Source organism: Phaethon aethereus (assembly GCF_964289735.1).
Source record: "Phaethon aethereus genome assembly, chromosome: 11".
Lineage (NCBI taxonomy): Eukaryota > Metazoa > Chordata > Aves > Phaethontiformes > Phaethontidae > Phaethon > Phaethon aethereus.
In genome coordinates this window covers 8,457,878-8,600,336 of record NC_138587.1, presented here as the reverse complement: position 1 = coordinate 8,600,336, position 142,459 = coordinate 8,457,878, and the positions used below count along the sequence as shown (strand labels likewise).

The following is a 142,459-nucleotide window of genomic DNA, read 5'->3' as shown; positions in this document are numbered from 1 at the left end:
CATGTAGACCTTTTTGCAGCAGTGTTTATGTTATTTGCCTGTTGGCCTTTGCATTTGCTCAGAGACCTATTAATTAGGTTTTTTTATGACAGACACGTTTAGGCCCCTTGCATATTTCTCTTTTGAATCTTATCCCCAGCTATATTTCTTGGGCAATGTGCTCCGGTGCTGCGGTATGCTGTTTATTCTTAGTCTGCCCTGTTTAGGAAGAAAAGAATGGTTGGGTTTTTTCTGCTAAAAGTAAGGCTGCTGTTTCATCCACTCAGGCATTGCACACACGGGTGAGCGTTACTCCTGTGAGCGGCCGAGCTGGGATTAGCTCACAAAAATTGAAGATGAAAAAAAAATTGAAGCAGCTCCAACGTCCGGTTATTGCAGCCGGTCTCTCCAGTGCTGGGTGGAAGGTGGAAAGTGTGCGCAGCTCCCTTATAAGCAGATAGCCTGGCTGTCACTTCAGCTCTTTTTCTAATCCCTAATAAAGATTGGTTTGCAACCACAGCTGGAGATTTGCCTCTCATCCAAAATTCACATCATTCGTAACTATTATAGCTCTGGCCATTCCTACTGACCGTAGACATACCCACGCCCAGCCAGCGCCGCCGCGTTCTTGGCATCCACAATGCACCGTGGCAGTAAAAGCCGCAGTTTTATTATGTGCCGTGGGAGAAAAAGTTCTTTGTTCTCCCTTTTCTGGATTTGCCACTTTTTAGTTGGCCCCAAAATTAGTTGCTAGGTGTGACGAGAGTAAGGGAGCTGACTTTTAATTTTCCTGGGTTTAGTTATTGCTAAAATGTTGTGTTTTCTTTTGTAACCATATGAAACAGTAGTTAATTAACCCCCCCAGCATTTATTGCCTGTAAATATTTGCCCACATTTACATATTTATGTATATTTAAACAATAACTGGGTGCAAGGGAGCTGACTACATGTACATGATGTTCACTGCTAAACATGAAAAAAAATTCTGAAAGAATATTTATATCTCAAATATTTATATGAAGAAATAAGACCTTGTGGTGACCATAATTCTCATGTGGCCTGACAGCATTCAAAAGGTTACAAATGAATAAATACTTTTTTTCCCCCCCCCCCCCAGATGGACCTCAAATGATCGCTTCTTTCCCTGCAAGATGCAGCAGGGCTGCGAGGAGCTGCGTGATGGCTCCTGGTAACTCTAATGATGCTCCTGCTTGAAGAGTGACAGTATGGATGTGCTGCAGGTTGTTTTAATGGCATAAAACACCCTGGTGATCCAGCTGAAAGCAGGAGCCAGTCCCTTCAGTAGCTGGCAGGAGCTCCTCAGCACCTCCCTATGGCTCTGTACCCACAAAGCACTGATCCTGTCTGCCTTCCTGCTCGCAGCAACCCCCGGAGTGGCTCTGGTGGTGTTCCACATTCCATGGGTATTCAGGGCATCCCAGCAGGTCTCCTCTGCCCGATGGTGATTTTGGAGGGGGACGGGTTTGTCAGCCCCTTTAGCCACACGGTCAAGATTAAAAATAGCAAAATTTAGTGTTACTTGCTGTTGACAGGCCAGCGCTGCCTGTCGTGCAGCTGATGGCTGCGCTCCACTCGCAGGGAGCGGAGGTCGCTGGTTAAATCAAGGGGGATGGCAGCTCTCCGGGGCTCGAGAGGAACAAACGTGTTGACTTTCCCTCCCCTCCCAGGGCGCTGGGGGGACGGGGCAGCCCCTGCGCTGCCCGCAGTGATGCTCATGCCCGCGGGGCGGTTCGGTTGCTCCTTGCAGCTCCTGGGTGGACACGTCTTGCATGGTCAGTACCTCTGGCAGTCACAGGTGATCGTGGGCACCCCAAGTAATGCCACCCGCCCTGTTAGCATTTTTGCAGCCGTGGGAGGCCACAGGCGGAGCTGGAAGTGCAAATACAGATTTCCGGACCTCCTCCTTGCCCAATAAGAGCTGTCACTAAATGCTACCCAGAGCAAGGTGGCTCTCCATGCCCCTATGTGAGGTCGATCCTTGTGTCCTGGCCAACCCTTCGCCCTCAGAGCCGTGTCCAGACCACCCCGACGTCCAGCGAGGCACATCGGCCGCAGCGTGTCCGGCTGCGGCTGAGCAGCCACAAGGTGACAGTGTTCCAGAGCAATAACTGCGCTGCATCTCTAACTGCTGGGTCTTCGCTTTGCTGGACGTTTTTTTTTTTCCCTCAGCACGCGAAGTGAAGCCCCGCTCTTTCTAAATGCTAACTGAAAGCTTTGGGGACCGCCAGCCTTCTGCAGCCACCCGTTGTGGCAGTGTCAGGATGCAAGCGTTTTGCTTGCAAGTGCCATCGATGGAGCCGGGGACCCCAGTTGTCACCGCTCCCCCCGCTCCTCCAGCCCCACTGGGCGCGGGATCTCCTCCCTCCCAGCCCACGAAGGCTGCTCCCCCACAGCCCCCTTCGTTTCGCCGCCGGGAATGGGGGTTTGGCTGGTGATTGGCATCAGTTTGAGTTGGGCCAAGGGCTATTGGGCTTTTCGTTTGCGACTGGCAGCTCTCCAAGGGATGCATAGGAAAGGAATGGGTCAGCGGTCCTGGAGCGTGTTCACGTCACCTCAGGGTACATGGCACGTGCCAGCACAAGGTCACAGAAGGGCTCTGCTTTCCTCTCCAAGGAGGTCCTGTGGCACTACTTGGCTCTCCTGGGCTTCAGAGGCAGGAACCGCTCGGCACCGTCAGCATCCTCTGCCAGCAGGTCAGGATCCGCGGCAGGGCCCCGGGGTGGACCCCAGTGTTGCTGAATGGCCTTAATTCCCATCGCAAAAGGCGTGAAGGGTCCTGGGAGCTGGTTGACGTGTCTGTGCTGTAATGAAGAACGCTCTGTGCACAGCCGTCGCACCGCGAGCTGCGGTATTACTCATGAGGGTCACCTCAGTAACACCAATTACACTTTCTTACCTTGCTGTGATCCTCAGACATCTTCAAGGCTGATGTATTTGTTTCATTTGCAGGGCTGTTTTAACTTACTTACCTTTGGAAAAGATGGCACTTGAGTCACGTCTGGCTTCATTCTTCATTCTTCAGTAGTGGAAGTGTTGACAGCAACACTCATGGCCCGCTATATAAACCTACAGGTGTTAGGCATTGATTTCTTCTGAATAAGCTCCTAGAAGTTATCTGTTCTCATAAGTTATTATTGTTGGCGTGGATAGGGCTCTTGTCTCTGCAAGTCTGGCTCTCAGAAATTACGGTCTGTATTAGCAAGGAGTAAAAGGCACAGGGTCAAGCCCTCCGCCAGCGCAGCTCCGCTGGCCAGCTGGCATTCAACGAGCGCTGGCACTAGTGTAAGGACAATTAGAAAATGCCCTTGGAGTGGGATTTCTGCATCTCTTGACCTCCCTGAGGTTGCTTTGTCACCCTATCTGTATTGTTAATTGCATCTGATCAGCCAGGTATCTGCTCCACTGCAGTTAGTAGTGTCTTTTATTTATTTTTCTGGATATTTTCAAATCAGTAAATCCTCCCTGTTAGTGCATCAGGATGCTTCAATGGACAACGTTTCACATTAGTCCCCAAATTAAGTCTTTTGCAGCATTAAAATCTGTTAATTGGGGTATTCCAACAAGCATCCATGTTAGGGGGAGGTTTTTACCCTGGGCAGGCAGGATGAAACCGCATTCTTAATTAGAGATCTGAAAAGCTATTAATATCTAACGGCCATGAGAAATCAAAGTGTCAGGTAGGGATGGGACAGCGCGGGACCCTCTTCCTTCGCCCCATACCTGCGGCAGCCCTGGGTGCAGGGGAGGGTGCCAGGTGTACCTGGTGCCATGAAAACATTACAGGGAGAGACAGCTCCTGGGTGAAATGATTTGTGGCGCGGAGTGGGAGAGATCACCACCAGCACGCGGGAGCGACGTGCGCACCGTGTGTCCCGTCATCAAACCCAGAGACACCGAAATTACCGAAATCTGTAGACGTGCATGGATACATACACACACAAATGATTTATGCTTGAGTCTTTGATTTTAGGTACTGTATTCTAGCCTCCCTGCTTTTAACGCCATCGAGTGGACGTGGACAGTGAGTGGTCTGTACGAAATGGTAGCCTGCGAGCCTGGATTTCACAGTGAGGTCTATTTACCGCGTCTTTTCTCCTAAGTACAGATTTACTTTCAGAAAATGGGTACTCTAGACTAACGCGCTGGTACATTTGTTTCATACACAGCAGCAGCACCCAGGACATAACTGGTGTTTCCTGCGAGAAACAGGGTGAGTATTCTCACAGACTGGTGCTGGATCTGGCCCTTGCTTCCCCACATGAAGCACAAATATTGATACCTCCTCCAGACTGATGTGACAATTTTTGGAGGGTACCATCCACAGGGTAAGGTCTGCTGCTTTTTAAAGTATCCTATTGCATGTAGAAATCCACAAATCTTCATTAAGATTTGTCAGCTCCAGCTGTGTGTCTGTATCTGCCTTTGTTTTTTAGGTAATTTGTGCCTGTACGCTTTCACCACATGATTGCTTTTATTTTATCCGGTTCCTTCTGTTGGGCACTTCTCTGTTGACTATGATTACTATCACATCAACTGAAAATGGTCCTGTACTGTATAATTAACTTTATCTGCTTTGCTACAATGCCTCTCACTGGTAATTACGCACACTTCAGCTCTTTCACTATGTTTCTAAGACTTTAGGAAGTGCTGATTACTCCTGCCCAGTCTCTGTCCAAGCTGGAGGGATTTACATGTCTACGATTCTATCTTTGTCCTTGCAGCACCCCTGCTGTAATCTGGATATTGATTGTAGTACGTATAATGTATTCTTTAAATAAACCATCTGTTTGGAATTCACTGGGGTTTACATGTGCTGGTAGCAAAAAGCTTATTTAAATCCTCAGGTTGTTGGCCGGTTGATGTGATTGTTATCGGTTTACTGAGATAATTTGAAATGGAGACCAAAGACTTTGAAATCTTTCAGTTCTCTAGGGAGTTACTCCATTTTCCTTCTCCTTAGCTCAGCCTTGTCAGCCTTCCCCATGGTGCCTTAGTGACTTTAGTCCCTTGATGATTTTTTATTAAGCCTCTTTTTCTAAGGCAATAGTCTCATGTGAATGTGCCCTCTGCCCATCCGTCTGTGTTTCTCTCTTTAATGCGTTTGAACCCCTTGGTCAACTTGAACCAAATTTGGTTGATGTCATGAGCTCTCACTTTATGTCCAATTCCTTCAAGTTATGTGCAGGTCAGGTAGAGCAGATCCAAACCGGCAAGGATCAGCCGTTCTGGCTAACCCACACCGCCCGGCCCTGCAGTGCCTGTATCTCGGTGCCTCATGCCAGCAGCGCTTTTTGCTTAGCTGGTACTGAGGGAACGTGGCCAGCAGCGAGGACTGCTGTGTGGCCATTGCAGGCTACATGGAGGGATGGGAAACACACAGGCGTGAGGCTCGTAGGAAGGAAGAGCTGGGACTATCGCCATGGTGGGGATGGGGGCAAAGTGGGGAGAGAGAGGTATGAGATCTGTGGGAAAGCAGCCTTCATCCATGACTGCTCACAGAACAGCAGCTGCCACTGTGATTACAAATATTGATGCATTTTCCACAGCTTCTTTTCAAACACACAGCCTCATTTCTTTTTTTTTTTCACTCTTTATAACATAAGTCGTTTTTACATCATGCGAAGAAAAACACTTGGCTGAGGAGTGTTGTGTAGCTTCTGTTGAGATCTTGTAGCAAACCAGGCACACATTTATTAACCAAGGGAAGTGGTGTTTGATGCAAACACCAGTGCGATGTTTTAACATCGTGATGGCTTTTAAAATAAACCCAACAGTGAAGCAGATGCAGTCTGAACGTCCTGCTATGTCTACAGGGCAAGGTACTTCTCTAAAACATATGGGAATGCAGCTCTGGCCATTGCTGTGGACTGTTGGTGTACCTGGAGAGCATCTACCAAATGCCCATTGACTTGAACATCAATTTGACTGAAGAAGCTGCTCTTGGTTCCTTCTGAGTGCCCTGCAAGCCCCAGAGTGAGTGGGATCTGAGGGTAGATGCTCACAGCTCTGTGCTATATTGCTCCGGTACTGATCACCCTGAGTGTTGTACTTTTACTAATGGGCAAGTTGCTAGCCTGAGAAACTTCAGCTTGGGTGAAAATAGCTGGATTATTACTTCAGGGGGGTTTATGTCAGTTTTAATAAGTGTGCAGAAAATTCAAACCATCTGGAACTGAGAATCTGTCTCAGTGTGCAGTGGTGCTCCTCAGCTGATGGAAACTGCTTTTACCATTGCACAGAGGTGTCCGACTTTGGGAAACAGAGAATTCAGATGCCCAAGTACCTCCAATATCTATCTTTCTTTTATTTGGAAGACTAACCGTGCTTTGTCAGAATAGGAACATCCTTCATCCGGTAGAGATGAAGAAAACTCTCCAGATGATTTACATCATGTCTCGAGATCAAACCTTCAAAGGTCAGAGAGAAGGGCCTTAAGCAAGGAAAGCGTGATTTAGCCCTCTATAAATGCTAGTGTTATTAGTGGTATTATGGCAATGTAGGTAACTTTTGGTTGCATATTTAATCTTCTTCAGCTGCCATTTGACGTCACTGAGTAAAAAACACCTGTGTAATTAGTTCCTTTTGGTGTCTTTCTACGTTGCAGCGGCTCAAAGGTAAAGAAGCCCGTGCCTCGGTGGTATTTCATAAATACCTGGTTCATGAACAGCCTGTAAAGCCCCGCTGGCTGCCACGTCCAGCCTTCGCTGCCGCGGCAGGAGCCGGCCGCCTGCGCGGCACGCCGCTCCGCAGCGGGGCTGCGTTCGGCGCTCCTTTCCCAGCTGAGCGTCGGCTACAGAAGCTGGCAGTCAGGATCGTCTGTCAGGTGGGGTTATTTTTCTCTCAATTTCCATTTTCTTTTCACCTCCCCCCTGACTTTTCCCTCCCTCCTCATTTCTTGCTGTCTGGACCTTCCTTTTTCCCCTGTACCTTACACTTGGCAGTAGCAGTCACCTCCTCTGGTAAATGAGATGGTTCTCCCACTGTCACCTCCTTTCGGGGTGTAGTTTGAGTCTCTGTTACATTTTTTGTGATGTGGATGTGACCAGCTTCTAAAATCGCCCCCCCCTCCGTCACATGAGCGTGGTGCGATGCTGGAGCGCTTCTCAGGTGCTTGAACCAACCTCTTTTCGTCCTGCCTACTGAGAGGGACCGCTTGGCAGTTACTAGTGCACAGGCAGGTTCTCCTCCCGCTCTGCTCTGCGCTCATCTGCAGCATTGTGTCCCGTTCTGGGCTCCCCAGTTCAAGAGGAGAGAGACCGATGGAGGGCTACGAGGATGATTAAGGGACTGGAACATCTCTCGTATGAGGAAAGGCTGAGAGACCTGGGGCTGTTCAGTCTGGAGAAGAGGAGGCTGAGAGGGGACCTTACCAGTGTCTATAAATACCTGAAGGGCGGCTGTCAGGAGGATGGAGCCAGTCTCTTTTCAGCAGTGCCCAGTGGTAGGACAAGGGGCGATGGGCACAAACTGCAGCCCAGGAAGTTCCGCCTCAACATGAGGAAAAACTTCTTCACTGTGAGAGTGTCGGAGCACTGGCACAGGCTGCCCAGAGAGGCTGTGGAGTCTCCTTCTCTGGAGACCTTCCAAACCCGACTGGACGCGTTCCTGTGCAACCTGCCCTGGGTGACCCTGCCTTGGCAGCGGGGTTGGACCAGACGATCTTCAGAGGTCCCTTCCAACCCCCACCGTTCTGTGATTCTGTGATTCTTCCCGTTTATTCAAGAACTATTCCAACGGGGCATGAGGAAAGGAGTGGGATTATCCTGGCCGCAGCCAGTAGCGTGTGCTGGTGAGTGATACAACATATATTCTGCTGCTTTTTTTGCATCTTCTTCCAGTTAACATTTTTTCCTGTTACAACTCAATTCTTTCCTCACTAAGTGCATAAATTGCCCTTTAATGTTTTCTTAGCGTGACCTGCATGACCGTACCTCCACGTCTCATCTGCTTTCCTCCGTGTTCACGCCGAATCCTGTCCTGCCGTTCCCAGCGCCGTCCCACGGAGGTGGTACCTGCCGCTCCGCTCTCTGGGCTGCCACCCCGTTCTCCTTCCCCTGCGCCAGCAGCTCAGGTGCATCAGCCCGCTGGCTATTTTGGCTGGAAGAATAACCCTGGATGTGCCACTGTCCGTCTGGCACGGGGAGGCGTTCCTCACGGCAAAGAAAAGGCACTTTGTGAAACACAGTTTGCTGCTGTCTTGAGCAGGGACAAAGGTGTCCTGGCTTGTGGCCATCAGACGCTCGCTGTTAATGGCAGAATACCTCCCAGTCAGCTGCGGCTGTACCCCCGCCTTCTGCCCATCGGGGCTCTCTGCAGACACGCTGAGCTCCCCATTTCATGAGTTTTCTCATTATTCCAGCTCTTTGGCACCCATCCATTCTGCTGTTGGGTGGCTGGATCTCACCCTCACTGTGTATTTTGTGGTCATAGCCATCCTTGGTCAGATGCCATTTAGCCACCGGTCCAACTCATCAGACAACTTGCTTTCCTGCTCAAGGCCTTGGACTTCAGTCAAGTTAACCTCTGAGAAACCCTCTTATCTTCAACTTGGTGCAGGAAGTATTTGTTTTGTGCTGGCTTCATTTTTTCAATATTATTTTTCAGTAGCATGTATATAGTGTTTACATATATATGTATGCACACTATACTCTATATAGTTATATATATATAACTGTAAATGCACACTATACTGTATATATGTAGTCACACACACGTGCATGAGTTTATCTGTCTATGCATACAAAGGTAACTAGTCTCACTTGCATTCATTTGCCTTGCAGAGCTTTTTTTCTCCCGTGGTTTTTGCTGAGCCATGATTTTCTGTTTTGCCCCATTTTGCCCTTTAAAATCCATTTTCCAAGAACATCTGAAATTACTAAACGGTTCATTCAATTGACTTTTAATGTCTAGAACCTCTGCAGAGAAACATTCCTGCAGCAGCTATTTTCAGCTACTTTTTTCATACCTACTTGTGTTTTGTGCTACTTTACTTGTGGTTTCCATGACAATTATCCCCAGAGTTAGAGGCAGCCTTGCCCTCGGTTGCTGTTTTGCAAAGCTGCCCTTGCTCTTGCCCATCTGAGAATGACTGCAGAAGTTCATGGTCATTTTTTATATTCTTATCTCCTGTCCATGTCACTAGCACTATACAGGTGCTGCAGGCCACCATGATATATATTGCATTCCGTGTATTGCCATGGAAATAATTTGGAGGGCAGAGCCACCTCATCCTCGAAAGGAGCAGCATATTCTGGCTAGCGGAGGAGGACACATCACCCAGGAAGGACTGGTACAAAGCTTTGCCCGGTGCAAGGTAGCCCGCTGCCCAACACGAGTTGCCCGCAGCGCAGCGTAGCCAGGTTTGGAACGCGCCAGAACGAGAGAGGAGGGTGGAAAGAGCAGGTTTGTGCTGTGTGCGGGTGCCGGGTTGTGCAGAGCCTGAGCCCCGGCTGGGTCCTGCCCCGCCGCAGCCCAGCGCCAGCTCCCCGCTGGGCACAGCCTCTGCCCGGCCCCATCCTCCCGCCCGGGCACATTGCTCCGCTGCCGCTCTCGTACCGCTCTCTTACCACACATGAAAACTAGTATTTTGGATATTTTGAACCGTGTATTGAATATTTTGGACCGTATATTGAATATTTTGGACCGTTTATTGAATATTTGGAACTGTATATTGACCTTTTCAACATCTTTTAACATTTTTAGCATCTTCCTGGTATTTTCTTCTTGATCATTCTCTTTTCCTGTTTTCTCCATCCCACCTCTAGTGACTTACAGCCATTCCTGAAGTGCGGAGCAGCAATCCTTTGATGCATTATCCTTATATCTTTCCTTATTATCCTTATCTATTCCGGCTGGTACATATAACTGACCTTTCTGTATGATCTACTCTCAATCCTGCCAGCACATCCTCAGCCTTTCTGTGCATCATTTTTTTCTTTAGTTGACTGTTTCCTTCCAGTTTTCCGTGTGTTTGCCTCCTTTCATTCTTACCTACTCGTGTCCTTCCCTCCCTCCACCCACAGCTTCCTCTCCTGAATCCACTTAAGTGTAATCTAAAACATACTGCATGAAAGTGGAAGCCCAGAGAAATATTTGCTCTGGCTCTCGCTAGCACCTCGCGATGCCGGTGAGCTCTGAGACAGTGGATTCTCAACCCTGCAGTAAAATGAGCCTTTCCCGTAAGCTGAAAATTTGAGTCTTTCTCACAAACTACAGTCAAAATGATTGTCAGCTCAAGAAGTGCCTTTTAACTAAATTCAAAGAAACTTACTCAGAGAAGATTTTTGAATTTCCACCATGATAAAACTAATTACAATTACCAGCCCATTACTGAAACAGAAAACATCCAGAATGCCACAATATTTGAAGTTATGTTTTAAGGAACAAGCATACCAGATCAGAGAAAAAAGCTTCAAAGTCGAAAGTGATTGTCATCTTAAACAGTCTTAATTGCTTGTAAGATAAATGGGAATGAAGAACTAGGGGAAAGAGAGAGCCTTGTGGATAATCCGCATGGAGAATGTGATCTGCTATAGCAAATGAGCTGTGTGTGATCCACTACTGAATTGTCCCAAATTACCAACCCGCCTGCCCAAACCCATCACCTACCAACCAGCTGAGTCAGCTCATGGTGTGCAAGGGAGACCGAGAGGTCCCGTGTGAGGTAGTTATGGGGTCACGAATGCTTCTGCTGGCTACCTAGAGCAGCTCTCCAGGCTCCCTAGGTGTTTATTCATCCTTGTAGTTGCTTTTACTCATCTCATCCTCAGTCAGATGAAACGCAGAGTTTTGCAGCTGTGCTGGGTGAATCGCTCTTCTCCCTGGGAACAAATTATCCCAGTCCTGGGACAACCTTTGGGCGCTTGCCAGCAGTTGTGTGGCCCTCCTTGGGTTGGGAGGCAGAGCTCGGTGATATGTCAGATTGAGCTGCTCTGTGCAGTTTTTTCCAGCTAGCTCAGAAAGTCCACTTCTCCTTCTGGAAGGCTCTTTTTTTTTTTCTGGAAATAAGTTATTTTTAAATAACTGACCAATTACAGTCTTGGCTTGTTCCACCGTCTGCTGGAGGTGACTTCAGGGGTGCGCTCCGCTAGTCTGGTCCTTGCCATATGTATTGTTCACCGTCAGGTCCAGCCCAGCCACAGTAGGGCTTGGGGTGACATTCCTTACCCAGCGTGTGTCACCAGGACCCGGAGACTCCCTGTTGTGGGGAGCTCCACCAGCGAGAGGTTAACCTCACTTTCCTGAGGGTGGCTGGTGTTTGATGCTCTCTTGTCCTTGTGCTCCGCTGCGTATCCCACCCCAACACCTTGGGACGAAGTTCAGTGAGAGCTGCTTTTCCAAAATGCCAGCTGCTCAGGGCTGTACCCAGCAGCACGGCAGCTGGTTGTGCCGAGATGCCCAGTTGGGCTCCTCCATGTGCAGTGGCCGGTTGCCTGATTTGCACAGTGCCTATCTGCACCTCTTCCCGGGCCAGCCCGGGTGGTGGGATGGGCTATGGAGAAGTCCAAGGGGTGGCAGAAGGAATTAGAGGAAGGGAGGAAGTGGAGGACCAATCCTTACGTTCGTCACCCCACCATGCACTGCAGCTTCCTCTCAAAGCATGAGCCAGGACCAGGGCTGGGGATGGGTCCCCTAAAAACAGGGATGGGGTAAGTGATGGGGAGCAAGAAAGAGAAGGGGAAAGCAGCTGGGCTGGTGAGATGGGCCTGGGAATCACGGCCAGAGGCTGGAGCTCCCAAACCGTGTCTTTCCACGTGTGGCTGGATTGCCGTGGTGCCCCGGGGATGTGGATTTTGGGAGCGGTCACAGCTCGCTGCTTCTCGAGCCGTGGTGTTTATGGCCGGCTGTGGTTTTGGCACACGGTTCTTGCTTCAGCTTCTCCCCAGATGCGTAGTTTGGGTATGACGGTTCCCTGCGGCACAGGGGTCTGCTCCCATGGTCCGAGGGCTGGGAGGGCGTTGTGGCCGGTGGCTTCTCCAGGACCCCTTTCCAATGGCGACGGAGCCGAGGTGAGGCTGCTCTGCGGTCCCCTTCTGTCGTTACAAGGCAGCTGATATTTTATTCCAAGTTAGACTAACCATGAAAATGTGCTGGACACTGGAAAGAGATGTCTTGAGCACACAAAGCAGCTTACAAGCCTGAGAAGAGAGGGGGGAATTTTTCATTTGGCAGAACGACATGCATAGCGAGCGCTCTTGTTTTTAATAAGCTCACAAAGCTTTCTTGAAAGCCAGGGATTTTTTTTTTTCCATCCTGAACACATGAGGTATTTTCATTTCATAATGAATGCATGTTAGGTCCAACTTCCAGAAAGCCTTTCATGTGAAAAAAATAGCAAAGAATTTTTCAGATGCTGAAGTGAACAGGGTGGAAGTAATCATGAAACAAAATGCTGGCATATTTGCTCTGTGCTCGGAGATTGTGTGGCATCTTGTATTGTCTGAAACAGCACCAGATAATAATCATACGTGCAAATCTCTCAGGCTGGGGCAACGGGGAGAAAAGCCAATCTCTGTGTCTCCACAGAGCTGGAAGAAATCTCAGATATTTCTGTTTGTCTGCAGAACAGCTGGGGACTTTGCAGACATGAATCTAATTAAGCATATTCCTCGCCACAAACACTTCAAGTCCTATTTCTGAGATCCGAATGTCTCTCCAAAATGAAGCCTTAGGAATATTGCTTCCATGCAGCGTGCTTTTTTCTTTTTTTTTTCGGTCGGGGCAAAATTAAATTACACTTATAGGCTCAGCGCAAAACTTACTGAAGTCAATAATATTGATTGATATTTGGCTATCAGCAGAATGTCATGCATTAATAATAACTGAATTTAATCCACAGGCCCAAGAGGGCTCCCGGCGGCGATGTGGGTATTGGAATCGGCCGGGCTGGGACGGCATTTGGTATGGCTGGTCCTCCCCACCGAGGGCACCAGAGCCCTGTCCCTGCCTCCTGCCCTGCCCCAGGTTTGCAGGTGGTCAGGTTAGGACCAAAATTCAAATATTGAGCTTTTTTTCTCCGCTCACCACATGCCAAGCTTTAAAAGAGAGAAGAGAGCATTTATTTTCTTGGTAGAGAAACAGGCTTAATACAACAAAGGGCTTAATACAGCAAAGGGCTTAACCGGAGCCTTTTGTCTGCCCGGCACCGGGCGCGCTGAGCTCCTTCAGCGCTTTGCGTGGCACAAATCGTGAGCTGCTGAGCGGGCAACCGTGCCCCGATCAGCCCCGCTGCCCCCGCGCCGAGACCCCGTGGGAGCCCCAGCCCCATCACAGCTCTGCAAACCACTAATTTCCAGGCTTGCAGACACTTTGTTTTAAATCCTGGGTTTCAAATCAACCCAAGCCAGAAAGAACATTGCTGCTTGCTTCACTCCGCTTGTTTTGTTCTGTGGCATGAGATTACCTCTCTGCTGCACGTGAAAGCCCTCTCTGGATTTCCTGCAGATTTGGAGCAATATTTTCCTGCTGATATTCCAGGGCATAAATTAATCTGAGGAAAATCCCGGTTTTCATCCATCTGCCTTTTTTTCCTGCTCTCTTTAATTCCACTCTTAATCCAATTGATGCCAAGCGTAAGGCTTGCAGGAGGCTGGTCCTGGGCTCCAGGTCCTGCTCTCTGATGCAGTTAAAGTACGGCTGTAACAAGGCTCGTCGGCGAAACTACATAACCTAAGTCCATCTATACAACTGGAAAACATAGATAAGCTTTCGTTCATGTAAGCTCTTCCTTGGGTCTCTCGTATGCAAAATTATTTGTCTGTGCTCCTCAGATAGTTTGATTTATGTTCATTTGCACATACCAAGTATAGTGAAACCCAGTGAATTCTCCTGATACGTTTTCGCTCTGGTAAGAAACGTGATGGGAAGTGGAAGATATGATCATCTCTCTCCCTAGTGGCATCAGTAAATATCACACATATCGGATTAAACCCTTGACATTTTTCCAACAGGGTGAAATTTGCTTGAAGATGTTGGGAAATGAGTTATAGATGTGAAAGCAAGGCTTGAAATACGAATGCAAACACGTTAACCCTAAAACTGGTGTAATTTGCTTTTCCCGATATCCTGGCGCATGGAGCTGGAGGGGCTGCGGGGGAGAGCTCCCCCCACGGCGGCAGAGACTGGTGGTGAGTAGGATGTGAGCCATGAGACAGAAATGCCTTTTGGCTCTTGGGTAGCGCTGGATGGCTAAATCCTGCCCAGTGACCCTGCGGGGTGCACCCCGGCAGGGAGGGGCGGACATCACCCGCTCTGGCGGGTGGCTGGGTGGTCTCAGGTGTGTTCCTGCCCCAAGGTCGGGGTGCAAAGCTCGCCCGCAGCAGCACGGCCCCCAGGGAGAGCTGCCCAGCAGCTTGGGCATGAAAAATACACTTTTCACTTAGCTGGAAAGACGAAATCTCTCAGGGGTTACTACAGCAAGGTCACCCACCTGCAAAAAACTTTGGGGGAGGTGAAGGTTGGGGATTTGAGGTGGTGTTGTGGGCAGGACTGAGTCTGTGACCTAGAAGTTAATGTCAGGAATCTCGTATGTCTTATAATGAAGCTGGTTTTAGTTTTTTGCTGCAGAAACTCTCCAGCAGGCTTTGGTACACTGCAGTTGAAAGGTGCACTAGGGTAACAGTGCTGGATTTTCCATGCTCGTGTTTGGGGTCTTTCACATCCTGCTGGTGAAACCCAGTCCTGGTGCAGTGAGCCCGTCTGAGCTCGGCACATCCCGCGCTGTCCCCTTCAGCCTTCTCCATGGACGTGAGCAGCAGTCGCAGAGGTAGCAGAGCAAAAACCGAGAGACAGAAGAAATATTGTACATTTTAAGGAACAGGCCAATTTTAATCCAGAGCAATTGTTGTGGTAATTACACTATTCAAAGCAATTTCGATGCCTCTTATTAATTTCTCTGCATTATCCTCTTGCCCCCTTGGAGATGACCAAGCCAGAACTTGATTGCAACTGCTGCTTGTGAGTGCGGTGGTTCCTTACGAGCCGTTAGGAGTGAGGCATCCGCTGGGGTTGCCATGGAGATGCCAAGGCTGATTGGAAGCCAGGTGGATGGCTCCTGCGGCCGCGCTGCCGGCCGAGCACGGCTCCTCCCTCCCTGAGGACGCGGGCTGCCTGGAGAGGTAGTTGTTGAAATCAGAGAGTGGACCAGGTGCTGGGTGGCTTGAGAGGGACCCACGCACCAGAGCAGCGAAGCTGTTGGGAGCAATAGGGATGAGCCCGAGACCTGTATCTGCAGGTGCAGGTGGGCTAACAGGAGCAGTTCACCATCTCTGTGAACCAAATATCCCAAATCTCTGTCCCAAATATCCTGGGTCCAGTCTTTTACCAATGCTCTCAGTAAAAGAGAGGTTGGCAAGGCCAACCTGGCCAAGAGCTGCTCATCGCTGGGTATTTCTGCCCCCGTCGGACGAGGGGTGGCTCTTTCTGGGGTTGTGCTGTAGCACTGAGAAATCCGGTCTTTCAAAATTTGGCAAGCACGGTGTAGCTTGAAGTACAGTATTAGCATAAATTAGCTGAGAACACATTTATCTGTGGCAGAGTGAAGGTTGCTGTTTGGCAGCAGGCAGTTTGCTTTTACTGTCTTCACTTAGTAAACATCTATCGGATAAAAAGGTGATGTGGTTGGCATGCGGCTCATCTATTCCTAGATTTGGCATTTGGGAACATGGTTTCACCGCTCAGATCTGACTGGAAGCGTGTACCATTTCACAGGCAGGAAGGTTCTGCACTGTTAATACACTTCGACTCTGATTTAAATGCAAGATGAGCACACGTCCTCTCTGCACACCACGGCCTGCACAGCTTCCTCAGCTGAAGGCTGCAGTGTGTGCTCAGCCACCACCTGCATTTTGTATGCTTAGCGTTGCCCAAAAAATCAGACTTTTTGCACCCACTGCTGCTCTGGGGTGTGGAGAGCCCTCTTCTCTCAGGGTCCAATTTTGGGAGAGCCCATCGGACTGCCAGGGCACCAACTGGGGCTTATCTGCTCTATGGATACCATTACTTTATATATATATATATATATATATAAAAAATACATATCTATGTCTCCTACTTTATAGATACCCTGCTCTGATACTGCAATCATCTCCCTCGAAATATGAAGCTGGAACAGTTCTTACAGATTTCAGTCATCTGAGTGAAGGTCAAGAATCCTTTTTTTTCCTTCTTTTGAGAATGGTAATGGAAAAATATTACCAGTTATGGAAACAGGGTCAGAAAGCTGCGGATAAATGGGGCACAGCATCAAACGAGGTGACAGGAGACCTAATTGTGGGATTGAAGCTGTGGGATGAAATAGGTAAAAATCTCACAGGAACTTCTATCTCCTCGTATTTTTGCAAGAACTTGAAATGCTCTTTCCTCTTCTCACCTGAGCCTTTTAGAAATCGGTACATTTTTAGCTGAAGGTTGGAGACAAGGACCAAATGGCCTTGGCGTTAAACAGCATGTTTCAGTTGTCCAAGAACAGCGGGAGACATGTTCACGTTTCCCTTCTCGTATTCAAGATTGGGCGTCTGACCTTGGAAACGTGGGTGAAGTCAAGGGAAAAAATTGGACTTTTTTCCCTACTTTTTCAAACTGGAGTTTATAATTACCGCCAGCACATGTCCCGTTGTGCTTTCTACCATCTACCCACTTCATGTGCTTAATTTAGAAGGACAAGCTTACGTAGTACCAAGATATTATATCATGACTGTAGCAGTCAGTTCATCCTAGCTGCTAGCCCTGCCTGGGTGGGGTGGGCCACATTTGCAAAGTCGTATTTGCATGGGTAGGAGCCAGCATTCAGGTTTCTGCTCACGTGCTTGCCCATCCCAAAGTTCAAACTTCCTTGTGCAAATAGCGTTTGACAGGATGGATGGGTCAGCCAGCCATAAAACTCAGAAATTCAGGTTTCCGAAAGCCTGAAATACAGGGACCCACAATCAGAGGGAGGAAATTGGGAATTGGGTTAAGGTTGTGTTGAGCAAATGTCCTCCTACCTCGTGCTGTGCTCTGGGAGAAGGATACGGAGCGTGTGCTCTGCAGGTGGGCAGAGGGCTTGGGATGCTGCTGGGCAGCGTGCTGCTGCTGGCTGGGTGGCAATTTGTTTGCTCGGTCCTTTGCCGGGAAAGTAACGGTAACGCATCAGTGAGAGGAGAACGTTAGTTTGTGGGTATGGAGTCCGCTCCCACTGTTCATGAGACTCTTCCTTTCCCAAGGCGCTGTGAATAAATAAATGTATGAAAATGAAGGCGATGTGGTTATCAGTCAGGGCTATTAGACAAAAGCACGTCGGGAGCTGATTTAGATCTGGATATTCTGCCTGTAGTTTAATGTAGTGGCTATTGGAGAAGTCACTTCTCTGGGAGACCAAGTGTGCCGGTGGGGAGAGGGTATCATCTCACCCATCCTGGGACTTTGCTTATCTTTGGGAAAGAGCGTTGTGGAATCTCATTCCATGCTGGTGAAACTTGATTACTGCCTTATCGTTCAGAGCTCCAGGGATATATTCATGCTGTTATTATAATATGTTACTTCCTCACAGTTCCTTATATAAATGATGGAGGCTGTGATGCAGAAACGTGTGTGCGTCTGAGTGCGTGCATGCGGGAGAGCAAGAGCCTTGTGCCTCTGTAGATGAAAATCCATCTGCTTTCCGTGCTGGAGGCGGGTGCTCAGAGCAGAACAAGGGCTGCTTGCTTTGGCTTTCACAGTGAGCACTGGTCAACGTCAGTGTACAGTCTGCATGCACCGGGAATGGGAAACTTGCAGCAACTCTTTGGGGACAGGGATGTCACACAGGATCACAGAATCACAGAATCACTAGGTTGGAAAGGACCTTCCAGATCATGAAGTCCAACCATTAATCCAGCGCCACCATGTCCCCTAAACCATGTCCTGAAGTGCCACATCCACAGGTTTTTTAAACACTTCCAGAGATGGCGACTCCACCACCTCCCTGGGCAGCCTGTTCCAATGCCTGACCACCCTCTCAGTGAAGAAATTTTTCCTCATATCCAATCTAAACCTCCCCTGGCGCAACTTGAGGCCATTTCCTCTCATCCTATCACTAGTAACTTGGGAGAAGAGACCAACACCCACCTCACCACAACCCCCTTTCAGGTAGTTGTAGAGAGCGATAAGGTCTCCCCTCAGCCTCCTCTTCTCCAAACTGAACACCCCCAGTTCCCTCAGCCGCTCCTCATAAGACTTGTGCTCCAGCCCCCTCACCAGCTTCGTTGCCCTTCTCTGGACACGCTCCAGCACCTCAGCATCCTTCTTGTAGTGAGGGGCCCAAAACTGAACACAGGATTCGAGGTGCGGCCTCACCAGTGCCGAGTACAGGGGCATGATCCCTGCCCTGCTCCTGCTGGCCACACCATTGCTGATACAGGCCAGGACGCTGTTGGCCTTCTTGGCCACCTGGGCATACTGCCGGCTCATGTTCAGCCGGCTGTCAACCAGCACCCCCAGGTCCCTTTCCACCGGGCAGCTCTCCAGCCACTCCTCCCCAAGCCTGTAGCGTTGCATGGGGTTGTTGTGGCCAAAGTGCAGGACCCGGCACTTGGCCTTATTAAACCTCATACAGTTGACCTCGGCCCATCGATCCAGCCTGTCCAGATCCCTCTGCAGAGCCCTCCTACCCTCCAGCAGATCAACACTCCCACCCAGCTTGGTGTCATCTGCAAACTTACTGAGGGAGCACTCGATTCCCTCATCCATGGGGGATGGATGCTCCTCTGGCAGCCCCCCAGATCCTAAAGTTGTCCAAAGCAGCAGCCCAGGGTACCCAGGAGATTCCCCCTGCTCCTGCAGCAGTGCTCGCTGCTGGGTCTGTGGGGAGGGGACAGAGGTGGGACCAAACCAGAGCCACGCTGGGGTGCTCGCACCACCCGGCTATTGCTGGGCCACAAGCCGGGACCCCCAGCAGCTCACACCCCCGGCTTGTGGAGGGACGCTGGTCCCAGACCAGACCCTTAAACCAGCGTCTTTATTCCCAGCAAAGCCAGGGACTTGAACCCCGCCTTGATGCAAACGGGCAGGGAACCTGCTGGTGGTGCTGGGGCAGATCCCAAGCAGTGCCGGTGCATCCCAGTCCCCCCAGTCCTTGGCCGAGTGCGGAGCGGGGGGCAGAGCTGGAGGTGCGTCCTTGGTCGGTGCTTGTGCTAAAGCTCTTCAGGCTTTAGCTGCTTCATCGGCGAGAAATGGGTGAGCGGGGCTTTATTGGGAGAAGTTTTTGCCTTCTCTGCCAAGAGCAGAGTGACAACCCGCCTCGCAGGGCCTGGGGAAACACTGTGAGCTCTCCAGCAAGTTTTTAAAAAATTGTTTTCATTAGGAAGCAGAAATCCTGCTGCTGAGAAAGGTTGCTTCAGGCAAGCAGATTTGGGCTTGCTAATCGTTGTTTCCTGCTTCCGGCCGACCCAAGTCGCGCGGAGGATGCCCTGGTTGTCTCGCCAAAAGATGCGCCCAGGCCACACCAAGGGAAAAGTGTTCCCGTGGGCAACAGCTCTTTTAATTTCTACCGTGAACAAACCCTCAGACCTCCGGAGTTCATGTGCGCAGGGGCAGCGGCATGGTTTTCTGTCTGGAGAGAGGATTTACCTCCTGGGCAGGATCTGTGACCGAGCACTTGGTGCTTACAGCATCCCTGCAAGTGTTGGATCTCGGAGCCTCGCTCGCTGCCTCCAAGCCTTGGCACAAGCTCCTGTTCAGTTTTCTATTATTTTTGCCTGTTCCTTAGCTTGTTTCATTCCTCATCCCAGTTTTCTCCTGTATGTGTGACTGAATCCGATACTGCTCACTGGCCAGCTTTGGAGAACTGGAATTGAATTATTTGATTTTAAAACCTTGTCATCTGTGAAAAACATTTGCGTTACATATGGAAGGAAAATAAAAATTAAAGCTTCACTGAAAGGCAAAATGGTTTTGAATGATTTTCACTCTACTCTTCATGTCTTGAAACTGCCTCAATATTCTAGTAATAATTTTGGGTTGTTTTGACCTGACAGAATCAAAGTATTTCTTTTCTGACAAGGCTGACAGATGCTTTGACTGATGCTAGCTAAAAACAGGTCTTTCAGTCTAAGAAATGTTACAACATCATTTGCATACAAACTGGGACCTAGACAAGCGCTTGAGAATTTCTCGCACTTGCAAATCCTGACACTTGAGACGAATAAAAGGAAGCTTACTCCCTGAGCCCAGCGGATGCTCAGCAATAATGACGTTCTCGTCAATATTAGTTCGAAACTCCAAATTATGAAAGTGATACTTGGAGATTTTTGCCTTTCTTCCCCTCCAGACAGGCTCTCCCGACACTTTCTTGGCTGTTAACAAGCAAGGAGCATTAAAGGCAGCAATCTCTGGGGCTGCAATAAAGCCTCCACGGGGAGCGATGCTTGTTTGCTCCAGTTCTCTGTGCATGCAAAATCAACTTCTTCTCTTTGTATCTTTTGCCATAAACGATTAGATTCATAAATATGCAAAGATTTGCTTCCTCTGAGCAAAACCCTTTGCCGTCACAACTGGGCTGGGTGGTGGTCAGGCACGCTCACTTCCATCACTGCAAATTCCAAAATAAACGCTGGAAGCCCTTGTGTCGGGAGGGGAGGCTGGGGAACGGGGCAAGCACCTCCCGCAGGGGATGCTCTGCTGCCCCGGGGGCTGCCCACCACGCTGCTGGGTACCTTGTGTGGGGAGAGCTTCTCCCACTTCCCCTTCTCTTTTCCCCCTTCTCCCCCTTCCCTTCCCTTCCCTTCCCTTCCCTTCCCTTCCCTTCCCTTCCCTTCCCTTCCCTTCCCTTCCCTTCCCTTCCCTTCCCTTCCCTTCCCTTCCCTTCCCTTCCCTTCCCTTCCCTTCCCTTCCCTTCCCTTCCCTTCCCTTCCCTTCCCTTCCCTTCCCTTCCCTTCCCTTCCCTTCCCTTCCCTTCCCTTCCCTTCCCTTCCCTTCCCTTCCCTTCCCTTCCCTTCCCTTCCCTTCCCTTCCCTTCCCTTCCCTTCCCTTCCCTTCCCTTCCCTTCCCTTCCCTTCCCTTCCCTTCCCTTCCCTTCCCTTCCCTTCCCTTCCCTTCCCTTCCCCTCCCCTCCCCTCCCCTCCCCTCCCCTCCCCTCCCCTCCCCTCCCCTTTCCTCCCCCTTCCCCCTTTCCCCTTCTTCCCTTCCCCTTCCCGGCTGGCAGCACCCACCAGGGCTGCCAGCGGGACCCCCTGGGCTGGGGCCATGCCAGCACCTCTGGAGGGGCTCACCGAGGGCCCCCCACGCTCGCAGACACTGCCACGCCAGGACCCGACCTCCCGTGGCACATAAAAAATCACCGCCTCACCCATGTCTTACCCAAGGACGAGGTTTTAATTTAACTCCTCCGTGGCAGGGGAGCGGAGGGCGCGGAGCTACGAGGGAGGCACAGGGCAGGATCGCATCTGATGGCCCGAAATCTTGCAGGTTCTGGGCCAACCCATGCAGATTTTGCAGCAGGTCTCCCCAGCTCCCCTTTCCTTTAGCCACGGGAACCGTGCGCAGCGTAAGACGCAAATATTTCACTCAGCATTTTAAAACTTTTTTTTACAAGTCCATGAATTCAGTAAAACTTCCTAAATATGCATGAACTGCTCACCAGCCACACGAGCTGATGAAGGATGAAGCGGGCTGGGGGGGGGTTACTATTTTGAAGAGTCATCACATAAATTATTCAATAGCCCTAATCCGACCAGCTGTATTTGCTGTCGTGGGCCAAGAGCTCCAGAGGCTGCTGCGTCCCAACACCGACCGGCAATTTCGCTGTTTCGGCTTTTGGCGATGAGTCAAGGTGAGACGGGACCCAGGCGGACGGGGTGGGAGGAGGGCGCGGGGGCTCCTCTGGAGACATCCAGCCCGACGGCAAAAGTCTCCGTCAGGCCGATATATTAATGGCCTTTCCAACAGGCGCTCCGCGGAGCTCTTGCGCATTGCGAATGAGCAGCACTAATTACAGAATTGCAGCATCTCCAGATGTTTTGTATATGTTTCAGTCTTCGTTTATTTGTTTTCTGTGCCGAGTTACTTGGGATACTGAAAAATGTAAATAATGAATATGTGATGAGCAGCGAGAATGGATCTCTGCTCTGCCTCGCTCTTCCAAAAAAGCTAATTAAACCAAGTACCAAAATAAAAACTGCTTGAGTCTGCTCCAGCATCAGCTGTAAAAGAGTACTCATGAGCAAATAATTGACAATTAAAGCTCAACTTACAGAAAAGAAGAAAAAAAGTCTTGTATACAGCTGAAGCGAGCCCTTCCGAGCAGCGAGGTTCTAAGCAAGGGTTGTGTCGATAGGAAACAAGCTACGGCTGGGGCGAGGGTCCCTGCGTGCTCACACCCAGGTGCCAACAAAACTGGCACAAAACCCTGAGCCAGAGCCACTGGTTTAAACGAGAACTGTTTTGGCAGCCTCCCTCCGCCGAGGCTTTTAAGCTCCTTGTTGGTTAAAGCATCATTGCGGTGGAGGTTTGGAGATGGGGAAACTGAGGCACAGAGCACAAGCAGGGCCGGCAGCCGCAGGGATCCCTGCGGCTGGGGTGGGAGCAGATTGCCGGGCTGGGTTTGTTAAAAATCAGGGCATGTGCTAATATATACATTGCCTAATATATAGCCTAATACAAGATATACATAGCCTGACCTAAGGCTAGCTTTCTCCTGGGGGTGATGTTGATAGGGGATCCCAGTCCGGAGGACTGCATATTTGATTGCATGATTTATATATATATATGCGTGTATGCGTGTATATACACATCGATATGTGTATGTATGTATCTACTGTAATCTGATGTATGCTCTTCAGAGTTTAATGCTTTATTTAGACTGAATTAACTTGTTTCACAGGGCTTTGTTTATCCATTTTAATAAATCAACTCTTCCAGCTAAATCTTGCCTTAGGAGTTGATCATATCCAGAGCCTCTAAGAGAGCAGCAGATATAAATATTTGCTTTTACAACGGGAAAACTCTCCTGAGAATACTTTAGCAAATGACTGGGTTTGCCTAAAACAGGGAAGCTGGTAATTTGCTGAGTTTTTAATAAGAATTGAAGCCGTAGATAAGGGGTCTTCGGTCACCGAGCCAAGGGACAGTGTGCCACAGGTGGGTTAAGCCTGCGAGCTGGCTTCCTCCGCTCCTCCTGGGTGAGGATGAAGCCTGGAGGCAGATGAAGCTGATGCCGTTACATGGAGGGAGGCACATAGCCCCCCACATTGGAGTCCAGTGTCGATGGACAGAGGCAGAAGACTCAAATAATTTAAACTTTCTCTTTTTTTTTCCCCCTACTCCTGTCCAGACAGGTATTCTTGGCACTAGAAGTGACTGTAATAGTGTCTTGCTGTCTAACATCAGCAATAAATGTCAGCATCTAGCAGTACCTGCCTGGTAATCAGAGCTTTTTATTTACTTATTTTCTTGCTTTCCATATTGCAAAATATTGAAAGAGCTGTGGAAAAAGGGAAGGTCTTTCCTAAGGGAGACTCAGGCAGGTGCCAGCGAGACTCTCCAAAGCAAAAAAATCCGCATGGAGCGCTTGCTGGCTGCAGAGCTGACACCCTTCAACCGGTCAGTGTTTGTCTGCAGCCCATTTAAAAAGGAATGGAAAGGTGGAATCTCACACTCAGAAAAGCAAAGGCTGATGTAACTCAGAAAATGGATACTGAGAGTGTCTGGGTTGGTGAACTCACGTGCCGTGATGGCAGGGTGGATAGGATGGGGGGCTTGGCAGCACCTCATGGGAGATGGAGAGGTGAAACCTGGCTAACAAGACTCCCACTTCGGAGGCTGAATTAAGATCCAGTCCTTACAAGTGAAAAATATTATTGGGTACAGTTTATAAATGCACTGACATATCATGACTTGTGGGTGCTTTTGGAAATGGGACCCAGCTCTCTACCGACCTGTTCATGGCTCGTAGCATCCTTGGCCACCAACTCAAACAGGAGCTGAAGTCCTGAATAGTTTTAAGGATCTAGGTTGAAAATGTGTTGCATAAAAAACCCCCACCTTCAAAATAGAGTCTTCTGAAATTGTTCTTAGCTAATGAGCTTCCCCCGGCCGTGGAGGATGGTCATCTAATAGATGCCAGATAATCTTCAGGAGAATGAGAACAGCTTAGATTTCAAGAATAGCATAATTGTATGTAACAAGGGAAAAAAAGAACAGGGATTTATTTTTTTTTAGCCTGAAACAGCAAAGTTCATCAAATAACATGGCAGCTCGCAGCCCAGGAGCCCAGATTCACTGGAAGCTGTGGAGGGGGCTGGGGAGCGGGGCAGCCACGGCAGAGCAGCACCAGGCTTGGTGCTGCCAGCCCCATGCTGCACAGGCAGGTCTTTTTTGGGGTATTAAATTGTGATCCTAAATGCACGCCCGTTTCTCAGCAGCCCTCAGCCTTCATCTAGCTGCTCTCATTAATTAAACCGCCACCCAGTGCCGCTGTCTTTAAGCTGCATATAGGCACCTCTTCGTGAGCAGCCGGGTTTTCAAAGCCAGCGAGCACTGCGGGCTCGTGCGCGCCCCGGCAGTGCAGCCTGCTCGCACCCTCGCTCGCTCCCGCGAGCTTGGCGGCGGTTGTGTAGCCAGAGCCACTCGGGCTGTTTGCACATACGGGATTATCTGCGTATAACGATTTCCAGATCAGGGTGCTTCTGATTATTTCTAACCTCATACTTCCTATCTCTGCGTCTTTCCGCAGAGGCTCCGCTCATCTGATTGTAATTTATCTGCACGGGTTCAAGGCTGTGCGGCTTTTGGCTTCCCAAAAAACAAGCCTCAATGTGCCGGAAGCTTCCCTTCACAGCTCCGGTGGCTTTTGGGACAAGAGGCTGCCCACGCCGGGGTGTTTTGGGTGTTGCAGGGGCCTTACCGAGTCCCCCAGCCTGCCGGGGAGAGTGGACGTGAAGGATGCTGCGCTGCCGCTGCCGCGCGGGCTGCGGCCGAGGTGCGACGCAGACGACCGCTTTGCGGCGGAGGTAGCAGCTGCCGAAGCGCTGCACGTCCGCGTGCTCGGGCCCGGCTCGCGGCAGGCGATGCACGCTCCGAGCCCGATTGCCGAAGGCAGCCTAACGCCCTGCGCCTCGCAGAGCCACGGCCAGCGTCGCCCGGCTGCGCTGGCATGGCCAGCCCATCCCCTGGGGTCACACCGCGTGCGCTTTGCCAAGGACTTTTTGGGGAAAAAAGGGGGAAAAAAAAAGGATTTTTTTCCCGGAAGAAAATTGTGGCAGCAATAGACCTGATCAAATTTTATTATTTTTTTGTTTTCAACAACACTGACAGTGTGCCAGGCTGACTCCGGCAACACGGCTGCCCGGGGCACCGGCGAAAAGCTTCCCCCTCCCTCGGCCACACAGCGACGCCAGCAGCGCGCCCGGGAAGCCGGACCCGCTGACACTCAGTGGTGTCACCTGTACTCAGCTCTCGGAGACGCGAAAGAAAATGGCTGCAGGTGCCCCCGCTCCCACCCGCAGGCAGAGAGGTGAACCAGCGGGGCCAGATGGCGGCGGAGCAAAATTTTACAGGCTTGTAGCTCCATCCCTCAAGCTCAGTGAGTTTGTCAGAAATGGTTAATCATCTCCCAAACGGGGTAAGGGGGAAAAAAAAAAAGCATTCTTTTTTTTTTTTAACCATGTGCCTCAAAGTGTATGGGACTTCTGGAGCCTGTATGAAAAATAAGAAAAAGGTTTGGAAGCTGCATTTGCACTTTTATTGCTGAAATTTGTATTGACTCATTATTTTGCCAGCACCGCCTTTCTTACAAAAAGTGACCCGAGGCCACTCTGTAGTGCTGGTGCAGGGCCCAGCGGAGGGGAGCCTCCCCCAAGATGCTCTTATCTCCCCACTTTGTTGCCTGTCTGTTCTGATTCCAGCATTGCATTAAAGCTGGGTTGCACATCAAAGGTCTGCAGGGATGCAGGGAGGCAGGGAGGCAGGGGTGCAGGGAGGCAGGGGTGCAGGGATGCAGGGATGCAGGGGTGCAGGGAGGCAGGGAGGCAGGGGTGCAGGGAGGCAGGGATGCAGGGGTGCAGGGAGGCAGGAAGGCAGGGAGGCAGGGGTGCAGGGAGGCAGGGATGCAGGGGTGCAGGGAGGCAGGGATGCAGGGAGGCAGGGATGCAGGGGTGCAGGAAGGCAGGGAGGCAGGGATGCAGGGGTGCAGGGATGCAGGGAGGCAGGGAGGCAGGGAGGCAGGGAGGCAGGGGTGCAGGGATGCAGGGGTGCAGGAAGGCAGGGAGGCAGGGATGCAGGGGTGCAGGGAGGCAGGGATGCAGGGGTGCAGGGGTGCAGGGAGGCAGGGATGCAGGGGTGCAGGGATGCAGGGGTGCAGGGAGGCAGGGAGGCAGGGAGGCAGGGGTGCAGGGGTGCAGGGATGCAGGGGGGCAGGGAGGCAGGAAGGCAGGGAGGCAGGGAGGCGGGGAGGCAGGAAGGCAGGGAGGCAGGGAGGCAGGGATGCAGGGGTGCAGGGGTGCAGGGAGGCAGGGAGGCAGGGGTGCAGGGAGGCAGGGGTGCAGGGGTGCAGGGATGCAGGGGTGCAGGAAGGCAGGGAGGCAGGGGTGCAGGGAGGCAGGGGTGCAGGAAGGCAGGGAGGCAGGGGTGCAGGGATGCAGGGGTGCAGGGGTGCAGGGGTGCAGGAAGGCAGGGAGGCAGGGGGGCAGGGAGGCAGGGAGGCAGGGGTGCAGGGAGGCAGGGGTGCAGGAAGGCAGGGAGGCAGGGGTGCAGGGAGGCAGGGGTGCAGGGATGCAGAGATGCTCTCTGGTGAGAACCAGCTTTTGAAGAGCTGCTTCCAGCAGCAAGACCGTCCTGTGCTCGGGGCCCCTGGGCCCTGGGTCTTGGTACAAAATTGCACGAGAAAGAGCGCTGCAATTCTGCTGCAAGAAGTCTTTAAAGCTCGTTACGTTATCCCTGGGGAGAGGCAGCAAGCAGTTAATGGGGAGAGGCTGGGGATTAGATTTACCATTTGCTGAGCGATTCGGGCTCCTGCTGTACAAAGAGCAGCTCAGCTGTACCAGAGCTGACAAACAACATTCATTGTGCTTTTAATCACTGACAATGAATTAAATTGTACATATTAAACACTAATTATATAATAACCTGTAGTTATAGTGTCATACTTGTCGCTGAAAGCAATACCCTTACCCGTCTTACCAGGTCTGTTTTGGAAAACATGGAAAGATCTGTGATCTTTCTAAGAAAAACACTGTTATTTATAAATTACAGGTTGAAGTCTCCCCCAGCATAAGCCAGAGGCCCACCAGAGATTTCGGCTGAGCTGTGCTGACTTACAGCAGGTACAGACTTGGCTTAACACCAAAAAATGGGTCTGGGTGACCAACGCTGGGGAAGGCACATGGTGTGTAGGAGATGCTCCTCCATCGGCTTTCCCTGCCCACTGAAACCACGTCAGGGATGGGGCTGAGCTGGTTCTCGTGCTTTCATTGCAAGACCAGCTAAATAAAAGTCAAGTTTTCTACTCACAGTTAACCAGCACTCCTGAAGAGCAAAAAACATACACAAGAGACTCTTCCCTTTGGATGAATACTTCCATTTATTCCAACTGGAAAAAACATTTTTTTTAAATATACTTAAGTGACTTTTTTTTGTTGTTGATTTTCTTTTTAAAGGAATAATAATTATCACATTGTCCTTTACAAACAACAAAAAAATTCCTAGCAATAGTCTGTGGCACGGAGACATCCATCTTCAAGATTTTTCTGCATCTGCTGCTTTCAGTAGGCAACGCGGCGTCCCTGCGTGCACCCACGGGGTGCCGGTGCCGGGACCCTCCACCCAGGGTGCAGGGCAGGGGCTGGCGCGGCGGAGCTGCAGGGACACCCCGAGATGCCAGCAGCGCGTGGGGCGAGGGCGATGCAGCCGGTTAAGCCTCTCAGCCCTCCTACAGCTCAAAGCCCAGCTTTATCTGAACACCCTCGGGCGCTAACCCGCAGCTTTGGGTGCCAACAGCCCCTTTTGCAAACCTGCTCCTTCCCGAGCAGCACCGGGAGAAGCCGGCGCTGGTTTGTGATCCTCCGCGATGGCGGCACCCCAACGGTTTCAAGCATACAGAGAACAAACTGGCATCCACCGCGCTCCGAGGCAGCTATAGAACTATTTATAGAACTATAGTTCTATCTATAGAACACGCTGCCCCGCCGCGGGCTGTCCTCGCTCCGCAGGCAGGGGCTGAGCCTGCCCGGGGGGACGAGCCCCTGGGCCACAAGTGGCCTCGGAGGGCTGACAGCGTCTTGCCAGGGCAGGAGCAGGCCCGCGGGGAGCAGTTTGCAGTCGTTCTCTTAGGTGTTAGGCAGTAGGCAATACTGAGACTTCCACTTGGTAACGAACAGCAGTTAACATAACCCAGGAGACTAGAGCACCATGAGACAAGTCTATATTCAAAACAATGTCATGCTGACATCACACAATTGCACCATTTACACTTTTATTTACTCCAAATAATAGTTCAACATTTAGTAACTTCAGCGTTCTCTACAGATGTGTAAAATTCCTTCTCCGGCTTTGGTCATTTACAACGTTGCAGACATTTGGTAGTTCTGTTCTTTCCTATTTAATAATTAAAAAAAAAAAAAGTCCCTTTTGCAGCTGTCAGGATTCCTGTATCTGACTGATGGAGCATACCTGAAAATCACAGGCATAAGCAGACTTCAAAATGCCACTGAGGCCTCTTCAAGATTTAATGAGTCAGAAAATGTTCTCTTTATTTACCAGGAGTGAAACAAACAAACAGAAAAAAAGGGTTCAAAAAACCTCAATTCTCAAAACAAATGTCAACTCAAACTGCCACTGATATACTTAAGAAATGTGATGATGAAATGGAAAGGGGGGTCCAAAGTACTGTTGGTTAGCTCTGGCTGAAAACAATTCTGAATGTGCATGCATTTTCCCAGTGACTCCTAAGATATAGAAATTCCTCTGATATTACAAAATACAAAAATATTTTCTCCAAACTCTCATTTACATCGCATTTACAACAATCACGGAAATAACTTAGGCTCCCACACTGTCCGAGAGAGACAAATTACTTACTTACCAACATAGCTAATGGAAAACAAAAACGTGGTGGAAAGCAAAAGCTACTGGCAAACTGATGCTGAGAGTCAACAGTGGTAACCAAAACGTACAGACAGACAGAACCTAAAAAGCTGGCAGTATTTGGGAGAAAGAGGAAAAACTACTGGGTAAATATTACAGGCTAAAGTGAACTTTTGTGTTTGTTTTTTTTTTTTTTCCTTCTCCAAAGTCAGATGTGCAAAATATATTCACCGTGCCCAGGATTATGACTGTTTATAGAAGCCAGTCTACAACCTTCTTACAAAGCCCTCTCTTCGGGTCTTTTTTGTTACAATAAAAGCGCTTACATGATCTAAAACAGTGCAAGTTTCTGACTTAATTTACATTCTCCCAAGGTGCCTGGCAAGGATGCCATTAGGATATGATACAGTTTTTGCTCTTCTGTCTTTTCCGGCTGTGCAACTGTCCCCTGCCGCCCAGCGTGGAAGACTTGGGCATGCTGTACGAGCCGTACTTGTGCAGGAGCTCCTCGCTGGTCACGTACCGCAGGCGAGCGGGCTGGGGAATCGGCTCCCCGAGGAAATAGCCCTCGTTGTCGGACTCTGAAGAGGAGGAGCAGGTCGAGCACCAGTCGTACTCAGCGAAGTAGGGCCCCCACCTCTCACCCAAGTGGTTCTGCAAGGCGAGATCCGACACCGTCCGGGGACAGTGGCCGTAGACATCCCTGCGGGGACCCTGCTCCACTGTCTCTCTGCAGCTCCTCTGGTGCATGAACTGGTCGTAGTCTTCTCTGGCTCGGAGTGAGGGTCTCTCCTTCAGCCGGCAGCACTGCTCGCTGGCCAGGTGCAGGGCGTTATCCGACCGGGAACGTCGAGACCGCCGGGGCCGGTGCGGGCGGTAATGCCGGTCATCATCCCGGAGGTTAGTTCGCCGGCGTGTGCGCTCGCTCATGGGGGCATGCCTCGAGCCCTCCTGTGCTCCCAACTTGCCCCCGGGCACCCCGCTACCATAGTCGAAGCTCTGGTGCATCCGCCCGTGCGATGGCCGCTCTCGATACCCGAGGGGGGTGGCGAGGTTGTGCAGGTTCGGCTCCATGTCCTGGTACTGCTGTGCCGACAGCAGGCTGCGGACGGACTCGGCGCTTCGAAATTGCACAGAGGAGTTCAGGGTCCCCATGTTGCTCATCTTCTCTGAGACGTTCATGCCCGAGTCTTTGCTCAGGTCAGGCATCGAGAACCTGGAGAGATGCTCCTGGCGCTTGGCTCCACCATCTGCAGAAAGGCCTTTGAAGGGAAAGGGGAAAGGAAGGAAAAAAAGAGTTAAGAAGGAGAATTTTCTATCATCAGCAGAGATGCAGGGAGAAGGCTAAGTTTGGCCCAAGACTTTTGCTTTAAAAAATAACTCGGTGGTTTAGATGCTGTCCTGAAGAGCCCTTCAAGAGGATGGGTTTCCCGCCTCCCAAGAGCAGGCAGTTCCTCCTTTGGGGAAATCTCACCAATTTAAGGTGTTTTGAGTTGGGCTCCAAGATGCTTTTCACGACTTCCATCCCCATATGTCTATGCTGTCTGCAACTTGGTAGGAATAACTAGCGACGCCAGTGAGAAATTATGCGTCAGAGGTAACCTGAGGCCTCCTCCACGCTGCGATAACTAGGGTGCCATGATCCGGCACCCACACCGTGTGCAACATCAACATGTTTTGAAGGACTGCACGACGTCAGGGGCAGCTGAAAATGGGGCCACTGACTCATTCAGGCTTGTCACCACACAGGTACCCTGAACGACACCCGTGGTGGACTGAAGGCGCAGCCTTGGCCACGTGCACTCAGGTTTGCCAAGAGGCGAGGAAATCCCCGAGCCCCAGAAGTTCTGCCAGAGCTCCCCGTCAGCAGCGGAACGGCGGGAGGGTCAGGCTATCCCTGCACATGTCCAGGGAGCTGCACGTGGGCAGGAGCCAGGGACATCAGCTCCAGCCTGATGAGCCACTCTGCTTGGGAAGGTGGCCCAGCGGGTCTCTCACGTGCCAGCCAGCCATGAGCTCCTGCAAGGTGCTTTCCTCCAGCCCAGAAAGCCTTAACCCAGCAGCAGAGAAGTGGGGTGTCCGCTCAGCACCTGCCCATCAATGAGAAACTCAATGCCCCTCAAGTCACCCAAGTCCTTGGCCTGTCTTCTGGGTGTTTTCTGACTATTTTCAGACTTATCTCCATGTTGGCTTGGCAACTGGCAGCAGTCAGCACTTGCATTGCAAGCTCAGGACAACGTTTCGCAAGCGATTTCAAAGGAAATCCATCTCATCCCAAATCAAACGCAGAGTGTTTGCTTTGGCGCTCTTCTCCCCGTCCCTCTCTGACAACCTCCCCGTGCAGACCAAACGCAGAGCGCTGTGCACCATCAGCAGGATTTTCAACATGACGCGCAGCCATTATGCAATCACCAAGAATTTACGACTTTGTAAATTAATTTTAAAAAAACAACCACCCGCCCACAATTCAAGAATAAACTTCTTTTCCCCTTAACAAAAGCTGCTTACATTTCATCAAGAGCTCAGCTCCTTCGGCATCAGCCGCTGCCTGCCAAACCTGAACAAGAACAAGGGCTGCTGCCACTAACCCCGCTCACGAGCGGCTTCAGCGTTTCTTTGGACTCAGCCTTAAAAAGACCAACAGATCCTGCAAAGATGGGCAAGGTTTTCCAAATCCTCCCCTCGGTGGCACGTTGGAGAGCTTTAGCACTTGAGCACAAGCCACTGCTGGGTCTCGCACGACTTGGCTTTGCTCCCCGAGTCCCAGCCACCGCAGCCATTTCTCTCTGCTCATTTGCTTTTCTGTTAACGGGGATTTTTCTGGAGTTTATGATTACAGAGGAAGGTAAAGCGAAGGCAATCCCTGAACACCGCAGGAAAAGGGAGAGGCTTGGTAAAAAAAAACATTAAAGCCATGTTTTGTTTCAAAAAGGACACACTTTTCAAGCCAGCTTCATGCCTTTCTCTTCTAAGCCACGCTGATCTTGAGAAGCTAACCCAACCCTGCTGACCACCCTTTGGAAACAGTCCCGCAGGGGCTCCCCATCCTGTTATGGGAGCGAGCGATTCCCAGCACACGGCACCTCCCCGCTGGAGCCGTGATCTTCTGCTTTTCATCCCAGTGATGCTGGTTGTCACATCAGGCACTGCTCCCCATGTCCCTCCTGTGCCACCGCGGAGGAGCCCAGCAGCCCCCCGGGAGGGAAAAGCAACTCCGTAATGTGCGCAAAGACCTCCCAAAAATCCGGAATAACGGTGGGATTGCTGGCGGAGCTGACTGGAACATGAATCACGGCCGCTGACAGCCAAATGTGGCCTTAATCTGATCTGTCAGACAATAGCTGACGCCAAAGAAAATGAGCCCTCGGTGACATTTATGCAACCCTTCGCTAAGAGAATCGGCACGGCTCCGTAATAAGAATGAGCAATGGCAGCGCTGTGCAGGAATACAGCTCCAAACGCCCCGGGATGCTTCTGCAGTGTCAGCAGATTGATTCTGGCAGCATTGTTTGAAAGGGGCTGACCTCATCCTGCCTCACGGGGGCAAGCGGCAAGCCGGTGCTTTGCCCCCGGTACACAGCCAGCCGCACCGGATGGCACCCATGGGTCCTGGCTCCCTCTGCCATGGCCATCTCTCTCCTCCAGTCCTGCATCCAGCAAGAATAAAAACGAGTATCTGGGGAGAGGCTCCCAAGACAGGGAAGGAGCGGAACAATATTTTCAAATTAAGCAAGGTGTATCTGCATCCTCCACGCCACCAGCAGGAACGCTGCACGCAGCTGCAGTGGCCGAGCGGGACGACCTGCCGTGGAACCCGCGTTTCTTTTTGCCGGGAGCAAAGCAAGCCGTGATAAGCTGGGGGCTGCGGCTCTGGGAAAGGCAGGGCCCGCGCCTCACAGGTTTAGCTTAGGCAGAATGGGGGTCTCCAGCCCCTTGCACACACTCCCAACACACACCGCGAGCGCGTTTTCTCTTCCTCTTCAAAGCGCTGGTCAGCACAGGAGGAAGCAATTTCAGACGAGGAGCCTGCGATACACGCACGGCTCATGCTTGGAGTGCAAGGTTTAATCAATCAGTGATTATTAGGTCCAGGGGATGTTTCTGGCTGTTCATTCAGCCAGCCTGATTATAATTAAGCACACACATTTTAAGATCTTGAAATGCTGGGAAAACGTGGATTGTAGGAGGAATCCAGTGTGGAGCATGTACACCACCATCGCCAGCACACGGAGCTCAGGGCGCGACGGAGCCCGTGCTCGGGAGACTGCAGCAAAGCCACCCCGAGACCCAACGGCTTCACTCTCTGTACAACAGAGTGGGAAACGCTCCTTGCTGAAGGCCAAATGCATCTTCCAAGGCAGATCTGGCAGCCTGCACGTGCTCCCTTTTTTGGGGAGCCTCACTAGCAAGTGACCCAGCGAGCAGCGTGGCCAGGGGCCGAGGAAACTTTGTTTTATCTGCTCACGGTGGCAGCGAAGGATTTCTTCTGCTCACTCGGGAGCAAAGCTGTGCTTTTACAGCATCCCTGCAGATACCCAGAGCTCCGCACGGCTCTTACGGTGCCCAGAGCAAGTACTGGGTCGAGGATGCAATTCTAACCCATGTGAAACACAAAGGTGCCTCCAAGCTTAACTTTACATTTACACTAATGCAAGGCGTAAAATATTATGAGCGGGCGTTAGGCCCAGAGTAGTCTTTCAAAGTTCACGAAATGATCCTGCCCCTCTCTGCCGAGCCACAGAGCCTCAGCAAGGTGTAGCAGGAGGAAGCCAGGAGCGCTCCAGCTCGACTGCAGTGGGTTCAGAGGACAGCAATAACCATTTGCCTCAAAAATGTCACCTAGAAAACATGACCTAGGAATAAAGATTGAAAGAGCAGGGGTTGTTTAGTCTAGAGAAGAGAAGGCTGAGGGGGATATAATAACAGCCTTCAAACATGGAAAAAATGCTTGCAAAGAGGAGGGAAATACATTATTCTCCAGGTCTGCTGAACTTCTGCAAGGAAAATTTCAGCTTGGAGAAGAAAACTCTTCCTGTGCAATCACAGCAGACGATGGCTGGGGGAGGCTCTGGCACCCGAAGGCAGCGGGTGCCTGGGCACAGGAAGGGCAGCTCTGGGTCTCCGGTCCCACACTGCCCTGGACAGGGCGAAGGTGGCACCAACCCTCCTCTCCTGCAGTCATTTGCCATTTCAGAGCTACAGCAGTGCACTGAGGCCCAATCTTCTTGAATTACCAGTATTTATTTACAGCTGCCGCAGCTCCCTCTTAACGAAGTGTTTCATCTGGGAACACAGCTAATAACCCGAGCGAGCCCTAACCTGGAAGAAAGAGCATGCAAGGGGAGACCCCACCACACAGCCATGACTTTTTTCTAACAAGGAAACCCGAGAACCTGTTTCCCAAGACTGTCCAGGGGAGCGGGAGCCCTGCTCTGGCCCACAGTGCAAGACGGTTATTACCCCATCACCGAGCCCTTTCCAAGAGTGCAAACCCAGGGATGACATACTGAGCCCACGAGACCTTCCTTCTGCAAAATGATGCTCCAGGAGACACCGAGCGCATCCGTCGGCGGCTGCCCCAGAGGCTCTTGCACTGGAAGAAGAGAGATGGCACCTGCTACCGTCCCACGGCCAGATTGGAGCCAGCGCCGCGGTGCACGCGGACACAGCAGGTTATTTTGCCGCCGCTCTCCGCCGCGTGGAGCTGCCAGGCTCAATACTTCACCCCGGAGCCATGGAAACGCACGCCTTTTGGATGAACACGAGTGAAAGCTGTAGCTCATCTGAGGGCATTCGATATAAAACTCGAGCTGGCTACAGTGCCGGGAACACAATGCAGGTCTCTGGTTAACGTTAAGGTTTGCTAAGAACATGCTGTACGATCCTCTCTGAAGTCCTTCCCCACCCCTGTTAAGAACCATGTTTATCCCATAAAACATTGCCGAGGGAAATAACAACTGAATAAGCAAAGCGACGGCACAAGATATTCCTCGTGAGCATCACCTCTACAAGCTTGCCGCAACAAAGCACTCGGAGATTGTTAAATCTCACGGTGTGCTTTGCTAAACCAGGGCTGCAAGTTGCATTAATTATGAATTATTAAAACCACTTGGCAAATGACAGCAGAGGGGCCGCAGAGAGCACGGATGCCGGGTGTGAGGCTGGGAACGAAGCCCCCCGCGAGGGGAAGCAGCTCCCAGCCCCCATTACACGGGGGCTAACACGGGACGCGGCCCCGCCGCAGTGACGGCATCCTCCGCTTCGCCCCGGCGGGGGAGCGCGAGTCGCCCTGGCTTAGGGCAGCGCAAACGAAATGGGCCTGTGCTGACGCTTGCTTCGTGACTTTACATTTGTCACAGAGTGCACATACACCTGAGCATCGCGGTCCTCACCACCCGAACCCCGTGCAGGTGCCTGCCTGCCCCAAAGCCCTGCACCCAGCCCAGACAGCCGGTGTTTAAGTGCCGCTATAGAGGCACTGGAGGCGATGGTGCGGCATCTCTCGCGTCCAGCTCCCCGTGTCAGAGCCTTCTCTCTCTCATAGCACCAGGCAGGCACATCCTCACCACCCCTGAAACAGGGTTTATTACAAGTTCAACCCCAAGAACTAAAAAAGAACTTAAGGAGAAACAGCCTGCAAGGGCTTTGTTTATAGCTCAGCCTCGTCTCACTCCTGAGCGACCTCGGGGTGTGCAGAAATAAAGCAGAACCCTTATGTAACTGGAAATCGTGGAACATAAACAATTCGAGGGAAAGCAGAGTCCTGGCCAAGCGGGTCGCGGTGCCGACAGCCTCCCACAGTGTGCCCTCCCCGCGTGCCAGCCCAAGGGTGTCAGGGCGTATTTCCCACCCGATCAGTCTCTCTGTCCGGTTCGCTGAAAGAAGTCCCTACACGGGTGCTGCCTGGGCAAGGGGTTGGATTTTAACCTAGAAGCACCCCTGTAGCCCCGCATCAGCACCACCAGCTCCCTCGCCCTCCCCAGACAAGGCAGGACGGCCAACACACCGGGTCGTGGATGATGTGCTATTGCTTCCCCCAAACAGCATCTCCTTCCAGAAATCCATTTCGGTTGTCCCTCTGGTTTGGTTGTTACCCCACGTGCTTTGGCACATCCATGTGTGACACTGGAGGGGGGAAGGCCTGTACGTGGCCGGCCCCCACAGTAAGCATGCCAAACCTCACAGAATCATAGAATCAATTATTTACGTTGGAAAAGACCTTTAAGGTCATCTAGTCCAACCTCCCACTACTGAGTGGCAAAAGGTTGGCAAGGAGGAGAAGTTCCTGGCAGTTTTATAATATTTTGGCATTGGCCCTTTGGGAAGGAAAACCTCTACCTTCACATCTTGGGCTTTGAAATGAGCCAGCTTGGATTGGGGAATATTATACCCGGGTCTCAAAATTGCAAGAAGTCCCCCCAGGGATCCCTTCTTCCAACTTGGAAGCAGTTTTACGTTGCCTGTGTCTGGGGAAAAAGGATGGCAGGAGCATGCTGGAGAGCTGGGAGTCTCCTTTTTCTTAGAAAAAGCCAAGAACAGCCAATGTGTCATATTCTGGCTTGCATAACTTGGCTGAAGGAGCTGGGGCAGCCGCCCTCTCCAGCCCAGGGGGGAGAGGAGCACCCGCAGGATGCAGTGCCACTGAAGACATGGGGATGGGGACCAGCCCCCGGACCCTGCTCACCCCGAGACCCTCATTGCCGTCCCTGAGGGCGCTCAGCAGCGGCTCCCAAGCCCTGGGTGCAGGAAAGGCTGAGCCATTGAACGCTTCTTGGAAAATACACCCAGGCCCTGAGAAACAGGGCTTTTTCCTTTTCCTCCTGCAGCTTTCAGCCCCTCCTCAGGCAGAGGAAGGAGAGGGAACTGGAGACAGACGATGCCGTCAGGTCACTGCAACTCAGATGCGCAGGGATCACAGCTGTTGTCTAGTCCTGGAAAAACAAGCTATTTGGGGCCTTTGGGCATCTCACAACACAGATGACAGGAGAAATGTGTGCCATACATGTGAAATCACATTCCACCCTGTAGTGGCACCAGTTTTTCCCCTGGATTACTGCCTGTGACAGATGAGGCTGTTGCCCTCACCCAAACTCATTTTCTCAAGGAATACTTAAAATCTGTTTCTCCTTTTGCATACGACAGTGTCACCATTCAACACAACTTCTACCTCCAAAGCACTCCTGGCTCTCTGCAAACTGCGCACATTAGACTACTAAATAAAATTTAGCCTGCAGGTACTTTCTTAAGTGGACTATTTGACCAGCTGGCGTTTTGTGGAAATGACTGCTTGGAATCAGCAGAGATCAGCTCTTGATTTCTAATTCAGCTGCTAGGCACATACAGCGCCTGCAAAACCCCTTCTACAGGGCAGCGCAAGCACAAGCAGAGCAAGGCTGTGATAGACCAAGTATCTTCTGGGAAGTGATTAAGCTCTGGTAGGATCAGACTCCTCCTCATGAGAAAAGCTTCCTGGACAAACTCCATCTTAGCGTTGTCCTGATTGCTTAATGAAGGGAGTTGTAGGGTAAACATTGCTACAGCATTCACTGTTTTGCATTGTTGCTAATGCCATTAAAAAAAAAAAAAAGCAAAAGCACCCAAAGGAAATAAAATGTAAAAGATAATACAAAATCCAGCAAAAATGAGCTCTCTCTTGGAAAATGTGCTGGGAAGTATTTTTTGCTCTTTGCCTCTCCATCTCATGGCCATGTTGGGCAGGAGAAGGACCCAGCCTTCAAGAAGAAGACGTAGCAGAATGGAGTCTGTCATAGCCTTTGGTTGATGGCAGAGAAGGGATCTTCCAATAGAAACGCGGGAGGAAAGCAGAGATGCCCTCCACCAGCAGGAAACTCTGCCCTTTGCCAGTGGATGTCGTTAAATCACATCAGCATTTGTGGCAATTACACAAGCATAAACCAGAGGAGGGCGGAGACGCTCCCATCTAATTCAAAGCCCCCGAAAAGCAGAAGGTGGGTCATGGCTACCTCTGCGACACCAGCATCTGCTGGTGCTCTACTGCCCACGGTGCGATGACGGAGCTCAGTTGAGTGCTTTAAGGGCAAGTGCCCAGGATTAACACAGCGTCACACCTCTTAACCAACCAAGCTTTGAAGTGATTAAGTAGAGCCTGGTGGGTCAGGTGAAAGTTTGAGGTCCCACAGGAGACTTGGGGTCATGCAGATCTTGACCCACCCAACGGTGAGCCCCGGTCCGGCACTGAACGCATTACAAACATTACAGGGACAACATCTGTTCCCGGAGGCAGCCTTCTGGCCAGAGGACAGGGACTACGGCTGCACACCCTGCGGGTTATCTGCTTTTACTGACGTCTCCGGCTAATTAGTAGTTAAGTCGTAATAGAAACATCACAGCAAAATCTGCTGCCAGGGAGGGACCAGCTTTTAACGTGTGCTCTGCAGGTCAGGGACTGTTTGCCCTTCAGCTCCCTATAAAAAAAGAACGTTTTCAGCAATGCCATAAAATGTAAGATGGATGCGGCGTTAATTATTTCACTTTATAAGGTGAAGCAACCCTGCAGCATCAATAGCTCAAAGCGACCTTGTATCTAGATTGTCCGGGAGTTTCTTGCAACGCAGAGCTGGGGCATGTGGGGTGGAGGGCACAGGGTGAGCCGGACCCGCGGGCTGCGCTGGGGGGAGCTTCATGGGGTGCTTGCTGGACAGCGTGCTCGGCCGCGGCGGGGAGTGCGGGGACGAGGCACTGCGCCCTGACACCCCCCTGCCCAAAGACCTGCTCTCCTGCAGACCTCAGCCAGGTCACCAAATCTCCCCGTCCTCGAAATGCTGCCGATTGAGCGGGATGATAATTGCGTCCCCCATCGTTGCACAGACGGCCCTGGGAAAGCCGCCTGTTACTGCCGCAGTGCCCCCCAGCTGGCGCTGAGCCACATCCCAGGGCAAGGAAAATTATTGGATCTTACACATTAGTAAAAATGTTATCGCCTCACTCTGCAGAGGAACTGCTTAAATTTGTTGCAAGCCCCATCATGCTGAGCCTCTGCTCCAGAAAGCAGGAAAGCAGCGAGCTGTGGAGGCGGGCACCGCCTGTAAGGAAATCCGTACTTCGGCTACGCGTGGAGGACGGATGCCTTTGGAAGCTCTCCCTCCCGCCACTTTAAGAAGGGGTTTCTAAAATGAGAGACGGAATGATTCTCACTCTAATACGAAGGCCTTGCCACGTTTCCCATCCCTCAACCTGTATCCCCAGTAACTTCAGCTCCAAAGCATGCAGCAAGCCCTCCAGTACCCAGGGATTGCTCATCTGAACCTGGTGTTGCTCAAGACTCTTTGTACTGATGGGGTTTACACCATACGAGTTTTCAGGAACACGAGCGGTTTTTGGAAACATGGGGCTCTGCTTTGCAGAATATATATACCCAATACCCAAATCACTCGCCGTTTCACAGATATTTTTCCTCTGTGTGTATCTGAGGCTGTTTGAACAAAACCTTCTCCAGCTCATTAGCTTCTCCTCTCCCCCGCTGCTTCACCACTCGCCGGTAAGGGAGTTCCTGGCTGAACACAGGGATCGTTTCACACCTTGGCACGGGGCTAGCAACTTCCCTAAACAAACACACCGAAACCCAGGAGCGGGGCGAGGAGGCACAGGCGTAGCAGAGCAAACCCGTCCGTCCAGGCCAGGCAGAGCACCGAGCTCGGGCTCAGCGGTGCTCAGCTCCCCGGCGGCCCGGCGACGCTCGCCGGCGCATCCCCACCACCCAGTGCCAGCATCCCGCGGGGGGCCCTCGGGACCGGGTACACCCCGCAGGCTGCTCGCTGCCTGGCAGCAAGACAGACCGACTCCATTTTGCAGGGTGCAGGCGCAGGACCTGCCCAAATCCAAGCGATGCTTGGCTGGAACAGAGAAAAGCTGGGGGAGCGACAAAGAAAACCCACGGCAGTATCTCTGGCGAGCAAACCAGGCCCAGTATTTTCTTTTTCCGAGAAGTTTTCTGCTGAGGGACTCGGAAGCAAGCGATAGCTGTGCCAGACACGCGCAGCCGCCCAATAACACAAACTACAGCAGGCTGCCGAAGGACGGCGTGCGCGGGGGGCTGAGCCGCCCCAGCGCCGAGCGCCGGACCAGAGCCCCGCCACAGACACGTCCCTGCACGCGCGCCCATCCCCGCGGCCGCAAAATGAAACCCAAATGCATTTGGGGTGAGAGGGCTGAGAAATATTACCCTGTGCTCAGGAGAAACGGGCTCAGCATGATGGGACAAGTGTCTCGCCTGGCTTTTCTCTGCATTTTCTACCAGAGGATTGGGGAATAGGAGAAAAAGAGCTCTGCATAGAGGGGGAGGAATTTCTTTTAACTAGTCACATGCTCGAGGACTGCGTAGTATGTAAAAGGGGTTACCTGGGCCTATTTCAAAGCATTTAAAAATATTTTTAGCCCCCAAGGGCAGCTGACAGCAGTCCTTCAAGCACTGAAGGCTGGAATCTGTCTCTGCGCTAGCAGCTGGCCTTGCTTTTTCTCCCCTCTTCACAGAAGGGAGGATTAAAGAGCTTGAAAACATTTGTTTTGAGCTACCTGGAAAGGCCAGCCATCTATAAAGCCCTGCATTTACTAAAGAAGCAAGCAAAGTGAGATGGGGCTGCCAGGCACACTGGGGCCAGGCAGGCAAGCCCATGGCACCGAGCGGTGGTCCCCAAACTGCTGGTCACCCCTGTAATGGAAAGACACCCGCCGTGGCACTGACCTGGAGCACAAGGGACCCCATCACACAGAGGAGGTCCCAGGGTGGCCGCAGGGTGACAGGAGCAGGGGTGATGTACCTGTTGCATTGGAGAGTGCGAGGGACTCCATGGAGCCGCGGGGAGTCTGCTCGGTGGGCGTCAGGTCCTCTGTGAACTTGAGGGCGTTGATGGGGTGCCGGGTGCGGCACTGCGGTGTCGGCATCCCGCCTTCCTCTTCCTCTTCGTACTTGGGGACTTTGAGACTTCCTCTGGTCTCAGGGAAGCTCTGGTTGGACATGTCGCTGTAGCTCTCCTGCGAGCGAAGCCTCCCCGAGTAGTAGTCCTCCCTGCAGTCCTGGATGAAGCTGCCGCCGTGGCCCTTCATCGCCAACGAGGAGCTCCTCTTCGGGTTGCTGAAATGTTTCGCCCATAAATCCGGCTGCGAGCCCGGGACCTGGCCAGGGTTATAGGAGGTCCTTATGTTGCACTGGCTGAGAAGCTGCAAAGGGCTTTGGGACTGACTTTGCTCCATTTTGTTCCCATAGTGATAGAGCTCGTCCCTGCTCCTCCACACGTGCTCCCTGTTGAGGCTCGGCGTCTGGCTGGCCAAGCTCAGCAAATCCATCTGCAGCGAGAGTGGGTCCACATCGGTGGAGAGGCGGTTGGAGGTGACCTGCAGCTGGTTGCACGGGCTGCGTGCCCCCTCCTCGCCTTTCCCCTTGTTCTTGCCGATCTTGGCACTGCGGCGGGACTCTTTGGCTCGTGCACTCTGGAAAGCCGAGTCGGAGGAGTCGGAACCATTGGGGTCGTCGCCGACGCTGCAGGCCCTGGAGCAGAAGATCTGCCCCTGCTTGGGCAGGAAGGGCCGTCCCAGCAGGGACTTCTTGCACTGCGCGCAGCAGAAGCAGGTCTCGGTGGCGTGCCAGTGCTGGCCGTCATACGTCATCTGGCCCTGGTCAATACCTTGAGGGGGAAGATGCACAGCGTCAGAGTTAGCCCACGTACATCACTTTGTGCTGCACTTAACACATGCATCCCCTACCAGCAGCACACACCCAGGCTCGCTCTCGAAAGCCCTTCAGCAAGGTTTCTCTGACACACGAAGTTAAACTCACTCCTAATTTTTTGCAGGCTGCAGGCCTTTGCTCGGGAGTTACTCAGTGTTCGGAAAGGCAGCAGAACCAAGCCTCGAACTATTTCATATTAAATGGGGCTATTTCCGATCATAAAGCAAAAGAATGCAAGAAGTTCTCCATAAAGTCCTTGAAGTCAAAGCAATAATACCCTGCCTATTAAAAAACCCAAAAAGCCTCCAACGAACCCATAGTGAGGAATTTGTGCTGCCTTGGTTAAGTATGTAACCGAGCAGATCACACCCCTGCCCCTCGCTGCTACCGCAGCCCCATCCTAACTTTACGCTGGCTGCTGGGGCCCCTTCTCCAAAAGGGAGCAGAAAGAGCCGACCTCAGGGATCTGACTGCACCCCTCTGCCTTGCACCCAGCCACGTTTCCCGGGCTGCCCCTTGGGTTAAGTAAAGGAATTGGAGCAGAGAGCCTGTCCCCCACCAGCGCAACCCCGGGGCTGCTCGCAGGCGCCGGCCAGAGCTGCTGGAGCACACGCCTGGTGCGTATGCAGCGCTCCCGGCCAGAGCCATGAGCAAAGCTCCCGAGGTTTCAATTACAACAGTTATTTGCCTGTTTAAGCTGCCATTCATGGCAAAAGCCCCCGTTACCTGAGAAGCTGCCACGCGCGGTGCGGGCTGGCCGGCACGGCGGGGTGCTACGCTGCACGTGCGCGCAGCACGCGCTTGCACACCCGCCGCGGCCGTGTCACTGGGGCGCCGGATGCCGCTGGGTAATTACAAATGACCAGTACCTTAACGGTCCATTTTATTCCAACCTAAATTTGTTTTCCTGTAATTGGGGTTTTTTTCTTCCCTCATCATAAGTGAAATGTTTTTATATAAAGACTGGAGTGCTTCGCTTGTGGACAAAAGAGAGACAAGACGGTGGGTGGGATTATCAGCTCCTTCTCCAATGCCCCAACGTCATCTCGCAGAGGAAGAGCACAGCCTCCTTACTCCCGGGCTCGGCTAAGCAACCCCAGCCTTACAAGTCTTAAGCAGGCACTTACCTCTGATTTATAAGCCTTTTATGCACAACGCTCAGCGACTACTACGAGCAACTTGCAGCAAAATGGCTGCAGTCCCTTCCTTTGCTTAGAAATGTGTGGATACACAGCAAAACAGGAACTATGCCCCAAAAACCCAACAGTCGGCAGGCTCCAGCCGGCTGGACGGAGGGGAGGACAGCAGATGGGGGAAGCACGAGAGAAGCGTTAACAGCTGCTTCACTGCTCCACAGCTGAGCTTTTGGGAAGGATGTGCTGCAGGTCACAGCAAACATATCCTCCAAGTTTCACTGAAGCCCTGAGTCTTCCCCCCCTTGCCATCTGGCCACTGCACAAGAGCAAAATGTTGTGTTTTTTTTTTCTTTCCCTGCAGCCTATGAATTATTTGAACATGTGAGCTCACCTCCATGGACAAAGAAAGGGCTGCCCATGCGCCCGCGAGCGCAGGCGAATGCTCAGCCAAGTGGCAAACAGGATCGGGGCGAGCAGCAAGGCAGCTTCCCAGCCCGCCTGGCTTACCACCCCCCAAGTGCTGGGGGACAGCTCGCCCCCAGAATAAAACACATTTTAAATCACTGTTCTAGAGATGTAGACTGACTCTGATGCATTACTTCTTTCTGTCTGAGAACATCTATCTGCAGGTTGATTAAAAGAGGGAAACAAGAACAATAATGATGCCTAATGAACAAGCATCTTCCCTGTCAGTAGCTCATTAACTCATGAGGATCCTTTGGCAAACTTGGTCGGGAAGAATCTGTGATTCAAAGAGCCAGACTGCTTATAGGAAAATGAGACTTAAAGGAAAAAACGTGTGTGTTATATTAGGCCAGAGAAAGCTTTCACTAATTGCAACAGCTCCTGAGGTTGCTCTCTGATAGTCCTACCCTCTCCGACCCCAAAAAGGGATAAGCAGTGGTTTAACCAAACAAATTACCAGGCTAGCTCCTTGGCAAGATGCGAGAGGGGCACGAGCCTCTTTGGATGCCGCGGGACTAGTGCAGACCCCGGCCGCAGGCCGTCCTGCCTGCAGCCCCGAGTCGTTGTCAAAGACTTAATGCAACAGCTCTTGTTGCCAGAAACAACCTTCCAAGCAGAGGCTTGCCCCGCTCCCCTCCCGCACCGCGCTCGCCCGGGGCCGAGGGACGGCGGGACGTACCGATGTGCTGGGCGCAGGTGTCGCAGTACTCGGCGTAGAGGGACTCGAAGCAGCTGCAGCAGTAGGGCCTGCCGTCCTTCATGATGTACCTCTGCCCCCCCAGCACCGTCTCGCATTCAAAGCAGCAGAAGTGCTTCATGTGCCAGTGCCGCCCTTCGGCCTCGGTGCATTCGTCGGCAAAAATGATCTGGAGGAGGGGAAACACAAACGGGGAGCGGAGCCAGTCAGAGAGGGGACCTGGGACGCAGGCAACAACCTTCGTGTTTCCTGCCAGTGCACGGCAGCTGTGCCCCTTTGCTCATAAAACGTCCAAATTTTACAGCTAATCCTCCTGTCCTGCATGGGAAACTCTCATGGCTTGTCTCGCGGCAGGGACACCCATCACTTCTCAAGGAAATCCATTAAAATGTAAATACCTCAGGACTGCGTTAGTGCACAGACTAGAGAGCATGAAGCCAGAGCTCGCAGTAACTTGCTCGTAAGCACATCCATCAGCAGGAGGGGTCGATCAGGGTAATAAACACGCTTATATACAACCTATCGATCTGGTGGACTTCTGAAGAACAGAGCAGCCACTTACTGAAACACATTTACCCGTCCCTGAACCACGGACCCGAGTACAAAGAATGAGCGAAAACACAAGGAGAAATGGCAGCTCTCCGGGGAGGAGAGAAGATGGAGCTACGTGGCTCCGCACCATCCCCTCTACCCCAGCCCATGTGCTTATCAAGATGATCGCAGTCATTGTACCAGTGGGGAAACCGAGGCACGGAGGGCTGTTAAGGGTGGGCTAGTGGAACAGCCACCTAAAACGGTTTCAGCAGATGCCTTCTTGCTGTCTCTACTTGCCATCCCCACCCCATCTCTGCTCCCAAAGCCAAGCCAGGGGAGCAAGCAGCGGCCCGGCGCTGCTCCCTGGCTCTCTGCCCCGGCACAGTCGCACCGAAAGCTTTTCCCCTGCAGCTCCTCTTACCCCTGAGTTACTCCTCCTCACAATTAGTGCCGGATGTTTCAGGGGAAGAAGCGCGTGTTAAAGAAGCAGCTGAATGAAAGACTTGTATGAGAATTTGCAAGGATAAAAAGTACATGAAAAAAAATTACCCAGCCTAAGCCACAAGGAAATAGGGCCAGTTGAATGGTTAGGAGTTGTTTTTTTACTGGTAACATTACAAATTTAATTGGATACATACGTCAATGTTCTTTATACTTGAAGTGCATATAGCCTTAGATATTTACTATTACACGCTTGCATAGATGGGACGTGGTATTTTATAGTACATATGGTTTTCCACACTATGGTTTTCATAACTTTAAAAGCCAGAACAATTTCCTTCACCAGCCTTTTACACAGAGATTGACACTTGAGAAATGCTCAGAGGCGACTCTGAATGTATATTCATTTTGTATTCCATTTTTCAGCTTCCTATAGCCTGTTCATCTTCTCTCTTCAAGCCTATTTATTTCGTGTAGTCTAACACTACCGTCTTGTAGGAAACACAGCCCTCATCCCACCAGAGGCTTCTTCTGGGGAGGCAGTGGAGAAGGGAGGACCCCCCCCCAGCTGGGCTAAAATCCCACAGCACGAGGTGGGGTGCTGCTAGTGGAAACGCTCATGGAAAGCCCCCCAGCTCGCTGCGTTTATCAGGGATCTCTCTCAGGACAGCCCTGGGCAGATTGCAACGAAAAACCCCCGAGACGCCCGCCTGAAACCCCAGGAAAGGCTGCACGAACCCTTGGTGAAGCCGAACCGTCGTACCTCGTGTGCATGCCTCCATGCAGAGGCCGGGGTGACGGAGTCGAAATACAGCTGGCAAGGGGAACCCTCTCGTGCCATCCCCGCGGGCGGCATCCATGGTGGGATGTACCTTTTAAGCGGGCAGAAGCCGGGGCGAGCTATCGCTTACCTCGTCGCATGCCGCGCAGCGGGGCTTGAGGCACTCGGCGTGGTGCCTGCCGCAGTAGATCTTCCCATCTTGGTAGAAGTAGATCAAGTCGACCAGCAGCTCGTTGCAGACGCTGCAGATGAAGCAGGGAGGGTGCCAGCAAACGCCGTGCCCCGCTCGCGAGGCGAAGACGGCCATGTCCCCTCCGTTGATCTGGCCCCCGCACTGTCAGGAAAGCCGGGGTTTAGTGGGGGTGGGTGAGCTCGCTGCTGTCCGTTGCCAGCCGGCTGCTTTCACAACCGCGGCAGAAGAAGGTGCTAATTCACAGCTTCTTTCTGGTATCTCTTACTCTTTTCATCTCCATTTTGTGGCCAGGATTTCAACAGCTTCCCCCCTGCACCCGGCCAGGAGCTGGCATGACTGCCCCACGTCAAATATTGCGGGGCTCTTGGCACGTGCCCTGAAGGACCCCGGTGCTTGTAGCTTGTGGGGGGCACGGGGTAAGTGCTGCTCCTGCGAGCTTAGCTTAACTTTGGTGATTAAAAAGCTGCCCCACTCACGCCAGTTCGTTAGCCGCTACCCACCTGCTCGCAGATAGCTCCCGTCATGGTTACGGGGAATGGCCGAACGTTGCCTCTCCCTAAATTTTCCCTCTTCCTTTGATTGCTGAAGAGTTTGAGCTCCCTCTTCTCCTCCTCATCCAACGAATTGCAATAGCGGACCTAAAAAACACAAGCGATGCTCAGTGTTAGGGTTGTCCCCAGTTCCCCAGCCAGCGAGCCACAGTCCCACAGGCTCTGCAGACCTCTGCAAGGGGTTATGCAAACAAACTCCATCCTGGGCTTAGGGGAGGCTGGAGAAACACAGCTGTCTGGGCTTCAGTCATCCCGGGGTTCAGCCAAAATTTCAAGAGGTAGAGATGAGAAGAAAGGGCAGGAGGAAGGCTGCTCTTCGGCTGCTAGGTTTCTAGGAAAGTCTTAAAAGTTGGGTCCTCTGAGTCCCACCCAGACCCAGCAACCAGACTGATGTTTCTCCTGCTTTCTCCTTATGGCAGAGGTCTTATAGCAGCTTCAAAATGTTTTATTGGCATTTCAAGAGAGCAGCCCATTTCCCTGTGTAAATGATGGAGTTCCAGCTATTTGGGAACTCCAACTACTCTTCCAGCGTAGGGTCAAGTTTGCACATATGCAAAACCTCTGCGTTGGAAGGTAATAAGGAAATAAGTGAAATAAAAGGATACAAACAATGAACGATGCAATTTCCCCGAAGCTTATACAACTCTGAGGTTTTCCTGGCTATTTTCATCCTGCAGGCTTAGCTCTTGTCTGATTGCATCTCAATGGAGAACATGACTGAAGAGCCAAGGTGGCCACGTGTAGCACCAGTGCACGATCCAGCCTCCATTACTTTGGAGAGCAGGCTCATGGAGCCCAGCAGGATTATTCAGGGGAGCAACCAACACACCTTGCATTTTCAAAGGAGCAAAACTGAGCGCGAGGGGGAACTGGATGCAAAATCTGCCAATTTGCAGAACATTCACGCAGGCTCGTGCCTCCAGCTTGCGGCAGCACCGGCTGCAGTAGCAGCGTTCATGTGTGTTTATTCCTATGTTCTGCTGCTGCTGAGGATGCTGTGGGTTTTCAGCGGCTGCCAGGGAAGGCAGGCGGGCAGGTTGGGGCCCAAGGGTGTGCGGGAAGAAGCCCCTGCCTGGTGCCTGGAGCTCCCCCGGAGCTGGCAGCAGTAATGGCACCCAGCCACGCACAGGCAAACTCGTTAAAATCTGACCTAGATCAAACAAGTTACCTGCACATACTTTCCAGAGCGGCTTCTTCAGAAAGCAGCATGAAGATAACTTCTTTTGTTTACACAGGGAAATTTTGCGGGCTACCAGAAGCCCATGTTCTCACTGGCGAGAACAGGACGTCAAAGACCGGACCCTTTTTGCTGCCTCACGTCTTGCTTGCGAAACGTGAGAAGGTTTATTTGCTCTGACTGGTCTTGACCCACCCTCTGGCTTGCCAGGCTCTCCCAGTTCGCGAGGCTCAGCTCGAGTGAATCCCCTCCTCACCCACTCCCAAGGTGAGTCAGAAGCAGTGCTTGGGAAAAGGCTTTTGCAGCTTCGGATCTGGCTCTAGCTGATCTCAACAGCATTTCAAGCCGCTTTTAACACGGCTTTGGCCTCCGAGGGCTGTGAAAGTGCTTTTATTGCAGAGAAACAAAGGAAGATGATTTAAAAAATTTTAACTTCAGAAACAACCGACCCCCCTGCACCTCCAACACAATGCAAGCAGGTAGCAAATATGGCACATAAACAGCAGCGTGACCAAACTCCAAGCAAATCCCCCCGAAAAGCAGAAAGGGCTGAGAAAGGACCAGCCATGCTTCCAACGAGAGCAACCCCAGGAGGTACCTCCCCGCTCCACCCGCAGCCCTGTCGCATGTCCGAGGACACCGGTTACGAACCTCATTGTCGTGCGGTGGCAGCTGGTGCAAAAGCTGCTTTATGCGAGATTTTTCTCCTGGGCTGTTGACGTAGGGGACCTTGTCCTCAGGCAGGCAGCTGTAGTACTGGTGCACCTACGGAGCAAGAGAGGGGACTGCAGTGGGGCTCCCCGGCCGAGCCCGTGCCCCCATGCCCGGCCAGCAGCCACCCCCTGAGCCCGCGGGCTCTGGGTCTTCCCGATGACTTCGAGCAGGGAATCGCAGCCAGGCGCAGCTTTGGTTTTATTGCCTTTTCTGCACGGAGGAAGAGGGGAGGCAGCCGCGGCGAGGCGGCGGAGCTCGTTACCGTTTGCTCAGTCAGCCTCCATAGCGTTAGCATGTTTCGCCGGCTGCGGGGATGTGTCGGCACCTGCCTCGGCAGGGGAGGTTAAAAAGGCTGCACCCCGGCAGCCTCCGTGTTGCCGGCTATCTCAGCCTCCACCTCCATCAAAACCCTCCGGGCTTTTTTCTGCAGCAATTTGTGGAAATAAACAGCAGATACAATCTGTTGGAAGGCTTGGTTTTTCTCTTTCGTCTCAGAGTGTATAATTAAAATCAGCTATTAAAAAGGCAGCACGGTGGGGCACGGCATGCCCCGGCGCTGGAGGAGCCCGGTGGCAGCCCGGAAGGGAAGCACACCCCGAGCCCCAGTGTCTCTCCTCCAACTGCCACACCTGGGACATGTACCCAAGGGCCGGGCCAGGCACCGGGATGGGACTCCCTGGCTGAGGATCAGCTTCCAAATGGCTTGGGAAGAAGCAGGAGAAGGTAAAGGCGAGGGAAAGCTCTCGTTGCTCGGCTGGGATCGGGAGTCTCTGCAGTCCTGGACACTTCCAGATGCTGGGACAGGAGCAGGGAGCTGGATGGCTTCCTTAAGCCTGCACTTGGCTAGAGAGATGCAAAGCATTTTCCCAGTGCACACAGCTTTCTGCCTTTGCCGTGGTGGGATTAACCCCCCTGAGGCGCTCCCTCGGCTCTCAGACTCTGCAGCAATTTGTTTCAGAGCGGCTGCACTCCCTGCAGCTTTCGCAGGGCTTTTCCCAAACAACGCTTGCTTTGCAGTGGCTTCTGATCAGCTTTTTCCCTCGCTGTATGTTTGGGCTTTGGCCTAGAAAACACCATCCAAGCTGGCTTTCCCCAGAGAAGCCCTCTCTGCCCGCACAACTCCACAGCATCTGCGGGATGACAAGCTACCGCGGGTCACCATGAGGGATGGGGACGGAGAGGCAAGGAATGGGGCTGGCTGACAGGAGGCTGGCTCATACAGCGAGTTACTTGCAACAGGAAGAAATCACTTTTTATTCCAGAATAAATATCCAAAACTGGCATTATTCAGGAATAATTACTCTGTATTCAGCTCACTCCCTGATCTCATACAGAGCTATCTGCGAGCAGAGCTTCTCCAGTGCTTGCAACCGTTTCTCATCTCAGTATATGGTTTTCTCCCCAAACTGACCGTAACATCCACCTTTTCCTATCATCAGGTTTTGCAGAAAGAGAGATTTTTAGCAGATCTCCACCCATAACTCTGCAGTGCTGACGACAAGGGAACTGCTCGGGTCATGAATCTGAGGAACATGCTGAGCATATGCCACTCTGAAACCCTAAATTTGTTTTGCTAAGGCACAGCAGAAACAGACCCACCAGCTATGGAAACTGTCAAGGAAAGAAAGGCTGCGAAGGATTTTGTTACGTTAAAAAGAAAACAAACTACGTACATTAGAATACTTACTTTGCATTTATAGAGCATTCTTCATCCAGGGACATCAAAGCACATTAAAAACACTTAAATCCTTACGACATGCTACATGAGGTAGCAAATATACACACTGGAAAGGACTATTTGCAGCATAATGACGTTAAATGAGCTCCCTGAGTTCATGCAGCTAGTCCGTAGCAGAGATTGCAGTTGAAAATCTCCCGGAGGTGCCGCGGCTGCCATACCTTTTACCATACTGCCAGGCTGCCATGCTGCACCTTCCCGGCCGGTACAGATGCCTGCTGACTTCTCTTGCCAAATTCCCCATGTGCGGACGGGCTGCTCGCTTTCCCCTGCGCTCAGGTTGGTTGTTTTTGTGTTTTGTTTTTTTTTTTCTTGCAATGAAGTTGTTTTGCCCAACTGAGTCCTTGAAGTTGGTGGAGACAAGAAATTACTTTCTTTTCTGAAGAGCCGCCAAATTCCATCAGGCTGCTCCGGTCCCTAAAGCAATGAGCTGTGAGACGCTCACCCTGGGCAAAAAGCAGGGATGCGAGTTTTTCCGTTGGCAGCCCGGGCGCTGCCTCCCCGGAGCCCAACGCGGCGGGATGTACGTGCCCAGCTCCGCTCCTGCTTCCGCTGGGAAGTTTTTGATTTAGTCTCAGCAGGTCCACAGGAACTGGCTCCCATCGCACCAGCAACATAGCTCAGCAGGGATGGGCAATTTGGTTTGAAAAGTAAAACAAAATAAATATAACAGGCTCCAACCTGTGTTCTGTTGCCTGAAATAACCCGAAAGGGTTTGCTTTGGATCCACATCAGCCAAGGGGACCTTCTACATGGGCGCTCATAGAGGGGATGGAGTGGAGGCAGCTGCCAGTCCTTGCCCAGCGCACATGGGACATCTCGTGGGGAAAAAATCCCTTCCTTACGCCCATCTATCGGTGGCTTCCGCTGCTGTTGCCTTTACACCCACCATCTCTCCTGGGGCCAAACCTGAACCAGGGGGATGTGCAGACCCTTTCACCTGGGGCATCGCTCCTATACCGAGAGGTCCAGCCAGACTGCAGATGCAGAGCAGAAGGATGCCCCTTGCCGGGGCCAATGTTAATCCAGGCTTGTGCAAACACCCTCTCTCGTCCATCACCCATTCCCTGTGGGATGTGCCTGGTTCCCCGCACGGGAGAGCCGAGCCTGGGAGGGATGGGGCGCAGGCACCAGCACCCCTGCCTCTGCGCTCAGCCGGCTGCCGACGGCATTTCCAAGCCCCACAAGCGAGCGGCTGGCAGCTGGGCTGGCACAGCCCAGTCAGGATGTTCCAGAATAAGGAAAAGTAAAGAAGGAAAGGGGAGCTTCTCAGATCAATCTGGCTTTTCAGGGAAAAGGCCTGCAAAAAGTGTTAACTCACTGGAAAACTAAAACTGCTCAGTCTGCACTTTGCTTTTGTACAAAAGGTCACTGTTTTCCACGAAAATAACTCCTCCTCCATCCAGCTCTGGTTCGCAGCACGCACAAGCCTGTGTAGCTTGTGAGCCTGGCAGGGCCACTGCGGCCAAAGGGCCTGATCTAGACCCCCAAGCACCGGCACATGGCTCTTCACTGACCTTACAGGCTCTGCAACATGAGCTGCATCCAGACAAGGAAAACAGCGCGGGGCAATGACCCAGGACGGATAACATATCCCTTTTAAATCGTGCAGTATCTTTAACTGTTTTACTATTAAGTACTTCTGCCGTACAACACAGCAGCTCCACATCCGGCTATTTCCCTCGCAACAGACCTGCTCTGGCCATGATTACCCTAACAAGCACCAGTAACACACACGAGCCACGCGTGGGGCCGGGCTCGGTTTCATCCTCAGTTTCCCCACCAGCCCCTCTTCGCTCTGACCTCTGCTCACATCTGGATGGGAGAAACCCCGGAGGAATCTGAAAAACATCAGGCTGAGTTAAAATAAGGCCTCAGACAATGTCACAAGGCCCCGGATGCCACAGGGATGGGCTGGCCAGCACACTGGCCGGCTGTGGGTGCTGGGTGCCGTGGCACGCTGGCCAGCTGGGCAAGCCCAGTCCTGCCCCAGGGCGGTCTCCCAGGCACTCAGATGGGCTCTGTGCCGTGAGACACCAGCGCAGCAGATATCCATCTTCCCAGGGTGTTATTCTCACCTTCAAAAGGAAAATGTCCAAACGCCAAGTTTTGCTAACGAAAACTGATAAACATTTTGGAAATTAACAGCTGCTTGGAGCTAAAAGGGGAGGGCACAGCAGTGAAGACAGAAATTAAAAAAGAAAGAAAACAGGAGAAAGGAAAGAACATAATGTAAAACAAGAGTAGGAAAAAGCCTTTAAAGTAGAGCCAACTTTATTCAAAGGCATTGAGGAAAGTAATTACATTAGTTTACAAATGCCTTTGTGTTCTGCAGTCTTCCTAGGTTTGGGGTGTGTTTCCAGTTTAACTTTGACAGTTAACAAACCTCCCCATCCCTGCTAAACAAAGGCAGGACTGCAGCTTCTCCTGGAGGCCCCAGGGGTGACCAAAGACAAAACCCACACCAGCACCTTTGTGGGCAAAGTCTTACACCTTCTCCTAAAACGAAAAGTTTGCAATCAACCTGTGAATTTAAGCCATTGATGAAGCACCTCTTTGATCAGTGAGTTAAAGGAGGTGAAGGGGAAATACCATGTTTCTTATGCCACGAATTGCTGTTGCGAAGCAGCATTCGGTTGTACTCGCCCTGAGTACACCGTCCCTACCGAAAGCACCCACCAAACCGGGCCGTTTGGGATGACTGTACCGCTGGGATGGACTACAAAGGAGCACGCGGTGTCCTGGCGCGGCTCAGCTGATGGGTGCCGACTTGCTCAGCCGTAACAGCTCCGGCACATCCAGCTGGGCAATCCCGCATGGCTTTCACGAAACCAAACCAACTGCAAACCAGCTGCAAGGCTTTTGCAAGGAGCTCTGCGAGGGCAGTACGTGCTGGCTTGTGTGCAGCAGCGGTGCCTGTACACGGATGTGCCCAAAAAGGGGACCTTGGTGGGTCGGCCACCACTCAGGGACCGCACAGTAAATCATCACACGCAGCAGAGTCTGTTTGAAATCCAGGCACGCCAGCATTATCCGACATCTCTCTGTGCCCAGGAGAGCGTCACTCCCTTGGGACGATGCCAGGGGTCCCACAGCCCCAGCAGCCCACCCCACAACACCCGGGGACGTGCCGTGCCGCTGCGGGGAGCTGCCCGCACAGCGACGTGCGGAGCGGCGGCTGCCGGTGCGTGTATCCGTGCGCTCACCCGCGGCCCCGTCCCGCGGCTCGCTGTGTGCGAGCTCCCACGAGCTTTGGCTGCAGCGGGAGGAAGGCGGCCAGTGGCTCTGACAAGCCTGTGCCGGCCTGGGCGAGCGGAGCTGCTCCTGCGGCTCGCCTGCTCCTGCCCAGCGCTGGCTTTTAACCACACGTCAGGCATTAAATGGTCTTTTACACGGAGCATTTAAAATTGACAGAGAAATGCATCTGGTGTCTTCAGTATTTCTCTCATTCCTGCTGGCCACCCTTGGAAAAGCAAAGAAGAAAAAAAAGACCAAACAAGTCACACTCAAATAACCCTCTCAACGGGTCTGCAAAACGTTGCAAGTGCTTGTACACGTAGGCTCGCACACGAGCTCCACAGATGATAGCACGTGTGGAACTGGAAAGTGGGTTCAGTGTACTTTGGCCTGAGTTTGGCACGTCCTCCTTTTCCGTGGCCGTTGGGATACAAAGCACTTATTTATTTCTTGAAGCAAAACAATCCCTGCAGCAAGGCCAGACGCTCAGAAACCGAGAGGAAAGTGGGAACTGCTGGCCGGGCCGGCTGAGCAGGAGGATGCAGCCAGGAACGCACCCCGGGCGGGAGCTGGGGTCCCCTGCGCGGCCCCGCAGCCCCGGCTTGGAGAAGACCGTTATCACCCCCAGATCCGTGAACGCGCCTGCGTGCCGGCGCGCGGTGGCGGGAGGCGGATGCAATCCCTGGCGCCGGGCGGTCCGGCGCCCCGCGACGCCGGGTTTGCTCTCCGAAACCCGCTCCCGAGTCGCAGGGACAAAGGCAGGGAACAAAGGAAAAAATCATTTTCCTAAGTGCTATTTGTTCTGGCGTGCTCTGCGGCCCTCCGCGCGCCTCTCTCCCACAGCTAACGGCAGCCGAGTCGTTTGAGCGTTGCTGCTCGCCAGTCGAGAGCGACAGCCATTCCTGCCAAGCCTCTGGAGCAGCTCTTGGTCTGCACGAGATCCCGCGGAAACATTGCTTCCTGCTGGCATCAAAGAAGAACATTTGAATGAAGGCCGTACACCCACAAGTTGTGAAAGCGGCTGCCATGATTTTTCTTTTTTAAGCAGAAATCAAATTTGGATTAAAAGGAGCCAGAAATGGCGCTTTCAAAAGCATCTGAGAGTGGTCTTTGTGCTGCGAGGTACTGACCGGCAGAGCCGCTCTCGCAGCGCTCGCAGTCCGTTGGAGCACCAGCACTTGTAATGATCAGCTGCTGCATTGATCATAGCTGATAATTCCTCTGGGTATGCCTCTTAAAATGCTCATGTGTTTATAAGGCACAGGGTAGCATACTAGAATAACGCTACAACAAGGAAAAGCTGTAATTGTACACTGGAATAAAGCTCCAGGACACGTTTACATTGTGTAGTCCAGGGTTTTTCTGTTTTCTTCTCCACTCCCTGCTCTTCCTCTGCCTCTTACCTCTGCTGACCACCACACAGCTACTTCACATTTAAGAACACAGCAAACCACGTCAGGTGAGTGGTTTTGTTTACATGGCCCACCAAAAGAAGCCGATTCCCTCCCTGATAATACGATTGTTCAAGGATTAAATAATTTTAACAGCTTCCATGAGCTCACCATGATCAGGCAAACACCCCAGGATACAGAAATGGACCAAAAACCCAGACGCATGGTTTTGCCATGGGTTTTTTTTGCAGCATGGGATGCACTCACACCTCCTCCATCCGCTCTGCTCCTGTGCGGAGGGAATAGCTCCAGGATCTCAGCATTCCGTGCGGGATTGCTGCTCCGTCCAGCTGGGAAGCATTCGGCACGGTCTAATGCCTGGAGGCTGGATTTAGACAGCTCCAGCCTTGAAATAAGAGCCGCTAACTGCCAGGCTATTTAGATACCGAAGGAGTTCACTGGGGAGGTGATGGACTTACCGCTACCTCAAAGTGAAATTGGAGAGCTTTTAAAAATGTGCTGAAATGCAGCTTTTGGGTAAAATACTACAGCATGCACACATGCGAGGGAGCAGAGCGAGAGGTGGCTGAGAGGTGGCTGCAGCTTCTGGCACCAGCGTACGTGAGTTGCAGCTCCTCTTCAGCGCCCTCGGCTTCCCATCCACTGTGGTCTGCTCTCAGGATCTACCAAGGAAGGTAGAGCTCTTCATGGGGCTTTGTCCTTCCTCTACCTGGCCATAAATTAACTCATCTGCTCGCCATTACCACGCAGGCTTGGGGCACAGGGTTGCTTTGGTCTGTCTTGTTCTGTCCTTGCTGCATGCAAGACTTTAGTCTCTTGAGTAGTGAAACAGTTTACTGAACTTACAGTGTCGAAGAAAGGACAAGAAGGTAAAATGCACTTGACCGTGACACAGGCACACGTGAGGCACAGGTCCCCCAGAGATGACTGGCCCAGATAATGTACTTTCTACCACACCGAGGTGGTGAAAGTGGGTGTCTTTAGGTAAGCTGTAAATGCACGTTCACTGTAGGTTCACCTCCGCTCCCCCTTCCTCACTTTGTGACCTGAACAGGAACTGACGAAGCTTGGAGGTGTTATAACCCTTACCATAGGTCTTGCAAAAGATCCAGAAGAGGAAGCAACAAGTACCTTAGCCCCTAAATAAATTCCCTGTGACAGCTATGAGTTTCACACCACACTGCAAAGCTCTCGAGGTCCAAGCTCTAATGGCCACTTTAGAGGAAAGTGGTGCCCTGAACCTTCACGCTACTAATTTTAGCTCAGATGAGCTTTTTATAACTTTTTAAGGGACTTGATCAGAGCAAGTGTGCTGACAGCAATAGGGAATTAAGTTCTTATGGCACATACAAGGGTCTTGAAAGTTGGCATGCCAGAGCCATACAGAAAGCCACATCACAGCTGAAGTAGAGCCCCATCTTTTGTTTAATTAGAAATCTGTGCCCATAACCAGCTGCTCCTATTATTTAGACACAATAAAGGCAGAAATCCTCAAAAATCCCTTGTATTCATAAATTCAAGCTGGCATGTTATAAACCCTTTGGATTTCCCCAAACCACACGCCTGAGGAATTCAACTCTGCACATTCACATGTATTTACACATGCCTTGCCTAAAAATGTGAAAAACTCATCATAAAAGTACTTATTTTTAAGCATCTGCCCTCAAACTTATGTCAGTACAAGGACGATCAGCTGTCAGACTGCCAGCCCCAGCAGACAAACTGGCTCCCAAAATTGCCTTCCCCTGTCTTTGCAGCCAGGGCTGGCCTGGGATTTTGCTTTGCTGAGAACACGTTTCTGTTGGTGTCTGCCCATTGCAAGACTTTCACACTTACTTCTTTATCCAACCGTCGAGTGGCAGGCAGGAAAAAAAGAGTATTTCTCAAAGCCCACATGCCGAGTTTCTACCTCGTCTCCCATACAGCCATCTCTCCCATTCCCACCTGCATCCGTATTTTCCAGAAGAAAAGTCCCTCTTCTGCCATAAGACAACTTCTCATTGAGGTCCAATCCAAGTGGGATTAGAGCCCACAGAAGCCTCTCGGCCATCCTGTGCAGCCAACTTCTATTACAAGAAACCACATTTTCTAATCACGTTGTAATTTATGGAGCTCAGTTGTGGGTTTTTACCCTGTTGGCAGGTTGCTGCTGAGCCTTACACCTCTGATGGTTTGAAACCTCTTCCAATTTCCTGCCTGAATGCATCTGGAGCCAGTTTCTATCTATGTACTTGTGCCAAAGTTGGAGCTTGAATAACTGCTCTTCCTCCTCTAATGCATAGGGAGTGATCATAACCCTTCGATTTGCTAGGTTGAACAAACCAAGCTCTTCGAGGCTCCTCAGCAAAATAACATTTCCAGCCTCCTTCCAGTTTATACCCCTCTTTCTTGAGCAGAGATATAATAAATTTCAGCCAGTTTTCCAGATTAATTTTTACCATGCCTTATGCAGTAGGCATTATAACATATTTTATATTACCATCTTCATCCCTGTGTTATACACTTATTTAGAAATATATAGTATTTATCGTTGCTGCGTAAAGTGCTTCGTAAGTCCTGCACACTGTTGAACCACAATATAAGGGATAACTTTCATCTCTGCTCTTCAGTGCAATGTCTGGATTGTTATCTGTGAACACTGGACCAATGCTTTTTTTTTCTTCGGTAGCGGGCATTAAGTAACTAACATGATTTTCACATCATTGACATGTACCAGCTGATGCCTGAATTAGTGTCCAGGAATCCAGTCAGACCTTGTAGGTTTGGGCTGATTCCCCTTTAGAATATACTTAATATTTGAAGCTATGGATTGAAGGGACTCTTCAAATTCTGAAATGACCTATGGAAACTGCCAAAAAACGATGTCATGTTTGTTGGCCAACTTCCCCCCGCCGAAATCCTGTAAATTGCTGCGTTGAGTGAGACGTGAACGCTGTCTCCCAAGAATAGTGAGGTAGGAAGGCTGTCGTCCAAGTATAATAAGAAAACTGCATTAGTCTTTCAGGGGACCACTTACCTCCCTAGCTCATACACTGTGTAGAGATTTCAATAAGGTAGAATATTGCAGAAAAAGTTGTTTCATTTCATCTGTTTCATGTCAAAGAAATACGACAGTGAAACAGCGGAAGGCAAAGAAAAACTCACTGCCTACAAACCCATATTTTCAGCCCAGCCTGGTGGCAGCATCCTCAGCCGGAGCGGAGCCCACCGGCTGCTCCACAGCAGACCTCAGCCTTCCAGAGGCTCCACATCACGTACGCACACCTGACTCAACCAGAAAGCCGCACGTCTGTCTGCAGCCTCGCGTGGCTCCAGCAAGTTGCTGCAGAGGTACCGCGGGAGGCAAGCGGCACCCTTCCTGCACCCCAGGGCACCTCCCAGCCCTGCGACACCCCGGGCACGTGGTAACTCCCGCAGAAAGTCAAGGTGCTGCTCTTCACCCAGGGACAACCCCCAGCCCTGCATGGTGGCTCTTTCACAGCACTGAGAAGTCACACCTTGCTTTTGTCTCCTTAGCGGCTCATCTGATGCGTGAGAGGTCCTGAAAGGGCTGGCGGATGAGCTATGCTGGCAGGATTTCAGTGCTTGTCTTAGGCTCTGCTTAGGGCTCCTCTTCATCTCCATGGTGATTAGAGACAGGTCTGAAGTGGCAAATCTGCTAAAAGGCCCAGCAACGCAGACAGAAGAGCGTGATTAGAAAGTGAGTGTTCGTACTGAGAAGCACCGTGACCTCTGCAAGAAACAGATGCTGCAAGAACCTAAAATATATTTGGGTAATGCCTGAGATGTCTGTATCTACTGCTAGAGCTAACAGACTTTTATTTTCTCCTGAGCATCCTGAAGTCTCTGATGGCACACTATTTCTTAGAAAGCACCTGAGGGATCAAAGAAGCATCCAGGTCTTCTGGAATATGTCACCACCAGGCTGGAAGTGGGTTTCCATTGCTGTCCATGCCATGCTGTACTCGTCAGAGACAATGTCTACCTGGTCAGGTGCCACCTGTCACTAAATATCTGTATTTCCACCCAAAGCTACGGAGTCATGGGCCAGCTTGGGCTCCAGAAGCCACCGACACACCTGGACAGAAGGCAGTGCTGAGAGCGGGTGGCAGCAGCCTGGGTATGGTCCTCCAGTGGGACTCCCGAAACCCAACTGGTTCATGTCCCCCCAGCATGAAGGACCAGCAGAGCTATTTCAGGACCATCTGCATCTCTCCATACACCATGTCTTGTACCTCCCGGGAGGCACAAAGGGAGCCTCTGACATGAGGAAGGTGACAGAAAACAAGGCTGCTGCCTGATTTGCATGGTTGGACGGCACTAAGTGAAACACACTGTGCTGCGGAGTTTCAAGCAAGCACCGAGCAAGGCTTGTGAAGACAAGAAGAAGAAAAAAAGAAAAACACCAAACAACTGGATTTTCTCTAATCAGACAGATGATATTTGCAGCCTATGGGTGGTGCCAAAATATTTCAGGAAATGCCTAAGCCCTTTTGAATAAAAGCTCAGGAAAACACAATATTTAAGGACAGCAACTACAACAGTAAGAATGACAGCTTTCCACTCTCTCCCAGCCTCCTTACACAGTTTAAAATGATTGCCATAGCAATTATCAAGCTAAGCTCATTTTGCAACCTCCTCTGCAAATTACGTTCTGAGTTGAACACGTAAAAGATCAGCATAAAACCCAAACGAATCATGTAAACCGCAAGGAGCAGAAATCAATGTGCGCTCCGCACAGACAGCACGCTGAGGTCTAATCCATCCCGCTCAATTCCTGCACCGAGAGACATGAACTTCATTTGAGCAATTCCTTCCAGTAAGGCACAAACATCATGCTTGAAAAAAGCAACCCCAAAGACTTTGGCCTGTTTTTTAGAGTCATGTACCAGCTCTGCCTGCCTGCCCTGGACCTACCGCAGGGCAGAGTGGTCCAGGGGGGCAGAACATGAGCACCGAGTCCCCGGACACACCAGAGCCCCCAACTTTTCTCCTCATGAAACAGTAGTAGATACATCTGTACTTGTCTCCTTGCACAACCACAACAAACCCCATCCTGGAACTACTTTGTTCCCCCCCTCTCAATTACCAGTTACATCTACAGATGCAGAAGACCACAAGTCCTGCAGGGATCACATCTCTATTTTGTCTCATTTGTGCATTCAGACCAGACCTGGTCTCTGCAAGTCTCTGTAGTGCACCTAGAAACAGCCACGTGCAACAAGGGCTCGCACCCCTAGAAGAAAAATCAGGGCAACTACTTTGAAAAAGCACATTAAAAATATTTATTTCTGGTAACTGGGTGGTGTCATCGTTACCTGCTCGGGCTTCAGGCCCGGGGGGACCCACGCGTACTCCTCCAAGGCACAGCCCGAGTCGTCGTCAGAAGTTGAATTCCTCTGGAAGTCAAACATGAGCTTCGTGACGGTCTTCTCCATCTCCAGAGGCATAACCGTTACGATGTGCTCTTCCTGGGAGCACTTACAGTGAAGGCAAATCTTCCTGCAAGGTGAGGAGAGAGGAAAAAGAGGAGATGCCCCGGTGAGTTGCACTTTAAATGAGAAAGCAAAGCGATTCCTGCCAGTCGCTGGCCTGCAGAAATAAACTCAACCCTTTTTTGTGCTCAGGCATTTTCTAATGCAGGATTTGTCTCTCTCACAAGGAGGAAATAAAGGTCCGTATTTGCTGTAACAACACTGGGCGACCGAGCCGAGTCAGACCGTCCGGTGCTTGGGGATACATAACTGCTCATCCCTTCACTGCACCGTGAGGAGCATTTCCAGGGGCCAGCACTGGCAAGGGCCACGCGCCCGCCTGGTGCAGATCAGCATGCCAGCCAGGAATTGCAGAGCGGTTCCCGAATTTAGGACAGTTGAGCACTTGGCTAATACAGAAAATAGTGGATTGACTGGGAAGCTGTGAATGACAAGTCCCTTTAGCATGCTGATAGCATAAATTTGCTTATTAAAGTGGCATAAAAATTGATTATAGTCTGAACATATAAAGCTAAATTAAATTAAGGAATGCTACAAAAGCCACAGTCACACTACAACGGCATCTTAACCGCCCGGCTCGACGGCACGTGCCACGGCTCAGCGGCACACCAGCTCGCACACTGCCCGGGAGCCGGACCGGGGTGGGAAAATCACGAGATCTTGAAAGAACAGCCCACGGGTTGCAATTTGACAGCCATGAGGTTAATTCACTGCAACTATCACTTCTTAGCATTTTTTTAAGGGTCTGTTCCCGCAGCTGGTGGTCCGTGGGAGATTTTCTTCATGGGTTTGAACCTCAGCATTTATCTGCAGGGCTGCTAGGACATCACACCCCTTCACCAGGGGTAAGAGCGAAGGACTAACCTGGCTGAAAACATCCCCCAGCCTCATAAAAAGAAGTTAAACGGAATGCTGATAAATTGGTTTCTATTTCTGAAAATGCAATGCTCTTCCACAATATGGGTCAATGGTGTCTCCTTTAAAGTAACCTTGCAGGATTCTGAATTAATTTGTGCTAATGAAACGCCACTGACTTCTGAGGTTTTACTTGGGTAGCAGAAGGGAGACATCTCAGAAATAATGAGGTACCACACAAAAGGCAAGGGAAAATTTACCATTGCAGGTTTCTCTGCTATAAAGTAAAGCAAAGAAATTCCGAGGGCAGCAATAGTTAAACATCGAGGGCTTTAATTTTCAAACACCTTTCCTTCTTTTTCAGTATTGTGTACAAGCCAGCTAAGCATACCAGCGCTCAGATCCAGATTTGAGTCTAAATTTCCACTTGGCCATTACAGCACAAAAAATGCACTCTAGCTAAAGTCAAGAGGCTCCGTTAAGTCAAGCCAGAGAGATTTGCCAGATTTTCCCATTTCCTGCCTTTCATCAGATCTAAACCACACAACGACCCCCATGCACCCCCGGTGTCTGGTTTGCATCCAGTCGGAGAGTCTCAGCATCGCCTCTGGCTGTTACCTTAAAAAATAATCAAAGCACCATTTCCTGTGAATATTTTAATTAATCAGCTACCGTGGAAGGGTGCTCTGCCTCAGCAAAGCTGCTGGTTTCTTTACCGTTTCCATCTCATTTCACGATATGCAGCTCAATATGCAACAAGATGCTAAAAGTAATTAAGAGCTCCAGAGCCCCGGATTCAGCATTGGAGGTAGATAGTTATTCTAACGGAGTTGAGGACTTCTTAGCCAAATCTGAATTTTGAGGATATCAATCACAAGCTTCCAAGGGAGACAAACGCAAGAGTCCATGCTCGGATAGCAGCAATGCCAGGAGCACGAGGTCTGCGACAGGAAGAATGCCAGCCTGCACGCTTGTGCCCTCCTCCCCGCTCCAGACACATCCCCTTCAAGGGATGGAGAATGGCAGGAGAGCGTCAGAGGTCTTGGTTTTAATAAACGAGATAAATCAGGCCATTGTCAGGACTTTAAGTAACGGTGTCAAAGAGTTAGTAAGTGGGGTGAATGATCAACTAGACCCAACAGGTTACTCCACGCGACTGCCAGCTCACACCACGCACAGCCAGGAGTGCGAGGACTGGGTCGGGAAGCTGATTTACACCCACTCTCACTCCTGCCCCATCCCGGGCAGGCAGGTACTGCCAGCGGATGGCTTCTCCTGGTCAGAAAACCAAAGGAGGAAAAGGACACAGGTAGCCTGTCTACTCGTCAGTGATGTCCCCAGGCCAGGACAACGGGCTCTGTAAAAACTTTGCACCATTAAAAACTGAGCGTCTCCAGGCATGAGGTTTCTGTTACCTCCCTGGGCAAAGTACACAAACTTCAAGATCTTGCCCCTGAGATATTCAGTTCTCTTCCTTTCCCCTCATTAAAAGCAGAAGATTAACAGCTTTAATTACAATGATTTTCTTTACATTAGGATATGTTGTTTCATGGGAACAATACTCCGTGTCCTAGGAGTGCCTTTCCACTCCTGTATGATTTCCATGACTTCTTCACATAGGTCTCACTTACTCAACTTTATTTTATCGTCTTCCAGCTCGCTATAATTAAAAATAATTCCCCATAGTAAAAACGTAATATAAAAATGTACATTTCAAATGCGAGATGAAATTGAAAAAGCAGTATCCCCTCACCACACTCAAAGCAGAGCGGCATGAAGTGAGACAATGCACGTGCCAGCACTCAACTGCATGCACAATGACCGGAGCAACAACGTGCCATGGGTGCCGATGCTACAGTGGAGAGCTGGTGGGAGCGGGGCCACAGCCGGCAGCCCGCTCGGCTGCTCCTGCCAGCAACGGCTCGTTAGTCCTTAACGTGGGAAGAGTGGCGGAGCCTGGAGATGCTCAGCGCATCGGCATGCCGCGTGCCTTACCATATAAAGGGTGCCGCAGCCGGGGGAAACGGCAAGTCCTGCAAAGGGAAACCCAGACACAAGCCTCACCTAACCACCACAAAAGCTTCACCAACAACAGCTTCTGCTGCCTGTCCAGCCAAGGAACCCCACACAACTTGAGAAGACCGTGGCCAGGTTTTTCTTTTTTTTTTTAAGCAAGAAGAAACCAATGCCAATCACTCGCTGGAAATGCTGTCTTCATTCCTGAGCCTTTCTGTCTTGCTTTCATTCCAGAGAAGGGTCTGCAAACTCATCTCGGGGAAGGACCTGCCCTGCTGATTAAGAGAGGTCTCCAGCATCAGGGAGGACACAGTGTTGGAGATATTTTGGTGCTGTTGCTAAAAGTTGGGGACATCTTGGAGCATCACTTGACTCCAGGAGCTGAGGGTTGTGTTTCAACACAACCCAGTGATGTTGTGTTTCCCAGCAAAGCAAGGAGAGCTGACAGCACGACCAGCTCCAGGCACGGAGGGTACATAAAGGAGCTGTTAAGCTGCCGTAGCTTGTGGACTGGGAGGAAAGCAGAGCGCGGGAGCAGCCCTGCTGCGGCGGCAGGCACGGGCTGGGAGCAGCCGGCAGGGCTGCTCGGCACGGAGCTGCACGGAGCTACACGGAGCTGCCCTGCAGCAGAGCCAGGACGGTGGGAAGCAAACGGGGAGAAAAAGAACATTTCCTGGTGTCAGATTTAGCTGGAAAGGAGCCTGCCTTGAATTGACTTCACATGGTACAAAGCAGCAATGGCTCGAAAACAGATTGAAAAATTTGTTCTATTCAAGGCCAGCACTTCATGTGATGAAGTTACAAGATGGATGTATTTTATTTTGCAATGGCTGCTTTTACATGGTGCTTTTGGCACAGTGGCCGGTCCTCTGCTCAGAGGAGGCTCTAACCCCCATCCCCCATTACACCCTCACCCATCCGCTGGTGAAGGTGGATGGTGCAAACTGGATCCACCACCCCACGCCAGCCCTCTTTTCTCTACAGATGAAAACGGGCACACAAGGGGAATCCGGAGCAAACAGGGTCCAAAACACCAAGCTGATAACCCGGCTTCTGAGTCCCTCTCGCTTGGGCTGCAGAAGCACGCTTCCAGCCCAGGTCCACCTACATACAGCTCAACATGAGCCCAATTGAGCTGCGAGGTCTCTGGGACGAGGCAGTCTCTTGTTATACGCCGCGGTTGGCAAAGCACAGCCTCTGCCGTCGCTGGAGCCTCCCACAGCCCTTTCATCACAGCAACGGCACCAACAATAAGTTAAACCACGCTGAAAACACTCAGGCTGCGCAAGAGGCTCTGGAGAGAGCCGCGAGCATGGCCCCGGCTTTCTGAAGAGAGACAAGGTCTCCCTGCTGTGAAAAACCAGCAACGACTCCGAACTGGGAAAGCACGAGCAGAGCTAAAAAGCCAGGGAAGAGGGTCCGGGGCAGCCTGAAGCCAAGGCAAAGCGGGTCTTTGCAAATGGTCTGTAGCTCCAGCAAAGGAGCCGGCCAAGCCGGCCTCTCCCGGCGAACAGCCTACGCATGTCGGGGTCCGGGGTGCGCAGGCAGGAGCGGGCTCCCCCGGGGTTGTGAGGGCAGCAGACCCCTGCCTGCAGGAAAAGCTCCTGGCCGCAGGGATCTTCTCTTCCAGCTGTGGCTGCCGGCTTGGCTGGGTGGGCACACGGGATTTAACGCAGCGAACAGCACCAAAGCGAAGCCTGCTGGGGCTGGGCAACGCGGCTAGAAAAGAAAGGGCAGCAGCAAGATCCCAACCCCTCCTGGCAGCACCAAGAATAAAGGCAGAGTTCAAAATCGTGGCAGAAATGTTAAAATTCCTCTTGGACAAAGAAGGAACTCGGCAAACAGCCCTTATCACCCCCGGCGCCGCTTATCTCTGCTTCTCACTTGTTTCTTCTGGGATGGAAATAAATGGGCTGTGTCAGGGAGCAGCTCCATCTCCAGACAATGCGGGGAGCAGGAACGCCACGGCCCGCGCCGGGCCACGCGACGCCTTTGCTGCGCTCTGTAATAAAGGATTTGCATGCATTTGTGCAGACATTAACATGCAAGATTGGGAATCCCTCAAAAAGCAATTGTCTGCTCAGCTCAGATGGGATGGGTAAAAGCAAACGGGCAATTCCCCTCCCGCTCGGCTTAAGACATATACAGTGGCCTGATTTTTTCCCAGCATCGTGCCATCATTCTGATTGCAATGAGGCTTTTGGGTCAGTTGTCAGCCAGTAAATCACAAGACTTCTCGGAAACGGGGGAGGATGAGGATTTGGGGCAGCTCGTGTGACCCCTGAGCCTCTTAACAAGGGTGTCGTAATATCGCTGCCTGTTAGCTCCTCCCCTCATTTGAGACCTAATGAGGCATCTTCCCACCCTGAGTGAGCTCCAGCTACACAGATCCATTTCTCCAGCCCCACAAGCAAGGCAAACATTTATCTAAACTGAAAAATTAACACAGGCCACTTCACTGCCATAGGGAGAGCCGGGCAGCTCTTCTCCAGTATGGGCGCCACTCTCCCATTTTGCAAATGGGTAAGCTGAGGCATGGGAGCACCCACAGGCAGCACCCAGCCGTGGCTTCCCCACCAACTCCCTGAACATCAGCTTCATGAGAGAAGCTCCAAGCTTTTCTGCTCAAAACAGACAGTTGGAGCTGAAAGTCTGCCTCCATCTCCAACTTCTCTAACACTGTATTTTGAACCAAATGCTCCCAGTAGACCAGCTTGCTGCTGCCCATGGCCCCAGGTTCCCGTAGACCTCAGAGACAAAGTGGCATCTCTCTGGACAAAACATTTCTGCGACTTTACAGCTCTTCCAGAATCACTTCAGCCGGAAAAAAAAAAACAATCAGTGGGAATGAACTGCAAAGACCTTGTGCTACCTAGGTTGAAAAGGAAGCTTAGTGAAAGCTTTTATCTGCCAAACTAGGGTGCAGGAGGCTAAAGGAGGTGAATTAGACATGGGCATTTACAGCAGCAGCAATTAAAAGTCTGAGGACAAGGTAGGTGCCCTTGGTGGCCTGCAAGGACGGCCAAGGGAGGACAATGCTCACTTGACCCAAGATGCTGTAGAACAGTTGACTTAGAAGATCAACATCAGGTGGTAGCAACAGAGCAGGTAGCACAGTAATGCCATGAAGCTAAGGAAGAGAGAAATAATCCAGCAAACCAACTAATCCTATCGATGCAGCTCCTCCCTGTCTCAGTGGCCACAGGGCAGCACATGTAGCTGCACATCTCCTGAAAGGTCTGCAGTAGGTGGGGAAACACTGAGAGGATAGAAGAGTTGTAAATCAGACTCTTCTCCATCTTCTCCATCCATCTTCTCTTCTCTACCCGCTTGATTTGCTTGAGACAAGTCAGTGTTGCTTTAATTTTAATCCCCTCTGACCTCTGCAGTGCCAACAGCAGCAACTGCAAAGGTATCCAGAGTGGTGTTGAAGCTTTTATTACAAACCCCATTTCCACTCCTGGAAAAATTCTCCTCTCTGGCTGAAGTTGTCCATGCTTGGTCTCAGGCTGGAGATTAATTTTATTTTTAAGACTCTGTAAAAATCCTTTACCATTGCAAGTGTTATTCTTGCTTAATTAAGAAGGGAAAAAAAAAAAGAACTATCCTTAATATTGCCAGCTGCAGCCAAATATGAGCAAAAGCAGTCTCTGAGGATTTTCCAGTTGGTGTGCCTTCATGATGAATCAGAACCATTAATTCAAGGAGCGGGTGGAACATCTGCCTGCGGGTCCCCACCGCCCTGTCCCCAAACCACTGCTTCCCTGTGACACGGCCCCGGGCAGCCTCCAGGCTGCTTCCAATTTTGCTGCCTGTGGTCTTAGGCACCACATGGCAGACAACAACCATCAGTGCACAAGGCTGTGCTCCTCCCAGATGAGACCAAGAAATAAGGACAAAACACAACACAATGTACAAAACCCCAAATCCCTCATCTTGGGTTGTCTTGGTGCTCTCTCAGGCAAACAAGGAACCAAGGTCACAGCCCAAAACTGTGGCCAGACCTCTCAGCATGACTGCAGGATCAATTAAAACACGACCAACCTTTCCAACCTCTGGCTAAATCACACCAGGGAAGCGGGGGTGCATCACAGGTCATTTTGGGGAGCCCGGGTGCACCTCAGTGCTCTGCAGTGAACACAGGTCCCTGCTCAGGCTCCAGTTTCTCCTCATGAGCTGAGTAAGAGCCCCAGGGTGCTTAAACACCCTCCTGACCTGAACCACACTGCCAGGCTGCTCCCATGAGCTGCAACCCCTGACACGAACCATGAAAATTCTGATGCATAAAGATGAGATGTTTAAATTAAGCAATATTAATAACCCAGCAGATCTCAGAAGGACTCTCTATTTGGAGCTCTCAAGATGTTTTGCAGAAGACATAATTTTTTTTTTCATAATAGAGGTTAGACAGAGGTGGGCAAAGTGCTATACCTGTGCGAGCTGCAGGTCAAGCAAGATTCTTCTCAAGAGAGAAGAGGAAAAATAAGGTGCCGTGAGCCCCAGCCTGTTGCCCAGCCGTGCTGCCAGGAGAAAAGCTGTCCAACAGGCTGCTCCGTCACATCCAAGACGATGGAGGCAGCCTGCCAGCTCGCAGGCTTACCACTCGTCTCAGCCTATTTATGTTAGGGGTTTTTTTCCCCCTTAGAGGTTCAGCTCTTAGTATACAGAAATTATAACAATCACATATTCTTCCCTGGTCATGAAGAAGAAATGCAAACCGCTAGTTTCCAAGTCGAAGAGAAGAACAGGCTCAATAACAGCAATAACAACCCCGAAGCTGGTGGGAAAACAATGCTGAAGCCAATCTCATGATTTTGGAAGGCAGCGGGAGCCATGGGACAGGCAGGCCCAGGAGCTGTGGACACCCAAGAGGGGTTTGGTGTCCCCTGTGGCAGGACACCCCTAAGCCCCCGAGAGCCCCACGGGGTCCCTGGCCAGCAGGGATGGAGCAGGGGAGGCAGCAGGCAGCAGCAGGACCCTCGCCAAACTCTCCCTCCAGGCTGAGTTCAGGAGTGCTCCCCACCCGAGAGCCAACTTGCGCCTGTGCTACAAAGCCTCTGTCTTACCCCACAGGTTATCTTGTCAGATTTTTAATTACACCGTGCAGTGGCTTTTCAGTCTAACAAGGTGCAAAGCTGTATTGCAAGCGGTTTCTTTCTGCTGCTTAACTGAAGGAAGAAAATTGCCTGCAAGCCTGGGGTTCTAGCAAGATTTAAGCTCTACCTCTGGATCCAAAACCAGCTCTCCACAAAGAAGCCTGGCTCAGTTTGGCGTGTGGTTCCTCACTGTCTTCTCAAGTTTGCATAATCCCGGTCTCTTTACAGGCAGTATTTATCTTCCTGCCCACCTTTCTCCCCCACCCCGTTCCAGGCTTGCAGCCTGGCTCCCCAGCACCGGTCTTGGACAGACGGGCCAAGAGGAGTGGGTTCCCCGCGATCTGCCCCGGGGCTGTAACTGCTATTTTAAGGGACTTCACCAGTTTGCATTCGCCGCATGACAAGCAGAAACCATGGGAAACAGCAAAACACGCTGCAATTCGAGCATCTCCTAGGCCATATGTCCTAAAGGAAAAAACCTGGCTGATAGGCAAAATGCTGGGAAGCAGGATGAGCTAGGCTGAAAATCATAATTATTTCCAAAGTTGAGGCTTAGACGGCATCCCCTGAGACAGGCAATACCGACCTGCTTGTGAAAGCAATCACTGCCAGCCTGATCTGTGTGTGTGCCGGCTAAGCCCCAGCAAGTCTGCCAACAGCAAGTGCGCAAGGCTGGGTCATTTTGTTAAGCTGAGTCTGGCTGGTAGAAAACACGCGAATGGGAGAAGATTAAACTACGAAGCAAAATGTAATCTTGTTAGCTGCAGATAGTTTTACTTTACAAATCTTTACCACAGCTCACGCTGGCACCCTTATAAATACAACGCAGTGATATGAGACGTGTAGGTGCTCCCACAGTAGGTGGAATAACAGCAGAATAAAAATAAGTCAGATAAGTTACAAGATAGGAGAGCTAAAACTGAAAGGATGATACTGCATCTGGTGCTAATAATTATTTTGGCATTATTCTGTCCAGCGCTAATCGTCAACGGCTCAAAAAGATTCAATCAGTGTTTAGCACCATCAAGGAATCATGACTACAAAACAAAGAGTAACTGGATTAAAATCTTTCCACGGTCACAGGTCACGTCTATGTCACATCTGCTTAAAATGTTCCTCCAAGGAACAGGGGGAAAAAAAAAAAAAAAGGAAATTTGACTTGAGAAGATTGCATTGAAAAACACAACCCCCAGGTTGCAGTTCTAGGATGGTTTATAGTTAGGCATTCTGGCATGAAAAAGAAGGACGCAGAAAGATTATTACTTTAAAACTCTCTATCGTCAGGAAGGCAAAACCACCAGAACATCTGAACAGTAATGTCCTCATCCACAACACCAGCCTGCACGCAGTCTGCTCAGATAATGCCCAGAGAACCCAGGCTTCCGTAAGCCGCATTTACCGGAGCAATAAAATTTACACTGAGAGCTGAGGATTTTTTAATACTTATTCCTATTTAGAGCCAGCTGAGCCTTCCTGATTATTTTTAAAATGAAAAATCCATTACAGTGGCATCAGCATTCCTCCCTGACTTCCTGCAGCTGCAGAAATGCAATTTAACAATTAACCTTTTACGTCCACAAACAAGGAGAACAGCAAAGGGTGGGAAAAAAGCGCAGCCCCCCGTAGATCGCCACCAACAGCACACTGAGCAAAGTTAGCAGGCAGCTACGTGCATCCACAGAATGCTGCTTATTCCTCCTCCTCCTCCTCCTCCCTGCTACTTTCTATCCCTCCTAAAAATCCACAACTTCGAAGTTGCTGGCAAAATGCAGTTTCTTACCTGTTCCCACCGACGACGGCAGCGCGGGAAGGAAGAAGCGGGTGGGCTGCTCAGCCGTCCTAGCTGTGCCGCTTGACTTTGGGCTGGTGGGCTGCTCCCAGGGCCAGCCCGAGCACCGCAGTGCCGCACAGCATCCCGCGCTCCGCCGGCGCAGCCCGCCGCGCGCGGCCGGCGGCTGTCGTCAGAGCCCTTCAGAGCAGGCACGCGCTGACCGCGGCGTGTCTCTGAAGGAAACCCGCCGTGGAAAAACGAGCCGTTCCTGCCCCACGTCTTAAGCTTTTGCTTAAATTGCCTCGCTCTGATATCCAGCTCCGGAGGGTGCCCCCCTCTCTGCTCCCAATCCAAACGAATCCAGCAGCTTCCCCCGCAACCTGCCTTGCACCAAATGACCCTTCGAGGTGGCGAGGGGATGTCCAATTTGCTCTCCGAGCACAAGGCATTAACGAGGAGAGATGCAGCCCGTGCAGAATAATTGCTGGCGCGGGAGCGGCGCGGGGCTCTGCTGTTGCATTGCTCTCCTCTCCTGCATGCTAATGAGCAATGATGTCAGCAAGCCAAAGTCACCGCATCCGGACCGCGCGCCACGGCCCGGCCACCCTCCCATTTATTTACATGGAAATCAGCCCGCTCCGAGAAATCAATAAATCCTGGCGGCTGCTTAGGGAAAGGGAGAGGAAAAAAACCCTCTCGCTGGCTCGCATGTGCGCGTTTCAAAGCGTTGGCTCCGCACCAGCAGCCCAAATTGAATGGTGTGAAGATGCTAATTAGCTTTCCCCAACTATCATCTTATTTGATGGTGACCGAATCTCAACTTGCTGTCAAACGTAAGGCACCGCTTCTTAGGTACACGGGCTATTAAAGCCATGATCTGCTGGCTCTGAGCAATGTATCATTTTCCTCCTGGCTTTCAATGCCCTCTTAATTATTTTCTGCAGTCATTTGCTATGATTCCCCACTGGTTTTTAGATGCAGCATATTTGTGCACCAGCAAGGCTAAATATTCTGGGAAATACAAGTTATTAGCGTGGCATTTCGGTTACCGCATATTTTAATACATTTTCTTTCATAGGGACCCAAGAGATGCACAATTTGCACCTTTTACGTGTGTCTCAGGTGAGTACTCTGAGCCCCAGGAATACATCACCCCAACGGGGATGCTGAAGCCTCCTTCCCCTGTGTTTTCCTCCCCTCGGAAAAGAAAAGAAAACGCAGAGAAGGAGCTACGCTGCCAAAGCTCTTCTGCTCCTCTTAAAGCCCGTTGCTTGGGAATTAGGTGGTCACAAACGAACCTCTGCTTCAAGTCAGCTGGAGGAGAGCGTTTTGCACTTGCAAAAAGTGAGTGAAATTCAAAACCCTAGCTTCTGTGGGCTCAGAAAAATAGAAAAATATGGAAAGCAAATAAAACCTGCCCAACATGCAGTGCTTTGTAGCATGCTCCTGACTTGTGTGGCCTGGCTCCAGATTTTGGAGCCCTTCATCTTGGCAATATTACTTATGTTTACAGAACACAGAAGGATGCAGGAACTACAGCTGCGAGTCTTTCTGCAGTCTCAAATGCCTTAAATTAGTCTCAAATGCCTTAAATTATTATTAAGGATCATAAATTAGGTTTCATTATATAGAATTGCACTCAAAATCTCAAGGGTGAGATCTTCAGCTGGGACAAGCCAGCCCTGCTCCCCCTCGGAGCCGCCCCAGCTTACCCTGGCCAAGCGGGATGGACCGAGAACAGGCAGAGACCTCATTTGGCTCAGACAACTTCAGACAAAAGAAAATATTCAGGGCCGCTGATGAAATATTTGAGCATTTACAGTTCCTTTTTTTAAAATGATCCCTCCTCTCTTTTTTTTTTTTTTAATTAAATCTGCAGCTGCAAATCCAAGAGTTGAGCACTGACCCTGTTACAACATCCAGCCAGGTCAGACCTTCCTTTCATGGAGGCAGGAGCATCACCTTCAGTTCTGCTGGGGGTGGCCCCAGTGCCGAGAAAGGTCCCCTCCAACTCCTCCGGCTACACAGAGCAAAAGAACTTGTAAGAAAACAAAAAAAAAAAACCCCAATCCTTCAGCTTCCTAAACTGGCACATTTTGCCCTTTCCAGCTCGCACTGGCGTTGCGGGCGGGCTGTCAGCTCGCCTCTCTATGGCGAACATACCACATCCCCAAGACGACATATTTTTCCTCTTAAATTCAGAACATGTTAATTACAATACAAAGGAAACAAGACAAAACTAAACTGGGCAAAAGCAAATAAAGAAGCCTGCTTATTAAATGATAATGTTGAGCAGAAATGCTGTAGAGCAGAAATTACCTGTGTTTACTGTAACAGTCTTCCCTGGAAATGTATTGCTAAAAGCATGCAGCAGTGACGAGGGGCTACAACCGGCACACAGCGGATGTACCACTCCATACGGCAGGCCCTGTAGGTGCGAATTTTCACTGAACACGTGAGTAAAATGCCCGACCACATCTGCATTAACTTTCAAGGAGCAAAGGCCCTTTAGCTATAAACACTTGGGAGCAAAGTGTCTATTAGTGCTCCAAGTGCCACTTGAGCAGGACCACCAGCCAGCCCCGCGCTCCGGGGAAAGGTTTGGCAGGGTACGAGCCCGAGTGTCCAACCCCACTTCATGTACAACGTGTTCTGTGTAACTCCATCGACAGCAGCTTCAATCACCCAGCACCAGCCCAGCACGATCCCGATGCAGGGTGGATGGCGGCGCCATCCCAACACAACCAACCATTCTACAGCAAAGATGAGTCCTGCAGCCCGTTCTGCTTGGCAGTCTTGGCCAACAGGATCATCCCCAAGAAAGGGATCACACCAGAAATTGCAAACTTTTAAGTATAAGTCGATCCACAAAGATAAAATGGGAGCGAGAATCATGAGCTGATGTAAAAGATCAGTAAAAACATCGCTTGTAACAACTGCACGGCTAGCTAAGAGCAGAAGAGCTTTCTGTCTCCAAACAGCATGTATAATCATCATTGCTCCTGGCAGACTTCTGGTTCCAATACTCGCAAACCTAAATATCCACAAAATCCAATGAACAGGCTCTTCTGAGACAAGAAATCAGATTAGAAGCCGCCATGTTTGGACACACAACTGTCTTAGGAAACTGGAAATGAGCCTTCCTCCTTTGAAAGCTGCCAGTTTGCTGGCAATTGCTCCATATTACCGTTACTTATTGCAAGGCTTCTGAAAAGGTCATGTGTTGGAATAACTCCAGAAGGCACATAAGATTTCTTGATGGATTCTGCACATTACACAGGTGAAATGGGCATTTCATTAAGCAGCAAGGTGAATACCGAGCTCCTGGAGCACATTATCAAGGGTCACATGAAGGACCTGCACCATTACAAGGATGGACGCCGACAACTGCCAGCAATGAAGCAAACGACCAGCAGTAAAAACTTACCTACTGAAATAAAGAAAGATCAAGAGCGGAAGCCCCTGCTTAGGTGCAGAGGTACAAGATGGACAACTCCGCCTGTAAAAGCAGCCACATCTTTCTGCTCTTTGCTGCTAGTTTTAAAGACCCAAACCCAGTCAACTTTAAACTCTCTCCCATTTGTACAAACTCATCCTTACGGTTAATTTAACAAATCATTGTAAGAGCTCACGTTTCATAAATGCCGTATTTTATCACCTTGGTGTATCGATCGGCCATCAATCATAGGCTCCATGTGACACCGTTGACTCTTCTGATGACAATGGGCTACACAGCACGGTCACGTGCAGTGACAGCAGACTGGTGTCCTCAAGGTCACCAGGCTACTAACTTGACGAATGTCAGATCAAGTTGCCTTTCTGAATTATTTAGTGAGCATCCTCTGCTGCAGCTTGCCAAGGCAGTGTACAGCCTTGGGATGTCGCAGAGGCTTCAGCCTCCTTTGCCCCAAAATGCTGCCCATGGCGATGAAAGCCATCCCCTGCACCGAGCGCACCATGAGCCTGTCTGGCATCGGTGGGATGGCAGGTCCCCCCATCACTGAGCCCGTCCTGGCTCACAGTGATGGGCACAGTAACAGGTTACTTGCCCATCGCTCTTTCTACCCACAGCAATGCAGAATTGGATACTCACAGTGTTTTTTTCCCCTCTGTTCCCACGCTCACCCCTGTAATTTGCAAAGAAATCTCCACTTGCCAAACCAGCGCTCCCGCCCCGGTGCCAGGATGGGCCATGCCCAGCGTGGTCCCCGGGCTGGGGGACAGCCGGAGCTGTGCTCCCACGGCCATGGGGCAGCGATAAGCAGCAAAGCGAGAGGCTGGAGCGGGCATGGCTTTGCGAACACCAGAGGGGAAGGCGAGATGATTGAAAAAAAGCTGTTAGCAGTGAGCAGGGATGGGAGAAGACCCTATGGAGCAGCTCCGGCCCCGCTCCTCCTGACCAAATGCTTGGCTCTTCAGGAGGCACACAGAGATGTGCCCAAGGTGTGGGGAAAGCTCCTGGGAGAACCTGTGTCACGAAATACAGGTCAGGACTTTAAATGAGGTTAGACTCGCTTTTTTCTTCTTTTTTTCTTTTTTCTTTATTCTTTTTAAGCAAGGCAGCAGACCCTCCCCATACCTCTCAATACCAGAAGGAAGGATGTCTTATCTCAAAGAAAAACGGGATGGAGGGAGGGGCAGAGAGACCAACATCAGATGCAGATCATTAATCCCAAAAACTTGGCCTTCTCTGCTTTTCCTCAGCACTGCCATTCGTACCTTCACATGGCTGCTGCCCGAGACCGTGCGAGACAGACCCTCTCCTCCTGTTGTCACCGCTGCTGCGTCAACTCATTTTCGGCAGAGCCATGGGTAAGGATCCGTGCTGTTGGTCTGCAAGGAGGAATTTAGTTTTTAAAACACCACTGAGCCCAGCAGCAGCTGACACAGAAGGGCAAGTACAGCCCATACGCACTGCGGCTGATTTGAGAGACAATTTTCTGTATTTCCTACCAATTCACCCAGCGAGACAGGCCTGACCCTCACCGGCATCCTCCGGTGCACAGGCAGAGCTGGATGGGGAGGCTGTGGCTGCGAGCACCCCTGTGCCATCCCTGTCCTCTGGCAGCACCAAACCACACCAACGCAGGGGTGACGCCGCGGGAGGACCCGGCACGCCGCGCTGGTGCTCCTGAACATTGCTGCCCTGCACCCCGTCTCCTCCACAACAAGGCACCCCAAAAGGACATTCACCCACCAACTGTCCTCACCCCACCACCACCCCCAGTCGCAGACGGGCACCACACGCTCCGGTGCGACATGCAGAGCACGCCGCAGACAGAGTTTCGAGCAATCACAGTATCTCTTTCACTTCTCTTTTTTTAAATCACCTTAATGCAAGAAGCTTTAGAGGGCTTTACAACAGTAAGGTTTTTCATAGCCTCCGGTTTTAACTCGGCACTACTATGTTTTTTACTTTTGAATGTAGAAATCAAATTTGTAACCGAATGTGAACAACAGTCTGGATGCTCACATTTTTTTCCCTTTGCTAGCCTGATAGTATTCTCATCTGAAGACTTTTTAATAGTGTCCCTTAATGATGTCTACAAAAGCCTAATTGAAGCACTTTATCGTAGTTCAAGCTAAATAAACTCAACGCAGTTATTTTTTTACTGACATATTTTTCTTGGGGCCTTTCCACAAACAATAAAGCATTCACTGAAAATACGTTACGAAGGAAACGCATAAATCTTCAGCTTATCTCGTGGTATGTTTTCCAAAGATCTAAACCTTTGATCAGCAACAAATTAATTTTCCATTTACACAAAATAGAAGATGTATTTTCAGGATAACCAACTAACCCTGCAAGTCTGTATTAACATGTGTCTTGGCAGCAGCTCAGGACTCCCTCGCTGCCGCCCTTCTCGCTGCCTGACGCTGTCAGAGTCGCTGTCACGTCAGATGATTTTTATTTTATTTTTTTGGCTTCAAACCTGTCTAATAGGGAGTTTCGGGTCAGTGGTTATGCCCTGAGGATTTCTTGACTTTGCTCACCGAGCACCGCTCTGCACTAGCCATGCACCACCTCGTCCCCCCCCAAAAGCTGTGCATCCACCAGCACCAGGGCACGGTGCTCGACTGTCTCCGTGCTCAGAGGCTAGTCTGGAGCCAGCCCAGAGTCCCGGCCAAGTGACACGAGTCTGGTTTTTACCTCCCTGAGCCAGACCGTGTGCATCTTCTCTGGCTGCCAGCAGGATTTTGGTGCTTCCCTCGCCCTGGCCAGGCACCGCAGGCAGGTCTCGGGGCTGTGCGAACCTCCGTCCAAACTCCTCAGAAACCACCGACGGTTGAAGATGGCCATGTTTCTGCTCCCACCCAGGAGAGACATGGCTGTCTGCTCTTTGCCAGCTAAGTTAAAAGACCTATTGGTTGCTTGTTCCCAAACTGTGTTAAAGGCACAGGGAGGTGGTAAATCCAGCGCATTTTTGGATCCACCTGATGATCTTGTAACACGTCTGGGAGGAAATGATGTACGTTGGGTCACGAACAGAAATGGGCTTTCACGATGCCTTCGAATCTTACATTTCTCAGTGTATTTGCAAATGCAGGGAGATTGGCCGCGGTCAGGAACGGACCTGGCTCCTCACCTCCTAACTGCTCAGTGGGGAAGAAAGGTGCCAAAATAGGTTTTTATTTCATACCTGAGAGCATGAAGTAGACCTGGATGATATAAAACCAGCTAGTGCGAGCAGATGGACTGGCACATGTTGTTTCAGTCCACCCCAAACTCCACCCATTACAAGACTTCTACAATCCAGCTAACCTTGATTTTAAATTTAAAAAAAAACAACAATAAAATTATGAAAAGTGGCATCTCGATTTAAGCCTGGGTGGTTTTCCGGCCCCGGCCCTGTTAGGACCACGGCCCCGTGCCCTGCCTGGGGTGCACAGAGCGGGTCAGCGTGTCTCAGGCTAAGGCGAGGTTTGCAGCCTGGCTGTCCCACTGGCTGAAGCTGGATGGAGCTCCAGCGTCCCCGAGACAGCCCGGCACTGTACACAATGACAAGAGATGTTTGCTATTCTTCCCTTTGTTTTAATTAGTAATAACAATTTGTTATCGTGGCTTGACATTTGTTCATACTTAGGAATAAATTGCTTCCTCAAATGATATGCTGAGATTACAATGGGCTTTCTATGTTTGTGTTGGTTTTAGTGGCTCATAACAAACCATGAAATTCATTACTCTTGCCACAAGCACCCATGAGATGTGCCAACCAGGGTGTGATTTATACACAGCTCAACTCATGGAAATTAAAAGGTTTTAATGTTGCCTGCAAGAAGTCAAGGGTTTGAAATTTTATACAGCTGAATTACAAAAAAACAGTCTCAGCCGCAAGCTAGTACATTGTTTTATCTGCCTAAGGAGCCTGAACACTACAGTCAGAGTAAAAATAATTCACTAAATAGTAATTAATTTAAGTGCCTAATTTGAACAGCCTTTTTAGTGATAAGCCTTCTGGCCTGCAAGTTACTTCATCCTCATCTTTTTTTAACTGCTTGTAAGCTATATAAAGGAAGATATTTAACAGTAAAACTTCTCTGATACATATATATATAAAAAAAATATATATATAAAAAAATATATATATACAAAAAACCTGGCAAAACATTCTCTCTGAAAGAAATCACTGGAAAACAGCCTATGCCTCACCAACCCTTAATGGGAAAGGGCTGTCAGTCATACCCCAGTCCCGCTTCTCCATGCCGTGTCAAGCCTCGTACATCAAACCCAATATACAAATCGCCAGCCCCATCAAGATCGTTAGAGCCGCGCAGCCCGTCAGGGAAAGGTCAGCGCGTCGCCGGCTGACGGCTGCCCGCTCCAGACGCAGCATCAATCACAGCCCTCATCAAAGGCGGCCGCGGCGGCGAGAGCGCACAGCTGGAGACCCGCATCCCTTCCTCGACCAGCCTGCCACCTCCTGAACCCCTTCCCTGACCGTAAAACATGGCCACGCTTTTATCTTACCGCGGTCCGCAGGGACATGCCACTACCCCGGCTGCCGTACGACCAGGGGGGTCAGGGCCTGCGAGCAGGGCCTAAGACCGGATCGGGAGAGGGCTGGCCAGAAGCGTGGCCCCCGACTCCACAGGGTCCCACCCTGTCCCCGCTCTCCTGGACGTGTCCCGTGCAGGCAGCATCCCTTTCCTGCTGCTCCAGCCCCAGCCCCGCGCAGCCGGTGACGGTCTCTAGCGAAGGGTCGAAGCCACCCCGCGAGGAGATGCTGGTTGCTGCCGTCGCAGCCGCGCCGAGGCACGGCTTGCAGATGTCGCCAGCCGGAGCCTCGGGCGCGGTGCTCCCAGCTTGTACGAGCCCACAAGGGCACCCTGCCCACAGCTCGAGCGCCGGGAAGGGTGGGGAAACCCACTGGCTCATGTCTAACAGGGGATACCGGCATCACCGCGTGCTGTGCTCCCGTCAGCCATCGCTGGCTAAACACGCCGAAAAACACAGGCCATTTCTTCTTCTTCCTTCCCCACCACGCTGCGCTGCACGCAGCATTATCTTCCAAGGGCGAAGCAAACATGTTTGCTAAACACGAGCAGACTAAATACATCAGCCTTTTAGAAGCAATTGTTGCTGCTGGAGATTTAGTGAGCCGCATTGTTCCGTGGCTCAGAAAGCGTTTTGCCGGCTGCTTTGGAGCAGGCTGATCTTCAAAGCGAGTGCCCTGTGACAGCGGCTAACCCCTCCCCAGTGAAATAAAAACCAGGTGGGCATCCAGAGGAGGAATGCTTTCTTTTTGCTGAGCATTTGACTTACAGTGTCTCCTTGCAACAAAAGAACAGCAATTTGGGGGTCAGCTGAGCTGCTGCTGGTGGGTGTACCGAAGGCAGGGTCGGCCAAGCTCCTGCGGCACAGGGGAGAGGACTTTTCTGGAAAACAGTGGATGTTCTTTGGGTTAGAGCTGGGAACCTTCCTGCACTGTGCCCATACTGGAGGGGATTGCTCTGACCCGCGTTTTGACTGGTTGTACCAGTGCAGTGCAGAAAACAATTTATGGAGGAAAAAAGGCAATGGAAGAGAGCGCTGGACATCATCCTCTTCCCTCCATCCCAAACAGGCTGGGATGCTCCTGACCAGAATGGCTCACCTGGCTGAGATCCCTGGAAACATGGAGTTGCAAAGCCAGGGCAACATCTCACCTTTCTGGGCCTTATTTCAGGGCAAACAGCTCAATCCCAAAAATTCCTTCTACGTGCAGACCACGATTATTGCCTTGCATCACCCCGGGGAAGCGGAGGGGGAGCACAGTCGGGCTCCCCGCAGTACTAAGCACTTCAAACACGTATCTCAAAAAGATGAGCAACTGTGGATGGCCAAAAACAGACAGATGGGGGAAGGAGAAGGGGAGCTCACGACACCGGCGAGACTGTTATAATTAGTGTAATAAGCGGCAATCACAGCTCAACAGCTGCCTTCCCCTCCCTGAGTGTCTGCTACGTGCACTGGAACAAGCCCATGGCCAAGAAGGATGTTGACACTTGCTGTGCTCTAAACATCTCTGCTTTCAGAAAATTTTTGACTTTGGTAAAGCTCTCATTCCACGTAAGACGCAGAGGATCCCTGCCTCTGCACCTTCACCGGAGCAAGCAGCACCCTGTGCTTACAGAAGGGTCATGAAACTGGGTTTAGTTCTGGTGCCAGCTATGACTGCATGTGGCTTTGAACAAAACCTTGTCACCTTATGTTGAGGCAAACCTGCCATACTCAACTTTTAAAGTCCCTGGAGCCTCAGAGATGAGCTGTTCTACAGAAAATGGCAAAACATGACAAAAATCATTTGCCGTGGGCATATATCCATCCTCCTCTGATGGGCACGTGTCCAACATCCTTCTCTGAAGCATCTCTAAGACAAATTTTTTTGAAACACACTTGTCCCCATCCACACCAGGTTTGTAGAAAGTTGGCAGTGTGCATATAGCATGGCAAAATTGCCCTACAGCTCACAAAAATCCAAAGCAAGCCCTGGTTTACCAGAGGGGACTTCTTGACAGGAGAATATTTTAAAGGACTGGAAAGCAGATACAGTGAGTGCAGTGTGTTTTTTTATACCAACAGTTAATTGGTTAGGAAACATATTTAAAATGCTGGAGAAGTTACAGGGTAGATGGTCATTCGAAATCACCTGGGGATTTAGATGAAAAAGCCGCTTTGCCAGTGGCTCCGCAGCAGGTCCCATGCCACCTGCGTGGGAGCCTGGCGCCAGGCGTGTCACTGTGCCGCGGTGCCGCCCCGTGCTGCTCCTGCTTGTGGCCACAGCTCGGAATGGCCAACCTCAGATGCGCTGGCTGCTCAGCTTCAGATTTGTGCCATGTGTTACAAAATCCGAGTGAGCTTTCGAGGAGCCGAGAATTGAGGTCTCCAAACCACCCTCTGGTACCTCGAACAACCACTTGCTGCTGCTTTTCTCGTTTTGGGGAGCCCACTGCAAGGGAAAAGGGAGACCCACTTTACCTGTGGGTAGAGTTACCCACCTTCACCACTACCCAGTTTTAGGGGTTGGAACATCATCTGCAGCCAGCACAGGGGTTGCAAAATTGCTTAAGCGACAGGCTATGGGTCCTAAATTGCAAAATACACTATGGTTTAGACGCAGACTAATTCTGGATCATTTCTGGTGTGCATGGTCCAGGAGGGATTGTTCTTCTCGTGTCCTTTCTACCACCCCTTGGTCTACAGAGGTGGTCAAGGGAAGCAGTCAAGACACTTAGGCCTTGATGGATATTTTGGCAGTAGTTAAGGATTGAGCTCCCACTGATTTTTAGTGGGTGTTAAACACTGAGAAAGTGTCTGATGTGAAGATGCTTGGAGGTGTGAGCTCTAAGCTCCTCATGCAACGGTGCTTAAGAAAATGAGAGCATGGAGACAACAAATAAGGACAAGCTTGGAAAGCAGAAAACGTTAAGGAAATTCAACGCCTCAGTGAAAGAAGCCCCAGCCAGGCTGGCAGGAGAGCTCAGGAGCAACTGCAAACAAGCAGGAATCCACTGGAACCAGGATGTCAACAAACACCACGCCGAAGGGTTAAAAAACATGATGTGTGATGGCACAACAGAGATTCCTTTAATTTCCCAGTGCAAAGAAACATGTTCGTACTTCCCTGACAAGCGGCACGTCAAAGCAACAAGAGGAGCAAGAGCCGTTTGCTGTGACACTGATCCTCCCAGCTCCCCGGCCGGGACCCACCACGGGGACCAGCCGTGACAGCTCCCGTGCCTTCCCTGTCTGCACACCTTACCGACCAGTTATGCAGCTGAGAGGTAAGCAGCAAGTTAATCGAAGCCGTTTATGCAGGGTGCTGCAAGGCATCGCTTCGTCCGAAGCGACGGAACGTGACACACCCGAGGCTGGAGCGCAGCGAGAAGCGCTCCGTGCTGCGCGCCTGGCACGAGCCGCGTGACTCTCGTGACTGTCGTCGGACGCGGCAGGGCTCCTTTCTCATGCACGGGGGGGAAAAGGTATCAGAAAGCCAAGAGCACGGGTATGGTCGAGCCTTTCACTTGCTGCTCTGCTGTAAGGCACCAGTGGAAATTAATGGGGCTTTCAAGTACATAAATGGATTGCAGAGACCTCTGCAGTCAGTCTATTAGCTAATTAGTCAAGATTAGCATTTATTTTATCCAACACGCATTCAGGTAAAGGAGGTAGCTCTCTTATACCTGTGTATGTCCCTTTTACACTTGTTTTACACTCTCCCAGCGACAGTAATACGAAGACGAGCTTCCTCTCCCCCAAGGGTGGTGCCCGCTGGCGTAGCCTGAGCTGGGCACATTGCTTGCTGTGGCTAATGGCATGGGACGGGGCCAGCAGCACGGACCTTCAGCCCCGAAGCCCAAATCTGGTAGACCTGTGCCACCGGTACGGCCTTTGGCATGAGGCTGAGGCCGGTCTCGGGCTCCCACTACTGATCTAGAGCAAGGTATCCTGAAATCTGACACAAGACCCTGCCTCATCTCACAGGAATATTTAATCCGCCAGGCTGCTAATGCTTCAGACCTTCCTCTTACAGTCTAACATCCTTTGCTGTGATCCTGTACCTGAGGATGCAATGGACAGCAAATAAACGTATTTCAACCATTTAAGTAGCTTCACTTAGCAGACATAGGAAACGTGTTAGATTTATAGCAGCACCAGAGTAATTGGATACCTTCCCCACCATTAATGAAGCAAGCATGAATAGCGTTTTATCATCAGCTCTAATCTTCCTGGCATCTTTTCACGCCCATGGATAACTCGCTCCGTAACTCGGTACCTGCAGTGCATGTCGGACGAGGCCCCCAGCCACAGCCGCTTTCCAGTGCCCCGAGGAACTCAATCTCTGCTAATCCCAGCCCTTTAAAGCAACTTAGACTTGAGCAATCTAAAAAGGAGACACATGAAGTCACTTAGGCTTATCTCTCTGCCTGCCTGCCCATGAACCAGGGGTTTGGTGTCCACCACTTGCACTCACGTAAGACACGGCAGTCAGAAAAATCAGACCTAAAACATTTACCGTGAGCATTTTCAGAACTGTAAGAGAAATCCATTGAAATCCTGCGTATTACTGCAACTCTAAATGCAATGCTAGCTGCGAGGAATACATCAGGGTAACAAAGCAAGCGTTCATGCCTTTCCTCTGCTCCAGCTCTTTCCAGGTCTATGGCTGTGTAACACAGACTCCAATTCTCTCAACAGGTCTCCTGCACTGCCCAGTGCCAACATAGTGAAAATGTTAATGAATACCATGCCATAAATATTTAATGTACATTTTCCTGTGAGTCCTGCTGTGATTAAATAGCCACCTCATTACCCAGGCCCATCCTTCTTTCATTTTTATCTTTGCACAAAATACCGAGAGTTGGAACTATACCCATGTGATCAAGCTGCTGGAAACATCACTGCATAAACCAACACCAACAGGGCAAAATAAAAACACAAACTTCCAAGGAATGTAAAGAGAAATCTCACCCTGTCAGAGCAAATATTTCATCTCAGATACCTCTTCTCAGGATTTGCAGAGAACGAAAAGCAGAGGGGACAAGTAAGCAATATACTTTTTTTTTTTTTGAGTGCAGTTATTTGTCTGGTTTTATTGTCTTTTTCCATTGCATTTGGAGGTCCTGCCCCAACGGGGGCCCACTGCACATACCACCTGGATACGGGCATCCCTTGGTACCACCCTGGGGCTGGCTCTGCTCCGACACCAAACCCTGAACAGCAGCAACAGGAGCTGTGCTGCTCTCCCCCCCTGGAACTTGGAGGATGTCCATGATTTTTCCGAGGTTACACAAGCAATCCAGGACAGACGTGGGAGGGAACATGGATCACCCAGAGGCATCACCATCACTGCTCTGGCATTGCATTATCTGTGACGCTCAACCGTGGTATCCAAAGCAGAGCTGACCACAAGATGCACCACACGTGCATTTGCAACGTCATGACAAACATTTAGGAATCATGATATAAAAATACTAGGATATTGTTTTCTGGGCCATTAGAATTGATATATTCTAGTCCTTCCCAACAACCCTCAGCTCAGAAGATATTTTGCAAACTGAACTGAAAGCTGCAATTCTCCTGGGATCACCCGAGACCACGAGAGTAACGCTGCGTGCCGAGTCAGCCAGCGCAGGCAGCAGGGCTGGCAGCACGGGGTACGGGGTTTGTGCATGCTGACAAACGCGGCACGTGGGATTTCGAGCGCTGCCATCCAAGCACGTCCCAGCCGGAGCGTGCGCCAGTGCTGGAGACATGTCTGTGCCACTTTCCAGGGCTCTGCATTGCGGGGCAATGCTGTGGCTTTCACATGGGCCATGGGAAAGGTTTCTTCTGAGAGGGGGAAGTCATACAGTCCAAATTCACACCAAACTGCTAAAAATACAAAAGACCCGAAGGAGCATAGCTTGCGTATGTCAGAACTTTTGGTAATTCCTCCCAAATACATAATTTTTTGGCACAGATGCTAGAATGTAACTGGAGGGCAAGCATTCAGTTCTGTTTTAGCTGGGAGAGTCCCAACTTATGTCTCTCCAATTTATATATGGAAGCAGGCTCATTACGCAATACGTGTTTCAGCGAGTTCTGCATCAGGGAGGGTGTGAAGCTAAGGCTAGCGAGGGGAGAATCATTAAGAGTAATAAATGGTACAAAAGCATGAACAAATAGGCTCCTCCAAAGCACAGCCTGCTGCTGCATGTATCGCAAGGAGTCTCCAAAGAGAAAAATTCAAGTCTCTCTACTCTGAGATATGGGAGCGAGGGCAACAAACGGTGGCCCGTGGGCAATACTGGTGAAGAACTGGTGCCAACTGGTGAGGCTGCTTTTGTAGTGCTGTGCAGAGACACTGGGTGGTCAATACAGTGCCTGGCTTGCATTAATGCATGGGAAACATAAAGGCCACTGGAGATTGAAAGATGCATTTTCTCCCCCAGAACTGGCCCTGAGACACCACCTCATCCCCATCTCCAACCCCATCCTGGTTAATAGACACAAACAGCATTCAGGAGACCACTGAGACATAATTTCTTTGTCCGTATAACAGTGATTGCTGGGAATAAATCTACATCTATACTGTCACATTCAGAATTCACTGCCACCAGGAGAGCCAGCCCCCGGGAAGCACCTATGCCCATCTCTCGGTGTCACATCCGCAAACACTGGCACTGCTTCCAGCCTGAAACGGCTGGTTGGATTTACAGGTCACCACCACGAATAAAGCCATGGTGCCATGTTGCTCAGCCTCTGGAAGCAGGTTGCTTCCAGCCCCCCTGAGGCATCTCTGCTGGGGAAGGACCCGGCGGTGGCAGGCAGGATGCTCCAGCACTGCTGGCACGGTCCCCTCATCGCCACACTAACAGCGTGACTGCCCCGCAGATCCCTGATGCGGCAGCACCGGGGAAGCCAGCTCATCTAAGCTCCCGTACTGACCTAAGATGACAGCTGCCTCTTGGAGAGGAAAAAAACCTTTAAAAGGGAAAAAACAGGAGCTTTTGTTTTTTTTCCTCCCTCCTCTGGGTGAACAGAGTCATTTAAGGTGTAAGTAGATCAAGTAGCTAATTAAGGAAAGAACCGATAACTTAATCAAGGTCATTAGAGGAATCAGCATGTTGCTGCCATTATTTAAATGGTAGCAGAGCAAAAACATGCTCATGCAACCAGAGCCTTCAAAACCTCCAGGCAGCCTGATCTACACGCGGGGAGGCTGCTGCGTCACCCCGTTACTGATGCCAAAGCCACTGAGGAAAATACTCAAATCTCCTGGTAATTTCCCACAGATGGAACATTTAATCATCCCCCAGCCACCACCACAAAAATCCCGAGTGAACAACTCGCACGTTCAGAGAAATCCGCCATAAGAAGCAGCAGGGTATCCTGCCCCGGGATGCAGCCCCTGCCCGTTCTCGGCAGGGCGGGGAGCAACCCCTTCACAAAAATAAAGGCAAATACATTGGGCATTTTGCTTTTGGCAACTTATGCTAACATTGCTCCTCAGCCAGCTGCTCGCAGGACGGACTGTGGGATTTCTCTTCTCCCCCCGCAAAGGGGTGTTTGCACGCCAGCACCATCGTCTCTCTCTCAAATTACTCCACCAGTTGCACAGATAAAACATCTGCTGGAAGACAGAAGGAATCCTAAAGCACACAAATAATTTGCACTGCTTAAGCAAAGGCAAGGAGAGGATGCTGTTAAACACCCTGCGCAGCAAACAGCCCCAGCCCTGGCCCAGAGCGGGCGCCTGGCTGGCCGCGCGCTCCTCTGCCTTCTCCGCGTGGAACGAGCTCCTTTTTCCAACCGAGCTTGTTGTTTGTCACTAACACAGACTCCTATCTGCTTAACACCTCAAGTATCCGAAAGCAATTCAATTCAGCAAGTTTGATTAAGTACTTAGAAGTCTTTGTTTCACTTAAAAGAAGGCTTTGTTTTGCCTCAAAGAAAATTGGACGATTTCTCCTGAATTCATGGGAACAAAGACAAAAAACATCCAACGTCCCCAAGTTAAAAATAACCTTTTATCCTGTATTAAACACAGCGGCTGAAGGTTCAAAATTCGCATTTTGTCATTCCGCACAAATCCTTGCAACAGCTGAGAAGACATACAGCACGTTTGGAAACCCGGAGCTAAAATAAGCTCCAGCCTCCCGCAGGGTTTTACTCTTCGGGGTTATTTCAAGAGAGTAAAAAAGCAGGAGCAGCTCAGGGGCTGGTGAGAGAAGTCACTTTTGCAGCAGGGAAAAGTTTTGCCGTGTCCGCTGGGTCAGCTATTAGCAGGGGATACGGCACGTCCTTGCTCCGAGGGGCAGCGGGGCCGTGCCCGGCCCCCACCGCCCCTGGGCTCTGCACGCAGCGGGAACCGGCGCTTGCAAAGGCAGGCGGCAATTACAGCTGAAAAAGAAAATCATTTCCCAACGCAAACATTTGTACAGCGTTAAAGCAGTTTATACTTTCATAGGCTACAAATCGGGCACGATTACTTACGCAGGCTAAGCAGGCATTCACTTCACACGCTGGAAAACCTCCACGGCGCGGGCGCGGGCGGCGGGAAGGATGGGGTGGATGGGCAATGGCAAGGCGAGCGCTGGGGACCGTGGTGCATCCTCCGGCGGCAGCGGTGCCCGGGCCCGCCGGCTGCCTGCGCACCGGCAAGCGGCTGCGGTCATTTGGGGAGGGAAGGCTCCCCGGCTGCTTCCCCAGCTGGCGGAGTGACGCCCACCGCAGTTTTAGCTTATTGGTGAAAATCGTAAGCCCTAATCCAATCCTGTCCCTTTACCCAAATTTAGCTCTCCACAGAGCCAACATCCCTTCCAGTTTTGACTGGCGGTATGAAAGCAGTTACCTTGCCAATATATAAATCACAAAACGAGAAGCAATAAAAAAACCCCACGCTCAATTTGCTTCACCTCTTTCTCCCAAAAGAGTTTCTTATCTACCTACTTCGAGGGGACCACTGCCTTGCAAGTGCACTGAAGAAAGCCAGCAACTCCCTGTGTGTATCACCAGATCGAAAGTCAGTGAAGTAAATATTGGGATGCCAATAAACCCAGAATTTATCAGAATGCCTAACGGTACCGCTGACACATCTGGGTCTGTATCACGCAAGGAGGAGGTTTATAGAAATGGTAAGCACATGGCTCCTAAAGTTACGCTGAATTTCACAAAGGTAACCGCTGAATCATAAAGCACTGCTGGCAAACAGCCTGGCTGGCTGACACGTACCGTTTTCCTTTTTTCGCAGCCTGGCGCGGACGTTCGCCGCAGAGACACGGCTCCCTTTGCTGCACACAAATCTAGACGCTCGACCACGGCGTTCGCCTCTGACACTCGGGCTACGGTGGGGGCTATTGGCAGCAGCTCAGATAACGCAGAGCTACACCGCGGGCAGCTTCCTACTGCAGGCAGAGACCTAGAAACGCTGCCTTCATTTGCAAACAATGGATGGCCAGGGATAAAAGGCTCTCGTGCAACTGCACATTTCTGCACTCAGTTACAGATGTGCAGCCCTGGAGCAGCTCCAGAACGTGGGCCGGCGTTTGGGCGAGCTTTGAATGCGCGGACACAGCTACCTCCGAGCGAGGGGGCTGGAGTGAGCGGTATGCGCTCCAGCTGTCCCGGCGGACAGGCGGCAGGATCCAGATGTGGGCAAGCTGCTCCGGCCTTTGCAGAGTGAGTGATTCCATGAGGTCTATTCACGGAGGAGCGAGCAGGACTTCCAGGGATGCAGAGGAAGCATTTCCGAGGGGTATTCCCATTGTAAGTCAAGTAAGTCCCTTCACATTTTAACCTCCCGCCTTCACAAGCTTTAAATATAGAAATAATCAAACCATTAAAAGAAGAATTCATTTTGAACTTGGCAGTGTTGATCGAAGAACCATCCCGCCCGGCAGTGGGCTGGAAGAGCCGGGGCAGCCTCGGGCAAGGCTGAGCCTGGCTCTCTGGGAACAAAAGCAGCTTACAAACCAGGGTCTCCACGTGAGAGCCTAATTAGAGACCGAAGCCCACACAGCAAACAGACAGACTACAGAGGAAATTGGAGTCTAATTTACATGGAGAACGATTACTTACTGCAACCAATTAGTGTCAAGCTGACTGACAGACTACCCAAAATATGCTCTCCCGACCCTCCCCTGCAAGTCTGAGCCTTCCTTGCTGCTTTATTTTCCCTGGCTTGTTCGGAAGGTGAGCAGTAGCACCTCACCACTAGACACTGGACGGCAAGCAGAGACCTCTTTGAGCTTCCCCATAACAAATGCAGAGATAGAGCCACCCACGTGCCACCCGGCACGAGCCTCAGCTGAGCCAGAGATAGCAACAGCGGAGAGCAGTGTGATGTACTTTCTTTCCCGGTCTTAAATCCTTAAATGACATCCTGAGGGTCCCAACAAGAAATTACTCATTTATGAGAGGTGCTCCCCTTTTCCTGGATGTGTATTCTGCATGGGGGCTTTCACCCCCTGGTTTGCAGTCACGTAGGAGACCCTTGGGGAAGGGTCGTGGCCGTGTAGCAACAGCCTTTGCAGCGTGCTCAGGCTGCAGGTTTTGGGTCCTGACCCACGTCGCTGGGCTCTGCCACAGAAGGAAAGCACCATCCTGTAGCATCGCTGCTGCCGCAGGGCAGCGCTGCCAGCCGGGATGCCCAGCTCCAGCTACCTGCTCAGCAGCTCACAAAACAGCCCGTTCTCTGCGGACCGGTCCCCCTCCTCTGGCTGTGCGGGACCATCGCTGCCCAGCGGCGTAACCGGGAATCCCACCGCTGCCGGCAGGAGCCAACAAGGACGGAAAAACTCCTCCTTGGCTGGCATGGCACGGAGGTGCCCACAATCCCACCAGTGCATGCGCTGGGGAAGGACTTCGCCTTCACCCAGGGCTTTCCTCTCCAGCTGCCCTAGAAGAGGACTACTTCATCACGTTTCCCAAAGAGCAAACCGGTTCATAATTTGGCAGGAAACCTGCCCTCCTCCGTATCGGGTTAGTCCTGAAACTGGTAAATAGACTTAAAAAAAACCCTGAAGTGGACACATGGAATCAACCAAATGCCATTTGTCTTCCTTTTATTGTTAAAGAAGAACTGACTCCTTCTATCATCGTTCTTCCCTTCCCAGCAACATGCTCCTTACTAGCAAGACTGACTATTTGCTGTCCTTTCCTCTAAACCCTGGACTGCACGTGCATTTTGAATCCACAAATGACAACAGCATTTCAATGCAACTTGCTGTGTTATTCTTCACAAACTTCTAAGGACAGTCTCTCTGAGCAGCCTCTCTGACTGCTCTTCAGAGAGCTCTTGTGTATGCCTGTTCAGGCACGCAGGGACCACATTTTGGATATTTAAGACCAGGCAATCAACTCTTCCTTTGAGGAGCATCAATATAAAGTGTATTTGAAGACTTTATGGGTCTTCTGTATGGATGAGATAAGCTATTCTTTTAATCTCTGCAGGCTACATGGATACATGGCATTTTAAAAGGAAACTTATCCTAGAAAGAAAACTTGGAGGAAATGCTTTGTGAAGTATCTAACGGCTGTTTGGTGAAATCTGGAGACAGCCAGGACCTCAGGTGGTGTAAAGCATCAGCAGGGATCCTTTGATTCAGTTCACTTAAAGTCAATGGTCCTAAACCAATTACCACCACAGGAGCACCCTTGAGAGAGTAATGCAGGACCATCTCAGCTGGGTCTCCTTCAAGTACAGCCACCACCAAGGCTGCAAATCCTGGTGGCTCTGGTCTCCCCCTGCCTCCCTCCTCCCCACCCTGGTTAAATTAAAAGTCTCTGTTAATTACCGAGTGGATGCAATGAAAATGCACATGGGCTCACGCTCCTCAAAATTAGGCTGTTAATCTGGTGTTTATACTCCTGGAGTTTATCTCCTTCACACCCCCTTTTCCCCTGGGAACCGGCTCGCTGCCGCTTTATCTGCAGCTCTAAGGACAACACACGCTGCTTCATTTTTAAATTCCCCTCCAGTGCTATGCCCTGAATCGGCTCTTCAGAGAGGGGCCTCCACTGGCTGTAATTCCCATTAATTCCTCTTACGATTAACAGGTCAGCTCACACCACCCTGATGACAGTGGGCTTCGGAAGTGCAACTCTATCAAAATTATCTATGCGTAAAAGACAATCATTATAGAAGCAAATGCCTTGCTGAGACTTTTATCAGCTGCGCGCTTGCTGCTCGCTTTTGTGCCACTAACGGCTTTATAGAGAGCAGGGAAGGCTTCAGCCTCATCGCTCTGCGCTGCGGCGTCTCCAGGCAGACGAACCTCTCCTCTGCGGTGGGCGAGATGGTGATTATAAAGCCGTGGAGGCAATCACTCCTGCAGAGGGGCAGAGGCAGGCGGGAGCACGGGGAATTAGAGAAACCTTCTGAGTGCATCCCGTTAGCGCTGGCGGCAATTACGCGTGCTGATCAAGTAGGCAGGCTTCCCAGAGCTCCTCTGAAACTACTGGATGGGGAGGGAAGGTGAGAAAAAGGAGAAAACCAGAAAAAAAGCAAAATAACCCTCAACAACAGCGGCAGATACCACCCCGGCTGCCTGGCAGCAGGGCACGGAGGAGCAGCCTCGTCCCTGTGGGCATCCCCGTGCTGCTGGTCACTCAGGGAAGACCCACAGAGATAAAAGGCAGTGAGACCAGTTGTAAAATACTTGTAAAAATGCTAATGGTCTCAGGTCCTTTGAAGACATCTTGAGCGCTGCTAAATCATTGTTTTTATATGCTTTTTGGCTGGGATTTGCTTAGGTTTGAGCTCACCATGTTTATGCCGATACGCTGCGCATCCCGGTGCGCAGGTCAACGCTGTTGAGGACCCGTGAGCTGACCCACGCCACAGCCATCACTGCCAAGCTCTGCAGACCATCCTTCCCCTCTCTTCCCAGTTTTTTCACTAGTTGCACAGGAAGAAAAGAAACCAACTTAACACCAATTTCCTTTGAATATTTGCTAGCGGGAGCTACTGTAATAATAAAAACCAGAAGGAAAGGTGAGAACTTCAGTTGCAAGCACCGTGCAGCCTTGCAGTCCTGACCCTGAGACTCCTGACAAGGTGACACATTATTAAGAAATATCCATATTAATCCCAACCGTAAAGAGCTATGTTCAGCCAATTAAACTGCCCGAGCAGCTGAGCGCTCCTGGAGACCTTTGTACTCTCCTTTTTTGTTTTTTTTTTAAATGCCCTCTTAGGGAAAGGAATGGCTTCTGCAGAGATGAACCACCCAGCTCCTTCCAGCCTCCCCGTGTGTGTGTATAAAATGTTCTTGGCTGCTTTCAAACACTGCACATTAATCTGCGCAATGGAGCCTGTCTCCTTCAGCGTTCGGATGATTTCTCTTTGAGGCGGGTAAGACAGAGCTGTTCCACTTGGCATCACACCCCCTCCCTGCCCCCTTCTAAGCCTTTTATTTCTCTCTTTTTGGTTTTTTTTTTGTATTGCTAGAATAGCTCACAAGCCATCACCCCAGGCATGTGTGAACCTGGAAAAGAATATGCTGCCGTAGGAGCCCACAGATATATGGGACAGCCAGGATGCTCAGAAACAGAACTGGAAGATTATAGTTTTAATGCATCAAATTATGAAAAATACTACCCCTCCCTTCCTGCAGCTTAGGACACATCACTTATTTCTCCCTCAGCCATTTCTTTGCCTGTGGCTGAACCCAGAGTGACAGAAACTGTTTCTTGAATTAAGGCTGCTGGAAATGAAACCCCAGAGAGCTCTATGGGTGGCGATCGCTGGAACTAGCTCCCGAGCAACGTGAGCCCCCGTCCCGCCTCGACGAGCCCCACGCACCAATAAATCAGAGCATCCCCGCCACACAAAAGGCTGTCCAGTACAAAGCCAGGCATTTTTATTAACATCACACTCAGGGATTGGATTTTCATACCTGCCCACCCAAAATTTATGCAAGCGAGGATCCCCACTGCTCAGGCTACTGCCAGCCAGGCACCTTGCCAGCCGCTTTGTACATGCGACTGCTGCAGTGGCCGAAGCGCACTCTAAACCGCCCACGTGCCACCGAGGCCCAGGCAGGTGAATCGTGACATTTCTTCAAGTCTTCATTAAATATTAAAATGTCCTGTAGTTGCAGTCACCAGGCTTCCCTGCAGTGGAAGCTTCAGCTGCAGCTTTGTCCGCTGGGAAGCGTAACGTCAGCTCCATCCCCTGCAGAGGGGAGATGCTCGTCGCTGGACCGACTGGTCCCTCGCCACGAGTCACGGTGGACATTGCCCTTCTTCACGCTGCTCTCATCGCCTCGGGCATCGTGCTCCACAGAAGCACCCAGAGCCTGAGGAACGGGGCAGGAGCAGAGCGGAGAGGGACCGCAGACCTGCTCTGTGCCTGGTTCCAGCAGCTGTTTCATCACACCCAGGTTCTCTGGGAACGGGATGAGCACCTCTTGGCTCCATCATGGATGAGAAGGATAAAAGGTGTCTAAGGATGTACGAGCACCTGAAACCCTGCCACTCGCTGGAAACGCAGCAGTCCCAGGCTTCTGCAGCACATCTTGCATTTTGGAAGCTGCAACAGAACACCGTGCACTTTCCCTTATTTCCAAACATCCCCAAATCCCGGCTCCTGGCATTTCTACAACAGTTAAACACACAGTTCTTAACCCCATAAACCAAAAATCCTTATGGGGACTGCTCCCACAAACCAGCTGATACCTGCCAGCAGCCATAATCTTAGTGCCATCAGCTCTGCACAATAAACGAGTGCATTTTACCAGGGCAGGGGCTTTCTACAACTAAAATGGAAACAAAAATTGGCTTGCAAAGATGAACAATGCCTGTGATAGTTTTTTGCAGCACTTGATTAAACACAGCACACGACAAACCTATTTCTTCCTCCTTGAACAATAAACTCAATAGTCTAAAACAAAGCCCACCGGGGTAAGAAAGATCCTGTATGGATTTCAAAATATACCACCATTATTTTGGAAAGCCTGACTGCACTGTATATACACTTTACAAAATTGCTCGAGTACCTCTGGCACCAAATATAAACACAGGGAAAACTAAAAATCATGTAGTGTTTTTACCTCACTTTTATCTATACCACAGAGTACAGCCATGGTTTGCCATTTCGTGATAAACCACCTCTTTGCTTTTGATCATTTTAGTGTGTAACTGTGGATGTGAATGTACGATAGTATCATAAAAAGAGAACGGGAAGAAAAAGCCCAATCAAAGACGAACACCAGCCTGAACCACATGCTTTCGAACCAAAGGGTATTTGTAGATAGCAGAATTACCATTTCTCTTCAAGACAACTGATCCTTTTCATGAAAATATAAGAAGCCCTAGAGAAATTCTGGTTGATCGTTATTAAATGAACAGGCCTCATGCATTTTTTTTCCAGGAAAATGACTGAAGCTTGGCTTTAGCATAATCCTGAAGATTATTTACATCTTCTGCAGTTTTTTCCACTGCTGCTGAATAATCAGGGCTCCTTAGAAAACCACGGCCAGAAAAACATAAGTCCTTTTTTTATCCCTCTTTCCTCTCTCTTTTACCTCTCTGTAATGTTTTTTACACATTCTTCCTTGCACAGGAGGGGTAAGGAGCCTAAAAATACTCGAGGCAAGCAGGCATGAGAGGAAGCCGTGGGGAGCGGCTGGGAAGGGTCAGCATTCCCACCGCCGCGGCACTGCGCGCTTGGCGGAGAGGCTGCTGGGGCAGCTCTCTCCTCCAGCCCCAGTTTCCAGTGCCACCCGATGAAATGGGAGCTTGGGCTGCCTTTCAAACCCTTTTTCTCTTTTCCCCACGAGAAAGGCCTGAAAGAGAAAAAAATAGTGCCTCTCAGAAGGCGATGGGAGGAGGAGCCACCTCTCCCCTTTGGAAGAAAAGGGCTCCAAAACACTGCGGGTTCCTTCAGTATTGGGATGCTTTGGGCAGGGAATCTTACAGAGATGCTTCAAGACAAGCACTTTGCTTTCTGCTTCAGCATCCTTACTGTTTCCACTCACAAACTCCCTTCCTCTCCTGCTTTTGCCTCATCCACTACGACGGCTGCACACCCGGAATGAAAACAATTAAATACTCTTCAACAGGCAGGGCTGCAACTGGCATGGTAATGAGGTCGTTACGCTCCTTAATGTGCTCTCTAAAAATAAAATTACATCCAGGTATACAGATCTCCTGGCTGCACTGTGCTGAGGGAATCATCGTCATGCAAATTCTCTAACAGCCTGGTTTGGTTTTGTTGTTTCAAAGCAAACCTGGCCCCATCAGGATGACAACAAGGGCTTGGCTGATGTGCAGGGTCCCAAATTTCAGCTCTTCTCGGGTCAAGGGGAAGCTAAGGGACCTGGTGCTCTGCCCGGCCGGACCCTGTGTTAGAGCCAAGGGTCGTCTCGCAACACACAGGGCACAGCCAGGCTAAGGGACCTCTGCTCCACGACCAGGTGCCGTCAGAGGTCAGGACCAACGTCTCGTCCTGCTCGTGTGAGGTGCTCCCTGCCACTGCCGTGGGGACAGACAACGCCAAAGTCTAGTCGGGGAGGGATTCCATCTGGTGAACAGCGTTGGTTTGAATTACACAGCAGCCCGTGCTACAGAAGGCTCACCTGCGGTAATTAGAAGCATCATGTGGGCACATGGGAGGACTTCAAAGGACGCCGGTAGCCTTGACGGCACAAGTCTCTTTTTTAGTGGTCAAGAGGCAAAAACTCCCCCATGCCCTTGGGCATCTCTTAATAAACCAAAATTATACAGAATTCTTTTTTCGGGGGAAACCAGACAGGTCACTACAAAACTGCTCCAGGGAAATTTAAAGGTCCTATTTTTTTATATCTTTTAACACGTGCAACTCACATATGTGCTCACGTCCCCCGCCCAGACGCACAGCCATACGCACCGCTTTGCTTCCACCGGTCTCCCAAACCGAACACAAACAAGGGTTCATGTATATTGAAATCTGTAGGAAGCTGAACATTTATTCGGCTTTTGTGTAAACACTTACGTGAATTACACAAGTTTCAGCCAAGAGGCTCGGCACCCCACTGTGCCGAGCCATATAATTCATTACAATTAAAAGCAGAGAGCGAGGCAATCGGGCTCGCCCGACACTGCGCTGGTATGGATTTGCTCTTCTAAACGGCTTCCAATTTGTCTTCGCAGCAGCTCAGCCCCTCCGGGAGAAACCCCGCCGGCCTCTGCCCCGCGCTCGCGGCGGGGCTGCTCCTGCGCCCCCAGGGCCGCCTGTGCCCACGGGCTTTGCCGGCTGAGTCGCGCCCACGCCGCCGAGAAACCTGCGGGAAGACACCGGCTTTGCCGAAGCCGCAGCACCGCGGCGGCAGCCAGCCACAGCCAAGCTGCGGGCAGCTGGACCCGGGACATGCAGGCGTCCCAGCCACGGCCTCGCCGCGCTGAACGCCGCGTCCTTCCGTGACGCTGCACGCCGGGGCGTTTGGGGCCGTGCGCTTGCTGGTAGCGTCAGGGTGAGGCCGGCGCTCGCTGCAACTCACCTTGCGGGTAGGTGAGCGCTGCCCTGGGTGCGAGTTTTACACACACATCACCCTGACGAAAGCGCTTTAGTAATAATAACCGACAAAAGAACCCCCTCACATGAGCACGTGCATCGCCCCAAACTGCAAGGCAGCGTCTATTCCCCAAGTCTCTGCCTTTCTTATTCAGTATTCATAATATGCTAAGCTATTAAACTATCCGACGGAAAGTGCTGCGGCTTACAGGGCTGCAGACGAGTGGTGTTATCATTTGGTATTTCTTCTTTTGTTATTACACTGAATCTTCCTACATCTCTGAAAATAATCCAATTATTGCTTACCACTGGTAAGGTCACTGTTGCTTTGAACAGAGATTTGGGTAATACTCTGAGTACTCTTAAGCAAATATTGCTGGGACTTGGGCAGAATTTTCAGAGAGATTGAAAATCCATTTTACTGGAAACCACAGATGGAAAAATAGTCACACTCTGGAGAATATAAATATCAAAAAAAAGGTATAATTTCTCCGCCTTATTAGAAAAATATTGGTTTATCTGAAATCAACAGCATAGATATATTCAGCTATTAAAACAATATATAATTTCTCATATCATGTAACCTTCAAAATACAGCAATCACCAAGTCTTTATTAAATGTTCCCATACAGGCTCCAAAAGGTATTGAACTACTTAAGTGCGATATACAGAAAACAGCAGAAGGTTTGTATCACATGTGGGAATAAAAGAGCTCCCAGAGAAAAGCAGGTATCAAAGATCAATCTGTAATAAGGAAAAGGAAGTTAACATGCCTTACAGCAGCCTCAGAGATAATTTTTCTGCATTGAGCCAACGAGATAACAGCAAAATCACACAAAATATAGATCCTGCCAAGAAAAGGTGTCTATTATATCTCTTTTGGTGCAATTAATCACAGGTTCTTTACTGTCAAACAGTCTGTAGGTAATGGGGAAAAAAAGGGAAAAAATACTCAACCCTTTTCTTTTTTTCCTTAAGAAGGAATTAATCAAATTGTCACTGAAAGATGGTTTGTCTGACATCACTTTTCTTGTACTGGCCAACTGATATTAAAAACAAAACACTGCTAGGGCTTGCTGTCCTTCTGCTGAGAGAGTGGAACGATGCTCAGAATTAACCCTCGAGTGCCCTGCCAGCTGGGAACGAGCGTGTCTCAATGACACCACCAGAAAAACCAAACTGGTGTCTCTGGACCAGGGGAAGGATGACGAACGCCAACAGCTCTTGGGGAGGCTGGGGCTGCCTGACCCACGGACGTCTTCAGCTTCTCCTCCTCCTCCTCTCCTCCCTGCAACCGCACTGCTTGCTGGAGAGCTTCCTCTCAACACCCCCACCATACATCTTCATCCCACGGCTGGGAACGGTACCAGGGTCCCGGCTGAAGACCCGCTCAGCCTCGCTGGCTTTGGCACAGCAACACCCCTATGTTCTTTCCACAGCCGCATCTTTCCCCTTGCCAACTCTTTCAGGCTCATGAGGTTTTAGCGCCAGGGCGTGATGTCATGGTGCTGTGCGCGTCAGCCCCACCGGGGAGCCGAGACAGCCAGTGACGTGCCACCGGGGACGCGGACGCAGCGCTGCGCCGTCTCTCTCCTAGGAAACCTGCTCCGCCTGCCTCCGATGCGCCGAAATCCCCAGGGGATAGGGAAGAGTGGAAATCGCATCAAGAAAACCTATTTCAAGCGATACCCCGCTATCACGCAGCCAACGCGAAACGCGAGCGTGGCTCAGCCCTCTCGAAGACTTCATTCACCCCATGAGCTGCCTGCCGAGCCGGTGCAGCCCAGCGCAGGGCATGCCGCGGGGCTGGGGGAGATGCCCAGCACCAGCGACATGGCAGCACCATCGCAAAGCCCAACCCTGCCTTCGCCCAGCCTGCCTTCGTCTCTGCCTTCCCGTCTCGGACCAAGAGGGTGGCCAAGGTGGCTCGAAGAGGACGGGACCGCTGCCAGGACAGCCTCTGCCTGGGAAGGATGCCCAGGGGACGAGGAATCCCCATCCCGGTGCCTTTCTCCCATTTGCTTCCTAATGCTTTACTCATTAATGCCCGCAACCCGCCCTGCGGCACGGACCCCCGTGCACTTTTAATTGTTGCTGGGTTGCCTTGACTGGGTGGCTTTCAGGGACCTTTGACTCTTCTCTTGAGAGGTATCCAAGAGATGGGCCATGAGCTAACAGTGCCAGTCCAGACTGCTGGGCTTTATTCTCGTATATACAGGAGAGCCAGGGCTTAGGCTCTGCTTAGACCCTCCCTGTGCATCTACGGTGCTATGAAATCGGAGCGCAAAGGGTACGAAATACTGGCTAATAGCAACTGCACTTCCACTGGCCTAAGAACCTGTGCCCTGCGTGCTTATTCCTACAAAAACGTAAGTAAGTTGCCAACTAACCCTCTCTTTCCCAAGTAGGAACTATATTTGCATTTTTTTGCAGCATGGGACCTGTTTTTTCTGAGAAAAAGCAAGCAGTCTGAAAAACTGAAAAAATTAATATTTAACAAATAAACTGTATTTGTGCCTCAGGAAGAGCACTGGCTATTTTAAGCACATTAGATTGTTAGGTTAAACATCAGGAAACACAGGAAGAAAAATACGCAGAGTTTTGTGCTCCCCGTTAATGGTACTAAAACCCAGCCCACGGGACAGGAGTTTTAAAACCTTCCAGCGAGATGCAGGATAAACTCCAGCTTAAAAGTGCATCACGATAACCCCCATCACCTGGCAGCATCTTCTACGGCGAGCGAACTCCCGAAGCCGTGCTGGCACAAAGGCATCCGCCTTCCCAAATCCATGGCCAGGGATGGGTTTTGCTCGCCAGCGAGCGAAGGACACCAAGCCACGCCATCGTTCTGCCGCCAGCCGCAGGAATGGCTTAACCTGGCCGCCTCGCCAGGGCCAGCGCCGGCACGAGGACCCAGGGCCGCGGCTGCGGGACGCGGCCGCTGCAGGGGAGCCCGGCACGCCGAAACGCCTGGGTGGCTCCTCGCAGCAACCCCCTTCCAAAAACGAGCCTGGGTGAGACCGAAGAAGAGATGGATGGGTCTGAGGTAAATGAAGAGATGCTCCATCCAAGGAGAGGCATGGCGAAATGCAGAGCCAGGTAGGAAGCAGTGCCCGTGATTACCCTGGCACAGTGCAGCCTTGATGCTGGCAGGGTTTTCAAGGAAAAAAATCAAAAATAGTAATTAAAAAAAAAAAAACCTCAGCTGACAGACCTCTTCCTAAAGCGGTTTCCACAGACTCCAGAAGAATATCAAAAGTGTAAGTGTGTTTAGTATTGTCAGTTTAGAAACAGCACCTGAGAGTGCTGACTGGGTACAACACCTCCCAAACAAACTCCTGAATGAGGAGGGCCAGAGGGGATCATCACGCTCGCATTTGCGCTTCTGCCTTTGAAGGGTAAACGGCAGGAGCTGGGAGAGCCGGTAGCACGAAGAGGAAACAGGGCGGGTGGATTTAACGCAGAAACCCAAGACGGCTCGTTAGCGCGGAAGCGGGCATTGCCAAAGAGCTCCAACCTGGCGTAACCCAGCCCAGCTATTTAACCGAGAGTGAGTGGGACTTCACCGGGCGGTGGGGAGAGGAGAGCCTGACGCAGACCGCATTTCTGCAGGTACCACAGGGAGGGGTACCGGGGTACACGGCATCACCATGCAGACCTAACACAGCCAGCGACCACCACGTATGGTGGTTTTTCACACATCGAGTCAAATAACCAGTTTATTTTGCACGGAGCAAACGCAGATTGAGGTAACACTACTCACGCTATTGAGGTTCTTGTCAGGGATGAGTATGTCATGAATCGCTGCTGAAGCCAACGTTAAAATTATATAGATATTAAGAATCCCAGGCGTCCCATTTGGTGCGCATATAACATATGGCACATGTGAATTTTATAGCCTTTGTATTAATCTGCCCAGAATGCCATCACTTTGCAAGATTTCATGAAATATTAAAATTACTGAGGATAATTTATTTTACAACTCTAGGCAAAGGCCCTGGGAATGATGAGAACCTCCCCATTAAAGTCACACAGGTCTGCAACTCGCAGCCCTAATATTTTGCATCTGTTTGCCGAGTGAGTGAAAGACACGATGTCTTTCAGCTCGGTTATTTGATGGATCGGCTTGAATTCTACCAACCATTATCACTGCAGGAAACAGAGCGGGAAAGATGATAGATGTGTATCAAACCATGTGAAATCCAGAGAGAGACTCAAAACAAATCTCTACAGCCACTGCAGGAAAGTGCCGGGCATCTTTATCAACAGCCCAACTGTGAATTGCACAGTTGGCTTTTAAAAACCCAACAGAAGGCTATGACATATAAGGACAGTATAGAAAAAGATTGAATTTTCATGTCTCATGATTAATATAGCACCACTAGAAGCATTTCAAAAGGACTCTGCCCACCTGTGTGCAAAACAGTATTTGAGATATCAGCAGGTGGCCAAAATACTCGTGCACCAATGCACAAACGCAAGTAGTAATGGATGGTGTTAGAAAGCAGCCAGGGCCCAGACATCCCCTGCTATAATGATTACTGTGGAAGAGAGTGATTTCTGCAATATGGATCAGGAAGATTCAAAGCCAACAGCTGTTGGGAACTTCGAACAACCACAGAATTCAATAGTAAATCTCCGATGAATGGCTAACACCTTGCAAATCTCTTTTCAAGAGCAGGGAATGGAAAAAAACTAGTAGCCTGTTGCAAAACTACGTGTGCACTAGATATAAAGTCAATATTTCAACCAACTAATCACAAAAAAAGAAGGGTTCATGCAAAGTCCCTTAGTCCAGTCTCATGCCCCAAGGGGTAGGTGCATCGACAGCGTGGGTAATCGCACGCATCTCAGACCTTGGCGATGTCCATGCATGCAGGAAGAGGCAGTGGAAGAAATCAACTGCAGCATCACATTGTCATGCACCAGTGTGTAGCAGCCCGGGTTGCGCTGATGTCTGAAAGAACAGTTAGTAATTCCTGTACCTTAAACACAGCATACACAAACGTCTCCAAAATGTATTACTCCCTTATTTCTTATTGCAAATTTGGCTTATTGAAATCCTCCGAGCCTCACGACCAAACAAATCATCCTATTAAACATGAGCTGAGGGGAATGGGTGGAGTTGCCTCTGCTTAAATGAGCAATACAATTGGTAGTTACTGAGCATGTAATTATGAAAACTTGAGTCTGTATCTACAGAGATGTTTCCCATTAAAAAACATCTTGGTAATACCAAATACTCTTGGACCACCTCTCCAGAATGTAAAAAATCATGTGCAAAAGTACATTCTACTTCCAAGATGCCATAAAAATGAACAGCAGAAAACCAACATTATGAAAAAGGAACTTCAAAGTTTGTGTTATGGCCCCAAATAGCTGCACTGCAACCAAATACCCAAACAGCACCATCAACAAAACGGTCATCACCTGCCCAACAGCAGCGCACAGTCAAGAACGCAAATGATAAGGACAATAATGATGATAAATGAAGTTGGACTGACAACGGCTGCGCTCTGAATTACCCTTTGATTCTATTATTTCCAGCTCCCATGGCACATATGCTAAATAAATTGAGAACGTATCATGGCGACATGTGGATCCGCGCATCGATTTCAAAGGTATGTGGATTCACAGAAACAGAGTGAGAGCGTGTGCTCACTCCAGCCAAGACACTCGTTTATTCTTCATATGCATTTACGGGTGGGAATGGGCTCGTCAGCATCGCTGCTCAGTTCATCCATGATTAACATCTGGATGCCAAAAGAGAACAAAAGCTGACACAAGGCCCGAGTCTTCCAAAACTTTGCTGAGCTCTCTGGATCCTTGAAAACTAAACACCGGATTAAATAAGGTACCTCTTGACCTGAAAAGGAGAACTTACATTTCCAGTTAAAACATGTGCTAAATTGTACGGATGCATTGGTCCAGGGTGTTGACCCAATATCTCAGCTGATGAGGGATGACCCAGCAGATGGAGTGATCACACAGCACTGCAGAAACGAGGACAGATTTTGCTTTAACAACTCTTTTCTGGGAAATGATCAAGTGGAAACAGTCCCATTAAATTAAGGGGGGCTGGTGAATAACAAAACAGGAGGGGGGAAAAAAAAACGCAAGTTTTCATGCACCATCAAAATGTGACAAGGATGCAGATGGCCATCACAGCTCAGGCTGCCTTGCTCCCACCGGTGCTCCCACATGGGAGCTTGTTGGAGAAACATCCCCTGAGGGATAAATCAAGCCCCCGTTCATCACAACCCAACCTGAGGCCCTGCTTTCTCCCCAGGGCAATCACAGTGCTCAGCTGGCTGGGATGCAAAATTTTAACTGGAACCAAAGAATCATGAATTGGCTTCACAACTTTGTTTCTGGAAACCTCAGAGCAGCGCTGTCCTTCCCCATTAGACAGCCTTGTGCTGCTCGCGTATGGTTTCATTGAGTATCCTTGCTTTTACAGGTCCATCAGACATAACTAAAAGCAGGAAATGGACAAACGCATCTGGGAAAAGTCACAAAATACTTGTAACACTCCCTTAAACGTTCATTGTTGTGCTTTACTGGAGGACACCACATGCTCTTTGCACGCTAAGCTCTCTGGCAAAGGAAATAATCCTGGTCCTTCCATGCTTTGACCGACAGCAAATCGACCTGGATCACCATGTTATACCTGTCCTGAGAAATAAGGAGGTGTTTCTCCAGGGCACTACCCCCTCCTCAGCTCAATTCCTCAATTCCTGTCCCCAGGCACAGGCAAAATCCCATTGCCCATTCTTTCTGGAGGCTTTCTTCAAGCCTTTGGCACTAGAGGTCCGTCTGCTGTGATTTACTCCAGACAGGGCTTCCTCTTCACAGCCCTGGTTATCCACCGCACCCCCACCAGCCACCTATCAGGCCACCATGGCTACGACTTTGATCCTCCAGGATTATAGTTCTCTTCAGATTTTCTTTTCAAGCAATTAGGGATAGGCTCCATCCACCACAAACAAGCTTTTTGTCTGCAAACTAAACTAATGCCACAGCAGAATACGTTTTCACCGACGCTTCTTAAAACCAAGGCTGGAAGAGCGTTTCAGCTTACACCAAATGGATTTACCTATTCTGCGCTAGACAGAATGTCAAGACAGGTCTTTGAGATACATTTTCTCCCCGTCCAAAAAGAAGATTAACCATAGTACTTTTGGCAACTTACATTTCAATTAATAAGACTATTACCCCATGAATAAACACAATTATCACCTACCAAAATCCAAAGTTTCCTACAAGGGGGTTTCAGCAAATGCGGAAAACAAAGTCTCACCTGCTGTGAGCAGAAGGATGTTCCATCTTTGCCCTCCCAGATGCTCTGGACATTTGACATCACAACCACAATGTATTAAGTCAATATACATATTATATATATTACCTATTTTTATATATACCAGTGCTCTGGGTCTCCAAAGGCATAGGACTATAGACCACTTATCAACAGCAAAGCTTACGCATGCTATTTTCCACACAGTTCATGCTTTCAAACTGCCTAGCGTAACTGTCTCGGGTGATTTAAATAAGAACTGAAAATCTTCCCACAAGACTAGAGCGGCACCATCGAATTTGTAAATACCTCAGGCTCCACGGAAGGCTGTTAATGTTAATACAGGGAATCTGTTTGATGCAAATGAAAAAGAAAAAAAAAATACTCATTACAGAGTTTCTTGTAATGACAGTGCTCAAATATAACCACAACAGTCTGCTTTTGATTAGAGCAAGCCATTTAGTGCCGCCGTTATTATTTGTTGTTTCTATGGTTCCTTGGATGTGCATCACTCTTCCCAGACAAACACGGAGAAAGGCTCAAATGCTTCTTTACTGAAGTAACAAATCCCGATGGATTTCAGTGAGGTTGAGCCCACATGCCCCTTCACCTGCCTCCCGGCTCCAATACGGCTTTCTGTAGCGGCTTCCTTTCCCCTTCCCTTTCCGGAGCAGGAGTGGGGCTCCCTTACACATTCAATGCACTGGGAACATCCCATGTTTTCCTATCCACTTCCAGAGGCAAACGTTCCCATTTTTAGTGTGTATGAAAAAAAAGTCATTCCCACCTTAAGGAGAACTGGGGCTCATTCAAATAGGCTCAGCCCCATGGATGTCAAAAAGGGCCCCAGATGAGCACCTCAGGTAAGGACACGGTCCCCACCCAGCTACCTCCAAAGTGCATCTTCTGCATGGACAGTGACCCTGCAGGCTGGCAAAGCCATCTTCAGCCATCACAGAAGGACACTTTTCTTCAGTCTTCTCAACATGAGGCTTAGTTTGATTTTTTTTAAAGAAAAAGAACCCAACAATATAACAACCTCCAGCAATCTCTCAGGTCAGAGGGTTAGAAAACAGAATCCAACTTTAATTAGCCGATGGTGGTTAACGGCCCCATAAGCATGTTGCATGCTCAGATTTGCGACCTTGGTTCCTTGGCATGCACTTTTGTTTGGCTGCAAGAGATGACACCAACCACACAAAAGCGGCTGCACAGCTACAGGGTCAGTTTGTGCAGTATTAATGAAGCAATATAGACGATAAGAAATACATCCAGTGCCTGGATATACTCTATGCTCGGGGGAACTGGACTCATATTAAAGAGCAAAATAGTGATCTATTGTGTAGGATGGTTGTCTGAAAGAATGGTTTCCAGATGGGACCACACCACTCGTAAACAGAGGTTGTGAAAAGCTCTCTTTTTAAATAAAATAGAATAAAAAGAATAGTATATATACGTATAGTGTATATATATAGTACATCTATATATTGCTCACATTTTTTTCCAAAGAGACTGTAAACCAGCTCCCCTTTAATTTGTGCCTCTTTTGTTCCTAGACTTACTTATTGAGCTTGGGTGTTTTATTGACACAGGATCGGGCTTTCTACCTTAGAAGGGGAGAATTTAAATAAGAATTGCCACACCTTGCTTTTGCCCCACCAAGCTCTTCTCCCTGCTCTGGGCTGCTGGGACAGATTGTGAGGCTGGAGCTGAGAGAGCAAGGAAAACAAATGTAAAGTTGTTTTAATTTTTATAGTACTTCCATGTGCAGTACATAAACCCCTCCTCAGAGTAAACAAACCCATTGCGGAGCTGGAGGGGGTGATAATCAGAGTACACAGATCTCAATAAATGCGTCAAAACATCAAACTGTCAGACTTGGCTCTTGCCTTTGCTATTTGAAAGGGACCAAACGAACGCTTGGAATTAATAAAAAAATCATTCAGAAAGGACATATAATAACGAGCCCGGTAATAAATCACGTTAGCAAAGCATCCCAGTACAAACTGGCCCTTGTGTGTTGGAGGAACTGATCTTGGGATAAAAATGCTGTTCTCCACCCCTCTATAAACGTTATTAAAAACTTGTTCAGTTGCCATTGACATATTGTTCCCAAAGCTGTTGAAAAATTTCCTGCTCGCCAGTGATTTAAAGAAGTGTTCACCATGGGTTGAAACTGCCACCAAACCCCGCCTCAGGTTCCCGTGGGGCACGTCACCGAGTCCCCGCTCCTCCCGTCCCTGGATGCCGGACCAGAGGCGGAGGGGAACCAGGACACTGAACAGCCAGAAAACGATTTTACTTATTATTACAACTCCAGGACTTGACTTCTACTCCGTTTCTCGCATCTGTTTGCCAAACCCAGCTATTTGCTTATCCGTTTCATTTAAACATTGTTTTCCTCTTCGATATAAACAGTTTATCGCTGGAGAGCTACTCTACACCAGGCGAGGGCTGTAAGCAATATTCCACCCTCTTACTTGTGTAAATACCATTTATTAGTGGCAGGCACAAAGTGCAATGCCTGAACCGAGGCCTGTGAAGCTCTGCACCCTCATTTTGGCAGAAAATCTGAGAAATGTGGGAAGGATTGATGGGGTATAAATCAGAGGGAACCCCAGCCTGCTACCAGGGAGCCGCCGGAGCTCTAAGCACCTTGCTGCACCAGCCAAGGCTTGCCGTGCATCACAAGCCACCCAAAAATGCAAAGACATTTTCTGCAAGTCCCAATCAATTCTAAAAAGGCACATTTTCCTGAGTGGAAATGTCAGATTGTGCTGAAGTCGGGACAGCTTTTTGCTTTGTGTCACCATTTTATCCCAGAGTCGGATGGAGCCTTGCAAAGAAGAGTCGACTGAAATGACAGCTAAAATATTATGGCAACCAATTTGTACGGCGGGTCAGCTGCTCAGGTGATGAAAAAGAATATTCCCCAGTAAAATGGTACTCCCTGAATGACTGACCATGCAACTGATACATGTTTGGTACCAAAAAAAAAATTCATAGCAAAAATTATTTCAAATCCTGTCTAATCCCTGTTTACTTCACTAATGACTCCAAACTCTTTCAGTATTCATCTATGTTGCTACTTCTGTTTATCAAATATTTCAATAAAGAGCGGTTTTTCTGGTGTGTTTTTCCTGTTTATTTCTACTTCCTATTTAGAGATTTCAGACGCCAGCTTTGAACATTGGCTCCGGTTTGCTGCTTTTCATCTTTCACGCAAGCTGCCTTGCAGCCGATGGAGATAAGGTAACCCCTCCTCTACCTGCCCCTGGGCAGAGCCCAAAGTAGGGTACAACTCCCTGGATAAACGCCCTGTGAGTCACTTTGTTACTGAGCCTGAGCGCAAGCTAATTAATTGAGTTTATCTGTTCCTCTGTACGGTATTTATTCAATGTGGTCTCCCCAGAAAGGCTGGCTGCCTCGCAGTTACAACATTCAGATGTTATAAGTTCACGAGCCAGAATCAGTAAACATGATGCAATTATAAAAATAAGTTGATGTGGAAAATCAACTTAAAAGGTCCTCGAGAGAAAAAGCACTTCTAGATAAAATGCCTCATAAAAATGCACATGATCGCATCCTGGCTGCAGCACAGCCAGCAACCCGAGATGATATTTTATTTCGTACTGGGTGAATTACACCCCGAGACATCTCATTCTGCCTCTCCCACCACAACCGTCTATCAGGGGTTCACAGCCCTGGACCCGCTCCCCCTTCCCAAGCCGCCCTGACTAGACCTGGCCGAGCACTTGCGACCGCACAGCTGTCAGGAAGATGGACAGGACGGGTCTCCTGTCGTGCTTCTTACTGTTTCCCAGGGTTTCTTTTTGATTTTACTACCATGCTAATTCTCCTAAAATCCTATGATAATCACCCGTAATCCAGCTGCCAGGATCCCAGCATTTGTTACCTCGCTATTTAAGTAAGGTGTGAAGCTTCTTTATCCCACCAGAGTCACAGACAGATGAGTTTCTAATTGCAGAACCATTCCCAGGTTCCTTGTTTCTACTTGCAAACCAATTTCCATGTGGGAGACGAGAAAGCCTTTGCACAAAACCTGCGCTTTCACACGGTCAGCATATTTTATTGGCTCTCCTGGCAGCTCACAAAACCACTGACCACCGGGTTTACTGCCCGCCTGCAGGAACGGACAAGAGAGGACAGGTCTGTTCACTGGAGGCGTCTTCCTTTTTCAGAGGTCTCAAGGAATTGAGGTGGGCAAATCTCTTCTCCCATCAGAGGGCTCCGGTGAATCACAGCCTCTCACTCGCAGTCTGAGGTCACCAAGACGTGTTTTGGGTTGCAAGACCATCACTTCAGGATGCTCTGCCCTACATCTCCAACACCTGGTGTGGAGGCTGAAGGGAGGGCGTCTACATCTTAGGAGCAAGCCCAGCTACAAACCAGGCACCATACAAACATGTGCCCAGGACAACTTCCCTACTCTTAAGACCTCATAATTCTCTTTAGGAGAAAACAGGTTTATCATAGTTGGTTGCAAGGCATAACCCAAAAAAGCAAAAGCAGTTAGGAGCGCTCTTCCTTTTCGCTTGTACCAGCACCTTCTGAAAGAGTCCTGCAAGCACCATGAGGAGCCTTACCTTGCTGGAGTCAGGATTACACTCTCCTTGCTCACAACTCACCCGCAGGAAGAGCTGGCAGAGTGCGTGCAGGGAGACGCGTCGATACGGTGATTATCTGAGCAGCGGTACAGCCACGTAGGTTGGGTTGAAGTGTGACCCCGGGGGGGTCCTGGGGCAGGTGCTGCAGCAGAGCAGAAGGTCCAGGGTGTCCTGGTGGAGAATGGCCCCCATCCTTCCTCCCCAGGCTCCTCACCCCGCTCAACTCCCTGGGCTCTCCTCCTCCTCACGCCAAGGAGCCGCCGAGGGCTGAGGACATCTCCTTTCTCCTGGCTCCAAGCGATGAAACAAACCAGCTGAACATTTGGGCAGAGAGTTAACCCAGCGCTCATACCAACGTGTGCCAGACACCATGGCAACTGGTGCGCTGAGCTAATTATGTCCAGCCACAATGCTTAATAACGAGGCATTAGACTGTCTCATTAGAAAACCTTCGCCTGGCTCCGTCCCTGCTTCCCGCGCTGCCTGCAAGGGGAAGGGACTGCTCCAGCCATCCCTCTGCGGGGCCCTTCCCACCCCACCCTTCCAGCAAAAAGGGCTTTTTTGGTGGCAGGTACCCCATGGGGTGACGGAGCTGGGCCTGGCAAACTCTCCACTGCTCTTCTAGGAAAAACTCAGTGCCGGAAGAAAAACAGAGCTGGGCGAGCCGGGGGGGCGATGCTTCCCCTTGCACCCTGCCTCTCCCTGCCTCATGCTCCGGGCAGCTCGGCAAAGCGTCGCAGCCTCCGCGTGGGCTCCCACCCGCAGGTATCCGTGCGGGACCCCGCTCCGCCGGCCCGGCCGGCACCATCGCTGCGGGTCTCTGTGTGTGGTCCCTGTTTAAGGACCATCTGTCTCGAGTTTAGCACAACAACGCTGCAGCCCCACCAATTAAACCAGGCTGCCAAGAGTTAAATCCTGAATAAACGCAAAGTTAAGTAAATGATCAGCAGCAAAGATAAATAGCACAGGGATGGGTCCAACAGGGGTGCTGGCAGAGCCGCGAGGGGCCGGGGCACCACATGAGGCAAGGGCACGCACCCCAAATCAACCCCAGGTAAGCCAGTCCCCTTCCCGGCCCTTAGACTGGTGACAGTGACACCAGGACATGGCTTGCTGTCTGTCTTCAATGCAGACTTACCTGCTCATTGCCTGCTGCGTTGCACCTCGCTACACCAGTATCACAAGAGGGAGAAAGCAGCAGAACATTACAGGTGAAAATGCAGTTTACTGCAGAACCCCGAGTTAGGGGAAAAGCACTGTCAAAATGCAAATCCCTGTTTATTCAAGGGTAGAACAAGTGGAAAGACTGAAACGCCAGATCCAAGGGGTATCCCCTGCACACTCTCCTTTCTTCACGGCTCACCAACAAGCCAGCAGCAAAGCAAGGCAATTTAAAAAGAAGACAACCACGCGTGGGCACACTGTGGAAGCGCAGCGCTGGCATTCACCGCGTTAGCAGAAATGACCAGAGCGATGCAACACAAACCGATGTCCTCAGAATATAAATAGGGAGTGGACCATCTGCATTGGATTGAGAGATGAACTTTCCAGCACTGATCATCACACTCGTGTTACCATTTGATGTGGTTTCCAGAAACCCTTAATAAAATCCAGTGTGCAGCTGACCTTGATTATTTTCTCCATCTTAAAAAAAAAAAATAAATCCAGAAACAACAGTTTCACCCACAGCTCTGTGAAGTCTTGAACTGAAAAGTAAGAGGTTATTAAAACGAGCAGAGGGTGGCTCGGGCGCTACAGAGCCAGAGATAAACAGGGCGCGTAAAGCAGTGATCACAAAGCGCTGGGCACCAGGCTGACCTGCCAGCGCCCCACCGTCACCCAACCCCTGCAAATTAAGTGTCATCGGAAAAACATCAACTTCCACGTGCTAAAAAGCCTGCAGAAGAGCACACCGCAGTCCGCGTTCCGGACAGTCCCACAGCTGCCGGCTCCCCGGCCAACTCTCCGTGCTCTCAACCCACCGTGTGCAGGTGCCAAGAAAACGCTGGGATGCTGCGGGGTGCTAAGGCACGCAAGGACGCACATACGCACGCAGGCACACAACGGCAAATATCGCACAGACATGCTAACGCATGGATTTCCCACATACGTCAAGACCCTGAGCCACCCGGCGCTCGGAAACCTGCTGGAATGATCTCCACGAGGAACGAGCAGTGGTGAAACGGCCTCGGGAAGCAACGAATTTGCCGCAGTACCACGGGACCTATTCCTGGCCAGTGCCGTTGAATCAAGCAGGAGATGAACCTGACGGTCTTTACTTGAGGGAAGCTCCTCCGGCAGCCGTCCAGACGTCCTCGTGCTGCAGAGCGGGGATGGTGGGGAACGCCGAGCCAGCCCCTCTCGCGCGTTACCGCAGGCTGGGGCCGTTGGACTGGTCAGAGGAGGAACAGGACCTGGTCTGGGGTTTGTTGGGAGCGTGTGGAAAGTGAATTAGGCCTCAGCTTTCTTGTCCTGTCATTATCCCCCCGACCGACGCCACTGGAGATGTCCCGCTGGCTCCGGTGGGAATGAGTCCACATCCTAACCCAGGGGATGCAGGTGGCAGCTGCTCCGTGGGCATGGTTTAGATAAACAGCATATGAAATAGCTGAATCCCAATTCCTGCACAGAAATGTAGCTGCTTGTATTTACCACCCACATACTATTTTATTAAGACATAATCTCAAACAAGAATTGTCGCCATTGCTGAAGTTTGTTTTAACATATGGCTAACTTAAGCCTAAGAAAAACATGTAAAATACATTTTAACGTGATATTCTTGCCTAATGGTTTTTATAATTTTTTTAATGCCCAATATATATTTATACATTCCAAACATTGGGGGTGCATGTATGTTAAAAAATTATATCAGTCACATGGTGACTGCTAAATGAAAAAAGTACTGTGGTGCCTTTGTGTTAGTCCAAAACCGCTAGCCCTGTTTTAACTTTCAATAGGCAAAAGGTAATTTGTGGTTTCATAAATTCTGTTCAAGATGTCGTAATTCTTCCCCGGTCACAGCTGTCAGACGTTCATACACTATACCATGGTGACGGGTTTTTAAAACCAGAGATGGATGTCTTGTAAAAAGCCCGAGGCATTTAAAAGGCAGAAAAATTCCTTCAGTCCAGAAAAAGCCCAGTGAAGGTCCCGGCTGGGGTTAGCTGCTTTAGCTACAGTTCAACAAGCTACTTAAACACACATCTAGCATCAAGCACAGGAGTAGGCTCTGCTGCCTTTGATAAACCATCCGTGTATTTAACTTTAAGCACATCACTCGCCACGTAATCACGGGTATCAGGACACCGTTCACTGGAAACCATTTGCAGAATGAGCATCCCTGGGGTCTCCAGCTCCCTCATCCCACTTGCACGCGTGCGGGGCGCGCGCGCCCGTCCCGCCCCTGCACACGGGAACGCCGTTTGCCTCCCCGCTCCCAAATTATTCCCCCAGGCCTTAGAAGAGCGTCCGACGGTGCCGATCATCCCCGCAAAAGCGAAGCGCAGTAACACATCGGGCTGAGCACCCTTGGGCTGCGGCGGATAGAAGGGCATTTCCAGCCCCGCCGCCCGGGCCGCCCCAGCCGCTCGCCCCGCCGGAGCAGCGCCTTCGCAGGGCCCGGTGTGTCGCACCCAGCCGGAGGGATGCCTCGGAGTCCACCGAGGGAGGCCGCGGAGCAGGCTGGGCTGCTGGGGCCCTCCAACCCTTCGCAGCTTGGCTTCTCACCCGTACGATGCAGACACCGGCCCAACCAAGGGCGGCAACCATAGAATCATTTAGGTTGGAAAAGACCTTTAAGATCATCGAGTCCAACCGTAAACCTAACACAATGAGTCTTGCTCCTTCCATGAAGCCATATGAGAACAGGCCAGCTGTTCCCAGGTGGAAGACGAGTTCCCAGCTCTTGAGCAACCATACTGGAAAAAGCCCTTGTCCCAAGCATGGACTAAGCTACACCAAAACACCCCCTCATCAGCCCCTGCTTTTCATGCCTGGAGGGACACGGCCCTAAATATATTTATCCTCATGTGAAAGCCCACTCAGCAGAATTTAATTGGATATATTCTAAAATATCAGCTTTGTTTCTTCACCAATAAACCAGAAAGCCACTCTCTCGCATGTTTATTTGAAATAGGGATTTAGCAAGTATTAAATGCTCTCCTCTTAGCTATGGTTCCAGGCCAGGATTTAAGTATCTGTATTACAAGACGAATTTGAGTTTTAAACCGCAGTAAGCACATTCTAAAAATGGAATAAAATAATCAATTCCATGTGCAAATCTCTGCCCCCCCAGTGACCCTCCTGACCCAAATACAACCGAAGCTCTGACCTGCATGGGACGGTCCCCTTGCCGTCTGCTTAAAGAAAAAGAAGCCAGAAAGCCAAGACAGAAAACACTCCCCGGTTTTTGCAGCTTTCAGCCGATTTCCCTCAAAGGACAGAGAAATGGGGAGGATGAACTCTGGGGCCACTTGCAAAGGCCACTTTGCACACACAGAGCATTTTTTTATACAGTATTCACGTATTGACTCGCATCCTGTTTTGATGTAAACCGTAATGCTACTTCACCACTGTCTGCAAAATGAGCGAATTCCAGCAGATCTGGCAAAACACTTAAGCCACCGCTTAACTTCCAGCCCAGCAGCTGCTCAATGGGGCTATTCATGGGCCCTGCACAGACTTCAGCCCTTCCCGCACCGAGAGGTGCTGAGCTCTTTTCCTGGCTGCAATCTGGAGTTCCCAGCAGGAGATATTTTCACCTCTGCCCTCTGGCTTTATCTCCGCTCTTCGTGCTGCATGTGATGCAACGGGGTTAAAAAAAAGCAAAAAAAAAAAAAGGAAAATCATAAAAAACATACGGAAGGCGATGACTTTGATTTGTTTTTGGTGTTAGGCTGAAGGCAGCCACGGTTCAGCAAAAGTAATGGGCAGCAAAGGATGGTATTGCTGATCCCAGCCTGGCTCACCACTACGGATGTAGTAGCACTAGTATTTTGCATATTCCTGGGATACCATTCGTATGGAAAACGCTCAAGATTAGCCTTACGTCAGGTATAGGGTTATCATTTTATGATACATCTTTTTTATTTCTTTTTTTTTAAGGGAAAAAGAAGAATTATGGCTTTTTACATCCAGTGAATCAAACTCCTTATAATTAGGGTTACTGGTTTCCACGGTAACGAGGATCCAACTCCGTTTTATGTGAAATTAAAACAAAAAAAATAGCTCCGCTCCAGCTGTTGGTGTGGTCTGGGCACTGCAAGCCAGCAAAGGGATGGTGCTGCAGGCGTGGTGGAGCCTGGCAGCGCGCAGGGCAGATCCGCTCTGCTCCCAGAGCCACCGTGCCACTGAAACACCCCATCTCCGTCTGGCCAAAACCAGGGACATGGGCAAGAGGTAGCCGGGGACTTCTCCCTCCTTCCCCCTGGTGCCCACGTGCCCTTGCCCCGGGACACCACCACCACTGCTCTTTCTGCAAGAGCAGCATCGCCCACACCCTTCTCCAAGGGCTACACAGCCTCCTCTGTGATGACTTCACCTCTAATAATAACTTCCACGGCCCTGTGGACTCCAGGGAAAAATAAACTCAAGTTATTTTTTCCTTTTACAGTCCTCTTATTTTAAGAATTTGATGTGGGTGTAAAAGAAAAAAAGACACACCTATCATGGCTGGAATAAAGCGCTGTGGGTATGATGTGACTCTGGCAAGCACGAAAGTGAATCACACTAGTATCTGCGCCGACTTTCTAAAGCAGTAATTTGCCCGGGCCAGGCTTCCGTAACAGATGTTGCCGTTTATATATGCAATTTTGTGTTGCTTTTTCAAATATATGGGAAAAAAACAAACCCAGCAATATAATAATCCTCATCGGCACGCCAGCACTGCTCTGCACACACACGTCTGTAATACTGAAGACGAACACATGAGAAAAATAAACCGTGCAACAAATGGCAGCCGGTGCGGCGAGGCAGGCGCTCAGCAGCATCGCTGCCTGCAGGCAGCTGCCTGTCTGCTGAGGACACAGCCCCCCCCAGCCCCAGCATCGCTGCAGACCTCAGTTTGGGGAAAAGAAGGAGGATTTTAATGAAAGCGGGTGATAACTGACGACGCAGATACAGGCTCAGTGTCACGCCACTTGCAGTGTGCCATGAGCTCCATGAAAGCCACGTGCAATGGGAAATCGATGCTGGCATCGACTTTCTCCATCAGCTTGTGGCAGATAACGACGGCGTCGCCCGAGCCCAATTTGATTTCACAGATCAATAGTGAGTGCTTAAGAAGGGGGCTGGCTGGAAAAGGCCTCGTGCGAAGATTTCCACGGGGGAAAAAGGGAATTTTCTCTTAGAATTTCAACACTGACATTTCAAACAAGCCCTTTTCTTTTGTCCTCCTTTCTTGGAGACGTTGTGGCACGCACGCAGGACCCGGGGCTCAAGGCTTCCCCGGGCTGGGCACGGGGGAGGCAGCATCCCCTGCCGAGCAGCTGTGTGTCCCCCCAGGGACCGAGCCCCTTGCAGAGGAACGGGGTAGAAGAAAAAGAATAAAAATAGAAGCTCATTACAAAAAGCCACCACTTTTGAACCAAGACCTGGGCACCTGGAGAGCTGAGGTGACTGAAAGTCCACAAGTCACTGCTATAAAAAGTGGACCTGGTTATTTTCTGGGTGGCTTCTCCCTCTGCTCCTGCTTCTGGCAACCCAGTGCCAAAGCCCGTCTAGACAGCAGCTCAAGGGACACCAGCCGAGGGGATGGCCCCTCTCGCCCGCAGCTAGACTTGACGCACCCCACGTAATCTGGAGGAAGCTCCTGGCCTCCATCTGTCAGCAAAGTTTGGGAGATCATTTCCGATCAAAGTGCCATGGACTCAAGCAGCCCTTGTTACGTCACGCTCCAGCGCCAGATGTCAGACCACAGCTGCTTACGCAGTCAAAAAGCCTGGTTACATCCAGGAACCATCCACACTAACAGGGCATCTCTTGAAAGAACCCAAAACCAAGTATTTGCACAATGTTGGACAGGGAGGGGGTCGTTCACTTCTGCTGAAGAATGCCTGCGATTTTTAAATGCTTTCCAAGAAAAACCTTTTCCTTTTTTCACTTTAACTTCAACCAAAACGCTTTTTCCCTATCAATTAGGAATCTTAATTACAGATCAACTGATGAGAGAACCAGTTTGGCAGTAGTAAATCTGCTACCGCTACTGTACTATAAGCCAAAACGGACACAGATATGACTTGCTCGAGCTTCCACGTGCTGCTTTGAGAAGAACGTGGCCATCGGTGCGGCCCCGGGGCTGGCAAGGACCTGTGAGTGGCCTGGGAAGGTCCTTCCCTCTCCCTCCGCAGTTCTCCCAGCTGTGGGCTGAGGGCGGTGTGACCCGGCTGGAGGAAGCTAACCGGGTTCACAGCAGCCCAAGCGCAGGTCCCCCACGCAGGGGCACTGGTCCCCCACGGCAAGTGATGCTGCGGATGCCTGAAGTTCGGGTGGGCTCAAAGGGAGAACGGACAACTCACGGGACAGAAAGGCACCCGGGGGCACCGAATACCTAGAAATCACGCTTGGCTTAGAAAGTCCCCGAGCTGGAAATACTTGGGTGTGGGAGAGCATCGGAGAGACGTTCACGCTGTTCTCCTCTTCCCAGCGCTGCCACAAACCCTCCCATTTACCTGACTCACCTCCTCTTCTCTGCTCTCAGGTTGTGCTCAGCTTCGTGTTCCAAGAACCAGAGCATCTTGTAAACCACCAAATTACTGTTTGCTTGACTGGTTTTTTAGTAGAAAGGATAGAAACGCTACATTTGAGGAGTCATCCCTTTTGCTTCCAGACACTCGTCAGACCTGTTTTTTCCCCTTGAGCTTTAGCAGGTTACGAGCACCAAGGAAGTTTTACCAAGGAAGTTCTTCAACACAAGCCTAACATTAAATAAAGCTCATGTTCACGGGACACTCTACATAAACCCAGCAGGGACATAACGTGGCATGAGGCATTTGCAAAATCCTCCTCAGAAACCCACAGAGGTGCTTTACAAAGATATCTACCCCAATCAAAGAGATTTATATTTTTCATGAGCGAGCAATTCGCTTACTAGGAAAGAAACAAATTTATTTTTTAATTTGATCTCCATCAAAACAATATTTTCTTGTTGCTATGACAGCTGAAAGGAAAACCTCTTACCTCGGCGACAGCCAGCTAACGGCAGAGCCGCACGTCCCCCAGCAGCAGTAGCTCAGGGAGGGAATGCAGCCACGTGCATCATTTTTGGCTCTCGGTGTCTTTGATTTGACGGGGATTTTTAAAACGGACACGCTGAAGCCAAGGACTAGAAAAGCTCTTTGGAGAGGCTGACGGGAAATAGATACAAAACATGGGAGCCTCAGAACGCCCGTGGGACCGGGGACCCACCGAAGCCCCAGGGATCCTTCCAGGGACCCCCCTGGGTTTCACACCACGCTCCAGGGACCAGCTGCCCTGCACCATAACCCCAGCTGTACATCTAATCCAAGATGCACAATGCTGGGAGGGGAAAAAAAAGACATCTGCTGACCATCAGTAGATATGGCTAGAGTCCAACAACAATAACAGAAAGGGCTTAAATACATGACCGTTTCTTTTCCTTACACTCCTCCTCCATGGCTACCAGCCCCGCAGAACTGAAGAAGTGCCCTGATGAATAAATATCTTCTTTCCCTTAGCAACAGTTAGCAACAGAGTCAAGTGGTTTTTTTTTTTCCCTTGCTCAAAAGAAACACATCTTAAGCTAACACAGACTATTTAAATGGCAATAAATATAGGATGTGGGTGTAATCAAAAATCGCTGAAACGCAAATCGCACTTTTTAGCCTGGGTTATTTTAAAGCACGAACAGAGCTGCCAATGATCCATCGAAAGAGAGTGCAGAGGGCTAGAGGGGAAAGGAAAAACACAGCAAGATTTTTGGGGAGGACAGAAAGATACTGTCCATTCCTCCTGAGCAACGCCCAGCCCAGGAACAGCAACGATATCCCGGCATTTGCCTTCAGCCTTTAGTACAACTTGAGTTTCTGCAGCAGATTTCTCCGTCTACAAACTGCAAAGGTCGCATATAGTCAAAAATCTGCTAAATGCATAACCCCGGTGCACAGCAAACATATTCTTTTCACAGTTCTATTCCTTTAACAGTTCATTTAAGATGTCTGCCTTGCATTTTTCCATTTGGTGTTGGGAAAATGTTTTCTTTCACCTGGCGTAGAGCCCGATTCAACAGAAAAAGAAAGCCCTCCCCGTTTCCATGGGGCCCTGCAGTGTAAGACACAGGACTAATTTTACCCTTAACTGGGCACCTTTCGGCTCTGTCACCAGGTATTTCATCCCCTTCCCTTTGCCCAGGCTCTTTTCCTCGCCGTGATATTTAGAAGATGACTTAATCTTTTGCTGGTTCACATCACCCTTTCCCTGATGCTACGGGCAAGGGTAGTCCCCGACCACCCGCCCTGCTCCTCCAAGCATCGTCACCGCCACCGCCAGAACCACCACCCGGTGCCCGTGCGAGCCCTCTCCGGCAGCCCTTCCCCATCCCACCTCTCCAAGCCTTGGTCCCAAAGACAGCAAACCGCTGCTGCCACCATCCCAGCAAAGGACCACGAGACACGGCTGCACCCAGGGCTTTCAGTGACACCTCGCTGCTCTTTCTCCACGAAGAGAAATATTCCCGATTTCCACAGGAATTGTAACGCCTTAAAAAATAATGGGAATCACAGCTAGACCACAGAATGCAGCCTAGTTTCCATACAAAACCGAACTAAGCCAAATATTACCAATTGCAAAACAAAGCCGTGGCGTGGCCCCACTGATAACGCACTGCTGGGGGTGGCAGGAGGGGCCGGTGGTTCCATCGGGAAAACTGGCTCTTCTGGATGCCGGGCTCCAGGGATCCAGGGGGGATGGTGATGGAGCCAGGCAGCTCCAAGGCACCCAGATTTTATTTCTCTAGAGACCCAGACAGATAACAGCACTTGGTTCCTGATACCTGAGTTTTTCAGGATAAAAGATTGTTTAAATTTTTTTTTTTTTTTTTTTTTTTAAATTGGATCTGGAGATCGCATAAGGCAGCTCCGCAGCCGAGGAAGCCCAGCTCCCCTGGATGACACTGTGTAACGCCACATCCCTTCTTCACCCTGTTCTCTTCCAATAGTGGAAACCTGTCAGGTGCTTTTCCCTCAGCTGCTGTCAACTTCAGAGACGGAGAAGTCCTCGACGATGAACCGAGGGCCAATTCCCATCCCATCCACCGTCAGGACAAGCCACCGCGCTGTAACGCGCATCGCAAGGCCATGCTGTATGGATTTGTTGCTAAAATGACTTGGTAGAATGATGCCGGCTGTGCCGACTGAGAATTAGGCTGCTTCATGTTTATCTATAATATGTAGATATTTAAATCCCTAAGCCTGAAGTAAAATAATTTAGAAGCTCCAGCTATAAAAGATCTGCACCCAAATCCTCATCGCTTTTCAATCCTAGTCTCCAACACATTATATTCTTTCTGCATTTAATGTGCCCTTAAGGTGGGGATTAGGTAGGCATTTGATTATGTCTTTTATGTTTATAGCAATTCATCTCCAAACCTTTACAAACTTTAATTAAACGCTACATTTTTAACGCCTCATCCTGAATTGAGAGAGAGCAGCAGAGAAAAATCTGTCCTCAAACAAAATTTACATTTCTAAAGCACCTTTTTCCGTGCAAGCACCTCGGGGCTACTGCATAAAACCATCTTAGGCTGCTTTAAGATGTATCGGTGCAGACATCAAAGTAGCTCTAATACCGAGCCTGACGCAGACCCGCAGACAGCTGAGATCACTACGTTTGCAAGCAAGAAATAAAACAGCTCCTGCCAAAACCAACCATCGATCCCCCCAAAAGCTGGCCGTGGGGAAAGCGGGAGCGACGGCCGAACTCCAGCAGTAAAAACCAACCTTCGCCTTGGAGAAAGCTCGCAGGAGGGGGTCTGGGAGCCAAAAGCGTGGCGGTCTGCACAGCGCTTCAGCCAGCCCCACAGCCTGGTTTTTTGAGCATCATTATTCACAAGAGGAGACAGCGTTGCGCTGCCGTGAAGCCAAAGGGGAGCTGAGCATCCCCAGCGAGGAGGAGAGCTCAGCACGGCCAGCTCCCCAGAGCTGGGAATGACCAAGCCACCTCCAACGGTAACCGCCCTCGACTGCAAAGACTTCCAGTGGTTGGGAAATGCCATTTCTTTAAAATCGGGACCCTTCTCTTGGAATTGGTTGTAGTCGCCGTCACCCCATCCCTGGCTCAGTGAAGGGCCACGCACCAGCACGCATCGTCATTTCGCAGACAGGACACAGTCCAAAATTTGTCTCTGTTCAGCAGCTAGGAGCTGAGGGACTGGATTTGAAGCCAAACGTTAACTGCAGGTAGGAAATGGGGATTTTTGCCCCATTTTAAAATCTGGGCACAGCAGAAACCACTCTCACCAACTGTCAGATCAAAAAGACATGGATCTCGTAAGATTAGCTGAGCTTTGCAGCTTTGCCCTTTGGGGCCAAGATAGAAGAATGATATCAAATTTTTATCAGCTAAGAAATTCAAGCCTAGCTTGAACACCACTACACCTCAGCAGGCCATGGGAATAAACTCAAACTGCACCAGGAGAATACTAAAAAGATTTAGTTAAAAATCTCACAGGTCAGGTAGCATCAAGGTCGAAGCTGCAGACACTCCTGTGCACAGAGGTATAAAATGTTGAATTGGCAGCAAGGTCCCCGTTTTCTGCTTTCCTGCAGCTCCCTGCCTGTCCCTTCAGTGGCACGAAGGGGTTCAACCTCCAAGGATGCTGCGCCTCGTTTGCTGCCTCCCCATCCCACGGGCTTCAGGGTAGCGCAGGGAGACGAGACCTCCGCGGCTAGGGACAGCGCGTGAAACCCACCCCAGCCGGCGGGGTACACGGGCTCCCCGCACCACAGCCCCCTCAAGCCCTTTGAAGAGCTCGCGGAGGATTTAAATCATTGATCAGCCTCGCGCTCGCCCTCCGTGCTGGGATGAAATTTCACTTGTCGGGTTACCGTGGTTAGAAACGCCGCGTGTGCACGCACCGACCCGCTGCTGCAAACGCATCCGCCGCTCACATCCCAACAGCTTAACTTTTCCTGGACCGCACAAAGGCGCTTCCCAGCGAGAACCACGGACAGGCCAAATTTTGGCCTTCTAGCTGCAGTTGTTGCCATCGAAGAGCATTAAGAAGACGGAAAGCTGTATTTTACCTTGCCTAAAACGCCCCACAAAGGCCAGACAGTTTTTATTTGAAGGCTGTCATCACAGGTCTCGCACTGAAGATCACGTTCCAGGTCCCTGGGAAATTCATGGCACATCTTCCAGTGACTTCCCCAGGGCCAGGATTTCACCCCAAACTCGGAAGAGCTCAGGCCAAAAAGAAAGTTTAGATAGCTGCATGCTCTCGGAGCAGAAAGCCAGCTTTTAACAGCACGAGCAGCCCTGCAAAATTTTACAAGACACAACCCTTACGTTAGAGGATTCATTTCTTTCTTCATAAAATATATCGGGCCTTTACACAGACTCCTTTTATGAGTCCATTTGGCTACTCACTCCTTTTATGAACTACTCAAGTTCCTGGATCACCTGGAAAAGCCCAGGAAGACGGCCGATCTGAACCACAACGATGTGCTAGCCACCAGCAACAGCCTTCTCTGCCACCAGCCTTGGGCACCGCGCGTGAAAGCACGGAAGAGAAAAGCCAACAGTCGGGGCAGCTGGATTTCATCACCTGAAAGGAAGCATGAAGCATCTTTTTAACCCGTTTCTTCTTACTGCCTACAAGGTTTTGGAGTCACGAAGTTGATAGAAATACTCCAAACGCAGATGCCTTTCACCTCAGCCCAAAATCCACTTGGCAGCAAACAAGCAGTTAAGACTGGGAATGTTTTTTACCAGCCTCCTACATCTCTTCCATGGGGGTATTTTAATGGGTACAGTTAAAAAGCAATCTTGCACGGAGGTCCACATGCTAACATAACAACATATTTTAACTGTGTATTTAAGTAGTTTCATTCCTATTGACATTGGCTAAGGTGAGTCCTGAGGCTCGCCGGTCTCCAGCACAAGGCTGGGCTGCCCACGAGCGCGGCCTTTCCAGCTACGCGTTGCCAAATCTCCTTTAACAACAACAAAACATTTCATAAACCATCATTTCCCGAGGAGCCAGCTGCCTGAAGCACTCGGCGCGCGAGGCCTGGTGCTTCGCGGCGCGGTCAGTGGCTGAGCGAACTGGGGGTGTTCGGTCCGGAGAGGAGGAGGCTGAGGGGAGCCCTCATCGCTCTCTACAACTGCCTGAAAGGGGGTTGTGGTGAGGTGGGTGTTGGTCTCTTCTCCCAAGTAACCAGCGATAGGATGAGAGGAAATGGCCTCAAGTTGCACCAGGGAAGGTTTAGGCTGGATATTAGGAAAAATTTCTTCACTGAGAGAGTGGTCAGGCATTGGCACAGGCTGCCCAGGGAGGTGGTGGAGTCACCATCACTGGAAGTGTTCAAAAAACATGTGGATGTGGCACTTCAGGACATGGTTGAGGGGACATGGTGGTGATGGTTGATGGTTGGACTTGATCTTAAAGGTCTTTTCCAACCTTAATGATTCCGTGATTGGTGAAGCACTGCCAGAGAGAAAAAGCCAAGCAGCACAAGCAGAAACGCTCCTGGCTCCACATGTCTGCTCCTGCCCAAAAACCTGCGGCCGGTGGGGCAGAAGCAAAGTCCTGCAGTCCAGGCTGTGGTGTTACATCTTGCTTTTGCTTTTCCTCCCAATCCCAGAGCTGCAAGAGTTCATTCCCAGTAGCACTCGCCCAATAACCCCCAGCCCAGCAGGAGCATCTAACTGCTGGGGGCAGCACCCGGCTGTTCTCACACCTCCAAAATTGCCGTAACGGGTCAAACCACCCCATCCCAGAGGCCAGCTCCAGCGAGACCTCCAGGCAAGCAATTATCTGGGCACATCAATAGAACAGCATTTTTACCCAGGTGAGAAGGTGCTTTACAGCACACAGGCCAGCCTGTACCCTTGAAATTATTCACGTATTTCACATCGTAGCTGTACCAACCTGTACCAAGGTCTTACGAAACAACCACACAAGGGTGACCACTGCTGCAACGATCCCATGGAGAGGCTGTTTTAAGCCCTATACCAAGGGGCTCTGCTGCCCTCCCAAAAATCCTTACTCTTGTAATCTTGGATTACTCCCTACCATCCAAATCCATTTCATCTTAACTAGCGCCCATTATTATAAGGCCCCTCCAACATTTCCATATTCCTCTGATCATTACAGTCCACAGACATTCAGTAGCAAAATCCACCCAGCTGTGTTACTTTGCATAAACTGGTTATCTTGAACTGCATGTCCTCTCACTTTGCTACCAGCCCCATATTTCATGCAAGTGTTGACACTTGCAGCTTCTTGTGGGAGCATTGCTTTGGGAGATTTAGATTAAGTCCAATCCAAGCAGCTCACTGGAGGAGACAGAGGCAGTCTGAATTCCTCTCAAATTAATGACTAAAATCTGAAAATTCAGCATGGCATCTTATGGTTTCACCAGAAAACACATCCCCCCAAAATGGGAGGGGGACAATGGCACAAAATCCAGCTGCCCTGAATGTTTTAGCAGTGCCACAGCAAAGTCAAAAGCTGAGCACGGACTTGGCGCTGGGCTTCTTTATTCCCTCTTATAAGAAATACAACGTGAACTAGAAGTTCAATGAGAAAAACATCTTGGTAGTGTCTGTGCAATTAGCTACAGGGGCAAAAAAAAAAAGGAAGAAAAAAAGTCCATTTCTGTTGGAAAAACCTTACCACATGAGGTGAGGCCCCAGCCTCCATGACTGGCTCTGGACAACGAAGCACACATCTCTGCACCTGTAGGATGGGGTCCCTCACTGACAAGCAGGCACTTCATCTTCCGCTTAATTATGCTCCAGCCAACGTCCACCCCTGCCACCTCGCCCCTGGGGTCAGGGCTGCTGCCTGCTTCATCCACCAAACTCAGTATTTCAAGTTTCCTTAACCAGCTGGTAACTTCTAAGGCAGGGGATGAGAATCATCTCCAAGGACTCCCCCAAGAGCCCTGCAACTCCACCAGCTTTGGTGCTGCCGGGAGCGAGACTACAGCACTGCAAACTCCAGCACAACCCCCCCCCCAGCCCCCAGATGTGCCACTTCTTTTCTAGAAGAAAGGGCTCATAACTCAGCACACCCCAGTATTATCTGTCTTTCAAGACCCTTCCTTGACTTGAGGTAGTTGCCAATGTCACAAGGCGGGTCTAGACTCATGTCTTTGCAAGGAAAATGAAGATTGCAGCCCTTCACTAGTCAGGGCCTCCTCGCTTTCCCCTCTCGGCATGCTTCAATCCCCCCCGAAGCTTAGCGTAGCACCAGGCTGAGCATTAATCAACACAACATGCGCTTCATCCAACTTCAGCAACCACTACGAATATCTACGTTTTATATTATGTGCTGGGATTATTTTTATATACATGCCACCCTGTGTCTTTTTATATACACACTCACACACATATATAAGCAAACACACACACAGAGTATTTAATTTCTGTAAAACATAATTTAAGCACGGTGATTTTTTTTTCCCTTCAGGCAGCCCTGAGCAGCAGCCTCCCAGCGCAGCGATGCCGAGTGCCCTCTGCTGTACACGGAGACAAACGCTTCTTTGTTTAAAAAGAAGATTTTTTTTTTTTTTAAATACTTACAAATTTACTTCAGACAAAACATTTATTAAAATTACGTTTGATCATTCTGAGCGCATATAATACTAATGCCACAGATTTCTTCTGTCAGACTGAAAGGTTTGTGTCTCCTATAGGTTGCATCAGCAGAAAGTAAATAGTCTGGGCTGAAACTGCACAGGGTAAAGTGTGAAAATGTTTTATTTATACTTTTTTAAATAGCAAAGGGAAATCAGAACAAACAATATAGCTTTATTGTTCAGGCATTTATCAGATAGCCTTCACACTTCAGCAGATCGCACATCTATTAGAGGCACAAGCTGAAACTATCACACGACAACGTGAAATCTTTTTTCTTTTGTAAAGCAGCATTGTTCCTGCTACTGGAAGGAAAGATAATATTAAAACATATTCAGACAGATGTACTTGAAAATGCTACATCTTGAAATAAATTATGCACTTGATATAAAAAATCTGAGCTACACTGCACAAACCTGACTTAAGACTATTAACTTTTATCGTCTTCTCACGTCCCAGCTCTCCTCAAACCTGACATTTAAAGGGGCTGCATTTCCAGCACGTGGCCTTTATGGCACTGAATGCAGATTTAGTGTGGCACCGGCGCAGCCCCGTCACGAGCGTTCCCGTTTGTTTGGCAGGAGAGAAGAGAAAGGGGATCAGCCTCGTCCCTGCCCCACGGCCACTTCTTCAAGCGTTGTGCGATCTTAAGCAAAAGCCTGGCTTACATAGAGCTGTGGGTTTTGCAAAAACGGATTAAAGCATCTGCAGAGAGCCAGGGCAGGTTACAAGACAACAAGCCCAGCAGCACCTCTGCAAAGGCGTCTACCTCCACCCAAGGCAAATGGGTCGAAGACCAACCAAGTCTCTCCCCACGGAGCAAACCCTGCCACGCCGAGCACGCGACGGCTCGGGGAGGACGGCGCAGCGCCGCGTGGTACGCCGACATCAAAACCCCAGTTATTGGCATCACGATGTACTCTTCTCCTTTTGCTTCCCGCAGAAGGGGACATCTTTTTTTAAGCTGTCTCTGTGCAACACCTCAGCTCCGCAAGTGGGGCCCGTCTGCTCCACAGAGCTATGCGGGCACACCTCCACACCGCCCTCGGAGGGAGGGAGGGGGTCGGTGGGGTTGGAGCACCCACGGGTGCAGTCTCCAGTGATGCCCAGACCTCCGGGTGCTCCCACACGGCCGCCCCGTCCCTGTCAGCCGATGAGCTGGTTGCCGACCAGCACAGCCACACTGGCACAACTGGTTCCCCACCCCTTCCAGTGACTCACCCCAAAACCTCTCCATTTCCAGCATTTGTATTCACTTCACACCTCGGATTTCCTGGAGGAGGCAGCACCCAGGAAAACAAGCCTCCTCTTCCACCCTCCTGTAAATGTGCCCACATGAAGCTGATCAAAAATAGTCCAGTTTATTTTTTTAAAATGAAATCTTTTACCAGCATTTTTCCCCCAACAAAAAGCTGGCATTTTGTGTAACTTTTCATCTTGCTATTCTCAGTGATTCTTGTCCTAGATTCCCCATCTTGGTTGAAGGCCAAGCATCACTAGCTGAGCCAGAGGGAATATAAAAGCATCTTTCTAAGACGCTATAGAAAGGAAGAAGAATTGGACCCTGGGAGCCAATTCACTTTCATGCCTTGGGTTTTTAAGGATCAAACAGGCGTTTGTGAGCTGACACAAGGTAAAAAGGTGGCTTTGAGACTTTACGGTGTCTAAAGAATCCTCTGAAGGCAACTTTTTACCAACTAGAGTGCCAGAGAAAACCAGGAGCAGCGGTGCATCCCGGAATGCGGCTGCCGAGCCCCTGGGGACAGCCGGCAGAGGGTACAGCCGGGCTCCCCGGCCGCTCCTGGTGGCACCACGGGCACGGAGCGCTTGACACCATTGCTCCGCTCGCAGAGCACACAGCTGAAGGCAAGGAAACGGGAACCACCCAAGACACGCTGGGGAGGTTTCCTATGGTTACTGCTACCATGGAAATATTTTTTTGTTGGCTTGATCTAAATAATATCTGGCTCCTCGGCTGCAGTATGCTGACCGCAAGGTTGGGTTGGTTCCTTAGACCTGCACCCTGCTACCAGGGTGCGACCGTGTCGAGCGCTGGCCGCCTCCGAGCCGGCCCAGGAGCATCTCAAACTGCTCGGGGCTTTCCTCCGGGCTGCCCCGGGGCCGGGGCTTCATTTCAAGGAGAAGAGGAGGAGGAGGAAAGAAAGTGGAGGAGGGAGGGGGGAAGGAAAAAAAAAAAAAAAAAGACAACATCTTTTGCTAATTGCTCACAGCTGTGGCCAAGCAGCTCCCATTTCGGCTGCCAGGAGCTGCAGCCGGCAGGGAGCACGCTGGGGCGAGCGCTCCTGCTCTCCCCCATGGGCTCCGGAGCAGGAGAAACTCCTCGCAGGGAGAGGGACTCTCCTCCATCCATCCACAGGCTCTGCGTAGGGATTTCAATAATTATATTTATATACTCCCCTTATCAGCGAGACCAGCCATTATGTCTTTTATCACCGCGGCAGCAGCGTCTGCACGAGCGCAATTGATAGGGGATGAAGTATTTGCTGCGACGGCTGAGCACAAAGTGCCTCCCTCCGCGGTAAGAATAATAATTGTAATACTTAGCACTCGAAGTGTTAAGCTCTGGCATCAGGGCCCTGCGGAGAGCAAAGAGCCACACGCGGGGGAAGAAACGGCCTCTCCAGCAGCAGAGAGGAGCACCCTGAATTTTATATACGCCTCCGAGCCCCAGCGTCCGTGAACCTGAGAAAGGCTCCGGCCATCAGCCACCTCGGGGCTGCACTGACGCATGCCCACAGCCCACCAGGACACAGCAGCCCACGAGAAAAAGGCTCTTTACAGCCGTGCTCACGAGGCTTACCCTGAAATTAGTTTTCCTTACATCAGACAATTCCGCTAACGTTAGAAATTCCTCCGACATTAGATAGTGACCGCAGAGATGCTGCGCGCGTGGGGAAGAGTCCCCAGCCCCGCTGTCCCTGGCCACGGCTGCGAAATTATTCATCGGAGAAAAAAGCAAATATCCAAATGAGCATCACGAATTGCAAAACCATCTGCCAAAGGTCTCAACTGATACTATCGGCCTTAAGCTCGGTGATAGACTTACAAGCCAGACAATGAAAACGCAACTGATTATTTGAAGAGTGACTCACTGGTGTAATAGGGATGGATTACTGGGCGGGGGGAAGAATGTCTTTGAAAAAAAAATAAAAGACTGCAGATTGACTTTTTAAAGGCAAACAGAAAGGGAACAAAACCCAAGAAAAACTCTTGAAAGCTGTGAACAGACCTCTACAGCAGAGAGTAACAAAGGGGAGGGCAGCGCTCGGCAGGCATCAGCCAAATAGCTGCGCCCCGGCCCCCTCCAGCTGAGGATCTCGGGTACCTGCCTTTATCCATCCAGTTCAGCTTGCTTTCCCAACCGGTGGCCAGGAGCTTTTTCTTTCATGCTGCACCGCGCTCGTGACAAAGTCCTGTTGCAAACCCTCTACTAAAGGAGCAGGAGTTTTCCCTCCCGGCGGAACACGTGCCGCGCGCCCCGGGCGGGCGATGGCACCGCAGGCAGCACCGCCAGGGCTCCGGGGGGTCGGCGGGACGCATCCCGCGGGGAGAGTGGACTCTGCACGATCCCGTGGGGCCGGCAAGGAGGACCAAGAGGGCTGAGGCTGCATCAGGGCAGCAAAACCCGGTAAGAAGTTGGAGGTGCCGAGGGCAGGGACGACAGCTCAGCTTTGCATGCCACAGGACCGAGGGGACCCTTCATCCCACACCTCCTCCCGTTCCCCCTCTCCTTGCACCAGCTCAGCGGAGCCTTCAATGACAGGTTTAACCCACTACCCCGGGCTCAGGGGGATGCACGGGGAGCACAGGACCTTCCGCATCCAGCGGCGGCGAGCTGTTGAATCAGTTCACCCCGTTCCACTAATCACACCCTAACACGGCACTCCAGTCGGTAACCGCAGCCTCCAGCACCAACAGCTGTCTGCTTGAAGGAGATCCCCACGGCAAGGCAATCCGTCCCGCTTCCAAGGTTGGAGCGACTCCCTCCCGAAAGGCTCCGTGAGGGAGCTGTGCTCCGCTGGTGTCCGGCAGCACAGCCCCATGGCCGAGGTACCGGGAAAGTGCTCACGGCCATGGTTCTGCCTTCAAGATGGCAAACCCCGCTCGCTCACACCAGGCGGATAACATTTCAGTCTTTGCATACCAAGAAGCAGCTGTAGTCATTTTTCCCAAAACTTAGTGCAAAAAAAAGCCCACCAGCTTTTTTTTGTTTAGTCTAGGAGTAAAATACCAGGTAAAGTCAGAATGCTCTGGCCCCTCCATCACCGGTGGCATTCACAATCACTCCAGAAGCAGAATAAACCCCCCAAACCAGCCCAAAACCCGCAACAACTTAATAGTGGTTTTTCACCCCATTCATACTATTAGAATTGCACAAGGCTCCTTAAAACAGACAGAAAACATACCCACGCTGCCCCTTCTCTAGGAGAAATTTGCTTTTTTGGCTTGTTGCTGGCAGCTCAGCTGTGATGGAGTAGGGCAGAGCCCAGCAGCAGAGAACTCCAGTTACACCAGCTGCAGACTAGGGCTCTGTGATCAGCTGAAATTTAATCAAGAAGTGTCTCAAACTCCTTTGAGTCCTTGCAATATAATCCTAAGTGGCTTGTAAAGGACTTCAAACAGGCTCCCCGGGCTTGCCCGGATACAAGTACATACCTCACCTGGTCTTTTGTTCATCACATACAAAAAATTAAAGAATTTATTTCAGGCTTTTCGCCAGGGACAACACTGCCTCCAATATTGTAATGCTCTCGTTAAAGTGGATATCGTGTCTCCCAGCCAACACAAACAGGATACCTTATCAGTCTGGGCTGTTTTAAGTGCTGTTTCAGCAGCAGCGCATGAAGACATGGAAGGGACAAGCAAAAAAATTGGTTTGGAGTTCCTTAAATGCAACTGTGCACTCAACACATATAAAGACAGACTGTCCTGGGGCAGGACAGCTGAAAACCTCATGGGGATCCCAACTCTCAAACCCAGCCAAGCTCCCATCCTGGTGGCCCCGCTGCCCCTCGGCAGAGACACCGTGGGAACGGTGGCAGCAGCACCAGCCATCACTAGTTCCCCTGCTCTTTCCCTACTGACACAGGGGTGGAAAACTCAAAGAAAAAAATAGAGACTGATTTTTTCAAACACTTACACAAGTGCTTAATCTCACAGGTGTAAGTAAATAGGACAGCTGAAGTCATTTATGCCAAGCAAAGTGCATGCTCCAGCATCTTCCCGAGCTGAGCGTCAGGACGCACAGCAGCCACCCACCCCCGGACCCCGGACAGAGGCTGAAGGACACTGACTCTGTCAAGGAGTAACCTGGCAGGGAATGACTTCTCCTTTCTGAACTGCTTACGACAAAAAAACCCCAACCAACCCACATTAAAAACAAGCTAACAATACCAACGCTTTCATGAAAGGTGTTAAAATCAAGAGACAAAACCAACTTTGATTTTTTTTTTTTTGCATCCCCTCCACCAGGACAACAGCATCCTCAGGAGCCAGGTGACTCCCATCCCTGGGGACAGGCACAGGTCTCCTGGGGACAGCAGCCTGCTCAGCCCCTCCACTATCCCTCAGGGACTCACCTCCGGAGCAGTGGGACGAGATGGACCGGGATGGGATGGACTGTGCCGGCTGAGCTTTGCCTATTTCAGCAGGTTCCCTGTTGCAAAATTAAAAACTCGCTAAAAGCCACCGGGCCCGGTGCAGTTGGCCGCAGCAGCAGCGCGAGCACAAGCCCATTCAAGATAAGGTATTGCTATTCTCACATCTCCAAAGCCTTTCATATAAACACGCAAGGAAGTGTGGAATATCTGCATCCTAAAGGAGAGAGAGGCACAAAGCATGTTATTCATGAAAGGGAAAAGCTGGGAGCATGTGTGTGAAAGATACATAACCTATGAAAAATGCTGAAAACATATGGAAGCAATAATCTGTACTTCTTTTTTTCTGAAAGTAGAAACAAATGCTTCAGGACTTGGTGTTATTTGTTCACGTGCTGCATTACGAATATTATTGTTTCTGCTCTCTCGACGAGGCACTATGTGTCAACCAGAGACCCAAACGCGCGCCGGGACGCTGGGATGTCCCTCCCGCGGGCAGGGTCAGCGCCAGGCGAACGCAGATTGAAGCTGCCAACACACGGGGAGTTCCTCACTGCACAGACAGTCCCGTCTGCTGCTCGCCACACACCAGCGGATAATGTCCAGAGCACTGGGAAGGGGACAAACGCGCAAAGAAAATAAACATCTCCTGCCACTAGCAACTCCCTGCCTACAGTCAACACGGCAGAGACGGGAGCTGCAACGCGACCTATCCACCATCACCCAGCAACCTCGGACGCCTCTGGCCTTCTGGTCAGCCACCTCGTTTACCAGGTCACCATCTCACTACAGATATCTCCTCTTTCTCCTTGTCTGCCAGCTTAGCCTTGTCCACAGGTTTTCGTGATCCAGCAGTCAATCACGACCCTTTGGGCTGAGTCTGTATCATCTGGGATCTCCAGGTGGTCTCTCCTGAACAGTTTGTCCTGGCAGATGCTCCCAGATCTGACGAGGCCAGATGAGATCAGACTTCTGGGGGACTGGCCACAGTAGATTATAGTGAGATGCTGAGTTATGGAAACAAATAAACACTCAAAACAATTGTATGCAGCAAAATGCCACTTGTTAATATGGAACGTTACTGAATATTAAGTCAACAATCAGGTAAATAGTTGCCCTGGAAGGTAAAGGCCAGGCACTAAGTGCTATACAAACACACACCGCTGATATTAAGACTGAGATGTGGAACAACAATGCATGAAGAGAAGCACATCTCTTGCCCACCAAAACGTGACTTCAAGGGACATAGATTACATGGCATACACAAGAAAAAAAGAGACTCCAAGAAAAGATGTAAAACACCATCTCACGCTGAAACTAAAACCCCAGTAAGCCAGTCTTTGTCTTCATGTCATGTTTATTACTGTTATTTAAATGCTTCTGCAAACCAGAAGAATAACTATGGCAACAAAGACTTCTCCAAAGGTTTTCAGACACTATTTTAAAAAATATCTTATCTGCCACAGCATCTGAATGCCTTCCCTCTGAAATCAGCCTCATGCCACTGCCTCTGCAGGATTTGCAAACCAGGTGGTACATCCCCCCTCCTCAAACCAGAGCTCAAATACCCTCCTAAGACTTAGGGGTCCTGCGTCTATGGTTTTAGCTGGTGTTTTTGGAGAAGGTAGAGAGCGGGGAACAGCAAGGTCTGTTGAATTGCAAGAGTATCAGGTTTTTGCAAGGCTTTCTCAAGGAGCAAACAAACCATGCCTCTGTGTGCTAAACACATGCCAATCTCCCAACACGAAGGATCCGCTATTTTAAATACAGTACTAAGGGCTGTAATTTTACTTTGCCCAGAGTAAATCCGAAATTAGTTCTTCACAGTAGGCTTAACAGCAGCAAAAGTCACTCGCTCCCTTCCTGGAGCTGCCAACCATTTGTCACCTTTAAGGTTTGCATATTCACACTAATTGCACCAGGACTAGGTTATAAATTCCCTTCCCTCCTCCCGGACCACCTCCCTCGCAGGCTTTTCTCTGCAAGACATTATGCAAAAGACACTCCTAATGGCTATTCATTCACCAAACTCCAGTGACAGCTTTATTTAATGCCAAAGCTTGTTAACAAGCTGAATGGCACACAGTTTAATGTAATGCAGATCTGATTAGAAAACAGCGACCCGGCTCTTACGGCATTGGGAGATTTTTATTGAATTTGATTTCACTTTTTCCACACAAAGCCACCTTTCAAGTATCGACCTGTATTAATGAGGATTTGGTTATGTACACCCAATTTCCATCCTCCAGACCGCAGCCCACACAGATGAACTTTTCAGTCCTAACGTACTTTACTGACAAGCTACCATAAAAGAAAGGGATGTGATTAGAGGAAGGAGTCATTTTGCTGCTCAGGCCATGAGAAATTGTGGGTTACACCAGTTATAATTCGACGGCCGCGTCCTCGCAGACTTGACACCCAAGGATGATGGAATTCAATCTTCAGTCTTTTCAGACAAACCACTTACTTTCTCCTCTTTGGGGCTAAATGATTTAAAACTGAAAATTGAATTTCTGCTTTACAACAAGAGGCAAAGGTCCGTGGCACGCAGGTCTGAGAGCTTCAAGGGGGCAAGACGCAGGCAGTAGGCTCCAGTTTAACTGTGTCTCTAACACGGGGTGTTTTCAATTCCTCACTTCCACCAAAATAGTATTAAATATGTCGACGCTTTTACAGGATAATTCACCCACTGCCTTGAATTTGAGATTATAATTTCAGAGCAAAATCAAGAGGACTCAAAAACATACTCTAAAACAAGGGGTATTTTAAAATTATTTTAGAATTCCCTTTCATCTTCTTTTTGCACATCATCTACTGTGCAGAGACCGGTTTTATTCTGAAAAGAAAACTGTTCTGCAGAATACAATTTATTTTTGAGTGGTTTCCCTGGCTCAGGGAGTATGCATGTGCTTCCAGGAATGATAAATTCAACCAACGTTCAAAGCCATCTCCCCATCCGAGAAAAGTGGCTTTTAAGGGAACATACGGGCACAGAAATCTTTGGTGCCTAACAAAGCAATTTACCTGCTTGATGCGAGTAGCTGCACAGATCACACCTAAAATCACAGGTAACTAGAAAATAGACAGTCCTGCATAATTACATATATGACAAAGCCTGCATCAGCAACGGTTTCAGTGCCTGCAAGCTTATAAATTCTTTTCCTTCTCCCTACAGCATATGAAGTTCCCATCTTTGAAGCAAAAAAAAGCCCCATTCACATTTATCAGCAAAACTCTGCTATTAAAGGATTATAAAAAGGCTTACAACTCTCTAGTGGTTAATTGATCTGGGTTTGCATCCTTCATCTGTGGATCTCCTTGCAAACCCTTGTTTTCTCCCAGTCTCACTCTGCACACTAAGGCATCGGTGAGCATCCCCAGCAGGAGCTGGCTACACTGCCCCGTCCACAATGCACGGGCTCCTGAGCATGTTTTCGACCTACAAAACTACTATTTGTAATTTACCTGCTTACACGTCCCTGGCATTAATAGACCACTGGCTAGTAAAAAATGAATACGTTTCCTCAGGATGCCTCTATTTGTTTTAATTGCCTGATTACTCTTATATTAAGGCAATTAAACGTGAATGCGTGTGCAGGAGGGCTCTTGGCTTGTCCTGTCCCTGGTGTAAGGTAACTTGGCGTAAAGTCTAACTTGGCGTAAAGTCTAACTTGGCATTGCCTGCCTGCTCAGCGGGATGCACACCCGGAGCACACAAGCTGCAACGCCCCTGGGGGCTGACCCCCACCCGCACCCATGGGGCGCCATCCTTCTCCTGCCCCCAGGGAGGTAAGACCTCCCCTCCCAAGAAAAGGCTGCTGGAACAATCCACGTGGTTTTAGCCAAAATCCTTGCCTGTGTCTGGGGTTCCTCAGAAAAGGGCAGGCAGGAGACAGCTACGATGGTCCTGGCAGGCCGGAGCCTCCTGCACGCAGGGTTTTGCGGGATCTGGCACAGGAGGCACAGCGTGCCGGTGCACAACCCACACAGAGCCGCAACACCTCTCATCTGACGCTCCCCAAGTAGCTGGGTGCCTCTTCTGCTGGGCCGTTTGGCCTTCGATAGGATGCTGTCAAGATTTTGCTTAATTCTTCAAAAGTCACTGGATAGTTGCACCCTCTGACATAACGAAACACAATCCACAGGACCTCATGAGTCCTTGGAGCAGAGACCATCCCTTTTGGTGACCATCCCTTTTCTTCTTACCCTACATTTGAAAGTTCTCCTTGACACTTTTAAGCCTTATAAAGCTGCTCTGCAACAACACCTGCTACCCCAAACTTCAGCCACAAGGAAACCTGGCAGAGCTCAGGAAAGCGTTTATAAACCCTGAAAATAAGACAACTCAGGGGTGACCCTATGAATCTATTAACACACACGTGGCATATTCAGATCATGGGGAGGCTACCAGGAGACCACAGCTCCTCCAGCCTGGGAGAAGGAGACATCTTCACCTTCTGAAGGTCTAAGGTGGGACATGGTGCACTCGGATGCGTTGCCGGCACCTACGGCCTCAGCCCACAGACCCCGTCCCAACCGCACCTCAGAGTGAACGCCACCAGGAATGATGATTTGCAAGGCTGAAGTTTAAGATACAACTCAATATAAATAAGTCAATCCCCCTCCTCCCTCTGAACCCATGCTTCAATCTGCTGAGACGCAGCTCGGAGAAGTAGGGCAGCAGCCGGGAGGAGCGCCAAGCACGGCAGATGCTGGAGAAAAGGGTATATGCTATAAAATAAGGTTAAGAGGCCGCCAAGGGCTCCCCGCCCTACTAAGTCCGTGCCCACAGCCCAGATTTAATATCGCCAAGTCCCAGATCACCCATGAGCAGGAACTCATTTCTAGACAGCACAACGCGTGGAGGGGAGAAGGGGCTGATCCAGCACGAGGCCAGGGCTCGCTGTCCTTGTAGGCACCGGCGCTGTCGGTTTTGTAAAGAGACACAACAGAAATGGCCAAAAGCACTTGTTCATTCTTACACACACCCCATCCCTTCTTTTAATAGCTGAATCTCTACTCGGCATCGCTGAGAAGGGAAAAACCCCACCGTGGGGGCACGGGGGGAGGCAGGAGTTTCACGCACCACTTCGGTGCGAACCACTCCGATCCCCCCTTCCCACCTCGGCCTGCCCGGCTGTCCCGGCCGGGCGAGGGCGGCTTCAGCCCCTGGCACGACCCGGGGCAGCAGGACGGGCCCCTGAGCGCGGCGGGGAGCAGACCGGCTGCCGGGTGGTAATTAGCGAACCAGTTACCCCGGTCCCGGGTCCGGATCCTGCTGGCCCCGCACCAGCGCCAGGCCCAGGGGCACACCTGCGTGCTGCTCGGCGGGACTGGCAGACCCACCCGTGTCCCTGGAAACACTCTCAGACCAACGCAAGCGCTCCCCAAAAAAGCCCCACCTGCACCCTGTACACGCAGAGGGCTGGGAGGGAGCCACAAAACGCGGGGAAGGGAGAGCCGGAGGGAGAGCCATCGGGGTCCCGCTGCCGGCGGGGGGACGGGGGTCTCGCCGGGCCTTACCTCCACTTGTGCAGGGCGAAGCCGGGACACTGGTCCCCGCAGGTGGTGCAGGGCTGGCCCCGCTCCGGCTCCCCCGGCGCCGTCAGCTGTAACAAGCCGCAGAGGTCAGCCCCGGCCCCCCGCCGCGGGACAAGGGGGGAAGGGGGCACGCCCGGGGGAAAAGGGGGCACTTGTGGGGAGGGGGGTACCCGCACAGCCGGGAGAAGGGGCAGCGGGACGAGCACGGCGGGGCTGGGGTGGGACAGACCCGGAGAAAGGGGCGCTTGGGGGTGGCGGGGGGGGGAGGGGGAAACACGGGCACCGCAGCCGCCGGCGGGACGGAGCCACAGGCTGGAGCGGGGCGGCGCGCAGCTGCGCACCCGCGGGACGGGCCAGGGCGGGGGGGCGAAAGGAGACACCCCCCCCCCTCCCCTCACTCACCGACCGGCCGGAGAGCCGCTTGCGGGAGCCGCGGCCGAACATGGCAGCGCCGCGCCCCGCGGTGCCGAGCGGAACCCAGACCGAGTGCGCGGCAGCAGCCGCCCCGGCCCGCCCCGCCGGCGGCCGCCCCTCCGCCGCGCCGCGCTCCCGCCCCCTCACCCCGCCCCTCGGGCCGGCAGGCACCGCCCCGGGAGGGCCCGGCCGCCCCCCCGCCGCTGCTCGCCCCGGGCCGGCGGTTCCCACCGCCCCGCTGCACCGCAGCGCCTGCTGTCATCACTCCGCTCCAGAGTTAACGACCCTCCCCGGGCTTTTGCCGGCGCTGGCTGTTGTCCCGCCACACGCGGGAGCACAGCGCTTGGCCAGCTCTGCCTGGCAGCGCAGTGCACTCGCAACGCTCCACAGCACGGGTGTTAATAACGAACCCGAGCTCCAGAAGAGCAGAGGTGGGATTCTGCCGCTCTGAAGTTACGACTCTGAGCGTGCTGCAGCCTGCGCCGCGCCGGGGCCTTCTTCCGGCACAGGCGAAGGCAGGGAGCAAACAGCCCGGGTTCCTACTGGGCTTCTGTTCCCCTCCTCATGGAGGACAGATTTAGTCCACAAACACGAGCAGGGTGCAGGACAAACACAGTTACGTGAAATATATATTTGCAGCCTGAGATGCCGGGGCACAAGGCACCTGTTGTACCCCCGGAGCTCACGGTCCTCCCAGAGGTACAGGTGGGCCAGGAGCCGTAGGGCCACGAGCCGTGGGGCTGGGAGCCACAGGGCAGCCTGCACATCAGCCTCCTCTTGTCATTTATACCATGGGATCCCCATGGCCAACGACCAGCCTGTACGCCTGGGGGTTTGCCATCAGACAGCACAACCGGCACAGGGCAGGGCAAAAGGAAACGGGGGAGAAGGGGGAGCGGCAAACACCCTTCGTGGAGCACGGGGATCCTCAGAAACTCGGCCCCGGTGGGGAAGGAGCAGCTTCGCCATTAGCATTTCACCCGGTGGATGTGGTTGTTCGCAGATCCTGTCACCTCCTTCCCCTCCTTCCTTGCCTCTTTGTTCCTTTGCCTTTCTGCCTCACAGCTGGTTAAAACCGTAATGCTTTGATATTTTTTTTTTTCATTTAATCAGTTCTCATTTTTGTCAATTTTTCACTTGTATCTTCCTCTCTAGGAGACTGAAATGAGGCTGGGAGCTGTGTGGTTGCCTTTTGAAGAGTCTCAGGCAAAAAGTTCCAGGGAGATTTTTACTCTTTCCTCCCATAAATGTTGCGCTTTCTTAAAAAAACCAAACCAAACCAAAACAAGCAAACAGGGAATTTTATCTTGCAAAAAATTTTCTTTTTCATGGGCTTTCTTCATGTCAGTGGGAGAATATTGACATCTCTCCTTGCTCTGTGTTTCTGTGGTTGCTCTTTTTCCCTTCCAAAACCCTCCAGCCTCCATTGCTCCCTTCTGTGAAATTTCCTCATGATTTTCCTTCTCAGTTTCTCTCCCAGTTTCCAGCTCATACGAATGCACAAATGTGTTAGAAACTCTCAGGGGAGGAGGTGATGTCTTCAGAAACACACATTTTGTCACACAATGGGAAACTGGTTGCAGATGGGGGTTGGACCTCATATTAAAACATCCTTACCTATAAGCTGTATCTAGTGTCAGATACAGTAATATCAAGGATGCTGAGTTACTGTCATCTCTACTGAAGGTCAACAGGATTTCAGGGAACAAGCATCATGCAAGAGAGGGCCCGAAAATCTCTAGCACTTTGGGTGTCTTGCATAAGATTCAGAATATTTAAAACTCCAATTAAAACTGCTGAAATAAAAGCATTATTGGATACAGGACTTATAACAAGACTCAACGTGCTGTGGGAAATGCTTTAAAGGTGACCTGCAAATCCTTTTTAATTGCTTTGCTCTTGCAAAAGGTGCTCTGCGCCCTCAATAACAGGGCTGGTAAGGACATCTGCTATAAGTTTAAAACAGCCAAAGTAAGTCAAAGTTGGAGAGTAAATTCCTTGGAGGTGTGGCTGAGCTGAATCACAGCTCCAATCTTCTGATGAAGAAGCAGGTCCTAAATTGCTTCTTAAAACCAGGCAGATTGGACCCCTCCCTCCATCCCATGCTGTCCATGGGGCCACCAAACTTGCCTGCCACCCTGCATGGCTTGTGTCCTCCAGCCTCATTTCAGTAGGTACTGCAGGTGCTGGTGGGCAGCTCCTCTATACACCGGCAAAAGGCAGGGAAGGCTCTGAGCAGCAGGACTTGCACCAGCGCGTTCGACAGGAGAGGGGAAGGTGAGGGCTCAGCCTGGGAGTGCAGCAGATGCAGGTAAGATGAGTGCTCACTGCTTCTGCCCTGGTGTGCCTGGAGGAGGATCTGCGGAAGTCACGTACACCCAGAGCCATAAAAATATTCAGGGACCAAAGACCCTAATGGAGTCAGTGCTTAGTGACTGACTTAGTCAGTCCTTAGTGACTGCTAGACATCTAAACATCTCATGGGGACAGCAGTTTCCCTCTGGTCCAAGACATCCAGGACAAATAAAGGGCTAGTCAGGAGGACTCGATCCACATTTTAGGGATGCTCAGATGCTGCATCTACATAAGGAAACAGCCAGACCAGAACATCATCTCTGGGATGTATTTGGGAAAGGGAGGGGAGACATTATCTCACTGGCCTGAACGCTGCTCTTCACTTTCCTCCCCCAGAAAAGCTGCTAAGAGTAAAGATCTCTCAGGAAATAAACTCCCACTCCTTGTTCTCACCATGTTCAAAGGGGATGATGCACACATCCTGGCATGGCAGGGGACAGCAACACAGCTCCAGCCCTACCTGTGCTAGCATGAGAGGTACTTTCAGAAGGGGGGTTTGTATTTTTGTTTTTATAAACGTGTAGATCTTCCTCTCGAGAGGAGACAGACTCAGCTTGGAGGTGGGGGGTGTCAGATACTGCTGTCAAATAGGCTTAGAAACAGACACATGGATAATATATGCCAGACAGTTTGTCTGACAAATTATTGTTTCTGCTGTCACTTAAATTATTCTGTACGTCATCTTCCCCTCCCATTTCGTTTTCAACCAAACCTGCCTCGAGATGACACTTCTTCCAGCCTTTCTCATGACTAAACCAGATTAAAGCCCAGTTTTCTCCATTCGTGCACCGTGAGAAGGACGCCTTTCCCTTTTGAAGTTATGGATGGCCAAGAGGAGGGAAATGACAGGGATGCCCTTCTTTTCCTGCTCCCTGTTGTGCTTGATATTACAGAAATAATTATGGTTAAAATCCAAATGCTCTGGGAAAGGTAAAATGCAGCTCCTGCATTAGCTTTTGGTCACGGGGTGGGTGGTGCACAGGCTGGGTGGGATCCATGCGGGAAAGCAGCCCTGGACGCGGGGCAGGGGCTGCAGTGGCCGCAGCGTACCCAGGCTGTGTTAGCCCCCATGGCTCAGCAGGTCTGCTCACAAACCCTGCAGAGCATCTTAGTCCAAACATGCACATTGTGCTATGCCTCCTGGTCAGATAAATGCTCTTCAAGCAAATTCAGCTTCTGAGAGCAGAAGCTGGAAAGAAGAAACCCATGTTGCTGCAGAGCTGTTCTGCTTGCCCAGTCCCAAGATATGTGCCCAACCTCACAGCTTTGCCAAGTCTCACCTTGTATCGTGCCCCACCGCTGCGCAGGGGGAGAGGAGCTGCCACTGGGGCTCTGCTCACCTGGTGAGCTCCATCCCCTTTAGGACACCAGCTTGAGCAATAGCAAAGTCACTTGTGTCCAAGCCCAGTGGGCAGTTCTTACCACCTGGGAAGAGGAGCTGCAGGTCCACACCAGTAGCTTCAACCAGGGGATGGAAAATATGGGGGCAACTCGTGCCACCAAAGACCATGGAGTCTGTGCCTCCAGCTCTGGCCCAGCCCTCCTGGATGGCAGTTAGCTGGCAGACACAACACTTCTGTGTACGGAGCCAGGAAAGTTTGCTAGTCTTTCCAGGAAAGTGCCCCCAGCTCTTCTCCTACCCTGCAAACCATGCCTCATGTTAGGAAATCACCTCCAAAATACCTGCAGAAAACGCCTAGCATCCCTCCATCAGCTCTGACACCCTTGTGCCTCCTGCGCTCCAGCCCCGACTGTTGGCACCGGGGCAGCAGTACCACCAACAGAAAACACCGGAGTAAGGTGGACAGCAGCTCTCATTTTGGCTGCTGGACCCATACATTTCTCCCCTCTGCCATGTCAAGGTGAATTTGGCTGTGACGGACCGAGTCGGTCCCCTCGCGGTTCCTCCAGCCAGCAGCCTGCGCAGGTGAATTACAACTCAACATGAACCCTGTCGCCATCAGTCCCCTGAAGGTAATAAATGTCTGACTGTTATTAGGCAGTTATTGTCTGAAGCCTTTCAACAACAAAAGGAGGGATTAAAAAAATGCCTCGAAGTGCCACAGCTGCTGAAGGAGTGTGCTAGGGACCAGGCATCTGTTTTAGTGCACAGTTCTTCCACCAAGCCTCCTCCTTCCTGGGTCAACGTGCCCTCATGAGGGTCTTCAAGGAGGGAAACAATTCAGTGTTTCCGCTCATTCTGGCTTTGAGATTTGCAGTTACTGCAGGCAGAAAAGACTGTGCATAAACCCCAGTTTGAGGTGGGGATATGGAATTTCAATCTGTGCTGTGCATAACAGGAACCCAGGCCGGGATGAATCATGCTATGTTACATCAGTTTTAAATTTTTTTTGCACTGCGTAGGTTTTTCTAGGGCATATTCCATCAGGCACATACCGGTCAAATTCACTTTGAACATTTATTACACTGTTAGTCTGCGGTACACACACTTCGGATGTCAGAAACAGTAACAAAGCGGGCTTAGCAACTTAACAAAGCCCTTCCATCAGTTCTGCAGATCACCATACATTTTCCGAGTGCTCTTTATCACAGCCGTTTGACTACTGTATTTTGTTAGATTTGTCAGTTCTGAGGTATTTTGATTAAAACCGCACTGAGTAATTTCGCCTTTTTTCCTTCGCCAATACAGCAATTTGTAAATATCCCACGATTTTTTTTTTTGTCCTCTCACCTAGGAATGCAAATGGCCATTATGTGCTCCCCAAGGTATCTCCAAATAACCCTTCTCCTTTTAACCTTAGGTTTTATTGTGCTAGTTGCTAGGTAACTGAGTAAGATTTATAGCCATCTATTGTTAATTTTGAAGGCAGTCTTCAATTTCCCCGTAAATAACATTTGGGAGTTGGAGTCGACACCAATAACAACTTGCAGCCCAGTCCCACTCCGTGGAGAGGAGCACCTGCTATGAGACGCCAAGGCTACATAAAGCTGATTCCTCTCCCCAAAAAAGGGCCCAGCCCCTCTCAAACTGGGCAGGCTGAGCACCCTTGGGGTGCCGGAGGGATGCCGGGATCCCCCGGCCGCTGGTGCTGGCGCGGCGATGTGTCGGCACTGGGGCTTTGGCCGTGCCCGGTGCCGAGAGCATCCTGGCTGCTGCCCCGCTCCCCTCCCTCCCGCTCCTCTCCCAGCCCTCTCCTCGTCCTTGCAGGCTGCTACACCCCAAAACGACAGCGCTGCAGCTTTTTCCAGAACTGGATTTCTTTGCTGTCGAGCTCAAGACTACCCAGGCCCAGCTCGCTCGCTCTCTTTGAGAAGAGGTGGGTGGTAGATGGCCCTGGTTCATGCAGTTCCTTAATGCTTCTCAATTTGAGGCTAAACAAAGCAATCAAGTGAGGCTCTGCCAATTTGCACAAAACCTCATTGTGCTATAGCAACAAGTAATTTTCTGCTATCCCCCCCCCGCCGCTCCCTCGAGCTCTCTTGCAATCCAGCAGAATTATGTGCTTTACGCTATAAATTCACTCTCCTTCCATGCTACTTTTACTTTTCAGGACCATTCCTGGAGATGAGAAAAAACAAACCTATTTGGGGTAATTCGCGGAGAAGCGGGTGTCAGCAGCCAAGGCAGGAGGTGAGCTGTCGCGAGAGAAGCCATCCTGCCCTTCGCTTGCAACGGCACTGGAAGCACCACAGATGATGTCCAGTCCCTCACGTTGATCATGCATTTGCCACCCCACAGGTGGAAAGGTCCTTTTATTTATTTTTTTTTAAAAAGCTGCTTTATTGTCTGTTCTCATTGGGGGAAAAGAAAATAGCCTTTTTCTTCCCGTTTCACAGGATTGAAACCTGCTGATAAATAGGGGAGTGAGATACCTGACAAAACCAGACTGCCAGCCATTATGGCAAGGTGGTAGCTCCAATCAGCCAGGAGTTAGGGAGCTGCTCTAAGGGAAACTTCAGAAAACTGTGTCTATGGTCCCTGAGGTGCCAGAAACAATTTCTCTTCTGGCCACAAACGTTGTCAGGTTTTACATTTACGCTGTTCTTACCTGCTGGAGATACCGGTTCTTTGGCCCAGGCAAACAGCCCAGGACCTGCTTGCTGTGAAAAGCTTCCAATGCTCCCAGGTTAAACGCTTCTGGTACCTTTAGGGTCTTGAAAGGCCCAGGCCATTAGGAATGATCAAAGGGGAAAATGCCATTAGCGAGATCTGAATGCAAGTCATACCTGGAAAGCTTCACACACGGCTTGCACAGCGTGGAGGAAAGCTGATGAAGAGGAGGATGTTATCAGATCGCCTCGGGCACCTAAGGCAGGCAGCCTCTCCCGGGGGGGCAGGCGGGCAGCCCTCGGTTATTGCAGGTGAGCTACGTACGCGCCGGCACAAGGCACAGCCGCTGCCTTTTCCTCGTAGAGTGGGATGAAGCTGTAGATGTTGACAAGAGCTGTTGGAAGGACTTTAGGACACCCCGCTTTATGCAAGTCGGGCAGCAGAATTTAGGAATATATCTAAAAAACGTATCTGACGGGCAGCATCTCTCCATTTGCCCCAGCTGGATGGGGACAGCAGCTAAGTGAGAGGCAGTGGAGTGGGCTGCTCTAATGCCCTTGGCTGAGGTTTCCTTAAAACCACTCGTGCCACTGATCCAGGTGGATTGTCCCCCGAGACACCTGGATTTGAAGAGACCTGGTATGCTCAGGAATCCTCTGGGAAGAGAGCAGCGAAGGAAAGCAAAGTCTTTCGGCAGCTGAGCCCCAGCGCAGGCGGGAAGAAAGGCCACGGGCAAGGCTTAGCCTCACCGTGTTGTTCCCCGCCGCTGCCAGGAAGCAAACCCCCGTGGCAGCCGCTGAGCTAGGCCTCCTTCCAGCAGCCCGGCCCGCGCCATGCGCGGTTGTTATTTCAGAGCTCAGTTATGTGCCGCTTCAGCTAACGCGGGTACGTTTTATCTGTAGCCGCATTTTCGCAAGCAGAGCTAGATTGCCACCCGTGGGTACGTGCTTGCCCTGGCTAAGCTGCGGCCAGGTGCCAACCTCAGGGGCAAGTGCACAGTCGCACGCTGCCGGCGCCGCGAAGCTGGCCCCTGCTCCAAAGGGCTGCTCAAACCTGAGACCCCCAGTTGAGACAACTTCATCTGGGGAGCCCAAGCCACGCACGAAGCCAGAGCTCCAGCCGCTGGCAGCACCTGGTACCCGCTTGCATCCCTCGCTGCCGGCGGCTTCGCTCACGCCTGTCGGGGGGATTACAGAGGCATGGGAGCAAACTGGCCCCGGCTCGTATTTGCCAGCCACAGCGGCTGACCTGGACACGTTTGTTCTTGCCGGTTTG

General features: G+C 50.6%; 1 protein-coding gene across 1 annotated transcript; it reads right to left on the bottom strand.

Moving 5' to 3' along the window:
- Window positions 1–27,917: 27,917 nt before the first annotated feature.
- On the bottom strand, window positions 27,918–134,847 carry PRICKLE2 (prickle planar cell polarity protein 2; the record flags this gene model as incomplete). Its single annotated transcript, XM_082004516.1, has 9 exons — window positions 27,918–30,293; window positions 40,830–41,693; window positions 44,018–44,204; window positions 45,922–46,125; window positions 46,485–46,622; window positions 48,364–48,477; window positions 60,132–60,315; window positions 134,386–134,471; window positions 134,806–134,847. 9 exons carry the CDS (start codon window positions 134,845–134,847, stop codon window positions 29,425–29,427), a joined length of 2,688 nt encoding a protein of 895 aa, XP_081860642.1. The 3' UTR covers window positions 27,918–29,424.
- Window positions 134,848–142,459: the final 7,612 nt, after the last annotated feature.